This window comes from Spermophilus citellus, assembly GCF_964194105.1.
Source record: "Spermophilus citellus genome assembly, chromosome: 5".
NCBI lineage: Eukaryota > Metazoa > Chordata > Mammalia > Rodentia > Sciuridae > Spermophilus > Spermophilus citellus.
In genome coordinates this window covers 66120376-66264554 of record NC_138186.1, presented here as the reverse complement: position 1 = coordinate 66264554, position 144179 = coordinate 66120376, and the positions used below count along the sequence as shown (strand labels likewise).

The 144179-nt window shown below is 36.3% G+C and overlaps 1 protein-coding gene across 2 annotated transcripts; it reads right to left on the bottom strand.

The window, feature by feature from the left end:
• Positions 1-42188: 42188 nt before the first annotated feature.
• TFAP2D (transcription factor AP-2 delta) lies at positions 42189-106006 on the bottom strand (the record flags this gene model as incomplete). 2 transcript variants are annotated; one of them, XM_081295960.1, is made up of 8 exons in its annotated part: positions 42189-42408; positions 59514-59627; positions 65860-66001; positions 83864-83982; positions 84154-84319; positions 94297-94357; positions 97815-98312; positions 105836-106006. In XM_081295960.1, 8 exons carry the CDS (start codon positions 106004-106006, stop codon positions 42189-42191), a joined length of 1491 nt encoding a protein of 496 aa, XP_081152086.1. The 2 variants fall into 2 exon arrangements, with proteins under 2 accessions (XP_081152086.1, XP_081152087.1); XM_081295961.1 differs by lacking the exon at positions 105836-106006 and adding an exon at positions 99312-99350.
• Positions 106007-144179: the final 38173 nt, after the last annotated feature.

Here is a 144179-nt window from a genome sequence, read left to right as displayed (position 1 = left end):
TTTAAAAAATAATACAGTGAGCAACATTATCTTTTTCAAAAATTTGCAACATTGGCTGGGGAATAAATTTCCTCTTCAGGGCTGGGGATGTGGCTCAAGCGGTAGTGCGCTCGCCTGGCATGCGTGCGGCCCGGGTTCGATCCTCAGCACCACATACCAACAAAGATGTTGTGTCTGCCGAGAACTAAAAATAAAATATTAAAAAATTCTCTCTCTCTCTCTCTCTCACTCTCTCTCCTCTCTCACTCTCTCTTTAAAAAAAAATTTCCTCTTCAGCTACTCAAAGTTTGGGTTTACATTTATATATATATAAAATAATGAGAACCTAACTGGCTAGATATAATGAAGGAAATTAGGGAAGCCCGGAACCTCAGATGTGATAATGAGTGGAAAACATACTTGGCATGAATCATTCTCTTTGTAGCACTGATCTTTCTCTTGAAAACATTTTTTATCTGTTTCTTTATTAATCTTTTTTATTTATATATGACAATGGAAGCGATTACAATTCATATTACACATATAGAGCACAAATTTTTTGTATCTCTGTTTGTATACTTAAGTATATTCACACCAATTTGTGTCTTCGTACATGTACTTTGGATAATGATGTCCATCACATTCCACCATCATTTCTAATCCCATGCCCCATCCCTTTCTCTCCCACCCCTCTACCCTATCTAGACTTCGTCCATTCCTCCCATGCTCCCGCTTCCTACCCCACTATGAATCAACCTCCTTTTATCAGAGAAAACATTCACCATTTGGTTTTTTGGGATTGGCTAACTTCTTTTAGCATTATCTTTTCTAACTCCATCCATTTACCTGCAAATGCCATGATTTTATTCTCTTTTATTGCTGAGTAATATTCCCTTGTGTATATATACCATATATTTTTTAATCCATTCATTTATTGAAGGGCATCTAGGTTGGTTCCACAGTTTAGCTATTGTGAATTGTGCTGCTATAAACATTGATGTGGCTGTGTCTCTGTAGTATGATGTTTTTAAGTCCTTTGGGTATAGACCAAGGAGAGGGATAGCTGGGTCATATGGTGGTTCCATTCCCAATTTTCCAAGGAATCTCCATACTGCTTTCCATATTGGCTGCACCAATTTGCAGTCCCACCAGCAGTGTATGAGTACACCTTTATCCCCACATCCTCCCCAACACTTATTGTTGTTTGTGTTCATAATAGCTGCCATTCTGACTGGAGTGAGATGAAATCTTAGAGTAGATTTAAAAAAAATGTTTTATTTTTAGTTGTAGTTGGGAACAATACCTTTATTTTATTTTTTATGTGGTGCTTGAGGATTGAACCCAGGGCCTTGCACGTGCTAGATGAGTACTATACTGCTGAGCTACAACTCATTTCCCTAATTGCTAGTTATGATGAACATTTTTTGCTTATATTTGTTGATTAATTGTATATCATCTTCTCAAAAGCATCTGTTCAGGTCCCTGACCCATTTATTGATTGGGTTACTGTTTTTTTGTTTTGTTTTGTTTTGTTTTGTTTTCTTTCTTTCTTTCTTTTTTTTTTTTTTTTTTTTTTTTGGTTTTTAGCTTTAGCTTTTTGTGTTCTTTATATACCCTAGAGATTAGTGCTCTATCTGATGTGCTTGTGGTAAAGATTCTCCCATTCTGTAGGCTTTCAATTCACCTCACAGATTGTTTATTTTTCTCAGAAGAAACTTTTTAGTTTAAATCTATCCCATTTATTGATTCTTGAATTTAATTCTTATGCTATAGGAGTCTTATTAAGGAAGTTGGGGCCTAATCCCACATGATGGAGATTAGGGCCTACTTTTTCTTCTTAAATAAGGTGGTTCAACCACTACTTCTGTTAGAATTGCACATGGTTCATCACTCAATTTTAAAAGATAGACAAAGAAAACAGTTGAAAAGAAGGCTTTTTACTTGAATGGTTTTAGCAAAGTATGAAAAATAAAAAATGAAATTAGATTTAGTTATGATTTGAAAATTTTTAATTTGTTATAACTAGTTATACATGCCAGTAGAATGCATTTTAGCACATCATACATAAATGGAGTATAACTTCTCATTCTTCTGGTTGTACATGATGTAGAGTTACACCTGTCATGTAATCATATATGCACGAAGGGCAATAATATCCAATTCATTCTACTATCATTCCTACCCCATACCCCCTCCCTTAGTTAAGCATTTCTGAAAGGAATATTGAATCATATAAAAAGGCAAAGGGGTTTGGGTTGTGGCTCAGTGGTAGAGTGCTCACCTAGCATGTGCAAGGCCCTGGGTTCAATCCTCAGCACCATATAAAAATAAATTTAAAAAAATAAAGGTATTGTGTCCAACTACAAATAAAAAATAAATATTAAAAAAAAGAAAAAAAAGAAAATGACAGAGATAATAAAAAATGTGAAGAGGGCTTTAAAAAAAATAAAAATAAAAAGGCAAATATGTCAGTTTGAGCTTTTGTTTGATGATATTAACATTAATCGCTTGGTTTTAATGGTGTCTGCTATGTATTTGCACTATAAAGTAACTCTTTTCTCCCCTTGTGGGTAGGGAATACAGGGCTAATGTTAATTTGAGAGATATACTACAAAATAGCTGTCAATAACATAAAGGCTGAAAACTTTCATATTGTAGAAGGTTAAAGAGATATAATAACTGAGTTTGGCATGGTGGTGTATATCTGTAATCCCAGTGGCTCAGGAAGCTGAGGCAGGAGGATTTCAAATTCTGAGCTAGCCTCAGCAACTTACTGAGATCCTGTCTCAAAATAAAAAGGAATGGTTATGTAGCTACTGGTAAAGCACTCCTGGCTTCAATACCTAGTAACCCCCCTCCAAAAAAATTATGCAAGACATAATCTGATTTTTTTTCTATAAAAGATGCTATTGGTATAAGTGGAGTAAATATAAATAAGGTTTTAGATTATAAGTAGTATTTTATTAATAATAAATTATTTTGCAAACTGTATTTTTGCATTTAGGAAATATATAGTGAAATATTTGGGGGCAAAGGAGCATGATGTCTATAATTGATCCTTAAATGGATATAAAAAGAGGTAGAATGTTAATATTTAGATAATCTGTAGCAAAGTATATGATAATACACTTCAGCAACTTAAAAGGCAGTAGAAAATTTGCAGTACTGATAGCTGATTCTTGCTTTGATTTCTTGACTAATCTTGGGGGAAATATTTAGATCCTGTTCTATCAACTCTCTCACCATTGTTCACTTTGTTCTGTTCCTGTTTGTAAAGACTTTATGCTGAGAATTTAAAATGTGGTTTATTATTATCCTTAGTGAGCTCAGTTTTACTGGGAATAAGTTTTTCCAAAAGGTTATCTTTCCCAGTCTCTGATGGTCATAAAGTTATTTGACCAGTGAACTGTAAATGTCAAGCTTCTGGAAGGCTGTTCAATGAGAATGGACTCAATTGAGAAGGGTACATTTAGTATTTTCTCTTTTTCTTATCTATGTTGCAGTGCAGGCATGATGCAGTAGTCTTGGACTATTAAACTTTAAAGATGGAAGCCAAAGTTTGGATGGTAGAGATGAAGGATAGAAGAAACATAGGCCACTGATGAATGGAACCACTATATCAACAACTCTGGACTAATTTTTGAACTTATAAAATATTTATTCATTACTGAAGCGGTGATGATTGAACCCTGAACCTTGACTAATGCTAGGCAAGCATTCTACCATTGAGCTGTATCTTCAGTCTTCAAAATCTTTTATGTAAGAGAGAGAAAGAAAAAAACCCACCTTTTTTGTCATGTAAGTCACTGATATTTTGGATTTTCTTTTAAACCTATTCTGATTGAGCATATTATTCTGAGAGTTGCAAAAAGATAGTTTCTCCAGGCACTTACTATATTAAGGTATCAAATATATATTAATGCTGGGCATGCCTGTTATCCCAGCTACTTTAGAGACTGAGGCAGGAGGATCTCAAGTTTGAGATCAGACTCAGCAACTTAGTGAGACCCTGTCTCAAAATTAAAACATAAAATAAAAAGGATTAGGGATGTAGCTCAGTGTTTGCCTAGCATATGAAAGTTCCTGTGTTTAATCCCCCAAATGTGTGTGTGTGTGTGTGTGTGTGTGTGTGTGTATATATATATATATATATATATATATATATCCCCACAAACAAACACACACACATTTGGGGGATTACACACACACACACACACACACATACACATATATGCATATTTTATATAAATATATTTTCTTGTTCTTTCAAGTTTGATATGAATTATGAGAATACTTTGTGACTCATTTTCAAGCTAGACCAAGCTAGGTAGCCTGAGAGAGGAAGGTCTAAACAAAAGTTTTTCTTTCCTTTTTGGATGTTTTCGAATTGATACAGGTAGAGGATCCAGAGTGGTGGTCATGGCAAGTTTCAGCAGGTACATATGGTTCTCCCCTTTTCCAAGACTTTAGGAGTTAACTAGGTATAGAAAAGGGAGGCTTCTGATCATCAGGAGAAGCTGACAATGCCAGGACATGCTTAGCCTGAAGAGACATTTACAGTAGAAAATCAGCATCCTGCAGTTAGCAACTCTGCTTCATGGGGGAGACCTCACTGCTCTGTCACACTGCACCCTTGCCTGAATTTCAGTGTTCTTCCATGTCCTTTACTTAGTTGATAGAAAATTTCCCCCATTTGTTATTATATATTTCTCATAATTTTGTAACTGTTTCATGATTTTGATTCCCATCTCTAGACTTTTCTTACTCTGCATAATTTTAATATTACTTGGGAATCAGCTTAAGTTCTACCTGTTCCTTAAATTCTTTCCCAGTTAAGCAAGTGATTATTGATTTCTCTAGTTGTAGTTAGAGCCAACAGCACACAACTCAGCAATTTCTCCTCATTATGTTTCATAGAACAGCCATCTCCTTCAAGATCCTTGAGTCTTATATAAGAGGCGTCTTATATATTTTTTTCTGTACATAATTTTCTGAATCCATGGTATTTTTTAAAAAATTTCAAAAAACTGGAATTTGGTGGATAAAAATATTTTAAAAATGGTTAGCTGGGTGCAGTAGTACATACCTGTAATCCCAACAACTCCAGAGTCTGAGGCAGGAGAATTGCAAGTTTGAGACCTGCCTCACAAACATAGTGAGACCTTTTCTCAAGGTAAAAAAATAAAAAGGACTGAGGATGTAGCTCAATGGTGAAACAATCTCCAGTACCAAACCAAAACAAACCAAACCAAATCAAACATCATTAACATAGGAAAGACAGCTGTGAAACTGAGACATAAGAAAATCAAAATAAATATTATGGAATAAGTTGGAAATTAAAATTGGAACCCAAATATTCTTGTTTCCTTTGTCTTCCTCTTCTAGTTAGGTAATCTAAGTTAGAATGTAAGCTCAATGAGGTAAGGGGCATTCAATTTTTAAATTTGTTAATGTATCTACAATGCCTATAGTGTGCATGACACGCAGTAAGTCTTAAATTAATGTTTATCAAAAACCTAAATGAGGGATCTGGAGCTGAGACATTAAATTTTGCTCTTCATTAAATCAGACGATGAACATAAAATCTGACTTTTCTCATGTCTTTAAGGAAGATTCAAGAGAATTTTATTCTATTTGGCCATGGAAAATAAATACAGATATAAGGGATATTTACATCAGAGAAATATGTATAAATATGCATGAAGTACCAATTTTTTTCATGCTTTTAATTATCAGATAAAAAGAACCTTAAATAAACATGTTAGTAAAATTGCTATTTTTTTGTGTTTGTGGAAGGAAACTTTTTTTATACAACCAAAACATTCATTTTTAAAAAGGAAAGCTGATAGTTTAGAAATGAAGAATTTTCTGTGGTATAACTTTATTGCTATGTAAATTTTTATATTCACCTGATAGGTTTGTTTAAATTGTAGCAAACTGATAATCAGGGTATGAGGATCAGAATCTTTAACCTATCAATCTTCCATAAGCATTTTGCGTATATTAATAATCCACTGTTTCTGATAGGTTGTGGAATTTCTACATTAAAATATTTAAAGGGATAGGAGTTCAGTGCATTTTTTTTTTAAATTAACATATCACATGCAGTCAGAACACACTGATTAGTACCATAGAATCTGATATGAAGTTAACGGGACACCCCCTACAATTTTCCAATTTCAAGTCATAAAGCCTATTTTACCAGAGTGTCTATGAATGAGTCGCATAATTTTGTGGCTCACAAGTAATGTATAGTAATGATGCCTTCCCATTTGTTACTTAAAGAGGTTGAAGCAGAAGACATAAAAAGGAGCTGAAAATAACATTTTGGTCTTTTGGAGGAAACACATCAAATAATTGAGGCAACCAAGTGTTAAGGTCTGTAAACAAGTCTGGATGGCGCCTGGCATTTTGCCAGAGGGAGTGGTTAATGTTAGAGTCTATAAACAAGTCAGGACGGCGCCTGGCATTTTGCCAGAGGGAGTGGTTTGTGAAGTAAAGCCAGCGAGCCATTAAGTGTGGAGATTCCTTATTGGTTGACTGCTGTATCTAGTTTATGTTAATTAAGATAAGCTGTGTGGAATGTATAAATACCTCTGTTGTCCTACAATAAACGGCTCCCACTCCTGCTGTATCAATCTATGCAAGTTGCTCGTCACCACCCCCCGCCCCCCCCCCCCCCCCCCCCGTTATTTTGCCAGACTGCGGCAACCAAGGGATGTAAATATTCTTTACATGAGGAAACATTATGGAGTGGTTAATGAGATAGGAGGGGTTGAAGATATGCTGTAAGGAAAAACAACATACCTCTTTTAACACCTTTGAAACTGACACAAGGGCACTCATATCGCCCAAGAATGCCCTGTAAGTCAGGAATGAAATCTATGCTACATCTCTCCCTTGGTCTCTGGTTCTTAAATTACTTCCAAATAGTTTCCATGAAAAGAGTTGATTTTTACTTATTCTATGCCTTTGGGACATGAAAATTATTATAATAAATAAGTGTAATCAGGGTGGTCTGTGTCCAAACTAGGTAGATGAAGGAACTGCCCCAGTGGTTAACATGTGGGTGTGTGAGGGAGAAAAACCTTCACCTTAATGACTCTCTGGTTGATGGTTTCAGTTAGGTAGAAGAAGAGGTAGCCATCTTTGTGCTTCATCTGATCAGCCTGGTCATGAATAGGTGAGAGGAAAGAAAAGCTGGGCACCCATGAGACATGTGAAGAGAGGGGTATTTTTCTGTCTTTTTCAGTGCTCCACGGGGACTTCATTTTCTCCCAACTAGACAGTCATACTCTCATGAGCTTTCCTGGTCCTCTCAGCCTCCCAATCTCCCATGCATCTGTCCTTCCTTTGGCTGAGATTTTCTGGCAGTACTTGAGCTATTTGAGGAAAATAAGTATGCTTTTCCTTGATATCTTCCATCCTTTGATTGATTTTCTTAAGATACTTGCCAGAGAGGAGTCCTTGAAACCCATGGACCCTACAGAGTCCTGAGATGGCCTTATTCTTTATGATTGACTTACTCCACATGAGTTGTCCTTTCAAGGAGAGACTGCTTAGTGACATCTGTAGAGATTTTGAAGGTTTTAGAAAGATATTTTGACATGGAATATAAATATGCATTAATAAATGAAAAAATGCACTTAAATGAATAAACTTTAGCACAAATTTGTACATACCCATAAATTCTGATATAAAATTCATAAACATTTTCTAGCTAAACAGACTCTTTACCAAGAAGGGAAAATGAAAAAGATAAACAGAGGCCAAGACCAACACAGAGAAAAAGGGCTGGATGAGGGAGTGAGAGCAGAAATGAAAACCTAATAACCAGTACAAATGCAGTCCAGGGGATGGAGGCTCCAGAGGTGTACTTTGCCATCCTTTGTCTTTGACCTTAGTTTTCTGATTTCAGGCAATAGCTTTAAGATGCTTTAATTTTAAGATGCTTTAATGGGTAGTATGAATTTAGTACAAATTCTCAAGCTTTGTCTCTAGAAATACTGATTCAGTTAATCCAGTAAATCAGGAGAAGGGTCAAGGGAGTTTCCTTTTTACAAAGATTACAAAAAATTCAGATTCTGGTGGTCCAGTGAAGACACTTAGTAGGGCATGGTGTGTGTGTGTGTGTGTGTGTGTGTGTGTGTGTGTGTGTATGTATGTATGTATGAGTGTTTGAAACTTCCTTTTAAATACATGTGACTATCCTGGAAATTCAAGGTTAATTATTTTGAAAAAGGAGAAAGAAAGGAAAACTGAGTGAAAGGAGAAATGGGAAAACTTTGTCAGTTGCTATGATACCTAATAACTGGGGAGATGCAGTAGTAATATTTTTCCTGTCCTTTTTCAAAAAACATATGTGATTCAATCAGATTTAGGCCATCTGAGCTTACAATAAAGCAGGCAGTCTGGAATTCCTCACAAAATTTTTAGCAGGCATGTCTAGCCAGACAGCAGTCACTATCAGGAGAAAATAGTAGGACGGAACAGTTCTGGGATTCAGTGCTTTTTTGTGGCACCCTCTTAAATTCTTTGGGCATCGTTAGTATGCTAAGATAAAGGATCTGGGAGAGATTGTGTTTTGTTTCTCCTCTAAAGAGGAATTCTATAGAAAGCCTTTGTGGTAGCCTTACTGAGTGGTTTATTGGTGTTAGAAACTGGATAAATGTCAGGTATTCCATAAGCACCAAACTGCTAAGTGACAAAATACTAGTAAGATTTTTTTTCAGCACCTACTAAGTCCCAGAATCTGAATTTCATGTTCCTGCAATCCACTAGCTAGATTTCCTTGGTATTATTTCATAGGTTAGGAAGACATGATTCCTGGAATATGGTGACGTACTATAGGGCAAATAAATAAGAATTCTAGGACTTTTAGCCTTAGCTTGAATCCTGACTCCACTATTTAATAACTCTGCGACTATGTATATGGAAGTTATTCTTTGTGCCAGTTTCTTCATTTATAAAATTATTATAAATTCATTATAATAAATTTTGAAATCCTTCTTGGAGCTGTTATGCAAGTGTTACTCTAATGGTTATAAGACTTTTCCTTAAAGCTGAGATGTGAACCCAAGTTTTTTTTTTTGTTGTTGTTGTTTATTAGAGTATTATAGTAATACATAGTATCTGGGTTCATTTTTACAAAATCATACATGCTTGGAATTTGACTTATTTCATTTCCTGTTCCTCCCTCCCCCACCCTCCCCCATTCTTCTTCCTCTAATCTACTGATCTTCCTTTACTTGTTTATTTATTTTTGATTGGCACTTTCTATGTATACAGAAAGATATGTTTATTTATGCACATAATGTAATTCTGTTAAACTCATTCCACATTTCCTCCTCTTTCCCATTCCTCCTCCCTTCCTCTAGATCTCCTCCTTCTATTCCAGTGATCTTCCCTATATCTTTATGATATCCAATCATCTCCCCCCTTTTCTCATTACTATGCTCTACTATCCTCATATGAGAGGAAAAAAAAACATTTGACCCTTTTTTTTCTGTCTGGCTAGTTTAACTTAGCATTATGTTCTCTCCATTTTCATCTCAAGTTGGCTTGAATCTCAAACTGTGTTAGTTCCCGATTTAGTGACTGAAATAATATTTCTGAGCCAGAGTTCGAGCCCAAGCATAGCCTAAGTGAGTCAAAAAGCATCATTCAGACTTAAAAGTGAATGTCAACAATGCAGAAGGAGCAAAGGAAGACACAATGTGTTTTAAATAAGGACAGAATGTATCTGTAAGCCATTATATTTCACATAAAATTCTGGAGAGCTTAAATTACATCTATGATTCAAATAAAGTTATGAGTTTAAACATGGCACCCATATCACAAGTAACACACTATTTATTTGTCATCCTCATTATATTTGTCTAGTTGGAGCAAAATCTTCTACTTTGAAGATGAGTGAACTAAAAATCAGAACAATGATATTATTTACTGAATGTTGTATTAAATACTGTTATGGACTTCACAATCCTGACAGACTCATAAGTGAATAGAGAAATAAATACAAATAAAGAATTATAATGTTGTAATAAGCTCTTCAGTTGCCATCCATTTGTTCTTTTTTATTTGATACAAATTTGCTGTTTTCTAAACTAGATCTCTTTTCCTTGATCAAATACTTTCACTTAGGATCATTCCCTTATACATTTCCTATTTGTTCCCTGCTTATAATGTTTAAAGTGTTATCCTACTTCCATTTTTCAGGTTTGTGGAAGTTCAGGTCAGTCTTGTAAATAGTTCTAATATAGGTACAGAGTATAGATACCCGAGCTTACTCTGAATAATCTTTCTTCTCTCTCTCTCTCTCTCTCTCTCTCTCTCTCTCTCTCTCTCTCTCTCTCCCCTCTCTCCTTCTTTCTACCTATACTATATCTATCTTAGCTATATATATCTATATCTTATATCTATCTATACTATCTTATATAACTTTACCTACCTTCATATCATCCATATTTGGTAGTACATTGGCTGGAGGCTGGTAAATGTCTAGTCTTTCAATTACAGAAAACATGGGCATTTCTTCCATTTGGGCACTCTGGTTCATGAATGATCACTCATGCTGTCTTCCAGCAGAGGGCAGTAGAATACGCTCTGTAGTTCAGCAAGGTTTTTTTTTTCTAGCTAGTGTTGATATTTTGAAAGGAAATACTGTGTTTAGATATGTTTGAAGACAGAGTAATGTGAGAGTTTCTGGTGAAAAAAAATGGTAATGGGAAAAGGAGAGTTACATTAATTCTAGTTGTAAATCAGGATAAGGAGATAATTTCTCACTGAAAGTTTTTTCTTCTTCAGGGAATTGGTAATTCATGCGTGACTCAAAAGAACTCATCACCACATAATTCTATATGTTGTAATTATCTTTTACATTTAAATAATATCCATATTGTATTTCCTATCGGGATGGATTACAGGGAATATAAATCTCTCCCTAAGGTTATTAGTTTATTTAGTAAGGCAAATTTGTGCCATAGAATTGCTAAAATTTGTAGTATCAAGACAAATCTGTGTATTGTAACTATGAATTTATTTATTTATGATTCAATAGACATTTAAAAACTAACTTATAAACAGGTAGAAGAAACATTTTTAGCACAGAGATCTTTTTCCAAAGCTCTGGCTCATAAGCAACTCTTTCCAAAACTTGTTTGTTCATGTTGTATCTGTAAACATGTTAGGATGTGCATAAATTTTTCTTAGTCCTCGCCCTTGATGTCACCATGTTTGATCATATTTCATTCCCAGTCAATCACATGTACACATTTCTGTCATCCACAAATAATCATACCACTCTTGTTCTCCCTGTGGTTACACTATCTGGACCATATTTAATTTGTAAGAGAAAAAGTAGAGGAAGTAAGAAAATCCAAATGTTTCTCCAGATCATTAATTCCTTGAGGCATTCCAGGTTAGAAACTGATAGACATATGTGTCTATCTTTATGCTACTCTTAGCCCTAAGGAAGGTAAAACTGGAATTTGAGGTAGAAAAGAGCAATGGGCAGCAAGAGGAGAGACAGGGAGTGTTTAAACCTCATACACACCCATTTTAAATAGCTGTCCTTGGTATGAATTTTTTGCAATCATTTCTTTACTTTTTATTTTAAAATAGTAATACATATGCAGAAAGTTAGGGATAATAGTATAGAGGTCATTTAACACCATCAATTTTGCATGCATTTCCTTGTTTATATGTGTAGTTCTATGTAAATTTGATCACATATGTAACTTGCTCTAACTGAACACAATCAAGACAGATAGAAATATTCCATCATCTCAAGGTTTCCTGTGCTGCCATTTTAAAAATATTTACTTTTTTGTTTTTTTTTTTAGGTGGGCACAATATCTTTATTTTATTTTTATGTGGTGCTGAGGATCGAACCCAGTGACTCACGCATGCCAGGCAAGCATGCTATCACTTGAGCCACATCCCCAACCCCTGTGCTGTCTTTTGATATCAACACTCACCCAGTGGTATTTAATTTCATTTTTATTTGTTCTTATTAGTTATACATGGCAGTAGAATGTGTTTTGACATATTATACATATATGGAGTATAACTTCTCATTCTTCAAGTTATACATGATGTAGAATTGCCTTAGTAATGTAATCCTATATGTACATAGGAAAGTATGTCTGATTCATTCTACTATTCTTTCTATTCTCATTCCCCATCTCTTTCCTTCATTCCCCTTTGTATAATCCAAAGTACTTCTATTCTTCCCTACCCCACCCCTTTTTATGAGGTAGCATTCACATATCAGAGAAAACATTTGGCCTTTGGTTTTTTGAAATTGGCTTATTTCACTTAGCGTGACATTCTCCAGTTTCATTCACTTACTGGCAAATGCCATAATTTCAGTCTTCTTTATGGCTGGGTAGTATTCCATTATGTATATCTACCACATTCTTTATTCATTCATCTATTGAAGAGCACTTAGCTTGATTCCATAGTTTAGTTATTATGAATTGAGCTGCTGTAAACATTGATGTGGCTGTGTCAATGTAGTATACTGATTTTAAGTCCTTTGTGTATAAACCAAGGAGAGGGATAACTGGGTCAAATGGTGGTTCCATTTCAAGTTTTCTGAGGAATCTCCACACTGCTTTTCATAGTGGTTGCACCAATTTGCAGCCCCACCAGCAATGTATGAATATACTTTTCCTCCCAAATCCTTGCCAACATTTATTGTTGCTTATATTCTTGATATTTGCCATTCTGACTGGATTAAGATTAAGATAGTATAATGTGAATTTGCATTTCTGTAATTGCTAGAAATATTAAACATTTTTTTCATATATTTGTTGACTGTTTATATTTCTCTGCAGCTTGGTAAGATTTAAAGTCTATATTATTTCTAATATTGCAATTTTTATAGGACTAAGAGGCTAGATGTGTTATATCTGTGGTTCGTTCTAACTCAAAATCTCTGAATAGCTCCTGTAACCTGAGTATTTGACTAAGTGGTTTGATGCAAGAAATTTTATCCTTGTATAATCCACTTTTGTGTTGTCTAAAGAATTTTAAAAATAGGAAAGATAAAAAGAAAAAAAAGGAAAGATTAGATTTTTGTTCTTATGGACTTTATAGTTCAGAAGGGCTTATAAATAGAGAAATGTAATAAAAAATTATAATTTCCCTTTTTTATTCTTTATTTATGTGACTAATTGATTTGCTTTTACCCCAACTCCCATAGAAAAAAGGAATAAATCATTAAATAAATAAATAAACAAGATATATTCAGAGACTGATAAGTGATATATATTAAAAATCAACAGTAATATACAGAATGATTGGAGGAATAATAGTATGCTCTGGTTGAGCTTAACTTTGATTTAGGTGGTTGGTACTTAGTGATAAGGGATATCAGAGAATTCTTATAAAAGGTTGTGAGATATAAACTAACATCTGAAGGATCCACAGATGAGAGAGTTAAAGGAAAGGTGGTGAGTGAACATTCTAGTAAAAAACAATAGTATGTGCAAGATCTAGATCATATGACTTGTCCTCTCATGTGACTTGTTAAAAATGTTTGGGCTCTACCCAGGAGCTTTGGGTACAATAGATGGCAGGGCTAGAGAGGCTGGCAGGAGTAAAATAAAGAATACCTTAGCCTTGTTGAAATATTCAAACTTTATCTCAGAGACATGGGAAAACAATATTCACTTAATGAAATTGCTTAAAGTTCCAATAAATGGCTTATATATGCTTCCATATAAGGTGCCATTCACTAGTTAGTGAATTCTTTCTTTTGGGATGGCAGGAACTTTTGTTTTTCTTTGTAAAAACTCCGTATTAAGCATGTGTTTTCCATAGAATTTTAATTTCAATAGTTATCATGAATAGGTGAACACGTCATCTCAGACACATCCATTGAGTAATAGGAATATGTCGGTTAAAAAAAACATTTTAAATTCCCGCACATTTGAAAGTATAAGTTAGCAGACAATTCTTTATACAAGAGTTTAATCAAGAATTATGAAGGGGGACTCTGTAGAAGTAGCTCAATGGTGAGAGGGCTTGCCTAGTATATTCCAGTTCCTGAGTTTGATCCCCAGCCTACTACCTCTCCCTGTCCCCAAAATAAATAAAAGAACTGTGAAGGATATGAGATTCTACCTGTCTTGCCAATTAACAAGGTTGTCTGCCACGTTTCACATAAGCTGGGAAAAGACACAAGACTCCTAGGTCAGAGACAAACAACTTTATTATTCATGATAGTAGAAGTTGCCAAAGTGTAAACATTTGTGCCAGTACAAGATTCCCACAGAACAGTGTGAAGAGGGCAAGTTGCTACCTATCTATACATGTAGTGGGCTGTGTGACAAGAGAGGAGATCCAAGATTATGGAACATAAATCATTTATAGTCAGTAGTAAACAAAAGCATGACTGTCCTCTACTCTGAAGGAAGATGTCCTCTCTACCTACTAACACAGTAAGCAACTGTGTCCTGTGTGCCAGAGGGAGATGCTCTCTCTCCATGAGTGTTCATAATACAAACATCCTTGAAAAGATAGTTTAGAACAAAAGTTGTCAGGACAGAGTAAGCATAGAAGTGCAAAAGGTTGGTAGAGAATTTTCTTTCAATATGTTTTCCTTTGTTTTAGTCAACTTAAAGCATGAGCTACAAAATCATTATATGACCCAACTAACTGCTTCTTTTATTAGAGGATTTCTGGATATAACTTATAATGGGTCTGCATAGGTGAGATTTTGTGAATACCTAGCCTTGGTGCATTAGATCTGTGCAGTTTTGCCTTGTCTGAGAGTGGCTGAGACATGTTCTGAAAGTAGCTGAGAGGTTTGAGGGCTATATATGCCCACTTTTATGACTGCTTGAAGTTTTTTAGAACTTTTAACATTTTCAAGACTGCCTTTACTCTTTATGTTAAATTTATGCGTTTATGTATAAAGCTAAAAACTTGATAAGATAAAATATGCTCAGAAATAAAGTGTTCCTTAAACATTATTTTGTGAAATTATCAAGGCAGTGATGCTGAAGAAATTGTCATGAAAAAATTTCTGTTAAACTTTTAACAGATCTTGAAGAATGGATCCTTGAAAAGCGATATTTTTTCTATAAGGCACCCATCAGTTCAGTCTCTTTCAGCAGTATAAATAATATTTTAATTGTTATTTTTAATTCCAGAAGTCTAATTTTAAATTTAGTGCTTCAATATTTTCATAGAACTTGTTTATTTAATATGCAATAATAATTAAAATGAGAAATATGGTATTTGTAAAACTTTTGGGGGTTGTATGCATAAAAGTATTTTCAAAATACTATAGCAGCCAAGGCCATTGTTTTAGAATATCTCAGGAAAAAATCATATTTAAAGTTTAATTAAAAAATAGTATATAGTATATAAAAATAGCATACAAAATAGTATATAAAAATAGCACTATTTAACTTCACATAATGATTTTACTCAATTTCCATATACTGTATTAGCTGAAATCTAAAAGCAGAAATTAAATCAATCTCTCTCTCTCTCTCTCTCTCTCTCTCTCTCTCTCTCCCCTCACCCGTGCCTCTCCCTGTCCATCTCCCTTTCCCTCTCCCTCCTACAAATACTTACATGGTAAATACAGATAACATTTATCTTAGGATCTTAAGATTTCAATGTGAGTAGCTTTTCTATTTTTTTTTTTTTTTTGGTCTAAGGAAAAAAACAGCAGGATGGAGCCTCATATTGCTGTCACCGATGTTTTATTTTTGTATTTCATGAAATAATTGTATGTTAAAAACTGACACAGCATGGTCTGGAGTCTCAGATTTTCTAGCTAATTTTGTGCCATCAATTTTGATTAACATTCTTATTTATGTGACAATAGTATACTTTACTGAGCCTTGCATTCTAGAAATGAGCAACAGTTACGGAATCCTGTCACTCCTGTGTCCTTAGAAATGACTTACTGAAAAGAACAATTCTTCCTCATAGGACTTGGATAAGACTCCCAGGTAACTCTAGGTGATAATGTCATATGTTCATCTTCCAAATTCCCATCCCTTGTTTCATAAATGATTAGTCAACCCATTTTTATCTACTGACCAATGTGAATAAAAATCCTGAGTTGATAAAACTTTAGTTGAGATTATCTATTTCCCCTAGGACCCTGAAGTTTAATTCACTCTCATGCAGAGCTAGCATACAATCCCTCCTGAATGACCCCTCTGAGAACCAGCTGACCAAAAGTAAGATGGTCTCTGATTAACTATCTTATAACTCCACCCCAAACTTTCTAGACTTGTTCAATATTCCCTGTAAAAGAAAGTCCTTTTCTACCTGAGCTTTGGGATGCTGAGATCTTAAAGCGGAGGGTTTCTCATGGCAATAGGCCCTCTTTCTTTCTTTCAGTGATGCTTTTGAATAATGTTTATGTTCAAGTAAGCCCAGATTATTTTTTATTTATACATGTTTAGTCTTCAACACCATTCTTCTTATTACCACTCTGTAAAAATATTGAGAATTTTCTCTATAAGGAAAATTACATTTGGTTCAGAGAAATGTTCAAAATGCTTTACTGATGTTTCTACAAATACGTGAAATACATCTAAAACGTCAAGTTCACTTTCTAAGGAATTCACTGAAGATGAAACATGATATAGCAAATGTTGTCAAATCCACCATCAACAAACATACTTCCCGGGAATGTGAAACCTAGGAAACTGAAAACAGAGGCTCTGTGACTGTAATAATTTGTGGTTGGATACCTTTACTGAAGTTCCAGCAACTTTGGATTTTAAATATGAGGATCATTTTTCCCATGTACAGGCATCTGAGGGTCAAGGTATATTCTGGGAGCTGGGCAGTTGCTCTTGTCCACTTGGTCTCACCTGTATATCGTAATTTCAAAGGCTTTTTTTTGGTGGTGCTGGGGCTTAGAACCCATAGCTCTATGCATGCCAGGCAAGCAATCTACCAGCTGAGCTATATTCCCGGCCCAAGGCATTTATTTTCAAGCTCCCAGATCACTCACCAGTTTTCCAGCTAGAGAGATGCTGGAAGACAAAAGAAGGGGGTCAGAAAAATGTTCCAAATGCAACATATTGAGAGACCTTAAGGAATAACAAGTAAATTGGATTTCATCACCTCACTGGCTCCCTGTTGTAGTTATCATTACATACAGGTTCTTCACTGGGACCACATGACTGTGACACTGCTACACTCTCATCTCCACTTCCTTTCCTGGCAACCTCTCTGGCCACACATAGCCCCTATAAAACAAGTTCTCTTTAACCTATGGGCCTATCACCTGCTGTTAGGAATGTTCTTCCCTCCCTGTCTGGTTAACACTTGCTCATCCTATGTGATGGAACAACATGGCTTATCACAATTTTCACTGTATTATCTATATGGATTTAAACAAGATTTAGAAAGGTTATGGAAGTTTCCTGGGATGTAAGGCCAGGAAAGTGGCTGAACCCAAATTCCAACTGAAGTGCTCTGACTCCAACATCATTCCTATACCTAACTCTTTGCAAAACTGCCCTCCAAATGGCTTTCTGTGTGCTAGGCCTTCTGATATATAATTTACACACATCCATTCAGTTAAGTTTGGTAACAATCCCAAAAGGCAGTGTTATGAATATCATCATTCTCATTTTACATATAAGAAAATCAAGGCATTGAGAGTAATTATCCCGATTTGAAAGCACAATGTTTGTGCAACCAAGGGAACTTATAGCAAAGTGGCCAAACCAAAATAAAAATGTAGGAACCTTGATTTCAGTCTTTGCTTTTAATCAGTTTTGCACATGGCTCCCAGTACAGACGTTTCCCTGTGGCTTCGTGGATGTAGGGACCCTGTTTGCATTATTCAGCACCACATAGCCAGCACAATGCTAGGATCAGACATGCAAATTAATAATTTATATATATATGCGTGTGTGTGTGTGTGTGTGTGTGTGTGTGTGTATATATATATATATATATATATATATATATATATATATATATATAAATTGGTCTTTGCAATCATGAATGAAAAATTTGCTTGCTCAAGCCAACTTGTATTTCATCACCAGAAATTAGTCTCTAAAATCTTTTGCTAGCTACTCTTCTGACAGAAGATTATTATTAGAATATATAAAGAGCTCAAAAAACTTGACACCAAAAAAGTCAAATAACCCAATGAATAAATGGGCAAATAAATAAACAGACACTTCTCAAAAGAAAAAATACAAAGGCCAACAAAAAAACATGAAAAAATGTTCAATATCATTGGTTATTAGGGAAATGAAAATTAAAGCTACAGTGAGATTTCATCTCAAAGCAGTCAGAATGGCAATCATCAAGAATACAAATAATAATAAATGCTAAAAAGTATGTGGAAAAAGGAATATTTTTGCATTGTTGGTGGGACTGTGAGTTAGTACAACCACTATGGAAATCAGTAATGAATTTTCCTCAAAAGCCTAGGCGTGGAACCACCATATGACCCACTTCTTGGTATTTATCCTAAAGAACTGAAGTCATCTTACTACACTGATACATGCATACCCATGTTTATAGCCGCACAATTCATAATAGCCAAACTATGGAACCAGCCTAGGTGTCCATCAATGGATGAATGAATAAAGAAAGTGTGGTATTTATACACAATGGAATTTTATTCAGCTATAAAGAAAAATGGAATCTATCTTAAATATTATTTTTAAAAATTCTAAAGTTATAAATGAATAGATGCATAAAATAAAGTATTTTAAATCTGTGATGAAGGGCTTACTCAAAAATATGTACATAAGGAAAATTGCTATTCATAGCCATAGTCATAACCACTGGAAGTGAGCATGATACATGCATCAAATGCATGTATCATGCTTTGATCATATCCACCCTCCCTACTCACTTCCAGCCATAGCCACTGGAAGTGAGCAAGAGCTCTCAGATTTAGGACTTGAAATATATTTGAATTTTAAAGAAACAAGACCAGAGAACATGAAATTTTGAATACAATTTAAAGTTCTGGTTCTAAACTTATTCAGCACTTTCTGTTATCTGTCTAGTGTAGTGACTGGTGTATACTAAGTAATCAAAGAATATTTGTCAAGTGAGTAAATGAAAGGATCTGTTTCCATTTTTATGACAAGAAGTTTTTCCCCAAAGTGTCTATGTTCAAGAAAGTTTTTGTTGATTAAATATGATTTGATCCGATGGTTAGGATTTTAAACATGACTTATTTGTGAAAAAATTGAAATTTCCAAAGTCACAACTTTGTGTTCTAGGAGATAAATGTCCCTATAACTATTAGGTACATGCTTTCATACTGGGTACTAAACCAGGCAACTGGGCAAAGTGCAAATATCACTTGCATTCAGCATAGTACTGTGCTTTCCTCATATTCTAAGGGAGTCACAGGCAATCTTCTCCAAAACCCTTTCAACAGAGCCATCACAACAGTCTTCTGTCTCAGAGTCATTGTAATAGTTTTATAACCTCTAGGATAAAAGACTGTGATTTCTGGTAGAATTTGGTCATTCATTAAGAAAACAGAAATATATTAACTAAAAAAATGGAAGTTAGTTAAGCTAAGTGGGGAAAATATTTACAAAGCCTGAAAGGAAACAGCTTTCCATACCTCCTGCTCCATCCAGTCCTCCCAAATACATCTTGACTGTGCTAGTAAATAGGGCTCAATCGTGTAATAGAAACAATAAGTAGATTTACCTCCTTTTTGGTCTTGTTTAAGGATATAATAATTAGTACAAAGGATGTTTTGCTGTAGATGATATGATAAGCTATTGGTTGTTTATTTATTACTACTTTATTTAAGTCTTTGTTTTAACAGTTTCTCTCAGGGATTACACATTGGAGACTGGTATGGATACTGAGTTTTTGTGTTAATGCATGAGATACTTTGCACCTATCACTTCTAATTCTGGCATTGTAAACCTGAAAATATTTCTAGGGTTTCCAAAACATTGTGGTTGTCTTTATCTCCTCCAGAAATTTTGCTTATTTTACATCTTGGAATAGTACTTATTTGTGGATTTTTGGGGAGGGGTTAAAATTTATATTTTATTATAATTATTACTGCATATTAATTATGCAAATTAATGAGTTTCAAGTCTGTCATTACTACATAGGCATGTATCATGCTTTGATTATAACCACCCTCCCTAATACACTCTCTGGTCCTTCCCTCCCTTGCTCTCCCCTAGTCCCTTTCTTTTCCCTAATAGTCTCTTTCCTAATGTCAAAGGATCTTTTTAATTCTTTTTTTTTGTTTGTTTTTTTTGGTGGCAGTGCTGGGGTTTAAAAAATTCTTTTTAGTTTCTACATATGAGAGAAATATGCAATACTTGCCTTTTTGTGTTTTTTTCCTTAACATAATGCACTATAGTTCCATTTTTCTGCAAATGACATGACATCTTTATGGCTGAATAATACTCCATTGTATATTGTATGCGTGTGTGTAAATGTGTGTGTGCATCTGTGTGTGTATGTGTGTGTGTGTGTACAGGCAGCTGCGCTGATGTCATAGTCTGGCTATTCCAAGTAGAATCCCAATAAACACTGGTAAACTGATATCTCTTTTTTATGCTGATTTTATTTCCTTTGGATAAATACCCTGGAGTGGCATAACTTGATTATATTATAGTTCTATTTTTAGATTTTGAGGAGCCTCCATACTGTTTTTCACAGTGGTTATACAAACATACATTCCCATCAATGGTGCATAAGTGTTCCTTTTTCCCTGAATCCTTGCCAGCATTTGTTAATTTTGGGGTTTTGATAATAACAGTTTCAACTGGGATAAGATGGAATCTCGATGCAGTTTTGCTTTTCAGTTCTTTGATGGCAACAATGTTGAACATTTTTAAAATATATTTATTGGCAATTTGTACCTCTTCCTTTGAGAAATGTCTGTTCAGATCATTTATTTATTGATTGATTTGATTACTTGTTCTTTTGATTTGATTTTTTTTTATATTTTGTACATTCTGTAGATCCTCTGTCAGATGAATAGCTAGCAAAGACTTTCTCCCATTCTGTAGGTTGTCTCTTTGCTGTCTTTTTTTTCTATTTACTTTTTTATTGATTATTTAAAACATTACATAGCTCATGATATATCATCTTTCATACATTTGACTCAAATTGGGTTTTGAACTCCCATTTTCACCCCAAATACAGATTGCAGAATCACATCTGTTACATATTCACATTTTTACATAATGGCATATGATTTGCCCAGATTGAGACAGGAAGACACACATAATTTAAACAGACCAATAACAAAGGAAGAAATAGAAGAAGCCATGAAAAGACTACCAACGAAGAAAAGCCCTGGACCGGATGGGTATACAGTGGAGTTCTACAAAACCTTCAAAGAATAATTAATACCAATACTTTTCAAGCTATTTCAAGAAATATAAGAAGAAGAAGCTCTTCCAAATTCATTCTATGAGGCCAACATCACCCTGATCCCGAAACCGGACAAAGACACTTCAAAGAAAGAAAACTACAGACCAATATCTCTAATGAACTTGGATGCAAAAATTCTCAATAAAATTCTGGCGAATCGAATACAAAAACATATCAGAAAACTTGTGCACCATGATCAAGTAGGATTCATTCCTGGGATGCAAGGTTGGTTCAATATACGGAAATCAATAAATGCTATTCACCACATCAATAGACTTAAAGACAAGAACCATATGATCATCTCGATGGATGCAGAAAAAGCATTTGACAAAGTACAGCATCCCTTTATGTTCAAAACACTAGAAAAACTAGGGATAACAGGAACTTACCTCAACATTGTAAAAGCTATATATGCTAAACCTCAGGCTAGCATCATCCTAAACGGAGAAAAACTGAAGGCATTCCCTCTAAAATCTGGAACAAGACAGGGATGGCCTCTATCACCACTTCTATTCAATTTAGTTCTCGAAGTAATAGCCAGAGCAATTAGACAGACAAAAGAAATTAAAGGCATAAAAATAGGAAAAGAAGAAATTAAATTATCGCTATTTGCAGATGACATGATAATATACTTAACAGACCCAAAAGGGTCTACAAAGAAGCTGCTAGAGTTAATAAATGAATTCAGAAAATTGGCAGGTTATACAATCAACACGCATAAATCAAAGGCATTACTGTATATCAGCAACAAAACCTATGAAATGGAAATAAGGAAAACCACTCCATTCACAATATCCTCAAAGAAAATAAGATACTTGGGAATCAACCTAACAAAAGAGGTGAAAGATTTATACAATGAAAACTACAGAACCCTAAAGAGAGAGATAGAAGAAGATCTCAGAAGATGGAAAAATGTACCCTGTTCATGGATAGGCAGAACTAACATCATCAAAATGGCGATATTACCCAAAGTTCTCTACAGGTTTAATGCGATGCCAATCAAAATCCCAACGGCATTTCTTGTAGAAATAGACAAAGCAATCATGAAATTCATATGGAAAAACAAAAGACCCAGAATAGCAAAAGCAATTCTAAGCAGGAAGTGTGAATCTGGAGGTATAGCGATACCAGAGGTCAAACAGTACTACAAAGCAATAGTAACAAAAACAACATGGTACTGGTACCAAAACAGGCAGGTGGACCAATGGTATAGAATAGAGGACACAGAGACTAATCCACAAAGTTACAACTATCTTATATTTGATAAAGGGGCTAAAAGCATGCAATGGAGGAAGGATAGCATCTTCAACAAATGGTGCTGGGAAAATTGGAAATCCATATGCAACAAAATGAAACTGAATCCCTTTCTCTCGCCATCCACAAAAATTAACTCAAAATGGATCAGGGAGCTAGATATCAAATCAGAGACACTGCGTCTGATAGAAGAAAAAGTTGGCTACGATCTACATATTGTGGGGTCGGGCTCCAAATTCCGTAATAGGACACCCATAGCCCAAGAGTTAATAACAAGAATAAACAAATGGGACTTACTTAAACTAAAAAGTTTTTTCTCAGCAAGAGAAACAATAAAAGAGGTAAATAGAGAGCCTACATCCTGGGAACAAATTTTTACCCCCCACACCTCAGATAGAGCCCTAATATCCAGAATGTACAAAGAACTCAAAAAATTAAACAATAAGATAACAAACAACCCAATCAACAAATGGGCCAAGGACCTGAACAGACACTTCTCAGAGGAGGACATACAATCAATCAACAAGTACATGAAAAAATGCTCACCATCTCTAGCAATCAGAGAAATGCAGATCAAAACCACCCTAAGATACCATCTCACTCCAGTAAGATTGGCAGCCATTATGAAGTCAAACAACAATAAGTGTTGGCGGGGATGTGGGGAAAAGGGTACACTTGTACACTGCTGGTGGGGCTGCAAAATGGTGAGGCCAATTTGGAAAGCAGTATGGAGATTCCTGGGAAAGCTGGGAATGGATCCACCATTTGACCCAGCTATCGCACTTCTCGGACTATTCCCTGAGGACCTTAAAAGAGCGCACTATAGGGATATGGCTGCATCATTGATTATAGCGGCACAATTCACAATAGCTAGACTGTGGAACCAACCTAGATGCCCCTCAATAGATGAATGGATAAAAAAAATGTGGCATCTATACACAATGGAGTACTATGCAGCACTAAGAAATGACAAAATCATAGAATTTGCAGGGAAATGGATGGCATTAGAGCAGATTATGCTAAGCGAAGCTAGCCAAGCCCTAAAAAACAAATGCCAAATGTCTGCTTTGATATAAAGAGAGCAACTAAGAACAGAACAGGAAGGAAGAGCATGAGGAAAAGACTACAGTAAACAAAGACGAATGGGGGGAGAGAAAGGGAGAGAGAAGGGAAAGCATATGAAAATGGTAGGAGACCTTCAATGATACATAAAATTATTAGAGGTTATGAGGGGCAAGGGGGAGGGAAAAAAAGGGAGAGAATTGAACAACAGCAGAGGAGGTAGAGAGGGAAGATGGGAGGGGAGGGGAGGGGAGGGGGGATAGTAGGGGATAGGAAAGGTAGCAGAATACAACAGTCACTAATATCGCATTATGTAAAAATGTGAATATGTAACAGATGTGATTCTGCAATTTGTATTTGGGGTGAAAATGGGAGTCCAAAACCCAATTTGAGTCAAATGTATGAAAGATGATATATCATGAGCTATGTAATGTTTTAAATAATCAATAAAAAAAAGAAATTTGTTGATATCTTCACTATCTTCTATTTTATTGGAATATAGGGTTTCAAAATACTTTCTAATTATCTTCTGTATTTCTGTAGTGTCTGTTGTGATATTGCCTTTTTCATCCCGTATGTTAGTAATTTGAGTTCTCTCTCTTCTTCTTTTCGTTAGCATGGCTAAGGGCTTGTCTATCTTATTTATTTTTTCAAAGAACCAACTTTTAGTTTTATCAATTTTTTCAATGGTTTCTTTTATTTCAATTTCGTTGATTTCTGCTCTAATTTTAATTATTTCTTGTCTTCTACTACATTTGCTGTTGTTTTGCTTTTCCTTTTCTAGGTTTTTGAGGTGTTGTGTGAGTTCATTTATTTGTTGTTTTTTTTCTTTTTTTTTTTTTTTTTTGAGGTAAGAACTCCAAGAAATGAATTTCCCTCTTAAAACTGTTTTCATTGTGTCCCATAGATTCCGGTATGTTGTGTCTGTTTTATCATTTGACTCTAAGAATTTTTTCATCTCCTCCTTTATGTCTTCTATAACCCATTGATCATTCAATAACATATTGTTCATTTTCTATGTGATGTAGGATTTTTCCTTCCTTCTTTTATCTTTGATTTCCAAATTCATTCCATTATGATCAGATATGGTGCATGGTATTATCTCCACGCCTTTATATTTACTAAGACTCTTTGCTGTCTTGATGTTTTCTTTGCTGTATAGAAATTTTTTTAATTTGATATGAACCCATTTGGCAATACTTGCTTTTATTTCCTGAGCCACTGGAGTCTTATTTGGAAATTGTCACCTCTGCCCATATCGTGAAGTGTTTCCCATATCCCATATGTTTTCTTGTAGTAGTTCCAGGTCCTCCATTAAGTTCTTTGATCTATTTAGAGTTGATTTTTGTAAAGTGTGTAAAGGAACTAGTTACAATATTCTACATGTGGATATCTATTTTTCCTAGAACCATTAGTTGAAAAGATTGTCTTTTCTCCAACATGTCTGGGTCTTCTACTCTATTCCCTTGGTTTACATGTCTGTTTTTATCACTATCAGTGTTTTTGTTATTATTGGTTGTAGTATATTTTGAAATCAGGTATTGTAATGATTCCATCATTGATCTTTTGCTCATGGGTGCTTTGGGTATTTGGAGTCTTTTTTGTTTTCATATGAATCTTAGGATTGATTTTTCTAGTATTCTGAAGAATGTTATTGGAATTTTGATGGGGATTGCCTTGAATCTGCAGATCACTGTACATAGCATGTTCATTTAGCAATAATAATTCTTCCAGGCCATGAATATGGGTGGTCTTTCCACATTTTACTGTCTTCAAGTATTTTCTTCAGAGTTTTATAATTTTCACTGTAGAAATATTTTACCTCCTTGGTTAGGCTTATTCCTAGGGGTTTTTGGGTTTTTAGTCAACTATGAATAGGATTGTTTTCTTTATTTCTTTCCCAGCAAGTTCATTATTGGTGCATAGAAAAGTTACCAATTTTTGTATGTTGATTTAGTATTTTGCTCCTTTGTTGAGTTTATCTGTTCTAAGAGTTTTATGGTAGAGCCTCTGGTGTCTAACTACAGAATCACATCATTAGCCAATAGTGATAATTTGTCTTCTTCCTCTCCTATTTTTATTCTTTTAATTTCTTTCTCTTGCTCTGGCTTAAACTTCAAGTACTATAGTGAATAAGAGTGGTAGACACTCCTGTGTTGTTTCTGATTTTAGAGGAAATTCTTTCAGTTTTTCCCCATTCAGTATGTAACAGTCTTTGAATTATTCATTCATTTGCCCATCATTGACAGAAAATAAACACGCCCACTGTGTGCAAGATAGGTACTCAGTTTCCGAGAATGCAGTGACAGTGAAGATCTATGGATTCATTTTTCAAATCCTAATGTTATTTAATATTAACAGTTTCCAATATTTGAAATAATATTAACAGCTAACATCAACCGATGTCTTAGGCGCTATTGTTTTACATGGAATATTTTATTTAATACTTACAATAACTCAATGATGTCAATGCTATAATTATCTTCAATTTGTAGTTGTGGAAACTGAGAATCATCTGTCTCATAAGAGAGATAATTAAGCTAATAATTATAAAAATATCTCTGATAAATGGCATGACAAGAATAAATGGTGGCATGGGAGAACAAAAAGGGAAAAGCACCTGGTTTAAGGAATCACAGAAGGTATCTGTGGTAGGCATAATTCTAAAGATTAATTTCCAAGATTTCCCACCCTAACCCCTGGGGCTGTGACCATAATGTGAAATCACACTCATAGTTATCTTATTTTAGATGGTAAAATGAATTTTACAGATGCAATCAGTGCTTCTAATTAGTTGATTTGAGACAATCAAAGGGAGACCACCAGGGTGGGCACCATCTAATTATGTGAGCCCTGTATTTTTTTATTGACTCTCTTTAGTTATACATGACAGTAGAATCCATTTTGACATAATCATAAAAGCATGGAGTATATCTTGTTCTAAGTGAGCTTTTTAAAAGAAAAGATCCTTCTCCCTCCCCTGCTATCTTGGAGCAGAATGGAAAGTCAGAGAGATATGTTTTGGCTCATGCACTGCTTCTGGTTTGAAGATCAAGAGGACCATGTGACAAAGACCTAAAAGCAGAACATGAAAGCTGCTAAAAATGCCTGAGTATAGTCAGCAAGGAAATGGGGACTTTAGTTGTACAACCACAAGGAAATACACTTTGTTACTCATCTGAATGAGTTTGGAAGATTTTCCCCAGAGGTTCCAGAAGACAGTCTAGACTGGCAGGCACCTTGATTTGACCTTATGAGTGTATAAGTAGAGAACACAGTTGAATCTAGCTGGACTTGTGACCTACAGCAATGTGCACTAATAATTAATTTGTTATCTATTTATTGTGCTAATTTGTGTCTATTTATTTTGAGAGTGGGTCTCACTAAGTTTGTGGTGATACATTAGACAGTTGGTAACTAATGCAGCTGTACTGAATTCATCACTTTTAACCTGATTGGGTGGTAAGTAGGAGCTAAAAGGCAACAAAGGTTACCATATTTAAACACATAATCATCACAGATTTTTATGTCATTTTTTTTTTGCAAAAAAGTGGTGTATGATCATTAAGTGAAGCATTTTAATGTACCAGTATTACTTAAAATTATTTATTAATAACCTCTCTTTGATGCAAGATTAGAATGCATCCAAATCTATGCACGTTATTTCTTTGAGACAGTTTAGTGAACAATTTTCTGGTCTGAAAAAACAAAGGTTACACATTAGTTGTCACTGATTTTTGTCTTATTTGCTATATTACACTTGAGAAAATTTACTGCAGTGTTATGAAGTATGGACTTACAAAATTTAATTTTCTGTGTCCTAAGACTTTTGTGCTGCTCTCATTGGTTTCATCATCTAACCCAATGTCTTCAGCACCACTCATATAATTCGACTGCCTTCCTGCTTCCTTTGTGTTTATGGTTCTTCATTAGGTTGAGTGACAATACCCTTAGCATTGCAGCACCCTAAACAAACCACACAAGGTGGCTTTTTGGAAATACACTGACACCACATGTGAACTAAGAAGTCTAAACCTGAGGCTGTCAGTGTGTGGGAACACAAATGTGTGTCCATAAGCCACTGTGAATACCTTGCTGCTCTGTTTATCTTTTAATTAGCATTATGAACAAAATTATGCCACTATAACTTTGCAATTATGCAATGAAAGGTTTTAAAATTTTTGGACAAAAACAACCAGAGGGGGGAAAATTATGTACTGGTGATAATTATGCTGTGAAATACAGTATACCTACAGTGTTCCAAGCTTAGAGAACTATACTGACAGAATCTTAGATCATGGAGAGTTCTGTGTGTCATGGGGAGCAGGCACAGAGGATGATATAGGAGAAGCAGGAATACAAGATAAAGCCAGAGGTGGCTGGAGAAAAGAGCAAAGGTTGAGTCCAAAGGACTGTACAAATCATGTAAAAGAGTTGGACTTTATTATGATAAAGTGCAATAATTTGTGAAATGGAACAAAAAGGAGAAAGAAGGGAGGCAGGAAAACTAGATGGGAAGGGACACTGCAATTAGGAGTTGATGATGTCCTGAACCAGGAATTTGGGTACCTTAAACAGTTAATCCCTGGGTCCTAAAAATTAACTTATAGTACTATGATATTAATTTTTAGAACCTAGTGACTGACTGTAGAAGAGGGTAGAGATAGGGAAACATTTGAGATGATTAACAGGTTTCTGTTTGGGACAACTGTGTAGAAGCATCTTTAGCAGGGTTGAAAATTTAGAAGGAAAAATTGTTTGAAGGAGGGAATTGATTAAGAACTCATATTTAATATATATTGGTTTGAAGATATTGTTTTTCACAAGGCACTAACCATTGGAACTTGACTATGGGGAGGTAGAGTGCAGGAGAATAGTATGATTGAGAATTCGTTACCCATTGTATTGCACTAGGCTAAGCTACAGTGGCAAATAGATCCTCTGTCCTTCTCACAATTTCAGTGTTTTAGCATAACAGAAGTTTAGCACAGAATAAGTGTGCTTCCTTTTAGAGATCCAGTTTTGAGTCTGTATCTCTGCCGTTTCTATGACCCTAGTTCTTACCCTTGAGTTATTTAACATTATCTGAAGACAATTTTTGTTGTTACAATTGGGAGGCATACTAATGGTATCTACTGCATGGAAACCAAGGATCTGCTAAACATCCTACAGCAGACAAGACTGTTCCACACAATAAAGAATTATCTGGCTCAAAATGTGAATAATGCCAGCATTGAGAAACCTTGCCCTAGGGCCTTATCATATACCTTCCATTGAAAAGTACAAGGAGAAAAGGACTTAGAGAAAGTGCATGGCTGGTTTTGACTGGGAAAATATGGATGTGGCAAATATCATATTCACTTACCTGATGGAGAGAACCTAATTGCATGACCACAAAACTAAATTTAACCTTGCTTAGGAGTTGGCAAGCCAGGCACTCAGAACCAGTCTAGCCCACTATCTATTTCTTATGAACATTTATTGGAACACAGGGATGACCATTTATTTACAGATTGTCTATTATTGCTACTTTGATGGTACAGTGGGAGAATCAAAGACCACATGATCTACAAAGACTAAAATATGCATTACCATTATCTGGTTCTTTATAGAAAACATCAAACCCACAATAAAGGGATACACCCAGGACAAAGACACAGTGGACTGTGTTAGATGACTATTCTTTACCACAAGAGAAGACATAACAATTGAAATTATGGTGGAAGATATTGTTGCACAGGGAGAATGAGTATAGTGAGAACACAAAGGATTCTAATACTGAAGCCCACAGTTAGATTTTATTTTTATTTTTTTATTTTTTTGGTTTAACCTTTTTTTTATTGGTTGTTCAAAACATTACATAGCTCATGACGTATCATCTTTCATACATTTGATTCAGGTGGGTTATGAACTCCCATTTTTACCCTAAATACAAGTTGCAGAATCACATTGGTTACACATCCACATTTTTACATAATGCCATATTAGTGACTGTTGTATACTGCTACCTTTCCTATCTCCTACTATCCCCCCTCCCCTTCCCTCCCATCTTCCCTCTCTACCCCATCTGCTGCTATTCAATTCTCTCCCTTTTTCCCCCTTTCCCCTCATCATCTCTTATATGTAATTTTGTGTAACAAAGAGGATCGCCTTCCATTTCCATACAGTTTCCCTTCTCTCTCCCTTTCCCTCCCACCACTCGTCTCTGTTTAATGTTAGTCTTTTCCTCATGCTCTTCCTCCCTGCTCTGTTCGTAGTTGCTCTCCTTATATCAAAGAAGACATTTGGCATTTGTTTTTTAAGGATTGGCTAGCTTCACTTAGCATAATCTGCTCTAATGCCATCCATTTCCCTGCAAATTCCATGATTTTGTCATTTTTTAGTTCTGTGTAATACTCCCTGGTGTATAAATGCCATATTTTTTTTATCCATTCATCTATTGAAGGGCATCTAGGTTGATTCCAGACTCTAGCTATTGTGAATTGTGCTGCTATGATCATTGATGTGGCAGTATCCCTATAGTATGCTCTTTTAAGGTCCTCAGGGAATAGTCCAAGAAGGGCGATAGCTGGGTCAAATGGTGGTTCCATTCCCAGCTTTCCCAGGAATCTCCATACTGCTTTCTATATTGGCTGCACCAATTTGCAGTCCCACCAGCAATGTACAAGTGTACCCTTTTCCCCACATCCTCACCAGCACTTATTGTTGTTTGAATTCATAATGGCTGCCAGTCTTACTGGAATGAGATGATATCTTAGGGTGGTTTTGATTTGCATTTCTCTGACTGCTAGAGATGGTGAGTATTTTTTCATGTACTTATTGATTGATTGTATGTCCTCCTCTGAGAAGTGTCTGTTCAGGTCCTTGGCCCATTTGTCGATTGGGTTATTTGTTGTCTTATTGTTTAATTTTTTGAGTTCTTTGTATATTCTGGATATACAAAGTATATATGTTAGGTTGATTCCAAAGTATTTTTTTTGAGGATATTGTGAATGGGGTGGTTTTCCTCATTTCCATTTCACAAGTTTTGTTGCTGATATACAGGAATGCCTTTGATTTATGCATGTTGATTTTATATCCTGCCACTTTGCTGAATTCATTTATTAGTTATAGTAGTTTCTTTGTAGACCCTTTTGGATCTTCTAGGTATAGGATCATGTCTTCCACAAATAGTGATATTTTAAGTTCTTCTTTTCCTATTTTTATGCCTTTAATTTCTTTTGTCTGTCTAATTGCTCTGGCTAGTATTTCAAGGACTAAATTAAATAGAAGTGGTGAGAGAGGGCATCCCTGTCTTGTTCCAGATTTTAGTGGGAATGCCTTCAGTTTTTCTCCATTTAGAATGATGCTAGCCTGAGGCTTAGCATATATAGCTTTTACAATGTTGAGGTAAGTTCCTGATATCCCTAGTTTTTCTAGTGTTTTGAACATAAAGGGATGCTGTACTTTGTCAAATGCTTTTTCTGCATCCATCGAGATGATCATATGGTTCTTATTTTTAAGTCTATTGATGTGGTGAATAACATTTATTGATTTCCATATATTGAACAAGCCTTGCATCCCAGGGATGAGTCCTAATTGATCATGGTGCACAAGTTTTCTGATATGTTTTTGTATTCGATTCGCCAGAATTTTATTGAGGATTTTTGCATCCAAGTTCATTAGAGATATTGGTCTGTAGTTTTCTTTCTTTGAAGTGTCTTTGTCCGGTTTCGGGATCAGGGTGATGTTGGCCTCATAGAATGAATTTGGAAGAGCTCCTTCTTTTTCTATCTTGAAATAGCTTGAAAAGTATTGGTATTAATTCTTCTTTGAAGGTTTTGTAGAACTCCGCTGTATACCCATCCGGCCCAGGGCTTTTCGTGGTTGGTAGTCTTTTGATGGCTTCTTCTATTTCTTCCTTTGTTATTGGTCTGTTTAAATATTGTGTGTCTTCCTGACTCAATCTGGGCAGATCATATGACTTAAGAAATTTATTGATATCTTCACTGTCTTCTATTTTATTAGAATATAGGGTATCAAAATACTTTCTAATTATCTTCTGTATTTCTGTAGTGTCTGTTGTGATATTGCCTTTTTCATCCCGTATTTTGAGTTTTCTCTCTTCTTCTCTTCTTTAGCATGGCTAAGGGTCTGTCAAACTTATTTATTTTTTCAAAGAACCAACTTTTAGTTTTATCAATTTTTTCAATGATTTTTTTTGTTTCAATTTCATTGATTTCCACTCTGATTTTTATTATTTCTTGTCTTCTGCTATATTTGCTGTTGTTTTGCTCTTCCTTTTCTAGGGTTTTGAGAGGTAGTGTCAGTTCATTTATTTGTTGTTTTTTTCTTTTTTTGAGGAATGAACTCCAGGAAATGAATTTCCCTCTTAAAACTGCTTTCATTGTGTCCCATAGATTCCGGTATGTTGTGTCTGAATTGTTGTTTATCTCTAAGAATTTTTTGATTTCCTCCTTTATGTCTTCTGTAATCCATTGATCATTCAGTAACATATTGTTTATTTTCCATGTGATGCAGGATTTTTCCTTCCTTCTTTTATCATTGATTTCCAGTTTCATTCCATTATGATCAGATATGGTGCATGGTATTATCTCCACACCTTTATATTTACTAAGAGTTGCCCTATGGCATAATATATGATCTATCTTTGAGTAAGATCCATGTGCTGCTGAGAAGAACGTGTATCCACTTGATGATGGTTGATATATTCTGTATATGTCAGTTAAGTCTAGGTTATTGATTGTGTTTTTGAGTTCTATAGTTTCTTTATTCAGCTTTTGTCTGGAGGATCTGTCTATTGGCGAGAGCGGTGTGTTGAAGTCACCCATAATTATTGTGTTGTGGTCTATTTGACTCTTGAACTTGAGGAGATTTTGTTTTATGAACGTTGCCGCACCATTGTTTGGTGCATACAAATTGATAATTGTTATGTCTTGTTGGTGGATGGTTCCTTTTAACAGTATATAGTGTCCTTCCTTATCCCTTTTGATTAACTTAGGTTTGAAGTTGATTTTATTCGATATGAGTATGGACACTCCTGCTTGCTTCCGAGGGCCATGTGAGTGGTATGATTTTTCCCAACCTTTCACCTTCAGCCTGTGTATGTCTTTTCCTATCATATGAGTCTCCTGAAGGCAGCATATTGTTGGATTCGTTTTTTTGTTTGTTTTTTTTTTTTTTGATCCAGGTTACTAGCTTATGTCTCTTGATTGGTGAGTTTAGGCCATTAACATTTAATGTTACAATTGAAATATCATTTGTACTTCCAGTCATGTTTATTTATTTATTTATTTTAGTTTGGCTAGTTTTTACTTTTTGGTTATTTTCCTCCCCCTCTACTGCGATACCTCCCCCCGCTGTTAGTTTTGGGCACTATTTTTCCATTCCTCTTCTTGTAGTATTTTGCTCAAAATGCTTTGCAGTGCTGGTTTTCTGGCTGTGAATTCTTTTAGCTTTTGTTTATCGTGAAAGATTTTAATTTCATTGTCAAATCTGAAGCTTAATTTTGCTAGATACAGTATTCTTGGTTGGAATCCATTATTTTTCAGCGTTTGAAATACATTATTCCAGGATCTTCTCGCTTTCAAAGTCTATGATGAAAAATCAGTCGTTAACCTAATTGGTTTACCCCTGAATGTAATCTGCCTCCTTTCTCTCATAGCTTTTAATATTCTCTCCTTGTTCTGTATGTTTGCCATCTTCGTAATTATATGTCTTGGAGTTGGTCTATTATGGTTTTGAATGTTTGGGGTCGTGTAGGCTTCCAGGATTTGGCAATCCATTCCATCTTTCATCTCTGGGAAGTTTTCTAGAATTATTTCATTTAATATGTTGTCCATTCCTTTGGCGGGGGCTGTTCACAGAGTCAGGCGGGCGGGGGCTGTTTGCCTGAGGCGGGCGGGCAGGAGCTGTTCACCAGAGCCGGGCAGGGCGGGGGTCGTTCGAAGCACCGAGCCGCCGGGGGCGGTTCACGGGGGGGAGGGGGGGGCGGCGGTTCATAAAGCCGGGCCGGCGGGGGCTGTTTGCAGAGCCTGGCAGGCAGCGGCTGTTCGAATGTTTGCCGCAACGCAACGGGCGGGCAGCGGACGTTTGGCGGCAGCCGGCGGGACTGAACCCCTGTACCGCGTGGCCGAGATTCACTTGTCTGGGACAAACTGACACCTCCAATAAACTTACTAATTCCTGGCAGGTCTCCTTTCAGCAGAATTTTGCTAGAAGTTTCTCAGCAGGTAGTATCTAGGCGTATTAATGGGTCTCTCTGCTCCTGTTACTGTGGAGGTATTGAAAGTGCTGCCTCCTTGCCGGCTGCCATGTTGGGTCCTCCAGTTAGATTTTATTGGTAGAAGGAAAAATGAACTTGGAAGGAGGACCAAACATAGACTTGTTGATTTGTCATAACTTAGCATCTTTTTTCCAAATAGATTTTTTTTGAAGTGCTAGAGATCAAATGCAGAGCCTTAATGCATGGTATGTAAGTATTCTGCTAGGCCTAAGCCTTCAGAAATTTTATATGATGTGAAATATACAACAAAGGAAATGAAATGTTAAATAGACTTGAAAACTCAAGATGGTGACAATAACCCATGTGTCCACATTTATTTTAAAAATTGTTTTCTGCCTTTTATGAGGGAGTAATTGAGTTATTGCAAATTTCCATGTCTTGGTCTTCTTGAAAGACATTATGCAGATGGGAAGAAGCTGACTGTAATTGAACCCAGGGGCACTTAACCACTGGGAAAATCCCATTTTTTTTTCTATTTTTTATTTTGAGATAGGATCTCACAAAGTTGCTTAGGGTCTCACTAAGTTGCTGAGGCTGACTTTGAACTTGCAATCCTTCTGCCTCACCCTCTGGAGTGGCTGGAATTACAGGTGTGGACACCCAGCTTAATTTTTATTTTTGGACCTTCATTTTGATACATGGCATAAATTAGACCTAATCCACTCTGGGTCTCTCTGGTTGCATCCCTGTCCCAGTGTTGTGTGGGGAGGACTTGTGTAGCACCAAGTGAGGGGGACATCTGGTCTGGGTTTCTTTTTGTTGATGCTGGAAACTACAGAAAGGCCCATCCTTCTTTGGGTCTGAAAGCCTTCAAACTATATTCTTCGTAACCTTTGCCAGCTGGCTTCTAATTAGGTTTTGTTAATGGGAGAGAATGATTGGAATTAGAAGGAACAAGAGAGGGAAATGATGCTCTTATATTTCCTGTTTCTGCTAGTAGCGCTTCAGAAGAAGAGAATGGTTAAGGCTCCAGCCTGGAGCTTCTTTTGTGCTCCCAGCATTACTGTGCTCCTTCAAAAGTGCTACAGCACGAATCTGAAGGTGGCTTTCTCACAGGTCCATGCAACAACCATGGGCAGGAGAGATCTCAAGTTTCCAGATTGAGGTAACTTTGACTCTTACCTTGCGTTTGCCCAGCCCTAGTGATGGTGGCTGCTTTTCCATTGACTAATATTAGGGTGATAGTGTTTCATTTGTGCTCTTTCAGGATTCTAACACTCATTTGATTTTTCTTCTCTTTGAAATCCCACAGGGGTCTCTGAATTCCTATCTGGTCTTTGATGGCATGTGTCCTCAGGTTTCTCCTAAGTGTTCATGCATCAAACCTGGCAGGACTCTGTATGCTTGCCAGCTATCAGGGATGCTCCCTGGTGAGCTTGATACAGCAATTGCAGCTTTTTCATTCCTGCTTTCATCCAAAACATCCTGGTTTGTCTGTGCCATGTAGATATATTTTGGTAGAAATTCTGTGAGGCTAAAAACAACCTCTCAAGACACAAGCTACACAGGCATTTCTTTTGCTTCTGCCTAATTGCTGGCTTTTCTTCATCACTAATGGTTTTCTCCAGGATAAGGATATTGTTCTCTGTCAGGAGATCATACCCCAACCTCACCCCCAGTTATAATCCAATCTCAGAGATGCAGAAATAGCTAAACTATTTGAAATGCTTCTTTCCCCCTCTTTCTTTCCCTAACTGTGGACTATGTGTGTGTGTGTGTGTGTGTGTGTGTGTGTGTGTGTGTGTGAAGAAAGAAATTCCTGATAAACTATTTTTAATTAAAAAATATTAATATGTTCTAATTAGTTATACATGATTGTACATGATGTAGAATCACTCCAGATTGTGCAGTAAAATATGCACATAGGGTAATAATGTCCAATTCATTCTACTATCCTTCCTACTCCACATACCCCCTCCCTTTCCTTCACTCTCCTCTGCCTAATCTAAAGTAACTCTATTCTTCCCTAGCCACCCTGCCTCTGAATACCACCCCCACTTATTGTGAATTAACATCTGCATATCAGAGAAAACATTCAGCATTTGGTTTTATGGGATTGGCTTATCTCACTTACATGATATTCTCCAGCTCCACCCATTTACCAGCAAATGAGATAATTTCATTTTTCTTTAAGGCTGAGTAATATTCCATTGTGTATGTAGACCACATTTTCTTTATCTATTCATTTGTTGAAGGGCACCTAGATTGGTCCTATTGTTTAGCTATTGTGAATTGAGTTACTATAAACATTGATGTAGTTGCATCAAAATACTATGCTGATTTTAAATCCTTTGGGTATAAACCTAGGTGTGAGAGAGCTGGATCAAATGGTGGTTCCATTCCAAATTTTCTGAGGAATCCCCATATTGCTTTCCATAATGGCTGCACCAATTTGCAGTCCTGCCAGCAATATATGAGTGTACCTTTTCCGCCACATCCTCGCCTATATTTATTCTTGCTTATATTCTTGGTAATTGCCATTCTGATTAGAGTGAGATGAAATCTTAGATTTTTATTTGTATTTCTCTAATTGTTAGAGATATTGAACATTTTTCATATATTTGTTGGTTGATTATATTTCTTCTTCTATGAAGTGTCTGTTCAGTTCCTTAGCTCATTTATTGATTTGTGTTTTCTTTTGGGGGGGTGATGTAGGTTTTTTGTGTTCTTTATATATCCTGGAGATTAATGCTCTATCTGAGGTACATGAATGTATGTGGTAAATATTTTCTCCCAGTCTGTAGGCTGTGTTCACCTCATTAATTGTTTATTTTTCTGAGAAGAAGTTTTTTAGTTTTAATCCATCTCACTTATCAATTATTGATTTTTCTTCTTGCACTTTAGATGTAACAAAAGAAGTGAAATCCCTCTACAATAAAAACTACAGAACACTAAAGAAAGAAATTGAAGAAGAACTTGGAAGATGGAAAGAACTCCCATGCTCCTGGATAGGCAGAATTAATATTGTCAATATGGCCATATCACCAAAGCATTATACAGATTTAATATAATTCCTATTAAAATCCCAATGACTTTCTTCATAGAACTAGAGAAAGCAATCATTTTTTCTAGTCCAAATTCATTTGGAAAAAGAGGAGACCCAGAATAGGCAAAGCAATCCTTAGCCAAAAGAGTAATGCAGGAGGCATCACAATACCAGAACTTAAACTATACTATAGAGCTATAGTAACAAAACAGCATGATATTGACACCAAAACAGATACATGGACCAATGGTACAGAATAGAAGACACAGAGACAAATCCACATAAATATAATTATCTCATATTAGACAAAGTCACCAAAAACATTCACTGGAGAAAAGATACTCTGTTTAACAAATGGTGCTGGAAAAATTGGAAATCCATATGTAACAAAATGAAATTAAACCCCTATCTCTCACCCTGCACAAAACTCAATTCAAAGTGGATCAAAGACTTAGGCACCAGAACAGAGACCCTGTGCCTAGTAGAAGAAGAAGTAGGCAAAAATCTTCACCATGTCCACATAGGATCTGACTTCCTGATTGATAAGCTTTTAAACCTCAAGTCTCCCTTAGGCCTTAAGATTTTGAAACTGATAATTTGTACAAAAGTTTGACTCTTTTGTTGCCTGCATACTTGGGGGTCATATTCCTTTCCTGAGGCCACATGGACAAAGTATTAGGTGCTCCAAAGTGGGGGAGGAAGGTAGGAATACAAGGCCTACCAGCTAGTTTTCAAACTAGCATCCTGTCCCAAATGTTTTTAATTCTCCCAGAATTGAAGTCCCTTTTTTTTTTTTCCCAGATCTGCACTCTTCCCTTTCTCTGATCACTTGCTTCTTTCATTTTCAGCTCCCTCCCACAACTCCTGTTTCCCAGAACCAAGTCATGTTTGTGCTGGAACACTCATGTGAGTTTTCATAAGAGCTGGCACTTACCATGTTCTGAAGGCTGCTGTCTTCATCAGAAACCCAGAAGCCTGACCGCATGAAAATGTTCCATTGCCCTTTGTATCTTCAGTCTCTAGGACACAGCCTGGCAGAGAAAGGGTTTGATATACTGAGGAGAAATTGATCTTCAGGTAAAAAAATATTTGTCAAAATTCTAATATTAAAGAAAATAAGTAGGCAGGTATGGTGATGTGTGCCTGTAATCCCAACTAATAGGGAGGCTGAGTCAGGAGGATCACATGTTTGAGAGCAACCTGGGAAACTTAGTGAAACCTTATATCAAAATAAAATTTTAAAAGGGCTTGGCAAATACTTCCATGGTAGAGTGCTGGCCTAGCATGTGTGAGTCTCTGGGTTCAATTCTAGTAGTGTCCACACAAAAAGACAATGGCTAAAACATAACACCAATAGTCTCCTTTTCTGCCCTAAGTAGTTCAGAAACACTGATTCCAATTATGACAGTAATTCTGTAAGTAGATAAGTACCATTATTCTCATTTTACAGATGGAAAAATTGTGGAAACACAGAGAGGTTCAGCAACTTGTTTAAGGTCACATTGTAGAAAGTGAAATAACCATAATTTGAACACTGGCAGTTTGGCTTTAGAGTCCATAGCTCAGCCACTAGGCCTTACCACTTTCTCATATATGTTGACTTGATTTTTGAAAGAAGATGACACACTGTGTAAAGGATCCTGATACATATTTTAAAAATCCCATTGTTCTAAAATGCTTCCAAAGAGGCATAAAAGAAAATGGATTTTATTGTTTTACTTATCACTCGTAAGGATAATTTATTGACATATTTATTTTAAAAGCATGAGGTGACAAGATGTAAAGTTTCTATCACTCTCAGCTCAGCTCAGCTGTTCATAGAGCTACATGGTCATGTTCTGTCCTATCATTAGAGAGAATATACCCGCAAGGCAGAGAAAAGCAAAAGGAACACAGAGCCAGGAAGCATCACCCTTACTGTTAAGGTGGGTGAAAAGAAGGCAGGAGGAGAAGAGCTTAGGAATCATTCCAGTGCTCTGATTTTTCCAGAGAAAATAATATACAGTAATTCAGAGATTTCATTCATTTTTCTAGAACCACCAAACTTAAGTCAAATAGTAACTATAATGAAATAAACAGCATGATAATGAGACTTAAATTGATTATTGAAACAGTCTGAAGACAAACATTTCTTTGTATATAAATTTGATTTACTCCTTCATTAAGCTTAAATTTTATGCTGTCATTATTTATTTTGCGTGAGTATAAGAGGTTTGTACAATTTTTTTCTGTGCAAGTATTGGTTAATCTGAAAAAGCTTCTTCATTCTTTAACTACTTATTATAACACTGGAAATCAGACAGACTTTTGTTAGCTACTTTTTGAACTATACACTATGATAACGATTTTACCTTTATTCTTATTGAAATTCTTATACCTAACTAGCTTTCTTTATTGTTTTATGTTAATTATATCACCTTGCAACTAATATGCTATCATGGAAATATTTCCTTATTCAAATAAATATAAGTAGCCATAAGTTACCATGAAGGAAGCAAGTTAGATTGAGTACTGAAAGACAACATCAAAACTAGAAGGTCCTTTGGCCCACTTTGGACAAAGAACAAACACACGTTTATTTATTCATTTATTTAAAAAGTGTTGAATACCTATTATATACAAGGCAAAAGTTGATGTTAACAATGTCTATTAGAATATGATAATAAATGATGATTCTAAACAGGACCAGCCCATCAATTCACTTAGGTTCTAATGGCTGGTTAAGTTAAATGATGGGTGCTGTCCATTTAAGGCTCTTAGAACACCCAAAATCCTGGTAAGTAATATGCACTGTAGTTATAGTTATGCTTTTGTTTCCAAGGCTAATAAATAACAACACACCATTAAGGTGTTTAGAACCCAAAGTAGTCACAACTAAGGGTGAAGAAATAAGCTGGTAATATAAGCCAGATCTAATTTTTGATTATTGGTGAACATTGGACATGGTATATAAACTACATTAAACACCGAGCAGATATGCATATCAAAATGCCATATTAAATACATATGTATTGTTAATCATAAGTGGAATAAATAAAGTTAACGTGGAAATTTCATTAAGAAAACAGTTACCCACATTATTTGTATATGACTTCCCTATTAAACTGAAATACTTACCATTTTTGTTTTATGTGTATATTTTACAACATGGGAAATTTTATGTAAGATGGAATCAGTTATTTTGTGATGGAATTTGGAACTGCAGCAGAATCTCAGCTTTATTATATTTCAAAAAAATTTTGAGGCCACGAATAATGGTAAAATTTAAAAAATGGAACAACATATGAAATCACAATTAATTATTTTTACATTTCCTTTATTTAAGGTCTCCCACTGTGTAACTATAAAGTCCTTTATTATGGAATTCCTTAGTAGTGTTTTCTCTATACTTGAATTTAATGTGGAACATTTAAGGTTTCATTGGTTATGATTACTTTTTTCTTTACCCCATTCCTTTATTTATTTATATATTTATTTTATTGTTTTTTTGAGATAGGGTCTCACTAAGTTGCTGAGGATGGCCTTACACTTGCCATCCTGCTGCCTCAGCCTCTCTATTAGCTGGGATTACAGAAATACACTATCATGCCTAGCTTATAGTTCTTCTTTTCTGTACAGATTCAAAGCTCAAAAGATTTTAAGAATTATTAGTCAGTAAAAATAATTTATGTGATTTCTACATGAAAAAAATGAGCTTTTCCTCTCAATTAAATATAATACTAATATTCCCTATGGAGTTAAAAATATGGTAGATTTTTAAAAGTAATTGAAATATGTTAATGAGAGGATAATATTATCATGCTAAACTAAGTTTGGGAATCCACACATTATTAAAATGATTTTTTTTTAATATAGAGGATGATCTATACATTCACTTGCCTACATAGAATTTTGAAAATTGTTAACAATAGAAGGTATAGTACCATGTGGTACCAAATCAGGTTTCTCAACATATCCAGGATTATGTGGACCAAACTTTCATTCGATTAGTCCCTGGCCTCTGTCGAAATTGGGAACCTCTTGTTTTTCAGTGTCTTAAGAAAAGTATAACAGAGCTGTAAGAACAAGCTATGAAAAAAATAAATAAATAAAAGGAATCCTCCTCACAGCAAAATCTTCTCTGATCAATCTGTTTCCTTTTCTTTATTGAACACAGATCCTAATGTTTTGTGCCTCTAAAGGTTTAGAACACAACTATTGGGCAGGTCGAGGAAGCACAAAAGAAGTGGTTCTCATCTTAGCCCTAAAATCATTGGCCACTGGTGTTTTAAAGGGGCCTCCACTAGTTCCCTGGTCTCTTTTATGATTTCTGAGGGGCAGGACATCCCAGAAAGATCACTGTTCCTATTCCCATACATTTTTAGACAAAACACCCCTGCTTTCCATGAAGAAGAGCCCAAGAGTGGTGAAGCTGCCCTCTCCTGTGTCCATCTACCTTCCCCTAAAGGCAGTCTGTTTTGCTTGAACTGTTAAGTGGGTATCATGAGGAGAATGGAGAGAAGATCCATTTCTTATCCTTACAGCGGTATAACTTCTGAATGTCTTCTTAGCTATCAGGGGGATAAATGGATCTCGGAGGCCATCATAGAAGGAACAGAGTTTTCTGGAATTTTTAAATACCACCAAGGCATTGGTAGTTGGGGAGGCTAGGTGTGAGACCAAACTTTTAGAATTGCTGTCAGTTCATAGGACAAAAATTCATGACTGCCCTTTTTAGTTCCCCAAACATTTATTAATGAATTAATTTCCAGATTGGTCTATTGAGTGGAAAGAGGCATTGTTCTGTTAACAGGGAATTGAGGAAAGACTGGAGCTGTAAGCACTGGTGGTGGGTCCCAGTTTGGTCATGCTTTCTGATCCCTAACTACAAAGCTGGATAAGAAAGTGCATTGGTTAAATGTGAAAAAGCATGTGCTGCCTCTCCAAAGTCCAGAAGTGCTTCAAAACTGTGATGTATATAATTCAGAACAATAAACTACGTGCACCAAAGGAGTTTATCATAACATAAAATTAAAAAGTGACAATTTCATCACACGGTTACACTGCTGTTTTCCTTTTTTTTTTTCATTTTTTTGGATTTGTCCTTTTTTGTTTCATTTTTCATTTCCACTTTTGTTTTATATGGTGGGTTGGGGGAGGGTAGAGATTTGGTCCACTGAAGATTAGTCACCCTCAATGATATATATATTAGAAAAAATATCAGCAGCAAGACTCTCTGGAAATAGATTCTGTTTGATGTAGCTAGTCTGTCTTTTCTGTTTTCCCCTCTTTCACAGCAGCCTCTGAAGTTTTCCGCAGGGGGGCTTTCTCGGAGTTGGCATGTCCTTGGCCAGAATCCGCTGCTCCACCGTTTTTGTGAGAAGTGTGTTTTTCCAAGTAGTTCAGCATTTCACTGAGGACTGTCTGGAAAGTGCTTAGAGCTGCACATATTGCTGGAGTCCCAAAGCCATGAGTGATCAAACTGGAAATGAGAAGTGATAAGAAAAGGTAGGTGGATAACTTGTGGTATGATTTGGACCAGAACACCCACCCCCACTTCATCCAGAACATTCAACTGAACATTCATTTATTATTCTCCCAAATGTTTTTGAATATTGTGGAGGATATAAGACAATTCAGGTACTGCCGTTGACCAAGTTTAGGACCTATTTGGAAAGACTTATCATTGACAAACTTGTTATACACTAATTATTAGCAAGTCTGAGTATTAAACACATGATTTGATTTTCTATCTCATTATGAAGTAGATAAAAAAAATGTAACTTCCTACATGTGGAAATTACCTTGCTTTAACGAACATATAGTTGTTTGGCACAAATCACCCATCAAGAAAATCATAATTGGTTGAGTGTCCTTGATAGCAATTTATTCTTATCACTCCATTCTTTTTTTTCCCTCTATATTAATGAAGATTTTTTCTGGGTGTGTGGCCACCTAGCTACAGATGACATTGCTGAGCTTCTCTTTTGGCATTTGGACATGGAACTAATCTATCCATAATAGAATATAAAGGAAGTGATATGCAGTTCTTACTTGATTAAAAAGACAATCAAGTGCCTTCTATTTCTTCACAAAGATTCTATGCATTATACAGATGAAGAAATCATGTTGATAACAGAGACAGAACAAAGTGGAAGGAACCTATCCACCTCCAGACTCCTAAATAAGAGAATAATTAAAATTCCATCTCATGTAAGCCCCTCTCTTTTTGGGTCTTGTAAGCAAACTAATTAACTAATAATCATAACTAGTAGGTAGTGTGGAGAATGTTGTGGTAACCTCAGCATAGATAGCCATTCCAGCTATAACGATGATTCTTGTTGAATAAATACTTAAGGTAGATTCTCTTTTCTGTGACTAGAAACTATACACATTTTTTTTTCATTTGTATCAGTTGTTCTGAAGTAACACTCTTGGTTTGCTTCCCATAACTTTTAATAATACATAAAACCATACTTATCTTATATTGTACTATAGGTAACATTGTGTGTATATATGCAGATAAAATATACTTAATAAATGAAACTATTAACTGTTTACATATCTGAGGTTGTTATGGTTTCTATGACACTGGCAGTTTTAAAATTAAATGCTATTGATTCTTCATAATATGCTAAAATCTTTGTTACTTCTCTTAAGATACATAATTTTTAACAGCATATAATGAGATTATATGTATTTATTTATTTCTGTGGTGCTGGGGATCAAACCCAGATCCTTACACATGCTTATCAAGCACAATAATGAGATTTATAAATGAGATTTTAAAACAATGTAAACGAGGGATTTGGAATCTAAGGCAGCCTACTAATATACCTCACAGGAAGCAATAGTAGGATCTACCATATGAGATTGTTGTGTATATTAATTCACACAGAGAGCTCAGGTGATGCCATACTTACCCTAAATTCTTAATTAAATATAGATATTCTTTATTGTGACATTTACATGGTTAAGGGTAAAGTTTTCTGCATGTCCTTCATGGTCCCATCATCTTTTCTTTGGATATTTTACAAAGTTTGTCTTATGCCTCAATCATAATTAATATACATTAAAAAGCACAAAACATTTCAGTTTTCCACTATGTAGAAAACAAGAATCCATGGTTTGGGCAATTATTTGCACCAATGTTGTAGTATGAGACACCATGGTTTGAATATATGCATATCTTTGCTGCATTGTCTTACATTGTTGAAAGGGAAAACTGATTTCAGCCCCATTTCTATAATGAGACAACTAGAGGGGAATTGATATGATTTGGGATCTCTCAGGGTCCCTGGAAAACAAATGAATTCTTTGGAGTAGCAGAAGTGGTTATGGTAGCACCCACCGAATGTGCTGAGTAACACCTTCCCTTAATGTGTAGCTTCTTGGCCGTGGACACAAACTGTTCTTTTCTTAAGTTTTATTCATACTTAGGGTTCCTTGGAGCATTACATAAATTTTATTTTCCACCATATTGGCATATTCTCTTGGTTGTGACTGACGTCTTTATCAGCATTTGAGTCTATAGTATTTAGTTTCATTCAGATAATTATTAAAGTTTGTAGCCACTATTTGAATTATCAACAAACATACTCCAGGCCTAAATTATTTATCTGTATCACCTTATATAAAACTAACTACAACACCAAGTAATAGGTAGTATTGGGCTGGAGATGTGGCTCAGTGGTAGAGTACTTGTCTAGTATGCACAAGACCCTGATTTCAACTTTCAGTATTAAAAAATAAAACAAAACAACAAAATTAAGTAGGTATTATTATTATATTTTACAGATGAAGAAATGAGGCCCAGAGGATGAAACTAAATAATGTGTCTTAGGAACTGACTTTGCATTTAGTTTCCTCTTAGGCTGAATTTATATTTATTCTTTTTCTTTGATTAATGACATTTCTATTAGCAATTTAAGCTTAAGTTCTTTGACAGTTTTGTTCTGTGGGCTGACTTATGATGATTCTTCTTACTTTCTTGTATAAGAGCAGGACTTTAAAACCTCAAGTACAAACTGCTTTAATTGTCATTATGTGAAAAGAGTTGTTGTCATAATGAAGGATATCAATTCTCAGCTGACATACTTTCTTGATTCCAAAATCTGCAATTGATCATTATCAGATTGCACTGTGGTCTTTTGTCCGGTTTGAGACCCGGTTTTACAAAATGCTCATACACCTACGCTGACCTGAGGCACTTCATTATTTTAGGGATATTATTTAACCTTGTAAGATGACAGTGACATGACTAGAGCATCTACAAGGTCCTTTCTAACTCTAAGCTTCAATTTAACTGTGTTAGTACTTACAGTTTTTACTTCAAAACCAAGACACGGACAGAAGGTGAAGGAAATCGAAAAAACACTTAATTTCACAGAGAAATTTAAAATTGTGCAACACTCAACACAGGAAAGTATTTATAAACATGCAAAGTGTTATGTAAGTATCCTTTACTACCTTAATTTAACATTACTTGTAATCAAAAAGCATGTATGGCATGATACTAACTATAAGACACAGTCTCTTTTCTAGCAGTTTTCAATGAAATTTATGGATCCAATTAATTAAGTGATCTACTATTGTTTCAGAATATCTAACAAAAAGTCTGCTATCACAAGATAATTAAAAAGGATTACTGATAACTTCATGCTATTGTTAGTCCCAATCATTTCAGAAAAATATGTACATCTCATTCACATTGACAACTAAATAAGAGAATATACAAAAAAAAAAAAAAGCAAAGTAGATATGGAAGGGTTGACTTTTAGTACTAGACAGAGAACAAACTAAGGTTATCTGTGATGATTTTTTGCATATGACACCAAAAGCACAGGGAACAAAAGCAAAAATAAGCAAGTGGAACTACATCAAACTAAAAAGCTAGACATAGCAAAGGAAAGAACAGGATGAGAAGGCAACTCACAAAAAGAGAAAACGTACGAGCAAACCACATATTTTTAATGTGGGATTAGTATCAAAAGTATATAAGGAAATCATACAGACTTCAATAGCAAAAAGCAAATAATCTGATTAGAAAATGGTCAAAGGATACGAATAGATGTTTTCTCAAAGATGACATTAAAATGACAAATAGGTACGTGAAAAGATTTTCAATACCACTAATCATCAGGGATATGCAAACTCAAGTCATAATGAGATATCACCTCACACACATTAGGGTGGCTATTATAAAAAAGACAAGAGATAAAAAGTGCTAGTGAGGCTGTAGAGAAATGGTACCACAGTACACTTTTGGTGAGAACATACACTGGTACAGCCATTAAGAAAACAACATGGAAGTTCATCACTTACATGTTTAATCTAAAAAGTTGAACCACAGAAGATTAGAGTGGTTGACAGGGCTAGGTGGGGGAAATGAAGAGATATTGGTCACATATAAGTGAGATCATATGATATGTGTCACTGTGTGCTTGGCTTATTTCAAATTTTCCACCCTCAGTTCCTAGCACTCAATGCTCTAGTTTTTGTCCTTATAGTTTTACTCTCCTGTTGAATGTCATATAAACTGAATCATAAAGTTTGTAGACCTTTGTGACTGTTCTCTCTCATTTAGCAAAATATTTTGAGATTCATCCATGCTGTATTAATCAAAAGATTATTTCTCGTATTGCTGGTAAATATTCCACTGGTTGGATCTCTCACAATTTGTTTATGCAATGAGTAATTAAAAACATGAAGCATTAGCATTTAAAAAATAGAAGTGATCACTGAAATGTTTCATGGATTCAGTAGGAAGTGCAATAAAAGTAACCGTACTTCCATTCATAAAATGGTTATTAGAGCGGTAAAATTTAGATTTAGACACTAAATCCATTTTAGTGTCAGATTTTAGCAATGCATCTGATAAATCTCCCAAAATACCATATGACAAATTGGTTAGAAAAGTAAGCTAGATGACAGCATAATAAGGCAAATTCACAGCTGATTGTACAATGGTACCCAAAGTATGGATGTGAGGGCAGTTGCCAGTCTTGAAGGATATCTCTAGTGGAGTACTGTGAGGCTCTCATTAATCCCACTCTGCTTGACAAGTTAATTAACAATGAGATTGAAGGCATCATGGATTTTTAACTTAATGGTTGGCATTAAAATAGAGAAGAAAATTCCTGCATTGGATAATAGAACCAAAGTTCTAAAATACCTTAATGTGGTAGACAGCTTAATTGGTGGGCAAAATCAATTATATGAAATTTAGGGAAGATTAAGGAAAACATGTCCACTTGGGTAAAAAGCAAATTAGTGTTGCAGTATACCAAGGGAGAAATCTGACTCAAGAGCAGTTTATAGGGGGGAAAGGCTTTAAAACCAGTAAGTTTAAACTAAAATATAAAGGGTCAAAATTAGTGGGTTGGATCACAGCTAGGAAGGCTTCAAAAATTTGTCTACCAAGGACTATCGTCCCAATCATGTTTTTTTTTTTCTATTTCTCTCTTTAACTAGATTCCAGCTCATTGGTTTCATTTTCCAATTACTAATAATTTCACACTGAGGAGCAGAAAGCTTCTGAGAACTGGCTGTGAGCAATACAATCACCTGCTGAGAAAATCCTAACAACTCAGGTTTATGGCACCTGATGAGGGAAAATGTAACTTGCATTTAACACTCATCTGCTAATTTTATTCATGATTTACAAAACTCCTATTTTGCTAGACCTCCCAATTAACATTCTCTAGACTCTCTTTCTGCAACATTAACCATCTCTTCAAATGGGCTCAGTTCAAGAAGGTGGTGACTGTGCTCGATTCAGAAGTGAAGTTTTTACATCCCCTTAAGTGTTAAGTTTCCCCTCGAAGTGTTCATATTTCAGCCTCTGGAAGGACACTACCAGGTGGAGCTGTATTTTCTAGAGCGTTTATATGTTTATGTATCTGTGGACCTGCACTATTTTTGCAAAGTGGCACTCAGGACTAGGGATGGAGGTCAGTAGCAGACCACTCACATAGCACACACAAGCCCCTGGGTTCAATCCCCAGCACCACAAAAACAAACAAATAGATACATAAATAAAATGGTATCCTCTTCTTGACTAATGGGTTTGACTCTTCAAAGGGAAATACAATGCAACAGTTGAAACTGTAATTGCTAGCCAGTAAATATTAACAGAAAAGAAATGGAGACTCAGAAACAGAAGGAAAGGTAGAATAGAGGGTAAAAGAGATTGCTATTTGAGAGAATACATTATTGTTTTGCTACTAAAATGTAAAGTGGTGGTTACAATCTACCTTAGTGTCTCTAAAGTACTTGACATTAATGATGAGGCCCTTTATGGAAACTTCCATAGGTTAAAAACTTTACATATTTTTAAAATATCTTCTGATCCTTATAGTCAAGGCCTTACATTGTTTATATTTAACTCTCCCAAACTTTAGTGCTCAAGCTGAATTAAAAAAAAAGAAATCAAGGATTCTGAATGGACATCTATCACAGGGACAAAAACTAATTTACATTTCATCATCTTTGTTGTATGCTAGAGAATGTTTCCAAGCTGTTTCCATATTGCTCTAATTGTCCTTCAGAAATACTGTATCTTAAATTGATTTGTCTAAACTAACTTAAATGAAACCACTGAAACATTTTTTTTTCTAAAACATAGCCTAAAGCAAGATTCTATAGAAACTTCTGTGAATTCTTCCTGTCTTGGCAAGAGTTGGGCCTGGTATCCAGCACCTTTCTATCTATCAAACATGGATTTACTATGTATTTAAAAGAAAATGAAATTTCATTAGTTATTTTCTATGAAGATTGGGCTGCTCTGTCAATTGTGGGTGGATTTTTCTAGCTTTATAGGGCCACAAAATCCTGGAAGTAATTGAAACTAATCTTATACAAACCAAAGTCAAAAAAATCAAGAGAAAATAACCTACCATCATCATTTAGGTAAATAGAATAAAAGCTAATTTTATTTTATAAAATTTCAACTTTTTTCAGTGCATGCCAAGCAAGTGCTCTACCATTGATTTAAACCCCCAAGCCCAAATATCAATTTTCTACCTAGAAAATGTTTGACAAATCCACTTCTTTTTCCTTCATTTCTTCTATGTAAAGTCTGAAATACAGTGTGGGCTATTATTCCTGTCATCATTTTGTTATAATGTATTACATCATCTAAATGGGTAGTCATAAATATTCTAATTTATAGAATTACACACAGATACTACTTGCAGTGTCCTCAGTTCTGCTTTTTTTTTCTTTTAGGAAGTATGCAAGCAGCAAGATTTAGAGAGAGGACAAGCCTCCCTTTTCCCAGTCTCCTGGATTACTCAACTACTAAAGGCTTAGCTCCAGATGTAGATTGAGGCTTATGTGTACTCACATTATTAAGCTAGGTAGCTGCCAGAGAAATGTCTTCTTCTAGTCATAACAACAGTCAGGAGGGAGGGCCCAGGGGGAACAGACCTGGAGGACACCAGCAAAGGTTTGGGGGCTTCTCTGCCAAATTTTACTTTTCTTCAGAACATTAAGGATACAGTACTTCATCTCTTTGAAGCAGCACAACCCATAAATATCAATAATGGGAGAGACCTGGGGAAAGTACTGGGGCTCAGAACTTGATGTTATTCATTCACCTAACTGACTAAGAAAACAGAAGAAAAGGGAAAATAGCTGACAATTCTTATTTTCTAGGTGTATTATCTTATGGCCATTATCTCATTTTATGGCCCCAACTTCTTTTTAAATGGAATTTAATGAAAGGGCATAATTAAGTTATCTAGTTCCCTGGTAGATGGTGGTGGGGAATCACTGGAATCTACTCATTAGTAAAGCCTTGACTGCACTCACAATGTTCCATGACTTCTTCAGCTGGTGGTTCTTCATGCTAGACAGATTTAAGAAATCACCCAGTGAGCTTGTTTCAATGTGCAGTTCACATCCTAGAAATCCTGATTTAATGGTTTTGGAATGGGATCAGTATTTTTTAAACTGTTCCTATTCAGTTTAAATGTAGCCAGGGAATTAGACATGTTACCCTAAAATCAAAAAAAAAAAAAAAATAAAGCCTAACTATTATGTCTGTGTGGACTTCAGCATTGCCTCAGGAACCTCTGCAGAACTTAGTTCCATGGACTGTTAATAGGTACTCTAAGGCATAAAAAGGGTTTCTGTGATCAAATTTTGGAAACATGAGACTTCCATTCCATCCATCCCTTCCATTGAAAAGGATTTTTGTAGGCTAGTGTATATTATAATATTTCAAAATGGGTATAATAGTCAGGTTTTTGTGAACAAAAGCACTGACTATGAAACCCTTTCAAGAGACACCCCACTGGAACTGATGTCCTACAAAGCTCACTTTGTGTTTATGACTCCCTTGGATACCGGATTGGGAGACGTATGCTCATCCTCCATTCTTCCTGCTCATCTCAGTCACTTATTCTGAGGTCCCAAAGGAAATGGGTCCTTGTGATTCCATTTTACTTCATCCCAGGTCAGCAAAATAGACCAAGGATGGAATAATTGTATACATGAGAGGTCAAAGCCAATCACATCTAAGTCAAATTTTGAAGGTGATGATATTTCTTGACTTAAGTATATACATTTTACACATGGGAATGGAGTTTTTGGGCTAAATCAACCATCTCCTTGTACTTTTCCTTAACAAACATGTCATATTTTCTTTTTAGAATAGGGGAGTGGAAATGGTAAACACAAGACTCTTTTGTTTTTTTTTTTTTAAATTAATGCTATTGAACTGTTGGCATTTAATAATGAACATATTAATAAAATATAAAGAGGAGAAATGAGGTTTCACAGAAACAGTAACAGGAGTGGTTTAAAATGGAACAACAGGTAGAGAATGGTTTCAAATGTCATCAGTTTAGAAGAGACTTAGAGATCATCAGTTGAACTGCATCAAATCATGGAAGAACATGCAGAGGCCACACAGGGGAAGTGCCTGTTCTAAATCCACAGAGCTAGCTGGTAATGAAGAGGAGACTAATTAGACCACTGATAGTCCATCCTGAATGCTTTCCTCTATTTTGTGCCATCTCCCTGTGGGCTCATCTCCAAGCCACAGCTCAATAAAGATAAAAAATATTTAAACATATCAAATTCTCCCCTATATACATACCTCAGTCAATTATTTACAGAAGTTGTAAATATGATAATGTTTGCAGGGGGTTTTTTTGTTAGAAACAGTTGCCTCTAGATTCTGTTGTTTGAATTACTAGTCTTCTATGTACTTACCTGAAAAAACCATAAAAACCTTATCAAATGACCCATAATGGATGCTTTAATGTATGTACCTCCTGACAAAGATTCTATTCTTCACCCTGCATTAGGCAGACTCCTGAATCTTCTCCTAGTTCCAGCTATGTTACTTTTTTGTAAGATAAAGTTTTAGCAATAATTCTGCTAAATCAATTTAGCAAGAGCCCTCCACCCTTGATATCTGGTCATCCTTGATATCTGGTCACCCTTGATATCTGATCTGGTTTCTCATTTTCCACCATCTCCCAATGATGTCTAATCACCCTGGCCTGTCTTCATCAATAATCCTGTTAGATAGTCTTAGCTAGTTTGCCCTCCCACTGAAGTTTCCTCCTAGTAATTTTCTATCCACTGACCCCCACACTGCTCCTTGGCTATAAACTCCTAGTTGCCCATGTCATCTCTTGAGCCGAGCCAAATATCTCCTTCAGACTTCAAGACCCATCACAGTGTCTTCTACCTACTGTAAAGTTCCTTAACAAAGTTGGCCTTTCTGTGCTTTAACAATTAAGTATTCTTAAGTAATTTTCCATAGACATTCCCACAGCGTTTGTTTTGGTGCCATGCAACTTGTGAAGAATAATCTTGGCAACTAATTTAATCATTTAATTTACTGCTAAATATTAAAGGAATGTGAAAAATTTAATGTAGATTACTTAAAGATAATCATGGTCTGAAAAGGAAAAAAAACCCTGTTGTTCAATTTTTAATCTAAATTTTTGCTATGAAAGTTTTACTACAAGGGATGCTGTTTTTTTTCAAATTATTAACACAAATATAGACTATTCTTTATATGATGATTAAATTGTGAATAAAACCTGGCTACTAATAGTCATGCTTTTCTTCTGGAACTTAAGTTAAAGGTTTAAAGTTTGATTCCAATTCCACAAAGGAGCTTGTTTGGGAAACACAGGAACTTCTTATTGTTGCAATTCAGGCCCACTATTTCTCATATTTTCATGTTAAATGATATGAGTCCCCCAGAGCAAGCAAAAGATCCTGAAGAAGGCTTACTAATTTTATTTCTTGTATGATAAACCAAGTTGCATACTTTATTTTATGTTTCTATCTTTTCAGATTAGAGATTTAATTAAAATTTCTTAATTCTTCTTCTGACACTAAAGAATGCTTTCACAATATTAATAAAATCTGCTGCTGGATTATCTTCCCAGACTCTGGCCTGTCCCAAGAAAGTAAAATAATTAATAAAAATATCAGCAACAGTAAACTGTACACACTTTAAGTCACTGGGAGAAGACTTAGTGATGCTCACATGTTAGTGGAGACAAACACCCTCTTCAGTGTATTACCAAAGGACATGACTTCCAAAAATACTAGTTGAGTCAACTATAATGCCTGTCATACATGGAACACTGAAGGAAACAAAGCTAAAGAACCTAGGAGGGAAAACAGCTACCTTTAGAAATTGGGAAGGAAACAGGATTAAGCCGACCCCTGAGGAGTGGTCTATCAGTATTGCTTCAATGGGAAGAGTACCTTCCACTGGAGTTGTTGAGGGCAGAAGGCCCCTCTACCATTGAAAGTTTTCAAGTCTGGAATGGGTGACAACTTGACAGGGATATGGAGGAAGATCTAAATGTGGAAGGGGAGTAGGAAACATAAGGGGCCTTTCAACACTAAGAATCAAGGAAGCAAATGTAATCACCAGCAAACACTTAGCTGTATGGGCCTGCCTATTACTTCTTTTTTTTTTTTTTAAGAGAGAGTGAGAGAGGAGAGAGAGAGAGAGAATTTTTAATATTTATTTTTTAGTTCTCGGCGGACACAACATCTTTGTTGGTATGTGGTGCTGAGGATCGAACCCGGGCCGCACACATGCCAGGCGAGCACGCTACCGCTTGAGCCACATCCCCAGCCCCTGCCTATTACTTCTTATTTCTGAAAAGTTACAGGAGTAATGAGAGATCCTAAGAAGATAAGATGTCAGTGTAATTCTTGTCTCAAACATGAGAAGCACGTTAATAATTTCACTTCCCAATCTATGGCCCAATGAAAATACCATGACCCTGAGAATGAACCAGTTGAGAATATAACCAAGACCCAATTGTGATAATACAATAAACATTTATGAACATATATTGGTGGGACACATACTAGGTGCTATGAACTATGCATAGAATGATGAAAATGTTTTCTACTTGTCCCAGGGAATTACCAGCACTCTGCTTAATCCTCTTTTCTCTTGCATTATGTCTTTATATGTTATTATTTTCCACTTTGGAAATTCCTAAAGAATGGAATAATTCTTCTGTCATCTTTTCACTATCTTCCATTAGCACAATAAAATACAAACATGAAAAAATAAATTACAGTTTTAGTCTCCAAAGGTGAGTGCTAAGAAATCTTCCTTAGTTTTCTGATATTCTCTTCTTTCTCAATAAAGAATTAAAGGTAGTCTGACTTCTCCTTATTTACATTGTCAAATATGCTTTTGAAGGAGATTGTGAGAACATAAGAGATAAAGAAGGGAAAAGTTCTTAGGATTTTATTTTAATCTTAAAGAGAATTTCTAACTTTGCAGAAGTGAGGAATGTGGATTTCTATCCAGGAAGATTCTGTTCTGTCAGCGAAACCTGGAGCCACCTTGGTCTATTTGCCAGTGTAAGTCCTGGGAACTGTGAGTCTATAGAGTATTCTTCAGGTTTCTTTCAAGCCTTGTCCCCCCTTCTGGTAGGTGTTGTGATATCTGCTGTGTTCTCTATAACAAATCATACTGTTGATCATGCTCAGTAAATTCCAAATAATGAACAAACCTGCCTCCTGTCAGTTTGATGGAAATAAGCAGATTTCCAGGCTATGAATCATAAGAATAGTCACTGCCATGCTCAGGGGTTTCCAGAGTACACTGCTATGTCATCTGCCACAAAAACTGGAAGTAGTTATCTGTGCTTCACAAGGCCAGATTATTCCCTATTTTTATCTGGATATATTCAACCTTCCAAATGTAAGCCACATTTCTCAAGGTACCGAATTGACAATTCTATGAGGTATAATTTCAAGTGCTCTACAGTGAGAAGGAGAGTTTGATGAAACAAAACAGCAACACAAGTTGGTATTACTAATTAGAGAATCCCCCATACCTATCTATTTGTATTTCCTCTTCACTTCTTTTCCAGCCAACATTCAGCAAAAACAGTAGAAAATCAGACTCTGCCAATAGCCTGCTTTCAAAGTCACATGAGCTATGCTTCCTTTCTAATTAATCTTTTTTTGTGTGTGAGCTTATGGTTCTATCAAATTACATCTACCACTGTCAACAGAAAACTCTAAAAGAGTCACACTCGATGTAAAAACACTTTTAACCAGATTATTAGCAGAATCATAGATATAGAATCTTTTTAATACTTTAATGTATAAGACAGAGCTTTACAAAATCTTCAGTGTCTCCTTAAAAATGAATTATAATTACATTTCTTAAAAAGAAAAAAATGCAAATAGTTTAGGAATACCTTAAGACCTTAGTTCTTAAGTCTGCTTAACTATAAGAAACAATTCAGAGTTTGAAAATAACATTAGATGTTCAAGTTCCATCTTAATCCTATTGTACCAGATATGTACTCTGGTCCTTCAGAATTTTAAAGAGCTCCAAGAAGTGTTTTGCTGTGAGGACCAAGTTTAAAAATTACACTTTTGAAGTACAGAGTCTGTTTCAAGACCAGGCAATAAACTGACTTACTAACCTCTTGTTATTTATTGTTGTCCCTTTTAATGAATGCACAGAAAAAAGTTGTAGTACTTAAATTCAATTAAAACTGGATCAGTATCCATTTCAGATTTCAATTGGAAATGTCAACTATAAATCTTTTTTTTAAAAGGATATTATTTAAGACATGTAAAAGAATAAAGTTGGATTCTTACTTTATCACATATAAAAATTTATTCAAAATAGATCAAAAACCTAACTGTAAGACTTAAAAACTATAAAACTCTTAGAAGAAAACATAGGGGAAATCTTTAAGACATTGCATTGGTTAAGAATTTCCTGGCTAAGGGCTGGGGTTGTGGCTCAGTGGCAGAGTGCTTGCCTAGCATGTGTGAGGCACTGGGTTCAATGATTGCAGCACTAAATACAAATAAATACAATAAAGGTCCATCAACTATATATATAGTTGATGGACCTTTATTGTATATATATATATATATATATATATATATATATATATATATATATATATATATATATAAAATTTCCAGGCTGTGACACCAAAAGCACAGGCAATAAAAGAAAAATATACAAATTAGATTGTATCAAAATTGGAAACTGCATCCAAAGACACAATTAGCATATTAAAAAGACAATCTATGCAAGGGAAAAAATGTTTTCAGATTATTTGTCTGATAAAGGGAAAATATCCAGAATATGTAGAGAATGCCTACAATTCAACAACATAAAACCAAATAACCCTATTTAAAAATAGGCAAAGAATTTGGATAGGTATTTCCCCAAGGATGATGTAAAAATTACTAGTAGGTTTATGAAAGGTATTCATAATTACTAATATTAGGGAAATGCAAATTGAAACCACAATGAAATACCATCTATTAAGATGGCTACTATTTTTAAAAAGTACATAGCAAGTGTTGGCGAAGATGTGGAGAAATGGGAACCCTTGCACACTATTGGGAACGTAAAATGATGCAGCTGTTTCAAAAAAACAGCATGGCAGTTCCTCAAAAAAGGAAAAAAAAAAAAAAGAATTACATGTGGTTTCCATCAATGAATGAAAGAATAAAGTAGATGTTATGTGTGTGTATGTGTGTGTGTGTGTGTGTGTGTTTGTGTAACAGAATATTAGGTAGCCTTACAAGGAAGGAAGTTTGGACACATGCTACAACATGGAGGAACCTTAAAGAAATGATGCTTCATTAAAGAAACTAGTCACAAAAAGACAAATATCATATGATTCTACTTGTATGAGATATTTTGAGTAATCAAATCCATAGAAATGGAAAGAATGGTAGTTCCCAGGGGTTGAGAAGAGAGGGAAATGGAAAGTGATTGATTGTTCAGTGAGTATAAAGTTTCAGTTTTGCAAATGAAGATCTACTGGAGATTGTACAACAATGCAAATATGCTGAATTGTACACTTAGAAATGATTAAGATGGCAAATTTTACGTTAAGTGTATTTTTAAATTATAATTTAGGAGAAGATGTAGTTTAGGAAATTTGCTATGAGATAAATATTGGCTAAGTGATTTCTAGAATCCTCCTACCTTCCATCATGATTTCAGATTTCATCTAAATAAATAATCTAGAGTGTAAAGAAAAAGAATCTAGAAATTCTGGTAAACATTTTAAAAGCATAATAAATGGGAAATTGTAACTTTCTGATATTCAAAGTGTTCACCATGTAAATATCAAAATTTTATAACTACTACTGGAAAATTACAATTAATTATTCTTTGTATTAATTACTATTATAATTTGTTGTAAGTTAATATACAATGTAGTATTAGAACATTTAAAGAAACAGTTTTATATTTCAAAGTGTGATTGGGAATCTCTAGCCATATATAATATTGAGAATTTTATATATCGGATATATATATTTTATATATATATTTTATATGTCGAATATAGTTTCCCTCCCATTTTGACTATATATTTACCAACTTGTTACCATATTTTGTTTGAGAAAGTAAAGAGCTTATAATGCCCTGGTAGGAATTGTGCGCTTCATATTTAGAAGTGAAAATTTTCTCTAAAGAGTTCTGTGAGGGGCTGGGGATGTGGCTCAAGCGGTAGCGCGCTCGCCTCTCATGCGTGCGGCCCGGGTTCGATCCTCAGCACCACATACCAACAAAGATGTTGTGTCCGCCGAGAACTAAAAAATAAATATTAAAAATTCTCTCACTCTCTCTCCTCTCTCACTCTCTCTAAAAAAAAAAAAAAAAAAAAAAAAAAAAAGAGTTCTGTGACATTAAGTTGGCAATTAACTAATGTATCGACAAATTAGCAGGTTGTACCTGTGCTAAGCAAGTGAATTGTTTGCCTGTTTCACACAGTAGCTAATGTCCAATTTACATGTTGAAGCTCTATTTTGGTTTGAGCCAGAAACGGACAGCTCACTTCCCAATGAAATCTTCAGCATCTATGAGTCCTAATCCTCTGCATTTCAACAGTAAATTCCTCTTCAAAGTAAACTGGGTAACTTAAAAGACTTTAAATTTTAAAGCCACTTCAGTCAAAATTACAAGTACTTTTAGTGTGGATACAAAAATATGGTAAATATTTTTGTGGCTATGCCAGTGGAGTTGATACCTTTTGAACTTGAATCAGTGGGGAAGGAAAATGATACATCATTTATTAAATGCTTACCTTACATTCTTTATCTCATTTTAGATCACTACCAGTATGTGATGAAGGGGTTATTATGCCATTTTCAAGCTAGGGAAATAAAGGCTTCAGAGACTGCTAAGACACTCCAAACATTATAGTGCACAGGCCAAAAGGCCTGGATTTGAAAATGGTTCTCTTGACTTCAAAACCTTTTGTTCCCAATATTATTACAATTTTATATTTGCCTTTACTATCTCAAATGAGCCACAGAAAAAGTTCTATGAAATATATCCTATCTTTGGTACATTTTTTGAAGATATATCTCAAGTTGAGGCTGCAGGGATGTGTTTATTACATCTCTTGAGGAGATGTGTGACACATTGGAAAATAAATATTCTATTTAAACATCTCTGATTTTGCAAACTAAATTCCAAATTATTTAAACATCCATTACTTCATATAATGGAATGCCTTGCTCAATAGCTATAAAATTTTGTCAGACAGTGAAAGCATTTTTAAATTTTAATGTATGCCAGTCTTTTCTTAGCATTGTTTTTTTCCTATCAAATGATAACTAAATAATAACAAAATATTTGATACTAAAGACATGTAGGCATTAGAATGCTAGTTTAAAAACTGTAAGGTGCCAGGCAAGGTGGTACACACTGGAATCCCAGCAACTTGGGAGGCTGAGGCAGAAGGATTATAAGTTCAAAGCCATCCTAGGCAACTTACTAAGACATTGTCTCAACAAACATTTTAAAAGGGCTCAAAGTTCTCAGTGTTACAGCAACAGCTGAGTTCAATCCCCAGTACAAAAAAAAAAAAAAAAAAAATTCTGGAGACAAGCGAATAACTGCTATCTTCTTTCTGATACTGCAGTTAGGGTGTAAATTTATCAGAAAAAAAAATTATTCTATGGATTTCTAAAATGTTTTGGAAAATGAGACTTAAAATGTGCTTTTAATTAATAATGCATTTCAGGGGCTGGGGCTCAGTGGTAGAGGGCTTGTCTCGCATGTAGGAGGCACTGGGTTCGAGCCTCAGCACCACATGGAAAGGAAGGAAGGAAGGAAGGAAGGAAGGAAGGAAGGAAGGAAGGAAGGAAGGAAGGAAGGAAGGAAGGAAGGAAGGGAGGGAGGGAGGGAGGAAGGAGAAAGAAGAAAGAAAGAAGGAAGGAAGGAAGGAAGGAAGGAAGGAAGGAATTGTGTGTATCTACAATTAGAAAATATATAAAAATAATACATTTTAGGTTTCTGTGTGGTCTAATGAAGGTAGAATTTATTAACATACTCCTGGGAAATCAGGCAAGGATATCCCATTTACTTGGGTCAGATCTTCTGTTCATTCAAGAATTTGCTTCACCAGGATAAGGAACTATTTAAAAGGTTTCAGAATCCTGATCCCAAACTACTCAGTATTACTTAAAATAATAGTGTTCACTCATAAAAATCACAATTTCCTGATAAGAACACAAATACACTAAATTTTCTGATCTAAAATGCTTCATGCACTAGTTGTTTTTCAATTTTATCTTAAATACTTGGAATTTTTAAAAATTCAGTTCCTGCTATGGTCTGAATGTTTGTGCCCTTCCCCAAAATTTGTATGTTGGAACTTGATCCCCAGTGCAATAGTCATGAGGGGTGGGGTATTTAGGATGTGCTTAGGTCATGAGGGATGGGATTAGTACATTTATTAAAAAAAAAAAAAGCCCCAAGGGACCTTATCTGTCCCTTTCATTGAAGGTGTCACCTCTGAACAGAGGGTGAGCTCTCACCAGATACTGAATCTGGGACACCCGACCTTGGACTTCCCAGCCTCCCAGAACTTGAGCAGTAAATGACTCACTTGTAAATCAACCAGGCCAAGATATTTTGTCACAGCAGTCAGAACAGACTAGAGGAGAGTCACCATTTTTTTTTTTAATGTGTAACTCATATCTCTAAATGGAAGTGTGAAAGGAATGCAAAGTTCTGGGTTAGTGAAGATGGTTTAACAACTTCAAAGGCAATTGAGCAAATGGGAAAACCCATCTTACCTGAAATGTGTTAAGTGTCTCTGGATGTCAAGATCTAAAATTGGAGTGGGTCGAGAGGATCCCAGTGGTGATCGATCTTGGCTCAGGAGATCTTGAAATTCTTTACATATTTGTCTAAAACAAAAGATAGAAAATTGAACTGAACTCTTAAAATGGGGCTTTAATTTCATTCATATTTTACCAAATGTTATTCCATTTTTAAAAAAGGACAAGAAAAATTTCATATAGCAATCTCTGATGTTCCATCCACAGCATACAGCTGAGGTTATTAATAGTGACTTTGTAATGATCACAAAGTATTTCTTTTTGCCTTCTTTTCTTTTCTTTTTAAACTGAGGATTGAATCCAGGGATGGTTCACCACTGAACTACATCCCTAACCCTTTTCATTTTCTTTTATTCTGAGACAGTCTTGCTAAGTTGTTTAGGGTCTCCCCAAGTTGTTGAGGTTGGCTTCAATCTTGTCATCCTCCTGCCTCAGCCTCTCAAAACACAGTCATAAAAGATTTCAACCAAATAACAGTCCCTAGGTACTGACAAACCAATGTTAATTTTTAAAGTGAATATTGATAGATTAATATCAGGATGAAAGACAATTCATAAGAAAGGATCACATCTAATAATTGCCCTTTAAAATATTAAAATGTGGTATTTTTTTAGGACATCATATGTGTAAACAAATTTAATTAAGGTTATAGCCTTCATTCACAGCAATAATTCAAGTAGACTTTGGAAAATCCTTTTTCCCAGTATTACATTATAATTCAGACTCTTGTGGATTAATTTTGTATTTTAATACTTGAAGTAGATAATCCATTAGCTAGAGTTTAGTCCAGTACCTTCAAAAATATAGTAATACTATACTTTGTGTAAGCTGATTTTTTTTTTTTTTTTTTTTTTTTTTTTTGCGAAATGTACCCTGTAGGACATTATTCAGCTGCTTTTCTTGCTTTTAATAATTATGATTTCTGGTCACTAGTTTTACTTTAGCTAATAGTATTGCTGAGTATGTTGGATAATAGTAAAGTCCTTGTGACATATAATCCAAATGGCATAATTATAAAGAAGCAGAATATATAGAAGAAACAAGATTTTTAAAAACAATAAAACACCAAATTAATGCAGCAGCTAGAGAGTGAATTTAAGGACTGTCAAGGAATTACTCAAAAACATCTATTATCTATGGTAAGTCCACTCCACATTTGAGATGTATCATAGTGATTTTTTTTCCTTTTTTGGTCAGTTTTTGCAGTGGTTCATTATAAAATATAATAATGTGGCCTTGACTTTAATTATCAAAAAGTACAGAAGGGTCAAATTGTCCCAGGTGAATATAGGCACAGCCACAATCTTGCTAATAAGCCTTTGTGCCATTAACAAAATGACTACTAAAAATGACCAATTACCTTGAAGTACAAATAATTTATGATGGAGTTTAATCAATGGAGACTTATTTATTATAGATATCTAAAAGTTATTGAATTCCGCCAGAGATCATTTGTGATCTTTTTCTGTGAACAATGTGCCTCTGGTTTACTGACACTGTTCAGATATTGTGTCATTTCACAGAACTTACCCTATTCATTTTTACAAAACACATATGGAAGTAAAAGATAGTTAGAAGTAAAAGACAATACAAAAAAATATAGTCCCTATCATCTTGAATAAAATACAACCCTCCAAATCCTCCAGTAATGTTTTGGAAGAGTCTCTGAGATTCGACTCCTAAATGCATGCTTTTAACTTGTATCTACTTTCATTGAGAATATTAGCTCTGAATTCCTCTGTTCCAGGTGAAACTCAGCTGGGCTAATTTTCAGGTGTGTTTTAATATGTTTTAATAACTGAATGAAGAAGGGTACTTCTGCTGAAGTACCTAAGTATTTGACGCTATTTTGTGGGGGCACTGTCATCTGCATTTTGTGTTATTTAAGAATTAGATACACTGTAATTGTTCTTTCAAGGAAATTTCTAAGTATAATTTTAATATAGCCTCATGCTATCATTTTTATGACTAGCAATATGAATTCTTGTATAATAGCCCATCATTATGATTTGTTCTCAGAAAGAAAGATTGGAGCTAAGACCAGTCTTTTAATTTTCTCTCAGATTGAAATAAATTTTTAAAACATTAAAGATCAAAACATTGCTTTAGCTTTTGTGGTGTGGTACTTGAATAAACTAATTTATAGACTGTCAAATCAACTTTGACAAGCTACACAGCAAACCATAATAACACTGATGAAGCACTAAGGAAAAGGAAAAGTGTGGAATTATTTAACTCATGCTGAATGATTCAATTGCACCACACATGAAGCTCTAACAGGCACAGTACTAGAATTCACAGCTTTTTTGTGTGTTGGGGAGTGGGAGCAGATTGAACCCAGGGCCTAGTGCATGTGAGGCAAGCACTCTATCAACTGAGCTATATCTGCAGCCCTAAAATTCACAACCTTTGATATTTAATTTTATTGCTTAAAGGATGGACTTAGGATGACTTCTAGACTTAAGTACAGAAACAATCGTACAAATTCCCCATATTAAAAAAAAAATTCCCCTAGTCAATTGTCACTGTCATCTCATTATGACAGTTATAGAATTATTAATTTTATGACTAGCTTCATTCTCATTTACATTTTTTATTTATGCAGCTACAATAGGAAATATTCTTATGCCTCAGAACAAAATGTCATATTATGAATCATGTAACACAAGATGATCTTTGGTGACTCATACGTTCTAAATTTGTCACTTATGTCATTGTCTTGAAGGAAGTAATGTTTTTAGCTGATTTCTGGATTTGAAATTCCATACTTCTCCTATTAAAAATTACTGTTATGGTAACAATTTATAATTATTAACTTCTGCTTTGCTTAATATAGGTCAGATTTTAAACATATTTATTCCTAAATTCAATGAAAAGGTTGACATGTGTTTTCTATTGACCAAATAAACAAATATTTCCCCTACTACATTTCTATTTTTCTACCTATGTAATTGTTTAAATTATACAAAAATATTTGGTTAATCAATAAAACTCTAGAATAAAAAAAGATATCAAAAAACTAATGGCACTTAATGGCCCTTTATATGATTATATACTTCATATGATTGTATACTTGATTAAATAAAATAATTCATTTATATTTTTCTTATTAAAACTGAATGTTTTATTTTTATTCACTGAGGTAAGAAATAAATGAAGATCAGCAATTAGATTTCTCATCCAGTGCATTTTGGATTTCATATATATTTTTGATGAAGTCTTTTTTGGTGCTGGGGATTACACCCAGGGCTTCACACAAGTTAAACAGTGCTGTACACTAACCACTAGGTTTGTGGAAGTCTTATGAACAAAGGTGGGCTGACTAGAATTAAATGAATATCTATGTAGGACACTTAATGCCAATTTTTACACTTAATTCATAAAAATACCTAATGCTTTTGCCATTGATAGAAAATTAGAACTGCTGGAAACACATGTTGGGTCTGTTCATATGTTGCAAAAAAGGTCATTTTAGTCCCATAATACTTTACTTATGTTGGTAACTGGTTTTATGGTATTAGCAATGACTACATAGTTTTTGACTTTAATTTTTATTTGATTTTGACCAATAAGATGGGATACACATTAATACCAAAATGACAAAAAATTATGAAGATTGTATCTTAATTTTTAGAAGATTAGGACCTATTTGTTCATCTGTAAATTAACTTAATTGGAACCATGATCTCAATTCTTGCTTGACATTTAAGGATCTGCAAATGTCTAACTATGTAAAGAGGAACCAAAAGAATATAAATGCAAATGTCTAACTATGTACAGAGGAATCAAAGACAATTATATTTTCTCCAAATGGTTTTTTAAATCAAAGTTAAAAAATAGTAACCTAAATAATATAGATTGCTTACATTCCAGGCTAAAGGAAAAATTCTTCTGCCTGGTGGAATCCATTACACTAAAACAGATGTGTCAGTATTATTTTGGCAAATCTGAAAGTAATTATGTTTTCTATGAAAACAAAATCTCATCAATTTGGATGTACCCAGAGATTCCAAAACACTTCAGCAGACTAAAGGGAACACCTGTGAAAATAGGAACTTGTGTTTTAGAATGTTGAGGTGATAGACATGAGTAGTCACAGAACTGGGGGAAGTTGTTCCTGGGGAAGGAGGACATGAAGAAGAGTATCTTTGGATTGGTGAGTCTTAGAATATGGTTGGTGAATCCACGACCAGGAAATTTCAAGTTAGAAAACATCCAACATGTTTTTTCCTTGGATAATTTGTTTTTGGGGATAACAGTATCAGTCAATGTTATAGGGGTTTGTATAAAGGAACTCTGCCTGATGCTGCCAGCTAGAATGACATTATGCTTTGGTAACACCTGGAGTTACTACCTTACATTTAATACTATATAATTCTCTGGATCTGTAACAAATATTTACCTTTTTTTCCCCGATATTCATTAATTATTCAAAGTAAGCAACTACATGTATTTTCAATTCCTTCTGGAAAAAACGAAACATGACAGATGGAGATCTACTGAAGCAAGAAACTATTTGAAAGAAGAAAAGAGTTCAAGAAAAGTAGAAGCAAAGAGCTCCAAGAAAAATAAACTATACAAAAATTCCAGATTTAGGTCTTCCCCCTAGCAGGATTTCATATGTTTGCATAGCACAATATTTATCCACAAATTTTAAGTTCAAATTTTATACCTTCCTTTTACATTTTGTTTTCTCTATTTCTTGGTCTTCATGCTCTCTTTCTGCTATTCCTTTCCGTTTCATCCCACTTTGACTTTTCTCCTTTTGCTACTGCCTTTTATTTCCTTCTCTCTGAGACAAGATGCAACAATTATCTAGAACTCTTAGAAGAGCAATGCATAATATAAGCCTAAACACAAACAGTAGAAGCCACAAGCAGTGCACAATGTAAGGGACTCAAGTGTCTCTGGCAAGTCTATATAATAGATGTCCCACGTAACCTCTTAAATTCACAAAAAGACCTGTGTTAGAATACAACAGACACTAGTATGGCCCTATGTGTAAACGTGGCTGTATAACCAATGTGATCCTGCGATCTGCACACGTGGAAAAATTAAGATTACGTACCCCATTTGAATCAAATGTATGATATGTCAAGATCATTGTAATGTTTTGAGCAACTAATAAATTAATTTTAAAAAATTGAAGAAAAAACAAAAACAAAAAAACAACAAAAAGACCTGTGTTATATTAGAAGCTGGTGAAAGAGGGAATATTTTGTATTGGCTTCGTACATTTTAGCTAGTATAAAATTTAGTTAGCATGTTTTAAAGTTGTTGGATAATTATTTTGACATCAGATTCTAAGAAATAATGCTTTCAATCCTATCTATCTTACATTTTTCTCTTAGAGAACTTGCCACACATAATGTATAAATGATGATAGAATCATGTGGAACTATCACTTCTACAATCTAAAGATAGATTAGGAAATACTCTAAGATTATTAATGCCTTAAATTTAGCAATAACTCATTTTAGTACAGAGAAGATAGCAAGAATGAGTTCTCACCTGAAGCATTTCTCTCTAGAATCTTTGATTATGACTTCCATTGGTACTTACAGTTTTGTTGGGTTTTCACAAGTTAATAGCAGTTTTCCCACAAATTATCAAAGAACTTTCAAGTTTGAGGGAATTTAGAAGTCATAGGAGCTTCCTTTTCCTATTGTATTGATACATTTGCCAGTATTATTTCCTTCGTTGTTGTAATTTGCATTTTAGTTGGACTTTTCAGAATTTTCAGAATTTTTCACATACATTATGACCACTGTTTAAATAATATCATGGGAAGCAAGACACTTCAGGGGTAATATTCTTCATTGTTTATTAGAGAAAATGGGGTACTGATGTTGATCCTTGGTCCAAGAGATCTACCCTTAACCCCTTATTGCATCTGTGTCATCTATCATAATATTCCCCAAACATTTATCATGTTTTAAGATTTCTATCTTCATTTATAAAGGCACAAGTACCTTAGACCCAATTACATAACAACCAAAGGCATATTTGCCTGGAATCTACATTTTCTACTCATATTTTCCTCAGAATTTCTGTGCATTCTAAAGAGGTTTTCTACAAACTTCCATCAGTTTCATTGATAACCCTATCTCTAACCAAGGGCAGTAAGGTGACCTTGCCTGGATCACAGATGAGTATGTGTTCTTGTTTAATATATTTAGCGGCTGGAGTGTGAGATCCTCTTGTTTTAGAGAGATGGAGCTCTCTAGACTGTTTCCCTCATTTCAAAGAAAATGGAAAAACTGAGGATAAAGGTCCATAGAGGCTTCCTCAGGGTGCTTACTTGGTCGCTAGGATCATCTTTTTTCTTGCTGTCTGTTCCTTCTGTTCCATATGTTGTCTGGCAAGGTGTTCTCCCACTGCCTTGGCTGGAAACTCTGTTTCACATGTGTAGCCAAAATCCCGAGCCAAGTGCAAAGCCTCCCCTGTTGGCAGACGACATAAGTCAGTTTCTTACCAAATCCAACTTCCTAACAGTAATACTTTACATGTACCTCAAGTTCCGCTCCTGGTGGTGGTCAGATGGATCATTTTTCCTATTCATTCTAAACAATCCAAGAGAAAAGACTTACGGGGGTAAGTGAGGAAGAATGAGGAGAAACTGAGGAACAGAGACAGAACTTACTAACTAGGGCTATGTGGAGAACTGAGAGGAAAAACCAAAACACAATTCAAGAGTTTGTATTCCTCTCATATTGTGGATTATTAGACAGATTGGTACCCAAAATTCTCCACATTAATTCCCAGAAGAAAAAAAAAACTCCTTGTGCATATAATGCTATTTTCTACACATATTGAGCAACGATTCCAAATAACTTTTCAAAGTAATTGAAACATGTTGGAGAACAAAGGATATGAACTATATCAATTTTATAATATTACATTGTAATATTATAAATAAAGATAGTATATTATGTGAATATAGAACTAGCATTACCAGACCTCAATATACTATAGCACTATGTACAATTCTTAGGTACAATAAAATCATAAATAACTTTTTTTTGAACAAAATATGAAGCCCAAGTAAATTTTTAAGAGATAGGATAAAAATATTTTACCAGAAAAGTAAGATTGAGTCAATCTGGAGAACAATTATTGTTTTTAAAGTTCACTCAACTCAAATCTTATCTAACTAATAAAACTTATTTTAAGAAATCAAGCTTGAGCTGGGTTTGTAGCTCAATTTTAGAACAGATAAGGCTCTGGGTTCACTCCTCACTCCACAAAAAATAGTAATAATAATTATCAAGCTTTCATTATATATACCCTAAGCATCAACTTTGGTCAAGGCACAACCCTAAGCAGGAATAATGGGAGGACAAAGTCACAGTAATAATAGTAGCGATAACAACAAAAACCCAGTCTGAATGGCATGTGATAATTTTTATTATATCTATAAAAACATTATCTGTACTTTAGGCATATTGATTAATATTATAGTGATATCATATATAAGATATGACATATAAATACCAAATATATTTTAAAGTGATTTATGAGACATCAAATGAGAAACAGGTGGTGTTCATGGGGAGGTAGTCCAACAACCACATAGTTAATCAACTTTTTCCACAAAGAAATAAAAACTAATCAGACTTGACAAAAATCATGAAGCTTGTTTTGATGACTGGCTAAAGTAACCCTCTAAAAAGTGATGAATTCAAATAGATATTATTCTTTACAACAAAAATTAACAATTGTAGAAAATTGGGATATATGATAGGATGGTACAGTGCAGAGAAAATATAATGCTGAGAGTAAATTTCCCTTAAAATTATTCAAGTTTTCTTGAATTATTCTTAGCTTTTTTACAACTAAAAATCTTTTACAACTAAAAATCTATTTTTTTTTTTTTTGGTACCAAAGATTGAACCCAGACATACTTAACCACTGATCCGCATCCCCAGTCTTTTTTATTTTTTATTTGGATGTCTCCAATAAGTTGCTGTCTCAATAAGTTGCTAAGACTGGCTGAATTCACAATCTGCCTCAGCTTCCAGAGCTGCTGAGATTAAAGGCATATGCCACCATACCTGGTCACAATTAAAACTCATAAGTACAAAATGTAATAACTTTTACCAAACATTTTATTATGAAAAATCAAATATATAGCTAAGTTAAAAATTGTACAATGAATACTGATATGCTTATCCTGAACATTACACAAAATTTGCTTTATCATATATCTAGTCATGTTTCTATATCTCCACATATCATTAATCTATATCAAAATTTGTACATTTCAGAGAAAATTATTAATCTCAATATGCAACTTCCTAAAAACTTTGCATGAGTATCATTAAGTGGGGTTCAATATTTGCTTTTAGTCTTTTCTATAAAAATGTTTATCTCAAAAGAGTTTCCTGACATCTACTAAGAAAATGGAAGAAAGAAACAAAGAACTCTTTAGTAGTAGTTTGTTGGTATGATTTGTATGTGTGCATGGCAGGGGGCATACATGTATATGTGTGGTGCTGGGGATCAAACCTAGGGCCTTGAACATGTTAGGCAAGTACTCTAACACTCAGGGACACCCCCAGCTCTGTTTTATGATTTATGCCTAATGACCAACTAAGAACTGGCAGGGTCATGGTCTTTGTATATTTGTCAGAAAAGAACATTGAGACAATGAGATAGCCTGCTGTGACTAACATGCAGATATTAGTTAGCATCCTGATTTGAATTTTCAATGTGCACAAATATTAACCACACATCAAAATTAACTGCTGCATTTGTGCAAGTAAGTCTAATTTTTTTTTTTTTTAAAGAGAGAGTGAGAGAGGGAGAAGCGGAGAGAGAGAGAATTTTTTTAATATTTATTTTTTAGTTCTCGGCGGACACAACATCTTTGTTTGTATGTGGTGCTGAGGATCGAACCCGGGGCCACACGCATGCCAGGCGAGCGCGCTACCGCTTGAGCCACATCCCCAGCCCAGTAAGTCTAATTTTTATTTGTTATCATCAGACACTAATGTTGCTATTGATTTTTCTCACTAACTCATTCATGCTGTAACCATTTCTTTCATTCTCACAATGTGAAAGGCCCTATTCTAGGCCTTTGAAAAAGAGTGTAATTTGATATAAAAAATGTCACAACGAAGTAAACATATTAGTACAGATAATGTTTTATGAACTAGTTGAAAAAGTCCCCCCACACAACATTACAAATGAGCAATGGCAGGTCTTCAGTTGAGATATTTATATTCATGTGGTAGAAAACATTGGTTTTCCCCCTCCATTTTAAATAGAAAGATGACATAACTAAATAGAAAGGAGTTCTATGTTAATTAGCATAAGTGTTGCTAATTTAACGGAGGATGACAGTTTTGGGTAAAGCTGTATAAGCAATATATTTAAAGTGTTTATTACCAGCACAGTTTATCACTCTAACTAATTAGGAAAGAAAATGAATGTGTATTTGGCGAAAGCAATGGCACAAGGATTTTTTTTTTTTTAGGACATTGCAATGCCACATAGGCTGTTCACTTTTGCTAGATAAACGACAAAGGGAAGTTATTTGATAGCTTTCAAATTAGTAAGTAAAAATGTCAAAGTTTAACTCATCAGCCAATGCTAGTACAGCACTTGGCCAGAGGATAAGTGCACATGGATTTTAGGACTCAAAAGTATCTTGCAACACAATAACATCATTGGTCATGTTATCTTTATACTAAAATCATATATGCTAGTATAGCTGTACAGTGCATTATTCACACAGAAATAGATATTTAAATAATATTTTAACATAGACTATTACATATATAAACAGTGAAAACAGGAGGATGGCAGCATGCCTCTTGAATTTTGTGCTAAAACCTGATTCCTGAGAATCTGTCCCATTTTATGCAAAGCTCTCACCGTGTGGTAGTTTTAAAAAAACAGTTTGAGTGGAACAGCTGCTATTTACATTTACACTGACAGCCAGATCCCTCCTTTCCTTAGTTCTGTTTACTGCTTTCTATTGCTTTCGATGCAACATTGTTACAGGATGTATAGCAATGCTACATCAAAAGAAGTGGCAAGTGAAGACACTCTGATATGTAGTTAAAATGGGTATATCATGCCAAGAAAGCTTTTGTGCATGAGGACCCAGGAATGAATGAATAAATGCATCTATGAATTAAAACACAGATATCCAGAAACAATGAACAATCTGAACTTAAATATTTTATAGCAGATACCTTAGAGTCGAAGTTTTAAGAAAAATTAAAATCTTGGCATCAAAGAAGTATAGGAATAAGAATCTAAAGGGTTTGATTTGTGAAAAATAAAGACCTGTTAACTTTTCTGTCATTGTGGTGGGAACAAATAACTCTGTGAACAATGAGCAGACTCAGTAACGTGTGGTAGAAAGGGCATTCCAGGAAGGACCAAGAACATTGTCCTTTCTATTCCCACAAATAGCTGCTATCACCTCATTTCTGTAAGAGATGAAGGAGGATGCAATAATTATTTTATTTTTAATATAGGTTAAAGCTCCTCCTTTATTCCAATGTATTGCACCGCTTGGCCATCTCCTCCCCGACCTCCTTCTCTCTCTTTGTAGTTCTGGGGATCAAACAGAGTTATCATTAAGCTTTACCTTCAGCCCATCCTCTTATTTATTTATTTATTTATTTATTTTTCCTTTTGGCAGCAGGGATTTAACTCAGGGGTGCTTTACCACTGAGCTATTTTCCTAGCACTTTTGATATATATATTGAGACAGTATTAGTTACTAAGTTGCTTAGGGCCTTACTAAGTCCTCCTGCCTCAGACACCTGAGTTGCTGCGATTATAGGGGTGCACCACCACACCCTACCCATCCTCTTATTTTTAAACACAACTTAAATAACACAATAACTTTGATAATTCATCAATTTTATTTCATGCCAATTCAGGAATTATATAATTTAGAAATAATATCCATGGGTATTTAGGAAGATGAGGTTAGTGCTTAGAAAGGAATATCTTAAGTGAAAGGCTTCAGGCTCATGTGCCATGTAACAATTCCCTCTCCCTTCCAAATATGTGGCAATAACTAAAGGATATTCAGTATTTCAATAGTAATAACAGTAGATAATGACTTATGTTGCTCTCCTTAAAAGCAGTCATAAGTAAATTCCAGAATATGGGAAGAACATAAAAAGATAATTTGCTCTTGGTTTTAGGGAATCTAGGGGAAACTATAAGGAAAAATAAGTGACAATTATTGATGCTGTCTTGAAATGGGAAGTTAATTGAAAAATAGCTTCTGAGGAAAAGTTGACTACACATTGCACTGAGATTATAGTTCTTTGGGGGCAAGTCAAAATTGTACTTTTAGGTAGAAATAATAAATCAGATTTTTTTTTTTTTGGTACCGAGACTGAACTCAGAGATACTCAACCACTGAGCCACATCTTCAGCCCTATTTTGTATTTTATAGAGAGATAGGGTCTCACTGAGTTGCTTAGCACCTCACTGTTGCTGAGGCTCGCTTTGAATTTGTGATCCTCCTGTCTCAGCCTCCCAAGCCTCTGGGATTACAGGCATGTGCCATGGCACCTGGCACATCTGAGTTTTAATCTCTTATGCAGTTATTAAGAATTTATCTTCTTTAAAATTATTGCTTTTAAGAAAAATGTACTTTATACAACTAAAGTTCATTATTCAAAACTAATCTGCATTAAGCACCAATTCCACAGTGTAATTCATTAGATAATTCATACCAATTGCACCTGTAACAATATTATTACCTCACAACAACTCAGGTTTAACTTAATATTGCAATAGGCAATGTCATTAATGAAAACAATAGTTCATATGTTTTAAATTGCAGTCATGTATGTATAATTTCAATCTTATTTTCATGTATAGTAAAAGAGCACATTTGAACCTATGGGATTATTTCAAGAAGTACCTATTAGAAAGCAAATTTGAGAATAGGTTAAAACCTGAATAAGACATTATGGTAAGTAAATTTTATTTATTTATTTGTACTGGGGACTGAACATACCTGTGAGTTCCATCTCCAGCCCATTTTATTTTGAGAGAGGGTCTTTCAAAATTGCTAAGGTTGACCTAGAACTAACCATCCTCTTAACTAACTGGGATTGCAGACATGTTGTTTCATACCCAGCTAAAAATGTTGTCTTATAATATCAAACTCTAGTAAACCTAGAAAGCTGAGGATGAAGTTCCTACATTTATTACAAGTTTTTTAAACTATTCTGAAAGGAATGCAGTCTATAACACTCACTACATCTCATAGACAGGTGTCTTAAAATCTGGTAGTTTCCCTATTTTAATGATAATTTTCTTCAAACACCAACACTTTGTTTTTCAAAGCAATAGTTTGTTCCCCATTCAATTCCTACAATAAGCACAACACCCAATTTGTAAGAGGTACTTAATAATATTTTTCATTTCTTACATAAAAAAAAGCTTTAAAATATTTTATTGGTTAATTATGACAATAGTCTCAGAAGATATCCCCTCCAAATAACATAATGCAAAACTAAAGCAAAAGAGACTTGCTAGAAAATTTAAATATGTATTAAAAGCTTATTAAAAATAGTATGTAGGGGATGGGGATATGTTGGAATAACCTTCAGTTTTCAGCTAGCAGCTAGCAGCTATGAGCAGCTCAGAGTGCTTGAAGAATCTACACTTGTTCAGGCCTGATAGGAACGCTTGAAGGATGCTCTGCTCTGGAGAGCCGATAGTGAAACCACATCCTTAGCACTTGTGGTTAGCATTGCCAAGCTGCCAGGCAAGGAAACTGATAGTCAGGAGCTTCAGGCATGGAACTCCTAACTTAGAAACCCCCTCCCCTAGGGACAAAGACCGTTCCTGATGATAGCAATATTTAGAACATCCTCATAGTGTGGTTATATTAGGAATAAGATGATTGGCTTATGGATACTATCTTGCTTATGTATGATTGATGGGCATGCCCCACTCAAACCCTATAACAATGTATGCATTCCAAAAATAAACTGAATACTGGACGAAGACCTGAGGTGGGTCTCCAGCCAGTTCTCTCACCAGCTCCCAGAGTCTGTGTGTTGATTCCGCATCCCTATCCCCCGCAACAAGGTAGCTGAGCCTCTAATTGACCACATCAGTGGTCAGATCTACAGCAGGGATATAGCTCAGTTGGTAGAGTGTTTGCCTCACATGCACAAAGCCCTGAGTTGAATCCCTAGTACAAAAAAAAAAAAAAATAGTATGTGACTCTATCAAAGGAGTCATTTAATTAAAGACTATGTTGAAGACAAAGCTTTTCACCATATTTCCACAACCTGGGGATTTACTTTAAAAATGGGAGTTGGGCTGGGGACTAGATCATGAGTGGAGTACTTTGTCTGCCATGCACAAGTTCCTGGGTTTGATCTCCAGCACTACACACATGACCGTGCCTGAGTTTCAGCCATATCAGTTAATGTCTGGTGCTAGGTTCCGAATTTTTTTTTTTTTGAAAGCTCCTAAAGTAATTCTCTCAAACCATAGTCGAAAATCACTATCCTAAGGAGAAGAGAAAGCATTATGTAGGGTAGACTACACATTCTCCCCAAATATGAGAATTCTGAGACTTACACAAAGGGAAGGTAGTCACTGAGGAGTTAATATTGAAGTGTAAGAGCCTTTCTAGCTAGGTTCTTGAATGATGAGTTCTGCCTTATTTGGATGACACAGTGTAAACTCCAAAAACAAAAGAGGATATGCGGTAGTTGGAGCAGAAAGAGCATTATGAAGGAAATAGTGACAAAAAGTACTGAAAAAGCCAATTTGTACAGGAGGATTTGGTAAATTATAGTTTATTTTTCAAGTTAGTAGGGACATGATGGATTATCATTAAAAGTGTTGAGACAACTAGGTGGCCATCTGGAAAAAGAAGTTACATCTATACCATATAATCCAACAACAAAACAAATTCCAGATGGATCAAAGATTTAAACATAAAAATAAAACTGCAAAGTAATTAAAGGATAACATGGAATAATTCTTTTATAATCTTAAATTTAAAAGGCCTTTTAAAGTAGTTTGTTATAATTGAAAACTAAAAGTAGGGAAACAAAATATATGACAAATAGGATTTCATCAACATATTTTTGCATCTACAGTTTAGCATGACAAAGACTCAAACAAACAAATGAATACCTTTTAAGAACTAAAGAACAAAGGAAAGCCAAGGGATAGGAGGTTTGCAACTCATATTACAGGCAAACATACACACACACATACACACACATGTCGATATATATCAATATATAGAGAAAAAAATGAGCACTTACAAATCAATGAGAAAATTATCAAAAGTTAACCTAGAAACACAAAGTAAATGCATAGACCGAAAGGTCATAGAAGTCTAAAAATATGTTCAACTTCCTTCTTAAAAGAACTTTTTTTTCAACCCATCAAATTAGCAAAAATAAAACAAAATTAGTAGCCCCTTCTTGAGGATAGAAAATAAGGAAGTATTATATTAATTCTTATTACCCCTATTGCCAATGAGATTATAAGTTTACAGCCAGTTTTGAGGAGAATCTGTCAATAATCTATCAAAATTACAGATGTAAATATCTTTTGATGATTCAACACCATTCCTAAGAATTTCTTGAATAGATGTACTTATATGTCTGCAAAAATATATAAGTGTGAGGTTACTCACTACAGCATTATTTATAATAGCCAAAGACTAAAAACACCTCAATGGTATTTAGTAGAGGACTCATTCAATAAATTATGATACACTTACTCAATGTAACACAAGAGTGTTAAAAAGAATGAATAACATGTAAGCACTAGAAAAGGAATGAACATGAAGATGGGTTGTAAAAAATAAAGTGCAAGGTCATGTTATAGAATGTTATAATTTATCTTTAAAATGAAAAAATTCTCTCTCTTTCTCTCTCTCTCTCTCTCTCTCTCTCTCTCACACACACACACACACACACACACACACACACACACACATCCTTGTCAGGAAACAGATACAATATCATTTGTTTTCTTCTGGGAAAGGAACTGAATCATTTGGGGAATGGAGAGAAAAGGAACCATTTCACTCTATACTCTTCTGTAACTTTTGAATTTTGTATCATTTTTATACATTATCTAAAGTTATATTAATTATATTAATAAAAGACTAACATTATTCTTTACCCTGTCCTTAGATTTAATGCTGAATGTGTATTTTTTTGTAACTTTCACATGCACAGTTCCAAAAAGCTTTGTTGCTCCATAGGGGTTAGGCCACTGTAAAAATAATTTCAGTCTACAATTTGATTAGAATATCTATGAATTTTAACCAGAATAGCAGGAGCTTGCTAGCATAGTGGTAAAGGTTGCAATGGTGGCTGTTTTCCAAATATTCTAGTCCTTAAGTATCTGGTTCCAAAAGGGGAAAAAGGAAAACCAAAGGGGAAAATAAATGTAAACAATGGGGGAAAATATAGACTTGAGTATTTGAAAAACACATTGGTGGAATCATAAACTTTGAAAGGGAGACCCATAGAAGAAAGCAAGCAAGTCACCATGTAGTCACATGCAGACACATGTGCTTTTTAGTTATGTCACTATTTGCAGAGTAAATAATTAGGTGGACGGAATGGATGAGAACAAGGCAGGCATGGTAGGCTTGCATACATTTGCTTTCTGTGCCACGGACACTGTGAACATGAACAGGAGTTTAAGGACCCTTCATACACACACAGTCAGAACTAAAGGCAATTGTGTATTGCCCTATTTCTCCTGCCTCTATATCCAGGGGAGTAATATTAGAAAGTAAGCAAGTAACTTAAGATATTCACAATCTGATATGGTATTTATCTGTCCATAATATTGTGTAATACAATTTTAGATTCATTAAGGCCAATTATTGAATCTTTATAAGTTCTTAGGTATTAGTTAACAATATCTAATTGTTAGCTAATTAGTATTGCCAAAACAGATTCCTCTTTATATAAACTATTCTAAGCATTGAAGAAGAAATTTATTGATTAGGCAATACTTACTAATCTGACAAAAATAAAACTCATTTTCCAAAATAGGTCTTAAAATGAGTAACTAAACTGCTAGAAGTAAATATATTGAGCCCAATTCTATGGGCAGCTCTATGCCTCAAAAGATATTGCAAATGCATAGCATATGCATGCAAAAGGCAGCATCAGCATCCCCTAGAACTTGATCTCCCAGGTGGTTGTCTGAAAAACATGCACAAAAATTGGAACCATTACAACAAGGGTGGAATACACTACACTTTTCATACCATATACATTTTTAGTAAAAAGCTGAAAACCTTTTTCCCTAAGGTGAGACTAATGTAGGTATATAATGATGGAGAAGGACCGAGAAGGAGCTATTTTGGGGAGGATGATTCTTTTAGATATATAAGGATGCCATGAGTTCCTCAAGAGTAACCATTTAGCTCGGCTAGTCTAAAAAAGGGCATTGCTGGTACCTATGTGAGGGCAGTGAGAATATCAGCTTTATCCTAAAATCCATAAGAAAAGTGACTAAAGCTGAGCATGCCCTGGACAGATATTATCACCAACACATGGCAAAATGGTTCTAGTGCTTTATTCCTAAATCTCAAGCAGTGGACTGTACTTCTTAAAGTCAAAAGTATGGATTAGTAGTATCAAGAGTACTTGGTTGAAATACCACATCTATTCATTCATGACCAAGCTGGTTATTCTGTCCTTGTTCACTAGAAATGTGGTTCTGTAAACTCAGGATTAGAGACAGAGGGGACATAAGACCAAGTGGTAGGATGTTTTTTCTACTGTGTTCTGGTGGCTTGGTGAGTAAAAAGAAGAATTTTTCAGGGTCATCTTTAGCTAAACTGGCATCCTTTTAAAGTACAAGTAACAGTGATACTTATTACAGGAAAGAAGAAGTTAACATTTATTGTTACTCTAACTTTGGGCAATTAAATGGCAGAAGGTAATCAGAATTCCAAAAAACTGTATCAAAAGTTGCAAAAAGGGTGCAGAAATTTTCCTAGGAGCAGAGAAGACCAAATTCAAGGTGAAAAAAATAGGCACAGGGATTGATACTTTTTTTCTATTCTTTAGTTTATTTCTATTTCAATTCAGAAATAAATAGAGCATCACCCCACAATGCAATAGTTTACGATCCATGACACAAAAGCAAATCCAAATGGAAAATAACTGTGGGGCTACAAAATCAAAGACATGAATTTGCATTCCATGGCACCCAATTGTGTAATCTTATACAGAAGAGTTCATGTCTCTGAGCTTTAGTTTTCTAATTTAAAATAATGATAAATATCTTTTTTTTTAAACAGGCTATTGTGATAATGATGCTTTGGATCGGGTCGCATGCCCTATTATTATAAGGTGGCTGGTAAAGTGTCATTTTGTATTAGCTATTCTCACTAGACTGTCAGTCTCACAGGCGGGGCTGGAATTTAATAATTTCTGTATCTTCTATGCCTGGGACAGAGTAGATGAGTATTTTAATGAAGCTATCTGCAGGAAAGAGTGGATGTTTTGAAGTGAAATGCATCAGTCCCAAATGCGGGCAGACAGACCGACAGACACGTAGGTAAATGCTAGGTGGACAGTGTTTATATCACATCAGGAGAGACCATGTGAGCACCTCCTGCTGCTGGGAGGAGGAGGTCGACCTTCTGTCCAGCTCATGTGTAGGATCTGGCCAGATCTCCTCAGTAGAGGAGATACTAATTTGGGGTTGTGGGTGGGGCAGGTCACCATGATTGGAAAAGGGAAGGGCACGTTGGAGATACGCAGGTGCCAGGTGCAGCTGCATTTAGGACAGGGAAAGGGGGCTGGGCCCGACCACAGTCCTCCATGTGTCAGTGATGGTAGGATTTGGAAGATCAGAGTCCAAATCAGGATGCCTTCAAGCCATGGCGTGGTGGGGACCTTGTGTAGTTATGACTGTCAGGCTTCTCTGAGGTCTGATCATCTCGTGTGCTCTCCCAGAATGATAAATATCTTAAGCGCTGACTTTATTCTGGGGATTATGCTAAATGCTTTGCAAATATTTTTACTTAATCCTTAGAACAACAATATGAAGATGGCACTATTAAAAACACTTCTTTATATATAAGGACTCTGATGGTTAGAGAGGCCCTGTGTCTTTCTCTATGGAAAGTTGTAGAAGTAAAGTCAAACAAGCTTATTTTACTACAGAAGCCACATTTTTAACTACTGTGTTCAAGTGCCAATATAGTGCCAAATGTTTAATTAATGGCATGTAGTTAATCCTACAAAAGACACAGTTTTGGGAAATAAAGATGATAGACTATCACAATTTTATCTTTTCTTTATAAACTATAGAGTTGTTGCTGAAAGACTCTGTCCAGCTAGGGATTACATTTTCTAGCATAGCCTAAACCCGTCTATGTAATTAGTGATGAGTTCTCATAGAATGTGAATAGTAGCAATAGGTTCAGTCCTGGCCAGAGTGGGTAAGATGGTGTGTGCACTTTGCATGATGCCTTTTTTCTCTGTGAGATGATTAAGTACGACTCTTAGGACCTAGAGAAGGGCATCGTTGTAAAAAGAAAACTCTGGATCCTTAGTCTCTGAGTGAGACTGTAGCAGAAAGGAAGACCTTCAGTGAGGAATACCTATCTCAGATTGTGATAAGGGAGAAATAAGCTTTTGTTGTGTTAAGGAACTGAAAATTTGAGGACTAACTGTTATAACAATTAGCATTAACCTAATTATTATAGATTGTATGGTCTTTGTAAAATAGGGAAAATGAAGTTCAGTCATGTTAAATACAGATCAAAGTCTGACACTATTTTAGAAGTGATATTATTCCAGGTTGGGAAGGGAGCACTAGGCCAAGTGTTCATAGATTTTGCAAGTAGCATATCTAGTTCACCTGAGGTAAGGACTGTAGGGCCTGGAAATTCATGAATTTTTTTTGAAGCTGAAGAAGAGCAACAGTAAGAAAGTGTTAAAACTTTTTAGTTTAACCACAGAATTTGGAACTGGTGCCATTTCTTTTGCTGATGTGTATTTATACTCTCCATTGACTCACAGAACTTCAAAAGTACATAACACACACATACACACACCACAGATTTTTATCTCCTGTCACAACAAATGGACACTCAAGGTATTTATTACTAAAGAGAATAAATAAACTATGCTTTCTGGACGATGAATAGTGCCTGAGAATGCTACATGGACTTTTCTTAAAAGCAGCAAAATGGTTCTAAGAAAGCATCTCATGCATATGAACAGAACTTCCTCCAAGCAACACTCTACAATGTTAGACACCATGGAAAACCACAGGGGAGGAGTGATGGGCAGTATTGACTGGATCACTGACCACCAGCTCTGCAAAGATTGTTCCAGAGTGAAATGCAGGGGAAAGCTACAGAACATGCCAGTTCAGAACTAGTAAAAATATAGCAAGAGTGTTAGGACCAGAACAATAATATCTTTGAATGTTTTCTAGAGATAGAGTGTTTCCATTGCAGAAAAGTCTGGAAATTTCCTGATGTCTCCTCAGGAAGATCAGTGCATTAGGTTAAGCAATGCTAAGCCACCACAGATTCCAGAGAATGATGTCTCTCTGATGTTATAGACACTAGAACAGAACTAGGAGAAATTAGAGTAGTGTGACTAACAAGGAGAAATGTAGAGAACAGGCTTATAAGAAAATAGGGTATGAGAACTTGGGCATAAATGATAGTTATAAACTGAAACTTTAGATGAAGACATATGGTTGAAAAGGGAGTAAGATCAGGTATTGCATTCATGGGACTATAGATTGAAATATTTTTATGTTGTTTCCATTAAATGTTCCATGTAATGTGACCCCCTCCACCCCACCCCCCACAAAAAATAACACTCAAAATGCCTGCCTTATGAAAATAATCACTTTTCAAGCAGTTTGACAAATTAAAAAGAGTTTGACATATTGTTCTAATCAATTATCCCGTTGCTTACAAGGTATGATGATATTTGCAGCAGAGATGTGGTGAATTATTAAAATATATTACAGAATTACATTAAACAGCCTTGTCTTATAAATTCCTCAACTAATCTCTTAAAATAATGACCCCAATATGTGGAATCAGGAACAATGCTATGGGATTGGAGGTATCAGTAGAATAAATCTACTTAATAGAAACATAGAAAAATTGTTTTTAAAATAATTTAAAACAAAATGATTAAAAATCCAAGGTGAGTATGGAAACCCAAGAATATACTGCAAAGTCAGTGATGGCTATTTTTGAAAAACAAGTATTAATTTGCTAATTTGAATACCCATCATGAAACACCTTACTCTTTACTGTTGGGATCTTTATAAAGATTATATCATCTCTGCATTGAGAGCTTGTTATAGCTCTCAATGGAAATTTGAACTTCATTGGATTTATTTTTACATCTGATCTATCAGAAATAATGTCAGTTGAATATTTTTATCTCTTGTTTCATGTACTGTACCAAAATGTGGGGAGATGATTGAACCCTAGTAATGTATTTGGTCACCAAGCTGTTTGAGAAACTAATATTCTCAGCTTGGCTAGGCTACTCTATATGAATTTTAAGCAACACTTTTAAAAGAATCAAAATTACTGGCTATTAGTGATTAAAATGCATACATGTGTTAATGTAGGAAATTCATGAGGTAAAGCAGGGATATCAATAAAAAACTGAAAAAAAAGGAGTAGTGCTCTTTTCCACAAACCTTATGTTTTTAAGAAATCTGATGTGGGCTGGGGATGTGGCTCAAACGGTAGCATGCTCACCTGGCATGCGCGGGGCACTGGGTTCGATCCTCAGCACCACAGAAAAATAAAATAAAGATGTGTCCACCGAAAACTGAAAAATAGATATTAAAAAATTCTCTCTCTCTCTCTCTTTCTCTCTCAAAAAAAATAAAATAAAAAAAGAAAGCTGAGAGAACATTTAAAAATTTTTTGTTGTTTTAGATGGAAAGAATACTCTTATTTTATTTATTTATTTTTATGTAGTGCTGCTGAGAATCAAACCCAGTGTTTCACATGTGCTAGGCAAGTGCTCTACCACCGAGTTATAGCCCCAGCCCCTGATGGACCATTTTTGATGACTAAGAACCTAGTTTCAGAATTTCCAAAAAAATATCTAAAATGTTGCTGGCTCCTACAAAAATATTTGACTAAGGAGAAAAAAATATATCAACCATAGGTATGTTCAATTCAAGGGATCATTTATCAAATGGTAAAAATGGTAAATTGTGCAAACAGAACAAACTTCAGATCCTTTCTGGATCTAAAAGGATCAAAGTCCCAAAATTGTTAATGAAAAGCATCAACTATTTAAGTGTCTCAGGAGACTGAAAAATCAGTGTTGGGTTTTCATTTCTCTGTGTACATCCAACCTGGCCTGCAGAAGTTCAAGGGCCAGGAGCCTAGTGCAGAACATGGCATTGCTGTCTGGAAAAGAGTTTCCAGCCATTGCCACCAAACCAACTGAAATATGGGGAAGAATAGGTACAGGAGAATCCTCAACATTGAGGCTGTTCTTCCTGTCAGCCCAGGGTTATAATGAAGCCTGTTCAGTTTACATAAAATATCCATATCCTTCTAATATTAGGTTCTCCTCATGTCTTGCTATAACTGGTAGTTTTTGATACTATTGGTCATGAATCCTGACTTAATAGTGATTTATGAAATTTAGGGACTTTACAATTAGCATTTGAAAAGAACACAAAATAAAAAGAAATCAAGAATATTGTCCAAACTTGTGGAACTTTAAAAATTGTACATGAAAATAAGTTTGAGGGTCATAATACAAGGGCCCCTGAAGGATGCAAAATGTCCCTTTGTCCCTAAACCTCTGTTCCAAAGTTCCATCAAAGTGACTGGAATTCATCAATAACAGATTTGATTGTCTACATTATGAAGTTTTGAGGGATTTCAATAAGCACTCAATTAAAGTAATATGTACCTATGAAGAATAAAATCTTAAGTTTCTTTATCCCAGGTTTGTTGTTAAGAGTGAGCCAGAGCCATATGACTAGAACACAAGTGAGGCACTTTTGTGATAGGGAAGGTATGATCAAAGACCCCAGGGATTATTCTAGGATTTCATATTTGATCTGTACCCATTTGGTTAGTATAGACAGATGATTCCTATACAGGATACCCCAGTGCTCTTGACTAACTTGAAATCCATAAGGATAATTGTGAACATACTCTCTATGGATCTTCTATGTGTACTGGCAAGTACTTTCACAGACACTCAGGAGAGAGGTCTTTTTTTGAGACCTCTCAAAAGAGAGGTCTCTACTTTTCACACAAGTTGCAAATTTTATGAGAATTCATAGTCAATCTATCCTGGGAAGTGAAAAGAATCCCAAGAAGCACCAGTTTTACTTAAATATTATCATTCATCAGAATCACCTGGAGAGTCTGGTCATACCCCACACTGAATTTCAATTAATTCAGTAATGGGGCCAAGGCACTTTTAAACACACTTTCTCATTTGATTTTTCCACATTGTTTGGTTTGAGAATCATGACCATCTACATGTGTTATTTGTTTTTTTTTTTTTTTTTTTTTTTTTTTGCAGTATCAGACCTCAGAGATGCTAGGCAAGTGCTCTTTCTCTGAGCCACATCACAGACATTTTTAATTTTATTTTGAGACAGGGTCTCACTAAGTTGCCTAGGCTAGTAGAGAATTTGTGATACTTCTGCCTTATCCTCCTGTGTTGCTGAGATAACAGGCATGCACAATCACACCTGGCTCCACCTAAATTCTTAAATCTCCTTTATTCTATCCTCAACAAGTGTTTTGTTCTTTTTAAAAATAGCTATAATTTTAATATTTTTATTTAAATTGAGCAGGAATCCATCTCTCTTTAGAATCAAATGATGATGATGATGATGATGATGATGATGATGACGACGACTATTATTTTACTTTGCTCTTCCTCAGTCCTCCCAGCCAACATGTGTGGATAAGTCAAGTCCCCCTACCATTGGTCAGCCCTCAGTATTGACAAGCACAGGTAACACAGCACAAGATCTAAAACATTATAAGTTGTGTATCATTTAACCATAATGCTTAGGACCAGAGTGTTTCATAGTTAGGAGTTTTTCCAAATTTTGGAATATTTGCAAATCTCTTACCAGTTAACATCTCTAATATGAAAATCCAAATTCCAAAATTCTTCAAAATCCTTGGAACATCATGTTGGAATTTTAAAAAGTTTTGAATTTTGGAAAATTTCAGATTTTGAATTTTTGAGTAAGGGGTGCTCAACCTATAAGAGTAACTCTTACTAAATATTTGTCATAAATAATATTGTGATTATTGTCATTATTGCTATTAGCAAATAAGACAATTGTTAGTAGCATAATTCCTAAAGCAATTTTCTCAAGATAAATGTAAATATCTCACTAAATTTTAATGTTGAACAGTAAATATTATGTATTGATAATATAGAAAAAAGTCAAGATGTTTGTTTTTGTGTTTTGGTCACTTACCACTCTCTATAGTACCATATTGGCGAATAAGCAATGGTAGAAAAGTGTCAAAGGTACATTCAGGTGAGGCTTAGCACAAAAGGCCCCTGTCATTCACATTTTAAACCATAGCCTTCTGAGTTATGAAAGAACTTTTCTTTGACATTAAAAAACTATCCCCACAAAGTTTTTTGCTAAGTACCTAATAATTCTCCTTAAAAGAAGATTGTATGAGAAAGTGTAAAGTTTAGTCCTTATAGAATAAAAAATACAAAGGAGAAAATGTAAATTGGGAAAAAAATAACTTCTGGGATTTTTTTTCCACCTCTCTCCCTCTCTCCCACTAGCTAACCTTCACCTTTCTGACTCAGCTTATCCCACCATAAAGCTATGGAACTTCACTGTGCTTTAAAATATATCTACTAGGATTAACACAATGTACTTTCACCCTCAGTATCATGCCTAGACTTCTGTGAACTCTTCATAAAGAATTATTTATACTGTGGATCATGTTGTGCTGAATTATAATAAATTAAACCAAATTTGTCTATACTCTAAAATAATAAAAATGAAATAGATAGCCAGTTTTTTGTTGCTATTCTTTAGCAAATATTTGGAGAATATCCCATTGTCTTCTTCCATTGTCTTCCATTGTCTTCTTCCCTAATACTGCTAAAATTAGTAAGTTAATTAACATCCTATGAATAATTTAAGTCTTATATTAAGCCAAATTTAATCATCATTGCCAAGATTAATTAGGAAACTCACCCGTAAAATAACATAATCTAAAAAACCTGACTATCAAAGAATTTTCAACCTTCCATCATTGCTTGACAGTACTGAAAAAATCATACCTTCAACTAAGGAAGTAAGGAGAGTAACATTGGCTGCTTTCCGTCTTCCTGCTGGCAAATTTAAGCCAAGTCTATCCAGTTTCTCTCTCAGGCAGCGGCCTCCATTCTTGGATTTTGCTCTGTCCAACAACAAATAAAAAGTAGGTTTTGAAAGTTCACATTCTGGAGAAAATTGTGAGATGACTTGATGACGTGGAGAATACATTGGATGGAAGACATAAGGACTGAGGGTTGAAGGTGCGGCATCAGTAGTTAGCAGACAGACAGTGCTGGAACTAGTGCTAACTTACCTTCTCAAAATGCCTCCCAGGAGTGAAGCATTGAGGCACTCAGGTGGTGAGAGGCGCCTCTTTACCTCAGCAATGGTCACCTTGTATTTGGAAGTAGAACTGAGAAGGGACAAACGACCAGGAACAGAGCAAAACAAGTCTGTGGGGTTGACCACACAGGTGCCACCTTGAGAGGAAAAAGTATATAACATGTTAGTGAAGGCAGGAGAAGAAAAGTATATGAGGGGCAGTTAATATCAAGAGACCACTTGATATTTAGTAGTACGTGACAGCAATTGTATTTATAAATCACTCACATTATCTCAGAGAGCTCCTTTGAAGATGTCCTTCCAAATAATAACCAGAATTTGGTCTTTTCAATATCACACAGAAAATGGTTGTGAGTATACAATGGTAATTTTAGAGAAAATTGGCATCTTTTGGAATACAGCCTGGCTCACCAGTCACACCAAGAAACACTTCAATAAATCAAGCATCTCTATTAATTGAAAATCCCAATTCTAGTAGTCAACCCCATTAGAGGTTGTATTTATCCACAGTTGTATCTGTATGTGTACACACACATACATGGATAGAAACTTTTTATGCATGATTTATTTTCTTTTCCAAAATGTTTGAGAATTCCATCTCCTTTCCCTCATCCATCTAATAATTAAAGGCACCAGAGTCATTCAATCCTGACATATTACTAAAAATAATCTGCTTATAGCCAGAAACTTATAACCCACACAGGCAATGACAGGTCAAATCCTTTTATTATGTGTAAATTGGCACACATAGGAAAATATACCACAAGATCTGAACATAGTAACAATGTTAGTTATAAATAATATTATTGCTGTGGTTGTTTTTATTATTACTATTAGAGTGAAAAGCAAAGGGAAATATGAATAGCAAAATCATCAAAGGAATTTTGACATGCTGGAGTTTTGGGAACAGAAGATATCTATCTCCAGGGTCCAGAAAATCCCTTCAGCTTTACCTTCCTTCAGGAACAGCACAGGATATTCTGAAATCTCACCCACTGAAGTAGACTTGAGGACCTAAAGGGATTTATCAGTGAGGAAAGTTCTTGCTGGCAAATTTCTCACTCACTGTAAAAATTCTGGGCCAATGTCCCCCTTGCTAGGATGGTGGCTTTATGTTCTAGGACTGCAAGCCTACCTCATCTTGCTTTGAGCCCTATGAGGAAAGTTTTTAAGGTTTAGTGGTGAATTCAAATTCAAGTTGGCTTTTCTGAGCATGCTATGGCTTTTTTTAAATTATGGGCAATTTTGAGACTCGTCTCCAATAAAGGATTGAGTTCTATGAGTGGAAAAAAAGAAAGAAAAATGGCAGAAAAGTGTGGTCCAAGATCTTTTTTACTAAAAATGTAGTCCTCAAAAGATAGCATCAGAACCAGGCATAATGGCACATGACTGTGATTGAAGCAGGTTGGGAGGCTCAAGTTTGAGGCCAGTCTGGATACTTTGTAAGACCCTGTCCCCCCCCCCCCCAACACCAAATATATGTATGATATAAATGGCTGGAGATGTAACTCATTGATGGAGCACTCTCAGAATGAACGAATGAACGAATACATACATACATACATACATACATAGAGGCAGAATTGACAGCCTAGGAAGGGATCTGTTAGAAATGTAGAATCTCAGAATTTCTGTCAAAATTTGCACTTTGTGAGGGGCTGGGGATGTGGCTCAAGCGGTAGCGCGCTTGCCTGGCATGCGTGTGGCCCGGGTTAGATTCTCAGCACCACATACAAACAAAGATAACTGAAAAATAAATATTAAAATTCTCTCTCTCTCCCTCTCTCACTCTCTCTTTTAAAAAAAAATTGCACTTTGATAAGACACCCTGTTGGTACATATATTCATTGAAGTTTGAGAAGCACCAGACTAGGAATCTCCACTTGCTTCCCAGGTAACTCCTACCATGTATTACTAAGCAGCACAATGACTTATATGGGGGGAGTCTCTGGCAGTCAGATTTAGGCATGTTCCTTTGCATGGAAGCCTAAAGAAGCTGGACAACATTTAGAAAGACAGAAGGACCACTGACAGGGGAGGAGAGGGCTAGATAACCTTGCCCCACTTTTAAACTATTTACACCTCTGCAATTTGGGGAATTATTCCTGGCTGTTTAACTGTCATCCAAATTTTCTTGGAAAGTGCTAAAGACCAAGGTCTTTCTCCTTAAGTATTCTAAGGCTGTCAGTATCCCTGAATGACCCCTAAAACAAAAGGTAAGATATTCAGAGTGTCAGGAAAGGCTCTCCAGGCTGCAATATATTTATATTTATATTTATATTTAGCCAAATTTTCCATGCCAGTTCCTGGACACCTGTTTTCAGTTTCATATCTGAGAAGTCATAACCTCAATTGCCAAACTCAGATCCATTGTTTGGGAGTCAAACTTGTAGCCCACATCACAGAAAACTATAACTCCCCTTCTTCAGGAGATGAAAACATAAATCCACCTGTGCTTTTGCACTTCACATTCCCAGAGAGGATTTTAAGCCAGTAAATAACAACAATCATAGTAAAAACAAATTCCCAGATTCCTGGGCCTGAGGCTACCAGTCACTTTCATTAATGCTTTACCTTGGTACCTATAGATACAAAATGCACTTAAAAAAATAAACTAAGGTCACTTTTCAAAAGTTGAACAGGAAAGCAAAATGAGTATAAATACATTTGTTGTTTAGAGTCATACTGTGAGAATCATGGCTCTGATTACTTTAGGATTTAGGTTAGTGTGAAGAAAAATATTAAACCCCAAGAATAAAAATCAATGTCTATATCCAAAATTCACATAGCCCTCTCTAGAAAAGGTACCTCTACCCACAGTCATAGGAATAATAAGTAAATTTATATTCTTCCATTAACATTCCTCTCTCAAACACTAGCCAGTATATATTTGAGGGAAAAAGGAATCTCACCCAATCAGTCCCAAGTTTATTATGAGTGGGGGAAGAAAGCATTTGAGCAAATGTACATATGATTTTGCTAGCTGCTAAGGAAGGAGAAGGACACAATTTAGACTGTTCCTCTCTTTTTAGAACTTTTTTCTCTTTAATGCTCAGTGTGTTAGACACCAGATTTAAAGAAATGCCAATGACCATCATTTTTGTAAAAGAAGTTAAATAAAATTCTTTTCCATTAGAAAACTACCACCTTTTTGACAAAGTGAATGTCATGTGCTGAAAGCCAGCTGCTCTCAGCGATACCACTGAGTCTGCTACCTGGTAATGTGCTAACTCCCTGGGCCCTGAGACTTTTCTACATCCAGTTTGGGTTTCTGGCTTATGCTTAAATAGGCATGTATTAGGTAAATTACACAGGCTGCATATTAACAGTATGCTTTATGCACACACAAATTGCCTGAAGGATTTATTTTGTATTCAGGATTAGCCATCAACTCTAGAGTCTTTTATTTTTTATGTCACAGCATCTTTAAAGGGAATTTCTGTTGCTTTGATACTTGGCATTGCTGCAGCCTTGGGGAACTCTCTTGTTCTGGCTAAAGATTTGGCAACTTGTAGAGTTTACAGCAACTTGGGGAACCTGATATCTTTCTTTTCAACGTTTCACTTTTTATGGAGGTAGAAAAAAGTCAACATAACCAAAGTTTTGCATTTGCAATGAGGATAGTGAGGGGTTAGTTCTTCTCTATGGGGACCCAGACTACAGATGGCATGATGAGACCTCAGAGAAGGAAAGTCATAAAAGAGTGGACCTCACCAAGCTATAAACAAGGGTTACTGGCTGAAGTTCCTCATGGTACCTTTGTTTCATGTCAGCTCTCATTGAAGTTATGTGGTCTCATTTTTTATTCAGCACCCTAGTTAGGGATGTCTTTGCAGCCAGAACCAGAGTGTTCATACAAGATTCCAGAGTTCATCTCTTTTCTATTAATAGTGCACAGAAGCAATGAAGACATGAAGGTCACTATTTTCAAAGTTGGATACAAGACTCCCTAGTTCCAGTGATATTGCAAACTCTAATGAGCAGCTATAGCAACAATGTAGAAATCAAGAATTATCTCTTCAAGGTCACTTGTCTAGTTCATGACTTTAGAAAAAAGGAATAACTTTGCCAAAGCAAAAGGAATAAGCTAGCTAAAGATTGTGGGGGTGACAAAACCAGACACAGAATATATCAATGCAGATCCTTCAGCTGTCATACCTTGTTAGATCCTGCACAGTCTGAAGAAGGTTGGGATTACACTCTTCTTGGCAAATCTGGGGACATCTGTCCTTGTGTCTGCAGGCACAGTATGGAATGGTGTGAAAAGTACTGGGCTACAAGTACAAACTTGGTCAACTAACGACCCAAGCATCTTGGAGAGTAGTTATCTGGGTCTCAATCGATCTGAAATATGAGGTTGTTCACAACTGCTCTACTTATCTCTCTAGCTGATGAGGAGGGAAAATGGGAATTGAACGTGCGCACGCGCGTGCTCAGTTACCTGAGCAAAGGCTGCCCAACAACCGCTATTGTGTTGAGCAATTTACCACGTCGCAGGGTAAGATCTGAGGCGCTACATTAAAACTACCCACCCTCTGCATTGCAATTGAACAGGAAAGCCAAGCTCTAGCGACTGGGACCGCTTTTCCTCTTCCCATCCCCAGCAATTAGGGCAGAGGAAAGAGCGGCGGCTGCCTCCAAGGAGCTGCGGTTCCCTGGGCGCGCCTAAAGCGGCTTCTGAGCCACAAACTGGTCTCACCGCCCTCAAGCCTCTCTCTAAGAACACTCCCAGCTGCGTTAAGAGGCCCCCAGCGCTCTCCAGGTGCGATCAATACTTCCTGTCGAGCTTCCGGGCGCTAGGCCCAAGCGCGCAGCCTCTCCAAAGTCGCTGCACCGCCCCACTCATCGCCGCGTTGGTGTTGACATAATTAGACCAAATCTTGGGAGCAAAATAAATGTTCTGTTCGCCTTACAGCCAAACAGATGTTTACAATTCAAATGAAAGAAATACAAACGGCAGGGATTTTTTTTCTTCCCCTTCTTCATCTCCAGTGATCGCTCTTTTTTTTTTTTTCCCTGACACATTAAAAATGTGTAAGCGATTACAAGAGTTTCCTGTCCTTATTAGTTCTGCAGCTGCATTTCTGCGAGGTGCGCTGCGCGTGTGAGCTGGGTGGGGTAGTATCGTTCTCTGGGCTGCTTCTCCTCTAGCCTTTCTCCCTTCTCAATCCTCCTCCCCCATGTGACCTCCTCTCCCCAAGGCAGCAGATATTAATTGTAATCAAACCTCAATGGGGTGGGTACTTAATTGCCATCTAGTTGGCCTTTGATGATGCGTCATCGGATTGTACTGTTCGGAGGAGGGATACTCCGATTGCAGGTATAACGGGATTACCATGGCTGAATAAATTCCTCCCTGTGCAGATTCCCGGCAGAACAAAAGAAAGGGAGGTTTGCACCCAGACAATGGCTGGTTTAATGGTGGTGGTGTGCGTTATGGTGGGTGTGGAGGATTAATCTCCATTCCCCAATGCACAGAGTGCTTTGGATTTTGGTGAGTTTCAAGCAGTAAAGAAACCGGGAGAGAAGATAGCAGACTAGGGGAAAGTACCCCACCTCCACCACCAAAGTCCAACAAATCAGGCCTCTGTGTACTTTTATACACAAGTTTTAGAATTCATATAATAGAGATTGAACTTCAAATCTGTTTTAGAGGAATAAGGAAGAAGATGAGGCTCAAAGTGTATTTCTGGATCATTCTCACCTACAAAGGTTGAATCACAGAAATGAATTCTGGCGAGTTCCAGGAAAGAGAGACTGAGGGTAGCTGCTTTTTACTGGGGGCAGGGGTGGAGTGGGGGTGCTAACAAAGAAGAGGAACAAGGCTTCCCACCCTTGATTTTTACCCCTTCCAGGAGCTGCTGAAATAGTCACTGATTCTTTCCAACCGGGGACTCCAAGGTTTAGGCCCTCTAGAAACTCAAAGCAGCCAGAGAAGGAGCATCCTCCTGCTCAAGGAGTATGTGAGCCGCCACAAGGGCGGCAAGAAAGGGAAAAGCGCTCAGCTCCATCCATCCTATTATTGGCAGTCAGGGCGATTGAAGCTAAAGCAGCGTTTCAAGGCAACATTATTTAAAAAATTAAATCAGATCTGACAATGTTTGTCCTCAGCGTAAATGCCTCCGCCTCGGCGTGCCAGTCACCTCTAAGCGATCTGACAAACTTCAGCTCGCTTAAAACGTGCAGAGTTCAAATCATATTAATTCCCCAAAAATGTTTTGATTCAAAGTAGTTTGTATTTTGTGTAGCCACGGGCAATAGGGAAAGCGTTCCTGCCTGCCAGTGGCCGGGTCCGCTCCCTCTCCGCGTGGCCCAGAGGCTACAGCGGTATTTAAGCTTCTGAAATTAGCCTGGGGCTGCAAGGCAGAATGATCACAAAGCGAAACAAGGGCGCTTCCCCTCTTCACTTTTTTCATCCCACCCCCCAGCTTTTTTTTTTTTTTTTTTTTTTTTTTTTTTTTTTTTTTTTTTTAGTTTGCCATCCCGATTTCATAAAAGAGACCAGGGCCAAAATGTCACTTTCCACCCACATATGGAAAGGCTGAGTTTTCTCATCTCACCTCTATCCTCATCTGAAGGGCCACAGTCCCCTATCCAATTGAAACCCTACCCTGTTTGATTCCAATCTGGATCCATTATTAGCTTCCTCCTCATCGTCGTCGTCATCATCAACATGGTTCACTTATTATTAACGTCTGAGCGAGAAATGAAAGGGACCAGCGGCTGACAAAGGGAGGGGTTTGGGGTGGGGCGGTAAGGAAGATTCACCGGGAAAAGAAGAGTGAGTTTTCCTTGCTTCCTTCTTTCCTTCCTTCCTTCCTTCTTCTTCTTTTTTAATGATTAAAAACATAGACGACTCCTGTAAATAGAAGCCTCATTTCTTCAAGAGATGCCTTTTGAAACCCGGTATCTGAATATTCAACGAAGGCAAAGCTCCACTCTGTACGTACAACATTAATATGATCTCTGCAGAATTTGCTACTCAGAAATATTAACATATCAAAGCCAACGCCCGAGGCGAAAGAAGCTATCGATACTCGAGCACAGGGTAAAATAAAGATTATTGGTTCTGATGGTTGGAGTGGAGGAGCTGCGGGCAAAATCGCGCACACCATTAACAGAGAGTGAGCGCGCAGGGAGCTGCGCCTCCAAGGCGGTGGCAAATATTTTATCTAGGTGGTAATTACCTTGCTGATAACTCCTCTTCACGCATTTTTTTTTTTTTTTGGATATCAGGCTCTCATTATAGGCCCAAAACAATGTTTTCTACTTAACAAAGTGAATCAGAAAATGGCATGTTGCTCTTTACAAGTAGCCAAATTTAAGATAACTCCCCTAACTCCTTCTCCCCCTTGCAAATCAGGATAGCTTCATCATGATGAACTCATGTAAACTACACAGGCATGTATCTTTCTTCAAGAAAAACACTTGAAGGGGTCTTTGAAAGTGAGATTTATTTTTCTTGCAACGTAAATTCCGGATATCACTAGAAATGCAAATTTATCCAAGAATTTGGCCAAAACCAGAAAACAGTAGAAAAGTTGTGTTTTTCAAGAAATCCTGTTTTATACAAGGAAGTATCTGTAAAGTATGGATTGAAAAATAAACACATTCTCATCTAAGCTGTAAGACAACACTGGGTTACAAGAGGGAGTGCAGAAAAAGCAGAGTGCTAGAATTAATGTCCTCCTGATTTTTGATGAACAAAACTGATCTAAGCTATTGATATTTGGAGTCCTATTCATAACTGTGACCATAGACAGAAGGAGCTTCCTAAGAATTTCTTTAAAAATAAAGAGTCCTTATATAAGGGGCAGGGCAGGGTCTGACAAAACATATACCCCCTTCCTTGATATCCACTTTTAAACTGTCATGAATATTGATAGTTTCAGGGTAAACCAATGCATATAGACATACATCTTTCAGGGTTCAAACAAGTTAATTGGCCTTTCTCTAAAACATGTGAAAATGAAATAAATTTGGCAGCTAAAATTTGAATTCTTCAAAGTGGAGGATTAAGGTTTAGTCTAACAATACAGACATAAACACCAAGTGACATTTCCCTTATCTTTGGAGTTATGCTGTTTTCCTACAAAATCAATCTTTTGTTTCAAAAAGCAGGTTAAGAAATGATGATTTTTTAACTTAAAAAATAGATATTGAGTTCTACAAGAAAAATAAAACATCATCTATGGAACACAATTTCTGTGACTCTGAAAAGACCTCAGCTTGCACCTCGAGAATTAAATGATTTGCATTTCTTTTTTCTTAAATCTCTTAAATCTTTTGCATTACTTGGAAGAATGCTAAAGTGTGAGGGGATGTCACCTAAACCTTTCTATGCCAATTCAACTGATTCCACACCCGAGGCCTCCCATCCTCATCCTTGAATAATCTCCACCCTCTGTCACCTATTGTGCAATAGGATGTAATTTTCAAGCATCAAGGAAGGCAATCTTAGTACAGAACTGCATGGAAAAACTGTAGTAGCGCGAGCTACTCCTCTCTGAGGAACCGGCTCCGGTCCCTAATTAGTGGCGCTGTCCTTCAGCACCACCGACATCTCTGTGCGCCCAGAGCGCTGGGCCTCACCTTTAGTTTTGCCTGCCCCAAATGATCCCAATCAGTACGTGAGTCTCACGGGTCCCCCTTTTTACTGTGTAATTTTTACCTGCCCAATAGTATATATGTTTAATTTTCATATTCACTAGTCTTTGGCCTATTTCATATCATTACAATATGGCTGGGTACAGGCAAGCTTAATATTGCTCATAACAAACAAAGCAAAACAAAACACCCAAAATTATGCAGAGCAATATCAGACATTTTTAAAAAATAGTTTTTAAATATCTGAAAGGTGAAACAAGTGGTGAATAGCTCTTTTAAATTTAACATAAACTCCAAACATACACGGCAGCAGTAGCCAAGTTCGAAAAGTAAAACACCCTTTGTTTTCTTTCCTCTTGAATTTAAGTGTTCATATTGTATATTGCTTCAGGAGATCTACAGTTTAAACACAAAAGAATCTTCTGTTTCTAACAGCACATGTCTCTCTTCAGAAAAATCAAATCATTCAAGAAGTTTTCAAAGAAATAGGGAGTGACTGGAGCACATTAATTTGGTACCATCAGAAGTAACTCAGTTTTAGTGGTTTGGTTACTAAAGACAATTGTGGCCCTGGAGCAGGAATTAGTCCTGGTGAATAGGCCACATCTTATTAATTCGTATGAAGTTGGGATAACAGCTGGTCCCTCTTGCCTTGTGTGCTCCTTGGGTTACTCAGCATGCTAGAAAAATAAACTTCAGAGGCTCTGGGTACAGTTAAGCATGGAAGCCAGCAAAATCTGCACTGCCTTGAGGCCCTGTGAATGTCATAGTTCAAAACCTTTTGTCAAAACGGAACATCTGAGATGCAGCCCCCTTCAGTGCTTGAGCTGAAAGCAACAGCTCTCTCCTCTTCTCTCGCCTCCCCCCCCCCCCCAATCTTCCAATTCCATGGGTAACTCTGGATTCAGATGTTTTCCTCAACAGATGGGAACAAGAAAGCTTTATCCGGTACAGTTAACACTACCGCCTCCTCCCACCCTCCCTTAAATAAAGAAATGTTCTGGACATTTAGAAAATAAGGCAGCTACAATATTGGTGTTTCATTAGCCTCCTCTAAAGCCTCAATGATCTAGCCTTTCACAGAATCCCTCAAAGCCTCAAGCTAACACCATCACCTCAAAAACTCAGGCTGTGGCTGGCACATTAGAGCTAAAAGAGACCAGAAATTCTGCTCGAGGATGTGGTATTGATGATTGGGGAAGGGGGTGTGAAAAGTTGTTTTTTTTTTTTTCAGTTTTTTCCCCCTCTTCTAACTTTGATTCTGTCACTTCTGTGAGGAGCAGCAGATATTGCCTAGCACAAGTCTCTTGGGCTTCGCCTGTGTTCAAGCCTCAATGGAAGAAAGTAAAATGTTAAATGTGAATATGCCTGTATGGAACTTGAATAACTAAGAGTAATTGTTTTCTTAATGAGCAGACAAGAAATTCAATGCTTAAAACCACACCAGATCTTCAAAACAAAGTAACAGATAAGAGGAGAATGTTTAGAATAAAATGTTCTTACTTACCTCTTCTTATCACTCCACCTTGGCCATTAAGAACGAGCCCACACTGGGCTTCCACAGAGCCCTTAATAAAAGAAAAATAAAATAAAATCACTGAGATATGATAGGTATGGTCATGTGGGTAGTCTTTCACACTGGTCCATCCCTCAACCCCTTCTCAATAGACCTGTGAAAGCAATCATTGAGCTAGGACAAGGTAGCCAGAAAACATTTGTAAGAAAAAAAAAATGCAAGAAAAACCACAATCTAAAAGTTGTATAAATTTTAAGGTATGCATTTTATATCACCATACAATATTGTACTTCAAAGTGCCTGAGAGCCTTTCATGTTGGCATCAGAGAATGAGAAGCCCTTTGAGTCTTCATCAAGGCACATAGAATATATACAGAGAGTGTACTCAGCACTTTACGAGGGGAGAAAATTTACCTGGAGATCAAGTCTGGGGTTGTGGGTTTCTTGGGAGCACATAGGAGCTATTTCACATGCAGGAATCAAGATATGTATGTCAGGGTTCTGTTTTACCCAAAGGTAAAAACGTCCTATATGCTACCCAAAATGGGCCTTATGGAGGAAATACCTTCAGGTCCACTCATTGTAGATCTTCAGGCTCCTAATGCATTGAGGAATCACTTGAGCTGGAAAGGTGGAAAGGATTTGCTGATTTTTGATTACAAAAAATATTTTTTTTTCTGCATCTGTCTTTTTTCCCCCCTAACTCAAAATGTGTTAAAGGCTCATTTTCCTTTACAAACAAACGAGGTATTGGACATGAAAGAGGCCTTGAAGGGTGTTAACCTACCCAACAGCCCGTGAAGAGTTAAGTAAATGCGGAGAGAGTCGGTGCATAATAAAAACCCACTTTACAAAACAACCTTTACAGCCCTGGCTCCCTTTTGCCTCCCCATTTTCACCATATTGAGGCAGGCCTGTAAGACCCCCCTTTTCAACCTACTCACCAGCTCTTTCTTATTTTAAATGTTCTGCCTTAAAGTGATTATCAAATCAATATGAAAAAAAAAAACTTGGAGACTGAGCATAAATTAAAGCGGTGATGGGAAAAGGTGTGACAGTTTTCTTTGTTGGCCATAGCAAATCTTTTTAGGGGACTCAAAGATGGAACTGAAGCCACAAGACTGTTTGCATCTGTTAGGCAGACTTAGACCGCCCTCCAAACCATTGGACTTTCACTTAAAATTCTGTGCAGGGAAAAGTATATTTACATTTGTTGCATTTGAAATGAGGCATATGCTGATGAATGTTTTAAAAAGGAAGAAATAAAAGGAGAGAGACGGGCTTCTCCCACACACTCCCTCCTCATTTCTCATTTTAAATGTAGTTATGACTCTTTCTTTTTCATTCTGCCAACTTAGTTTGGGAAGAGTGGAAGAAAATAGCTTGCCAGATTTACAAATGTCCTTCATAGAATTCACATACATGTGTGTGTATACACACAGACATATATTATAGATATATGTAGCTATGTAAATATATATACTTTTTTATCATACACTATACCCTGTTTCATCTTTTGCCCTGGAGTCATTCCTTCCTTAGTATGTGCAATGTCACTTTAGAATGAGTTATAAAAAAGAAAAGAGAGAATAAGTATATTAAAAGGAGGATGAAGAAAATGTTTCAAAATATCTGAAATGTAGAAGTAAAGGGCCTTGAAGTTCTCCAAGGGAAAGAACCACTTTCCCTCCCACTCTGTTAAGATGTTTATTTTCTTGGAAGAAACGAATCTTGGTCCCTTCACTTAACAAACTTTTCCCCCTCATAAGTAAAACATGTTGTTTGGTCGGATGACATTGCATAAATGACCAGTTGAATGGCACTAAGTCGAAAATTGGATAAACTACGGTGTCCTTTTGCACAGGATTCTCTCTTTGTCTGGTGCTTGCAAATGTTCTAATCCCCTCTTTTGAAAAATGCCCTGCTTTGTGCCTAGCACAGAAAAAAAATTTGTACAGATACAAAAAAATCAGCAGCAGACGTGGCTATTAAAAGAAGTAAATAGGTTTTAGTTGAGCTAAGCATTGAATGGCAGATTTTTTTCCCTCTTGAGACATAAGGGGATCCTTGTGTAAAATGTAAAAATGCCCTGAGCGTATAAAATTATTTTGTGAATATAAGTGTAGAAAGTCAAAATTTACGGAGCCAGATCTTTTTTCTTCCATATAGATCTTGCAGCTATGACCCTTTGTTGGAACTGTAAGGGCTTTCACTTTAATTTAAAAATAATCCCTTGCTCATAGGTATACAAGTGGGGGAGATTTTCTGTGCGCAACAAGGGATCTCTTACGTCTCCAACATATGCTCCTGGAATATCTCCCCACTGGTCCAGTGGAGTGGGGAGAAGTTGGCCAGCTTTGGACAAACTGAAAAAATGGGGACTCACAGATAGAGCTGCACTTTCCACTAAAAGAAGATACAAATTTGGGTTTTTCAGATTCTTATTGTGGGTTTAGTTGTTTTAAATGTGCCTAAGATAATATGATTGCATAATTATAAATTCTATTGTTGGCAAAGAATGTACAAAAAAACGTTTTAAGAAAGAAAGTAGGAGAGAGATCATCTGATTGAGTTAGGTTTTCACAGCGTCTGAATTCGTTTTAGCAATTTTCTTTTTTCCTGTCTACCTTCCTAATTGCCATCTCCCTTTCCTTCCCTCTCTCCCTCCCTTCCTCTTTCTTTTGCTTCCTTGGCTCTTTCTATATTTCCTCACGTGTGTTTTTAAAAAGAGTTCATCTTAAGCAAAACATAATGGGATGAAAAGGAAAAAATAATGATGTGAGTCATCCAACAGGGCTGTGAATGTGGGTAAACACCAGGCGCAGAGAATTAGACTCAATACTACACTATGGCAAAGTGCATTGTGCAGATTCTTTCATTGGGGTTGATTTTCGAGGTTTTTATTTACAGATTTCTTACTTTACATAGCAATCTAGTGTCTGGTGAAACTTTTACTCAAGCTCAGTGTTCCAACAATTTCCCAAGAACAAACGAGTTGCCTTCCCCCATACATAGCAAGATCACCACAGGCTCAGTGGAAGACAAGCTCCTGGAACAGGAGTGTAGACCCGACCCTGCAAAGTATGTAAACTGAGGGGTGCGATTGGTCATCAACTCATCGGGTCTTATTCTGAGTCGAGTTCACTCAAACCCAGCCTCCCTGATCTCCCCCACCCATCCGCTCAGGGTCAGAAATGTGGATTCACAAAAGACTTCTGTGAGTACTGGCCGAAGGTAGGGGCCGCAGCTAGCCGGACTAATTCGCGTCTAGGTGAAAAGCCTGGATCCAATAAGAGGGACAGAATGGGCACACTCCTCCTCTAATTGTTTTGATAACTTTTCGTGTGTGTGTGTGTGTGTGTGTGTGTGTGTGTGTGAGAGAGAGAGAGAGAGAGAGAGAGAGAGAGAGAGAGAGAGAGAGAGACGACTTACTGTCAGAGTATTAATGGAGTGGGAGGGGGAGGGCGAAGAGGGGAGGGCGCAGACAAATTCCCTGCATGCTTATTTACCTGCAAGTCGTCTGCTCCCGCGGCGGCCAGCCCCAGGCTGGGCCCTGGCAGGAGTCTTTGATCTGGGTGCATTCCATACTGAGAGCCATGGCTCATGAGGGACAGGTCGTGGCGGCGGTAGGCATCGAGGCAGCCCAGCTCCCGCCTCTGCTCGTCCAGGCAGGAGGACTTGAGCGCCCGCGCATTGTGCAGGTTAATAAAGTCGGTGGGCTCCCCGTGGTGGATCTGCTGGTAGTACTGTTGCGAGTGGTGGAGCGAGTTCAGAGAGTAGGCGTCGGGGGTGACCGCCGGGTGGCTGTGCTGAAACTCGTAATGGAAAGACTGGTGGTGGAGCGGGGTGTACTGGTGGTTAGTGGAGAAGTAGGGGGACGCAAACTCGGTGCCGGTGGTAGAGTAAGTTAGAGGAGAGGAGGAGGAATAGGCGACAGTGGAATTGGCTACGGACTCCAGACAGCCAAGCTGCATCAAACGGTAGCTGTTTGATCCGTCGTGACGTATCTGGAAGGAAGAGGGGGAAAAGGGAGAGCAGAAAAACTTGAGGTTTGTCATTTTGCAACCAAGCCGCCACTCTCCCAGAGCCTGGAGCTCTCTTTAGCTTTCCAAGGAGAGCGAGTAAGCAGGGCTCAGGCAGAGCGGCAGCCGGGGCTCAGCGCCTTTGCTAGAGAGCCTTGGCGAACAGGCGAACTGGGGGTGGGCGGCCTCGTCCTCACAGTGGAGAGAGCGGGAAAAAAAAATCCCCCACCCTATATAGGTGCGGGCGACATCACACACGCACACACACGCACACACATAACACACACCCAGCCCCTGCTCGACTTGTGCAGGGAGCTGGGCGTTGGGAACCAGGTTTGCGACTGACTCCGGGGACACCCTGAGCAGGAGAGAGCCCATACGCAGAAAGTCCTATTCCCGCGCGTCGCCACTCCAGCCAGATCCCAACACCGAAATTCTGATCCTGTCCATGACAAGATGTTTGGCCAGGGCTACTCAAAATCATTGTCCATATATTTATATTAAAAAAAATCCATTCTGCAAATCGTTCAACTTGCTCACTTTCTTTAGTCAACCATTTGGGGGAGGGAATCCGACCCACCTTCTCTGCTTCCCTTTCCTTGAATAAACCGGCTCCAAAAGGGGTGCGTTGCTCCCCACCCCCCATGTCCACCTACCGCCCCCCATCAGTCCCTTTTCTTTGCCTTTCTGAGAATCCTTTTTCTGTCTCTATCTCTTTCTCCTCAGCACCCTCCCCTTATTATTAGGATTATGTTTTCTCCCTCATTATGGCAAATGTTTCTTAACAGAGTTGCCCTTCCTGGCGACAGATGTCATAACGAACTTTCTCCCCTTCCCTTCCTTAACTTCCCCTGAAAGCCAGATTATAATTAAACGTAACGGTCCAATATAGATTAGAGGCAGGGGAAGCTGCCGCCACCGCCGCCACCGCCGCCGCCGCCACACACACGCGCGCTCAAAAAAAAAAAAAAAAAGTAATAATACCTCAGCATCGTGGACTAGTCCCGGAAAGGTAGTTGACATGTTGGGTTTCTCCAAAAGCTTACGATGCAATTTCCCCCTCCAAAAAAAGAATCGGGAAAAAAAATCCAAACTTCTTGTATTTTCCAATTTTTTTTAAGGAAAAAAAATGTTCTATAGATAGAGATCTAAATTGTAATGGTTTTGCCCGGATCAGATAGCTCCTTGCCTCGTACCCACTTAAAAACCTGTAGGAACAAAATTTTCCCTCTGCACAAAAGCAGCTCCCTGGAACAGATTTTGTACTTGCTGAGTATTTCTTTGGCTGATGTCGTAGGTCCCTTGGTAATATAGAAGTTTTGAAAATTAAGCATCAGCACTGAGAACTGGGAGGACAATAGGCAGAAGAGATTTATCCCAGGAGACAAGGAATAAATATTGTATCTTCGCCTAATAAGGAACTGGAGGTTCTTTCAACATTTTTATCCATTTTTTCCAACCTTTATCATGCTTTTCTATACCGACTGAGGTGGGGACACATCTCTGCGGAGAGCATTTGCACACACATTTTATTGTAAAGATAGAGATCTAGCCCCAATATGTGTATATTAGAGATAGAAATATATATTAATTAAAGCTTCCTTTTACATGGGTAAGTGCTCATTCCTATTGGCTCCACTTCCTGCATGCTGAGAACTGGCTTTTTCCAACAAGCATCCGAATCAATTTTGCCTAGATTGGGGTATCTGCTTTCGCCCAAGTGGAAACAATACTGCTCTTTCCATATTTACATCGAATTTGGGTTCTTTCCCCCTTTTGAAAGGCAACACCAGGAGGTGGCTTACACTTTTCAGCAGCTTTTAAAATAAATAACCATGAGGGACAGTCCCAAGTTTCCATCATAAAGAAGTGGTGTAACTGGCAATGAATTTAGGAAAAATGCAAGAGAATAAAGACGTGGTGACAAGATTCTACACTTAGGTAAATATTGTTTTTCACTCCCAAACCCAACATATTTTTCTTTTCTTTTGTGTTTTCCTTCTTCCCTTGTAAATAGTGTTGGTTGGAAGGGAGGGGGCATTTAGCAGTGGAACCAGGTATTTGAACATTACCCCCAAAATAACCCTTAAGTGCTTGTAGTTATATTTTACAAAGAGAGAACAGGAAGGAGGCAGTGCACACACCTTACTCCATTTCTTTGGTGGATTTCTTGACTTTCAAACAGTTTTGAGCTTTAGTTTGTTCAAAATTTAGCTTCCCCTACTAGGTTGTCTAGTGCCTGCAGGGGGTGGCAGTGGCTATAAACTGGCAAGACTGAGACTTTGCATGGTCTGTTCTCCACCCCTGTTTCTTAAGAGAGAATTGGCTGGCCCCTAAGACTCATCTCAGAGATAGAAGGGGTAATTCAGTCTTAATTGTCATTTCATTTGGTTAGCTTTTAAGTGTTTAAGCTGAGAAGGTGTCTTAATAATAAGCCGCAGGCAAACAGGCATGTGGCTTTTTTTTGGGGGGGGGGTCAGGGTTTGGGAGGGTTTATTAGGATCTGCTCATGCAGGCTAACTGGGGCTGTCACTCAGAGCTCTTTGCTTTATACAAATGGACAAAGGCACAGGACAAGAATTGAAATGCATTGTCTGAAATGGAGATCTGAGATGCTTCAGTCCTGAACAGGGGTCAGCAGCCAACACTTGCTCCCTATTTCAATGTACACCAGCCTCCCCCCACCTTCTTGGGATTCCATATTTTGGTTTAATGAAGTCAGGAGACAGAGAGGTCAATGCGATGATAAGGAAGAATGTCCAACTTGATCTTTAAGTAGAAGGGATAAGATAGGTGCTATTGACACTGAGGGGCTGAATCCCAAAATGCTTGCATCAGAGTCTTTGTTTCCCAGGTCTAAGTCAGCCCTTCATAGTTTACCCAGAGAGAAAATAAGTAATCTTTATCCATAGTAGCTGGGGCCTGCCCCCATTACTTTACCCTAAAAATCTCTGCCCTTGATAAAGTTCAAACCTTCCCCCTGAAGAATATGCAAGTTATCTTGTGAATAGTCAGATTCACTTTCTTTAGTGGATGATGTTGACTCCCCAGTCAGTCCAAGCTCTAATGGAAAAGGATGACACCTTCTCAGCCTATACTCCTTCCCGCCCTCCCACCCCCCAACTGCCAGATATATCTTTATTGAAGGCAAAGGGACTTTCTTCTCAGGCTTCAGTCCAAGCAGCAGAGACTGTCTCCTGGGAACAACCAGGAGGCTCAGGACAAACTGGCTGCCTGTTCCGCCTGCTGTCCCAGTGTATTTGATCCACGTGTTTTTTCCCTGTCCCAGGGAAGAGCCACATGCTCCCCTGCACTCAGATGATTTGGCCTTATAATACTCTCAGTAATAAGTTCTAGCCTGAGCAGAGTATATACCACAAAGTGACCTCCAGTTGCCCCCACCCATCTGAATGCATCAGGACATCGCTGAGTTACTGGCAAATATACCTCTCTACTCCATCCCCCTATTCTCATTCCATTGCATTCTCATTCTCATTCCTATTCTCATTTCCTGAGTGGCTTTTAGGTACTCAGGCAAAGAGAATCCAGAGTTTCTTTTATTGTGCCCCTGAACACCCTTGGATTTGGAGAAAACTAAAGATCACAGAGAATGAGAACAATCCTTTTATTTGCAATTAAGGTATATAAAACAGGAAGGAAATGTGTATCACTTTTACTTTGGGGATCTACTTCATCAGGGCCCCCATCTTTGGAAATAGTTTCCCTGTTCCCATGTCCCAGACTCCCTATACAAGCATCTAAACCTTAAAGAAACTTCACTTGGCCAACTGCTCCCTCCCACATCATCTTAACTTAAAAAAAAAAAAAAAAAAAAGCTGTTTCTCCCTGAAAGAAAAATTGAGGAAATCATCCATGCCATATGCACACACTGGTCAGTGTTCCCTTCCATCTGCTCTGGGGTTGCTCAGCTCGCCCCTTTTGTAAAGAAATTCATTGAGGCAGGTGTGTGGTTTGGTGCCTTGTGTGTGATGTGCATGCGCTGGATTTGTTTTTGTCAGACAGCTCTCCCACCTCTCCCCCTCCCATCCAATTAATAGTCTTGAGCAATTAATAAGTGCCATCTTGCTTGACCCAAAGTCTGGGCTTTTCAGCAAAGTTAATTCCTCTTTCTCTGTTTTGCCCCTTTCCTGGAGAATGATTGGCCACACATTCTCCAGCGGGTGGCGTAATTGAATTAACTAGCCACAACATATTGGAGACAGGGCGGTGCCTGGGGCCCCCTCCATGGGAGAACTAGTGGTGTGCATTCTAGCCTCAGCCAGAGGCCAGGCCAATACTTGCCCACTCAAAATAGCCCACAAGAGCATGGAGAAGCCCTGCCACCCTGGCAGGGTAGAAGCCAGAAAGGGTATCCCTTTAGCACCTGGTGCTCTAGTTTTGTGCTTCATCACTCTAGGAGGGATTGCCCTTATGAAGTTACTTTAGGAATCTGCTAAGAAATCTTTATGTGCATTATTTTTGTTTAGATTAGGGTCTAGGGCTGGAAGACAATTTTTGAAAATTGTAGGCCCATTTTCTGAACTTCTAGGTTGGTACTGAAAGTTTGGACCTAATCTCAAACATCATCACTAAAAGGATCTGCTGCACACGGCTTATTTGAGGTTGGCGAATAAGACCAGCCATATTGTGCCTAGCCCTAACTTTAATAAACATGTATTCCTTCAGGTTCGTTTTCTTTTTTGGCTACTTGTTTTTCCTTTGCTCCTGCAAATTAGATTTAATTTGTTCTCATTCCTTTAGTAAATTCTCTCACAAAACTGTCCATGTAACACTAAAGCAAAGTAGAGTTATAATTGCAATTATTTGGACATTTTCTACCAAAAAAGAATTTCCTTGAATATATTTACACACATGAATCAACCAGAATATCTTCCTCAATTCTACCCTCCCCTTTTCTTCTTTCCTTTCTCCCTCTTTTATGTCTTTCCTTTGTCCTACCTTCACTTTTAGAGAGAAGTACAGATGAAATTGAATTCATCAAATTTGTACCATTAAGCAAGTATGTGAGAACATTTTCTAAGAATGAAATTAGTATGCTCTGTTCCAGTGGGGCATGCAGCTCCATAACTGAGACATGAGTTTGCACAATAGGGATCCTATTTCTACCCTCTGGCTTTGAAAGAATACTTGTTTAGGAGAACAGTGGTGCACTGAGGATCCAAAGTAGTAGGTGATGCTCTTTACACAAAGCAAAACAAGAGGTGTAGATATGAATATGTGTACTTCTCCTACTGCTTTCAGCATCTCTCTTTTACTCTCCATATCTTGTATGAAAAAGGATGTCTTTAAAGAATCAAGAGCAGCCAAAGGACATCTGTGTCCTATCTAAGGCTGTCCTTGTTTTGACCACTCTCAGGTACTCAGCTACCCCTTTGAGAATTCCCTCCTCTGAATACCTTCTCCTGGATAGACTTCCAAGAGGTGCTCAGCTGTGGATCTCCAAAAACCAATCACAGAGTAACTGTAACTTCTCAGGGTTCTCTCCCCAGGAAGCCTGAGTTTCAATTACTCAGAATTTTAATGACTCAAAACTTCACTGTAAGTGATCCACCACTTACAGTGGTGTGTGTCTTCTAACCTAACCTCTCCCAGTCACAGTTGAGGTGGGTAGAGGAGTGGGTCTAATCCTTCAGGTGACAGAAAGACAAAAAATTGGTTGGGTTTTCACCAACCCCCCAACAAACAAAGTGGGGGCAGAAAAATGTTCCAAACAATCAAGGAAATACTGGGCAAGAGCAAGCCATCTAAACTTGACCCAGTTACATGGGCAGCTGGGGCCAAAGGGCACTACAATGTGAGTTCTCACACTCAAGCGCTGCGCTGAGGTCAGGGAACTACAATGTGAGTGCTCACACTCAGCGCTTCTCCTTTCTTCCACTTCTTCCCAATGTAGTGCTTACTTTTCTTTCAGTCTCTGAATATCCCTCCCTTTCCCTTTCCTCCAATCCAATCCACCTTTGACAACAAAAGGACCTCTCTGCATCCATTACCTAATTGCAAATGAGAAAAGGCAGACATTAAAAAAAAAAAAAAGCTTTAGAATGTTTAGGAGAAATTAACATTTATGACAGACTTTCCAGTTATTTCAGTTTAAGGATTGTCACTGATTTTTTAAACTCTTCTTTCTTTCTTCCTTCCTTTCTCTTTCTCTTTCTTTCTTTTTCTTTCTCCATCCCTTCTCTCTTCTCTCTCTTCTCTTTTCTTTTCCTTTTTACCTCCTCCTTTCCGACCCTGCCCTGCCCTCTGAGCTGTTTATCAAAAGCCTTCCACAGATTTCTATTCCGCCTTAGCCTTGCAGCCGATAGGCAAACACGGATTCCATAACCGTACAGGGAAAATGCATTTGCAAGCAATTAAAAAGGCTTGCGAACGTATTAGTAGAAAATTAAATGGGAGATCTCTATTGTCTGAAGTCTTCTCTTTGATGACAGTGAAACTTAGGGCTAGGGTCCTCATTTGAGTGGGCAGGCTCCCAGCCCTTCAACAGCCGCCAAACTGGCAGATCGCGGACTAGCCCAATCCAGTGCATGCAGCTCGTGCGCGCGCAGAGCCTGCTTGACCAGCCCTACCCTGTTAGGGGGCCTTCACCCTCAGGCAGCAGGCGGGAGACCCGCGAGGGCAAGATGCCCTGGAGGCCTCCTGGCTGGACGGGATCATTTAAGCGGGAAACCAACTCTTCTCTCCATAAGGTCTCAAAGCTCTTTCATGGGAAATTTGCCGCTTTGGACTAAGAAATGCTTGAGTTCCGAAAGAGATATGCACTCTGTCCTCCAGCGTTCTAGGAGGTTTTGAAAGTTCGTTTGCCAGCCTTCGGATTGTACGGAGAGCCTCATTTTGCCAAGCGCTTTTTATTGGTATTGACTCATTTGAACCTGAGAACACGCCTCTTCACCACTCAAGTAGGAAGGAAATGTATGATTATTATCCTCTTTTTGGAGAGGAAAGAATAACAACAAAGCAACAGTAACAGCAAATGTTTATTGAGCACTTATCATAGGAGCCAGGCCCTGTTGCCAGCCGTTTAAAAAACATTCATATTATTTTATTTTCACAGCAATAGGATGAGGTAGGTATTAGTGCAAACATATTCTCTTCGCAAAGATGAGGAAACCGAAGTACCTGGCGGTTGATTACTTAAGACCCCAGACGTCCATCGCCCTATTCTACTCCACGGGATCAGGTAGGCAAGCCCCGGAAAGTGAAGCTGAAAGAACTGTGAATGATCGCCAACGTTACATGGGACCTTGAACTCAGTGATTTTGGCTTCAATTCCAAAGTTTTTCCTACATCTTCTGACTTTCGCTGCTGTGTCTAAACTTTTACAAAATTTTCAATTTCCTCCTTTTATACTCCCCTATTGCTCTCTAAACTCTTTAAAACACCCAGTGACGGCCTGGTCCAAGTTTCTTTTACAGTGTCATTTTGACACCTTCCAGCCAAAGTCGTCTGGACTATCTCCGCAGTAAATTAAGCCTCCGGGCTCTTACCTTTAGTTTTAGAAAGTCACAGAGAAGGACGCGCGGCTTCCAGGGTGGTCTCTTCCCAAGCTGGTCCGCCTCTACCTCTGTTTCCGGAGGCTCCAGTCGGCCCCTTCTGAATCTTCGGCCCCAGGGGTGGCCAGCTATACCTGCCAATCTCCTTTTGCACCGGGTTTCCATTCACAGGGCAGCTTCGGCTTTGCGAATCCAGCGCTGGCCTCCGGGACCTCCTAGCAACTGAGGTTGCAAATTGAAACCCAACCGCAGGAGCCTTGGCTCTGGAACCACAGGGCCTGGCTGTCAGTCCTGATTTTATCTGAAGACTTTGCTTAATTTTCTCATCTGTAAAATGGGAAATATACTGACACTTAGCTTGAACAGCTGTTGCAAGACTTAAGTGAATATTGTAGCTGAGATTATCATGCTAAAGGCCCTGAGTTCCATCCTTAGCACCAGTTAAATCTATGTAGTGGCTATATACCCTCGTAGTCGGTGTGGACAGTAGAAAGAACTTAAATGTTGGTGTTATTATTCACAAAAAGGGAGGTTGTTAGGTAGGCTACTAGAGAGATGTTCTGTTAATAAGGACCTTTTCTCCCCCGCTGTCCATTTTGTAGTACCTTGGACAAATGACATCAAAGAAAATCTGACTGGAGGAGATGTTAAAGGCCACCAGATCCTAAGCTTTACTGAAGTATGAAGTCACACTGTCAGTCAAGGCACAGGGCCAGAGCTGGAGTTAGAACTCAGATGCTTGCATCCATTTAGTCCAAAGAAGCTCATTTGGGATCCACAGACTTGGACAGTTCATTTCCCCCCACACTCTATTTTTATTCTTTTTTTTTTTTTTGACTAATTAGTATTTACTCCTGGCTTAATCACCAGTTTGAACTTTGGATTTTAAGGTTTCATGTATTCTGTCTCTGTCTCTATCTGACCTCCCTTTGTTTCTCCATACTTGCCCCCTCCCTCTCCATCAATCTCTCCTGCCTTTCCCCTCCCACACTTGCCCTTAGCTTCTCCTTCACACCCATCCTCTGTTAATGTATTCCAGGGTACCCTTCTGCTCTCCTGGGATTCTTCTTTGACTTACATGTTCCCATATCTCCAAAGGTCTCTGTTTCACTTTTGTTGCAATGTCTTGGACATGGCTTCAGTAAGGTGAGGGGTGGAGGTGCTCCTCTATCTGCAGCCCTTCATATTATGGTCACCCTAATACATGGCTTCTCTTCTCCTTCTGACAACCCCCTGTGGATCTGTCTAGTTGCTGACCCCAGCTCCAGTCTCTTCTCCCTCCTACTAGCCTTGGGGAGCTTTGAGGCAACCAAGGCCTCCAGTTACTTTTTTTATTTTTTCTCTCTCTCTAAAAGAGCTTTGTCTGCTTCTTCTGTCAATTACCCCAGTAGCCTCTCGGAGGCCCCGTTTATTTTTCCATTGACCTTTTCTTCCGTATGTACTGGAACAATGCCTTATTATTTTATTTATCTTAATCTCTGGTGCAATCGCCCTTTTATTCTTCAACTTGACTGCGATAGTGTTTGTCCTTACACTTTCTTGACTTCATTATGTAATCTTGCCGAATCTCCACGCTCTGTGCATGCTGTTTAGACCTCACGTTTGTCTTTTACTTACCCTTGAATAGTTTTGTTTTGAAACTCCTGGCCCATCCATATTTACCTTATTCCTTTGTTTCCTACTATCTGTTTGCTGCCTGTAATGTCCATGGATAATGTACAGAATTTTGTACCATTTCTGCTATATTATGCCTCTTGTCCAATAGGACATTTTCTTTAAAAATATTTGCCTACTTTGGCCCTGCTACTTTGTGGCCTTTATCTGATAATGTCCCTTTCTCCAGTTCTGACTGTAGACCATATAGTAATTCATCTTAATACAGCTAAGATAAATTTATCTTCTTTTACTGACCTGTGAGAATAGTGGAGGGTGGTAAGGTATTCACTGATTCTGCCACTGATGAGCTCTGTAACTTCAGACATATCACTTAATAGCTCCACTCTAAAAGCCAGACTGTATCAAATGGGGGCAATATGTATGAAATGACTTTATAATTTATGCTTTAACATTATTTGGGGGCTGGAGTTAGAGCTCAAAGGTAGAGTACTTGCCTAGCTGTGTGAGGCCCTGGGTTCAATATCCAACATCCCAAAGAACAATAATAAAAAAGGTGTGAATTATTTCTTCAACTCTCCTTCCTTACAGTGGGTAAAGTCTCCTTATTGGATTAATATCAATGTTAATAGTGTAGAGTATTGCTTCTCTTTCATGACTTATCCTTTCCAACATTCAATTATAGTCTTTATCATAGACATTTCTATTGATTGCCATGTTGGAGGACTGTATTCCAAATTCCAGATTCAGAAGGTGAAACTTTTTTTCTCAAAACTTCCCTACATTCTGGTATCATGGGAAGCCTTGAAGGAACCCATAGTCCGACTTCTGAATTCCCTGACTGTCAATGTTCTCTGCAACTGGTGAAAACTGTAACCCCAGAAGCAACCTACTGCCACTCTTATCCTTTGGTAATGTGCTCTTTCTTGATCAACTTCTCCCACTTAAATACTCACCCATTTTCCTTTGTCTTTAGACATAGAGCCTTTACTTAAGAAATCATTGCCAAAAAGAAGACATGCCTCTGTAGTGCTACATTAAGGGCATCCTGGCAATCTGGCTTAGAGTGGGCCCTATCATGGAATGTCCATTTTAAGAGATTCAGTGAAGTGGTCAGTACAAGTTTGCTCATTCCTCTCTTCAGGTGTGAAAAATATACCTTCTGAGCTCTTCTTTCTTGAGAAATTAGAGACTAAATCTAGCATTAGAACTTCTCTCTATTATAAGACACTAGAAACACATAGACTGTGATGAATTAAATATGTACCATATATTAGAGATATCTGTAATGAATGGTGACATTCTGATAAATAATACAGCATAAGGTTCTTTGTATGAGTGAACACTACTTCTCATATATTTATATGCTAGCCGTTAAAGAGAACACGTTTCTTTCACTAGTTAAATACATTGAAACAGCATTAGTCTTTTAGGATATGTTCTAATCTTAATGCCAAGATTTATGTGGTGACAAAACTAAGTGTGTGTTGGTGTTCTTTCCTCACATACTCAAATATGATTTAGAGGAGGAAGGTCTCCCATGACTTAGATAGACTCTGATGGTGAAGAAGGGGAGGTAGTATAGACTGTTAGAAAGTCATCATTTTAATGTGCTTTTAATGACAAGGTCAAGTGCAACTCAAATAGTTTTGGAAGCAAAATTCGAAATCTTCAAGATATAGATATTGAAATTTACTTGTTTTCATCTTTATATAGATTATAGTAGCCAAATTACCCAAATTTTAAAGGAAAGTAGTGTTTTCAAATAGCTAATTTTAACAGAGTTTTTCCTTTTCAAAATCAGAAAGCCAAAAATTATTTTGAAGAATGTTTTTTTTTTTTTAAATTTCAGACAACATGGAAACTACTCCTAGTTCCATGCAATACTCATAGTATTGCTTCTCTTTCATGACCTATCCTTTCCTTTGAATAAAGCTACTGGCATAATAGGAAATAGGTATAGAAAGTTCATCTTCTTTCAGACACTGTGGTATACCTAACATGGAGACAGGGCCTGTGTTTTGACTCTACTGGTTTGGCATGAATGCCATTTGAGTGATTTTTAAATTTATTTTTAATTATTTTTTACTTACATGACAATAGTAGATTGTATTACCTTCATAATTATCCATTCACAGCACAATTTTTCATAACTCTGTATATAAAGTGTGTTCATGCCAAATTATGCCATTATACATGAGCTCTCTCTTTTTTTTGAATTATAATTCTTAATACACCTTTATACCACAATTTATCATATCTCTGTTTGTATATAAGGTATGTTGACACCAAATTCACATCTTCATACATGTATTTTGTATAATGATGGATTTGAGTGATTTTGAATGACACAGTTAAGTATATTTTTTTAAATTTCTTTTCTTTTGCAGTACTGAATGTTGAACCCATAAGCACTACACCTGTGAGCTACACCTCAACTTTTTTTGTTTTATTTTGAGATAGGGTCTTGCTAAGTTTCTCAGGCTGTCTTTGGATTTTCAATCCTCTTGTCTCTGCCTCTTGAGTCACTGGGATTATAGGTATGTGCCACCATGCCTGGCTCAGAATTAAGTATCTTATACACATCATAAATTTATTATAAAGAAGTGGTACATTGAACATTAAGAAATGCTGAAAGATAGGGAGGTGTTTTATCTACCTTATTCGACTGTTCTTATAAAAGTAGTCTATGTACAATATAGGGACACTTAACACTAATTTCACAACTCATTTCTATGAGTCAGTATAACATAGGGTCCAAAGAAAATTTAGAGCTTGTTTATTAGAAGTGAAAATTCTAAAATCTTCCTGATTCTATTGAGAAATTTCTCCGCCAGTACAAGTCTCTAGGGAATAGAATCAGTATCACATTATCTGTAACTGTGCTGTTTTATATAGAATGACTGGCCACAGGTTACTATTGAACACTATTATAGGCTGAATTATATCCACACCCCCAATTTGTATGTTAAAGCCCAAATCTCCTAATCTCTCTATTTGGAGATAAGGGGTAATTAAGTTTCATTAAGGTCATAAGGGTGGATTCAAATTCAGTAGGACAGGTATTCTTGTGAAAAGAGGAGGATACAACAGAGGAGAGCTCATATGAGGAGACAGTGGGAAGAGAAGCCTCTGGAGAAACCAAGTATGCTGATATCTTGATCTTGGACTTCCAGCCTCCACAACTGTGTGTGAGAAGCAAATGCCTATTAACTTACCTAGTTTGTGGTATTTTGTTATGGCAGCCCTACCAGGCTAATGCTAGTGTTTTGAGAAAAACAACAGCAATAGCGCTTAACACCCCAAAGTTTGCCAAATGCTATCAACTAGGCCTCAGTGTTACTACAAATTGGTTTAACACTCATTTCTCTCCTACTGAATATAAAAATCCGGCAGAATATCAACATCAGGTAAGATTACTCTGTGACCATGAGAATCAAGATGAAAAAAGACCACTGTAATTACATTTGAATACAGATTAATCTTAAATATTGTCTAAGCCACAAAATATCAACTGTATTCCCCTCTGGGCTAATGTGAATTGCATCTTCTTTTCTAATTACAGCTGTAGCCTTACTCTTATCTTTACTCTGTATAAAAAGTTTATTGAGATATTTGATCATACAGTCCTCTTGCTTTTGTTTGTTTTTTTTTGGTATTGGGGATTGAACCTAGGAATGCTGTACTACTGAGAAAACTCCCAGTCCTTTTTTTTTTTTTGAGAGAGAGAGAGAGAGAGAGAGAGAGAGAGAGAGAAGAGAGGAGAGAGAGAATTTTTTAATATTTACTTATTTATTTTAGTTTTCAGCGGACACAACATCTTTGTTTGTATGTGGTGCTGAGGATCGAACTTGGGCCGTACATATGCCAGGCAAGCGTGCTACCACTTGAGCCACATCCCCAGCCCCCCAGTCCTTTTTATTTTACTTAGAAACAGGGTCTCATTAAGTTGCCCAGGCTTGCCTTGAACTTTCAATATTCCTGTCTTCTTCGCCTCAGTTACTGGGAGTTGCCACCATGCCTGGAAAGTTCTCCAAATCCTAGAAGAAGTCCTTTTACATACTCTGTTACTGAGATGGTTTCAAGGTTTCTCATGATGTAACTTGCTGCAACAAGTTACAAACTGGGGCTGGAGATGTGGCTCAAGCGGTAGCGCGCTCGCCTGGCATGCGTGTGGCCTGGGTTCCATCCTCAGCACCACATATAAAACAAAGATGTTGTGTCCGCCAATAACTATAAAATAAATATTAAAATTCTCTCTCTCTTTCTCTCTCTCTCTCCCTCTCTCACTTTCTTTAAAAAAAAAAAACAACAAGTTACAAACCCAGTTTCCTCAATTATAGGCGTAGGCCTTGTGGTTTTGGGCTAGAAGGCATTGGCAATTTGAAAGGAAGATAGTTCAAATTGATATGAACTCTAATTGTAAAATACATACTTGAATTTTAAATACTTAGTATGAAAAAGAGAATGTAAAATATTTCATAATTTTTGTATTGATTGTTGATAAACTTTGGATGTATTGATAAATAAAATTGACTATAAAAGTCAATTTTCTCATTTCTTTTTCCTTTTAAAAGTGTGGCTACTAGAAAATTTTAAATTATGTACACGGCTTGGATTTCATTTCTATTGAACAGCATTGGTTTATAATACCCGCCCCCAAACCAATCATTGATAATTCTGACTATGCAAAATTTACATTTTTTCTTTTAAAGGAGTTCATTAGTCGTATGAAGAAACCACACCCACCACTGTGGGTAACAACCAACTCCCAAATCCCTGTGGCTTAACAATATGAAAGTTTATCTGTGATGTGCAAGCCAGTGTGGCGTTAGACCTCACCAGGAGGCTGTCCTCCACTTAGCAGCACAGTGATCAAGTGGCATTTTATTTCTCCATCATCTTGAGGTGGTGGTGGTGGGGGGGGGCGGGGCAAGGGATTTCCAGAATGCAGTGGCCAGATCTAATCATGTGGCTCTGCTTAATGATAGGGAAACAGGAAAGTGTAATTTTCCCCTACTCTCAGGAGAGAACTGAAAATGAGTACCAAGAGTAATACCTACCATAAGATAGAAATGCATGCTTGGGATTCTTTTTTAATAGAAATGTGGAACATGTTTGACAGATGCATAAGGCATTTTGTTTAGTAGACCTCAACCTAGAGCACATTAGCACTGATGCTGAACATATATTAAAAAGATCCTTATATCTTCAAGTTACTATTTTTATGATAGCCTTTTAATGTTTCTAGCTACACAGTGGCAATGTGTAGTTACCAGTAACTCACAAGTCCATAGTCTTTTTCTCATATTGATATGAACTTTAAAACAAAGTTCAAACTTTGTTTGAAAACAGCATGTTAATTGGATTAAACACTGAAACAAAAAAAGAGAGAGAAAGCATTTAAGGATCATTGATATTTTTAAGTTGGTTGATCAGGCTGTGCACACACACACACACACATACACACATACACTTTATTCCACAAGGTTTCTAACATTAAAAACAAAATGTGATCCTAGAGATTTCATTAGTTAAAATCCTCCCATCTGCAGGAAGATTCCTAAAACGCAGGCGAACTTGCCTTTCTTATCTTCAAAGGTCTCCTCCTAGCATCAGAAAAGTTGTTTGTAGTAAGCCCAGGGGATGGAGGAGGGTCTGACAAGCTTTCTCCTCCCCTTTTGTGGCTGAACTGTGAAGGCTGCTAGTATGACTAATTCTACCAATATAGATCAGTAGGTTAATTTCTGGAGGAGGTAAGCCTATGGCTGTGTGGGGTATAAAAAAGGAGGGGGGGCACGATTCAGTACTTGATCTCACTCTCCTGCCCCCTCCTTCTCTTCTTCCCTCTCTCCTGGGTCTGCCACTGCCCTCTAGACTGCTAGCCCCCAGCACACAGCCTAAGAGAAAGGAGCTGTCCGTTCAGTACCAGGCCACGTGCAATCTGCCCGCCAAAACACAAAGAACTGAAATATTAATTAAAAAAAGCCAATCTGCTCAATCCTCCGCCCGCAGGCAGGCTCTAACGGAAAACCGCATATGCTTTCCCTTTCTCCTCAATAAATCTTCATGTGGGTATTAAAATACCTAAAAGGATTAGTCATTAAATGCTTGTACATTTGGCTTAATGCGCAAGAAACTGTATGTCACAGGGTTACATCAGAACTGCAGTTTAATCTAATTTGCAGTATTTGCGTAAATGCTTTATTTCGTCTGCTGATTGTTACAGAGGATAATATTAATATCCCAAGTGTCCAGAGGGAGAAGGTTAACACATCAGCACGGAAATAAGCTGGATGCTGACTGATGTATAAAACTATCAAAGCTTCTTTTAAGGTGAAACACAAAAAGAGAATAAATGGGAGTGTGGCTTTTTCCTCCACAAGCTGCATCTATTATTATTATTTATTATTTGATCCTAAGGTAATAAGAAAATTGCTTTTTTTTTTTTGAAAAGATTTTTGCACTTCAGTTGAATACACCGCCCTACATATTGCATTCAAAAGCTGTCTATATGGGAACAGTGAAACAATCTTCAAAGGATTTAATTGCAGAACCATTCTTATTTTCTTCTGAGGAAGTTCCTTTGTAGCAGAAGCATTTAGTCAGTATGAGCCACACCCCATATAACCCCACCCCTGGCTCTAAGCATTTCTCCTTTCACTGAACCACTGGAGCATATATTATCTCCATTATGCATCTGCATCTGGTACTGATCATTTACTTTTTGGTCCACCTACTTATTTTTGTGTATGTTTTACATAGTTTACTGGTTGTAAGTCCCAAGGCAAAGAGAGATCGAAATCACAACACTATTGAGAAAAATGGTTCTATTCATTAAATATATGTGTATTGATTACCTGTGCTGTGCAGTCTGCTGAATTTTCTCATAGTATATTTTTTTCTGAAATCATTTGTTGATTATGTATTTTGGATGCATACTAAATCAATAAAATATGCTGTTGCTAATTATTGCTTTCTTTGGCCATGGAGTACAAGCCACATATTTATTAAAAAGTCACTTAAAAAATAAAAGTTTGTATTAATTTTAGTAGATAAGTTTTTAAAGAAAACACAGAGCTATTTGATCATCAAATCAATAGTTCATTGCTAAAAATTTTGTTTTTTGTTGAAAACCAGTCTTAAATTGGTAAAGAGTTCATGCCAATCAAGATATTATTTCTTGGTCCATAAGATGTAGTATGACAAGTATTACTTGGTCTCCTATACCAATCAGAAAGATTAACAATACTTCACTGACATAAGGTGTAAGTGGTAAAAAATGATAATATATAATAATGGATAATTTGAAACATTTCTTGGAAAAGAAAGTGGTTTTAAGTATTCAGTAACATCACTGAAAAACTAGTCAATGCCTATTATTATTTGAGAGGTGAATGGATTTCACACACACACACAATTACATAAAAAGGGCATGGAAAGAGAGTTAGACATTTTTATCAATTCCTGATTTAGTCACTAATTTTCACACATATTGCAAATCTCAGAAATTCTCTTAATCTAAGATACCTCATATCTTACATTAGGTAGGCATCTTTACATTGCTTCATGCTCTGACATTCTGTGATTCTAATGGAACATTTCAACTCTTAAAGTTTTCATTCTGTGTCATATCATGAATTTTTATCTCAGAAATTTTCTTCTTTGAGTTATTGTGTTTTTTAAATATTTTTTAGTTGTAGTTGACACAATGCCTTTATTCATTTATTGATATGTGGTGCTGAGGATCAAATCCAGGGCCTCACACGTGCCAGGGGAGTGCTCTACCGCTTAGCTACAGCCCCAGCCCCTTTGAGTTATTATTTTTATTTATTTCAATGCAGATACAAGTAATGTGAAAATTCTAGTCAATAAGTAAAGCTGAAATCATAATTACTTCAGTTTTTATTTATTTTCTCTTATAATTTATAAATTTTCTGTTATTTTTACTCTTGCCCAAGATCTTTCATTTTGTTTTGATGTACAATAATTAATATTTGTCCAAGTGTAAATTATTTTTATTACTTTCTTAATATTCATTTAGCTTATAAGTTGATTTATTATCATTAAAAATATTGTTTTAAATTGAAGAAATTAGTTATAAAAATTTGGTACTAAAGCTAATTTTTCTTTTTTGATTGGTTCATTTTAGTAATACATAATAGAATCCATTTTGACATAATTATAAAAGCATGGGACATTATTTGTTCTAATTTAGTCCCTAGTACTTCCCCACCTCCACTAACCCCCTCCATGCCACTGATCCCTCTACCACCTACCCATATATATATTTTTTTAAATTAATGTCTTGTGGAAGATGTGCATGATGGTGAGATTCACTGTGGTATATTCACACATGCACATAAGAATGTTAGGTCAGATTCATTCCAACATCCCTCCTCCCTTCCCCCATTGCCCCCCATCTACTCCACTGATCTTTCCCCTTTTCTTTTTATTAAACCCCCACATTATTTTGAATCAGATTCCACTAAATGTTTTCCAGGGAAAACATTTGACCTTTGACCTTTTGGCCTGGCTTATTTCACTTAGCATGATAGTCTCCATTTCCATCCATTTACCAACAAATACCATAAAATCATTCGTCTCTATGGCTGAGTAATTCTCCATTGTATATATATAAATTTTCTTTATCCATTCATCTATTGAGGGGCACCTAGCTTGTCTCCATAGCTTAGATATCATGAATTGTGTTTTTATAAACATTGATGTGGCTGCATCTCTGTAGTATTCTGATGTAAAATTCTTTGGATATATACCAAGGAGTGGGACAGCTGGGTCAAAAGGTGGTTCCATTCCATTCCTAGGTTTTTGAGAAATCTCCATATTGCTTTCCAGAGCAGTTGCACAAACTTGCAGTCTCACCAGCAATATATGAGTATACCCTTGACAACAGTGATTGTTACTTGTATTCTTGATAATTGCCATTCTTACTGGAGTTAGATAAAATCTCAGTGTATTTAATTTGCATATCTAATTTCTAGAGTTATTGAACATTTTTTATATATTTGTTTACCATTTGTATCTATTCTTTTGAGAAATGTCTGTTTAGACCCAATAACACTCACTCCAACATTTCTGCTCAAGAAATGACTTCTTTAACAAGACTCCTAAAGTACAAGAAGTAAAATCAAAATTCAATAAATGAGATGGCATCAAATTTTCCTTCACAGCAAAGGAAACAGTCAAAAGCATAAAGAGAGAGCCTACAGAATGGGAAAAAAATCTTTGCCACCTGCTCCTCAGATACAGCATTAATATCCAGGATATAAAAAGAACTCAAAAAATTTCACATTAAAAAACCCAATTAATAAATGGGCAAAGAAAATAATAGCTAGTTTGTTTACTCTTTAGATATAAGTATAATAGGTTACTTCTCAATAATTTGATTAAAATTAGATCAAAACAACCATGTAATCATTAAGCATCTATTATATTTATATCCAATGCTATATTAGAAGGTATTATAAGGCATATAAAATGTTATTTTCAGTATTGGGGGGATTTACACTGTGGTTGGGGGAATAATGTTCACATATAAGATAGAAGTTAAAAAAATGTAAAGCAGATTACAACGAATGACAAGATGTGTGGCAAATATGGTATCACGAGTAGAACAGACAGTGGTGTGAATTAGAATTTCCTGGGATATAGTGGAGAGGGACATCCTAGAAGAGTATGGTCCTAATCTAAACATGAGATGTGACCTTAGAAATAAAAGTTGCAGAATCATAGCAATTTATTCTCATTTTCAATGTATAACTACTTTCACAGATAATTTTTTCCCCACTTTTATATTAGAACATGACTAACATTTTGTCTATAAAAAAGATTTTTTCCTGGCAACTTCTCATGTTTTCTTTGCGAGAAGGAAGAAAATGATACTCACATTCAAAGCATCAACCTGAACTTCCCACGGGACTGCTTGGATGGTAACTGGATAAGAGAGTTACATTAGGGCAGAAGTGTGGGTCATAGCATATCAAACCAAAAGCATAAGGCTACCATCAATTTTGGTGGATTTTATTTGTAGCTGAGGCCAGCTCTACAATTTAAAGCCTTCTCTAAATAAGAATAGTATTCTTCTCAGAGAACAATAAAGTGAATTTCTTTTAATGCAATAATCTAGTAGAGTGTAGCAGACTTAGAAATTAGCTTTATCAAGAATAAAATGGGATGAGTGATTCCTAATTGAAATAATGACAATTAAAATATGTGAGCCATAAAACCAACTATATGAGCACTTAGGCTAAGGATACTGCTTTTTGACAAGTGCATCATTTCTAATGCACTGGTAATTGTAGGGAGGGAGTTTGGGGGAAACATATCTACAAAAAAATTTAATATCATCTGTTGTCTACAAAAATACATAGCATTTACATCTGATTTGTATTTTTAACAATTATTTCAAGCAAGTCGGTGCTATGATAAACACTTTTTTGCTAATACATTCTGTCTGTTATGTTTGAAACATATTTTCAAACTTTTGAAAGAATGCCATTGTAATTTTAAAAATATAGGCTACATGCTATGCAGTAGCTTTGCTTAAATAATGCTTGAGTTGTAACCTTATATCTTCAAATATGTGGTGTTCAATATCCAACTCATAATACATATATACAAAGTTGGGATCTTTTTAAAAAAATATTTCTTACATACAAGACAATAGTAGAAACACACCTTATATACAAACAAAGTTGGGATCTTAGTAAAAAAATATAATGGCACATCATGTGAAGGTTTAAAAACTTGTATGCAAATCTTTTCACTTATTCCATCAAGGAGTATATGTGTGGGTTGAGGCTGTAGCTCAGTGGGAAAGCGCTTGCCTAGCATGTGTGAGGCATTGGGTTTGATCCTTAGCACCACGTAAAAATAAATAATTCTTTTTTTTTTAAAAAAGGCATTCTGTCCATCTGCAAGTACAAAAAATAAAAACAAAAGAATATGTGTGTGTTTGTGTTTGTGTGTGTGTGTATGTGTGTGTGTGCTCCAAGCCTTGAATCTAGGCTGACCTTAATGATTTTTTTTTAACAAACAGAGTGCAATGGAAATGGTACTGAATAACTTCTAAAACTTGAAAAGCTTTCACTTTGTGAGTTAGGGACACTCACTTTTACAGCTTCTGTTTTCTAGCCTAATAAATTGTAATATCCCTTAATTTTTAAAGGTGGAGGAAGCACCTCCACCTTTAAAAATTAAGTGATTACTAGAGTCTTATAATATTCTCCCGGCAGTTTTGAAGTTTTCCAAGTGGCCATTTCTTCTTTTTCTTCCTATTTTTTATATTTTTATATCTCTGTTTTTCCTTTGATGCTTTTCACAAGATATCAGAAAGTCTTTATTTCATTACTAGTCAAGGTGAAATGAAGGTGTGGGACTATGGGTCTTTGTGTTCCAGCACACCTTTCACAGAAGAGATGATATTTGAATTAAGTATTTAAGAATTGCAAGCAGCATACGAACTAGAAAAGAGATAAACTAGACTATAGGTTAAGAAACACATGGGAGAAGTTTCAGAAGTGATTGAGCCAAGAGAACTTTTGGTGAAGCCAAATATTTTAATTGGGCTACCATGAAGTGTGGTTTTGCACAAGTAAATATGACTACATGACTAAAAGGTTGGAACCAGACCGAGGATATGTCAAGTAAATAAACTTAAATGTTAATGTTGTAGACACTGACATCATTCAATGGTTTTAAACAGAGGATTCAGGTATTAGTCTTGCTATTCAAAATAATTCAATAATAGTTATATAGGTTTTTCCAAAATTTCAATTTTTAGAGTGCCACCTTGCCCAATCTTGCTATACCCATTGAAAAGTCCAGCTTCAGACAATATTACTGTGTGTGATCTTTTACAACCTATCAGAGGCTTTGTTAAGAAGACCATATGAGGAAAAGCTTCCCTTCACCCAGATTTTAGGCACGGCCAGTGCATTACAGTTTCTGCAAGAGGGCAGTTGCAGTCAAGGATTCAAGTTCCCTCTTCTATATGGGGCTCCTTGGCAGTGAGATAATCCCTTCTGTATATGCTGCCTACAACCATCTTGTCTTTGTCAAGTATTATTTCATGAAGAAAGACTAGCAACAAACTAGTGTTTATGTTTCTTTCACTTACATTATCATAATAAGTAATTGATTACTAGTTTTAAGTTTGGTTTACACTAAAATTGATCTTTTAACATTTGGCACTTTGAAATCTATATGCTATCTTTCTAATCTTACTTATTGAATTTTTAAAAATTGCCTTAAATTTCTTTCAAGTTAGCCCCTTCATGAGTAGTGAATCATGATTTTGAAAACCAGTTATGTCATATTTTTTAATATGCATTTTAATAAATATATAATAATTCATATAGTAAAATGAGTAAGTAGTTTTAGAGAGGTTAAGTGATTTGTCCAAGAACTGATTCAAAAACTAAAGAAATGTCATTAATATTCAAACCTTGACTGCCCTGCCTGAATTACAGAATCAAATCTTAATCATTGTACTATCTGTTTGCATACCACTTATAATCATCACAGGACCACCCTTTGAGAAATACAGTGATAGATCTCAAACAGGAATTTGTTCTTTCACTCGTCTGATAAAGTGTTACTAATCAAAATGTGTAAGAAATTCACAGGACTAAGTAGCAAGAAAATAAATAACTCAATTAAAAAGTGGGTAAAGGATATGGATAACTTTTTTCAAAAGGAAATATATGAATAAAAATGTTCATTGTCAAAATAATGCAATCCAGAAACACAATAAGATATCACTTTACACTTGTTAGAAGAGCTATTATGAAAATAACAAACGATATATGAATTGTTGGTGAAGATGTGGAGAAAAGGAGATGTGCACACTATTGATATGAATATATAGTATAGTCATTGTGGAAAGCAGTACGGATTTCCCTCAAAATAATAAAAAATATAACTGTCATATGATCCAAGGGTCCCACTATTCTGTACATACACATTGAAATGAAATGAGTATGTTACAAAGCTACATGTATCCCAGGTTCATTGCAGTATCACTTAAAATAGCTAAGACACAGGATCAACCTAAGTGTCTGAAAGTGTGGGACATGTACACAACAAAATATTATTTAGTTTTTAATTCTACGATTTGTGACAGCATAGATGAATTTGGAGAACATTATGCTAAATGAAATGAGCCTGGTACAGTACCATATGAACTCATTTATAGATTCAAATATTAATAATGCATTATAGTAAGTGAAAGGAGCCAATACTAAAGGCAATATACTATCTGATTTAAACTTCATAACATTCTAGGGGGAAAAACCAAAACTATAAAGATTTATGGGTTTGTTGTAGTCAGGACAAGTTTTGAGGGATGTAAAAACATGGTGGTTTCTAAGGATTCAGAGAAAAGGAAGCAGGATGAATGAGTGGATCATGAGTCATTTTTTTGACAGTGAAACTATTCTTTATGATACTGTAAGGTGGATCCCTAATGTTACACATTTGTCAAAACCCATGGAATTGTCCAACACCAAGAGTGAACCCTAATCTAAATTACAGAATTCAGTTAATAATAACATACGGATATTGACTCACCAATTGCAACAACTGCAACAGACTATTATAAAATGTAAATAATAGGAAGACTTGGGTGTGGAATATCTGGGAAGGGGTATACAACAACTCTAAGTTTTATGGCCACATTTTCCATAGGCCTGAAACTGATCTACAAGAGTAAATATATTATAAGTCTGTTTTCACTATAAATCTCAAGTTAGGGCCAGATTATTGAAATTTGTCTTTCACTTTAAATGTGCTCATTCCACTTTCAATTTTTCTATTAAGTTCCTAAAAATAAGCTATAAACATAGTGAAGATAAGAAATGAACTAACCATACTCTTTTGGTCCTTACACATGGACAGTAGGCAAATGTAAAAGGGAGTGAATCAGTGGCACACATTAATCAGGAAATAGTAATAGGAGCTTTGTGCCTGGTAGAGAGAACTATATGTAATACATTTTTTTAAATGACAGATGTTAAACTTTGCTATAAAGTATCCCTCAAAAGCTTCTATGTTAATGTAGTAATGTTTCGAAGAGAAATGACTGGATTGTGAGAGCTGTAACCTAATCAGTCCATCCCAGTTTGAATGGATTAAGTGGTAACTCTTGGCAGATGGGGCATGGCTAGAGGTCAATGGGGGGATGCCCCAGAAGTGATAATATTCTCTGCTACCCTATTCCCCCACCCACTCTGATTCCTGACCCTGTCATGAGCTGACAGGGCTTCCTCCACTGGGCCTTTCCCCCACAATGTGCTGTCTCACCTGGGTCCCAGAGCGATGGAGTTGGCCATTTATTAACTGAGATCTCAGAAACTGTGAACTCCAAATATATTTTTTGCTTCTCTAAGTTATTGATAGGTGTTTTGTCACCGAGAAAAACTGACAACATCAGGTAATCTTCTAAGTTTATTCTCTAAACTTACACAGATAGATAAAGGCAGGAAACCAACATTTATGTGCTGTTTTGGAACAAGACACTCTGTGTGTTATCTTTAAAAATCCTCAGGACAGCTTTCATGATGTTCCTCATATGCATTCTTGCTTACCCCATAGTTACCGTGATGTTTCATATGACTGTCCAGCTGGAGACTTCATTCCCCAGCCTTTTCAAAAGCTGGGTGTAGCCTCATGATTACTTTCTTTATAATTGAATATGAGCAGAATTGATACACGCAAATTTTATGTTCTTCACTTGAAAGGAAATTGTGCACTTTTAACATTAATTCTTTCTTCATTCGTATGGTGGTCAACACCAAGCCTCCATCATACAGATGAAGACAATACCCAGACAGCATTCAGCACTTCAGGTTCTTCCCATTTTGTTGCTCTTTCATATGCTGCAGGAATTGCACATACTTAGCCAGAGCTGTGGTCAAACCAAGATACAACTACTGCCAAAGACAATGCACCACATCATTGCCATCCATTGCTAAGTCCAAATGGAGAAATAATTGGCCCTGGGACCCAAATGAAGCAAAGTGCAGGTAAGCCTGTTGGGGCAGAGAAGAGCACAGGACAGTGGAAAATGACTTATTTTTCCAAAGGAAGCTGATAACAATAATTAGATGATGTTTATAGTTTACATCTTGTTTCTAATAAGATGTTTGCAATCTTCTTGGGAGGTGAAAATGGTAAACAGACCGTATGTGTGGGTAGACTAAATTAAATTTTAGAAATATAAATCTATGAATATAACATCTATGCTTATTCCTGAATAGAAGAGGTAGTAGGCTCCAGGTTGCCTGTTGTTAAGTCAATCATGATAGAAAATATATGGAAGCATTTAATTTAAAGGTGACCAGATATTATTGTCATGGGAGAAGAGATGTTTCCAGAGAAGGGTCTGAGGAGTTCCCAGAGGACAGGGGGAACTTAGGACCAGAATAGTTCTGGGCATATAGGACAGAAAAGAATTTTAGCATGAGCCAAAGGCTTAGATACAGGTTTATTTAGGAAGGCAGATAAATATTGAAGGGAGAATATCTCTATAGTAAGAAAACCTGACTTGCACTAGGGTTCAATATTTATAGAAAGGCTGTATCAGGGGCCAGACTGGAGGTAGATCCAGGGTGGAGTTACACACTTTCATGCTTGTTTTCTCTGTGCTTGTGTATTTCCCTCTTTTTAAAAGGGCTTGGGCCAAGATTTACAACTGTGTTTTCTGCAGGTCTGTGGCTTCTGGATGTTTCCCTTAAGATTCAATATTTTTCTCTATCTTAAAACTCAATCTCAATACTAATTTATCAAAGCAATTCTGACTAGAAGATTGTATGCCATGGTTGCCTCAAAGACTGTCATATATCACAGTGAATGCATTTCATACTTTAATATCTTTCCTGCAATGTCCTAAGTTTGCATCATCCACAGAACGATGTACTTAGTTAGAATTTCTTATGAAAAGCAAACCAAATATTTTATCTTATTCTACACAAAGGAAAGTTATTAAAATGATTTTGAATAGTTTATTGAGTTATCAAAAGATTAGATAAATTGCTTTGGAGAACAAGGAGGCTAAAAAGGCCAATAAATGTGAAACTTATATAAAAATCATGCCTTCTCATCCTGATGAGGAGTCTTTCCTTGCTTATTGCTCAATGGATTTTATCCTGAATAACTGATGCTGCTTCTACCATGCATCCTCCAATATCCCTGCTTTTTGTTCTACCAAAGCCTAGAATCAAATCTTTGACAGTTATGTCTGATTTTCCATGCCTAGTTCATGCTCTGTGCTAAGCTCTAAAGGAGCCCCCCAGCCCTGCCCCTCCAAAAAAGCTAGTTGCTAGTATATGATTTATACTTTTTTTGGGGGGTGGTTCACAGAGGAAGACAGGTTCTTCTTGCTACCAAGAGGTAGTGTGTTCCTAAAATATAGGAGTAGGATTAAAATACTGAGAGTCTCACATTAATCTTAAATGAGTAGCCCACTTTGCATCAATATCCTAGATATTTATATTTTAAGGTGTCCAAATGATTAAAAATATGTTCTTAGGTAAAAGTCAGTGACAGCTACTGATTTATATTCTTCCAGATTTAAATGTAGTATTGATCTATCAATGGTAAGTTACATTCTTCAAAAAACAAAAAGGTAATGCTAGTGTAAGGTAAATGAAATTATCAAACATTTATATGAGCATCTATGCACAACAAAGAAATTGAAATCACATATCCCAACACTTTTTTAGAAGGATCATACATGGTTTATAATACTTTTAAATTTCATTTTAAATCTCTACATCATGGATTCAATAAAAAATGTATTCAATTTCAGATTATCATACATGCTGGGCACAATGACACACACCTGTAATTTCCACCACATGGGTGGCTAATGCAGAAAGATTGCATATTCAAGACCAGACCCAGCAACTTAGTGATCCTCTGTCTCTAAATAAATAAATAAAGAAATAAATAAATAGGCTGGGATGAAGCTCAGTGGTAAAGAGTCCTTGGATTAAATTCCTAGTTCCCAGTTAAAATATATATATATATTTATTTATATATTTATATATTTCATACTATTTTGAAGACATGTTTTATAGCTATGCCTCTTAAGAGGGCTTAGTTACCAACATATAAGCAAAATTTCATTTGTATTACCACTATGAATAATTTACGAAGATAGAGCTTTGCTCACCTTAACATACAAATTTGGGACTAAATTGGGCCTTGGACACTGATATTTATAATGTCTTTTTGATCTGCTTGAGGAGCAGATACTAATATTATTTTTCTCTATCTGAAGGTGAAATGAATTACATTTTTCAGCTCCTTGCAAACTTGCCTTTGATTACACAACAAGAAAATCATATGAGTGTGGTAGATGGTGTTTAATTTTTATAAATTGACATCAAAATATATAGAGAATAGCTTAGATGTGGACATAAGATGTCAGAAAATTTTCTTGCTTAATTTTTATATGGAGTAACAAGAATCTCTGCCTTTGAATAGCAATTTAGAAGTGATTTTCTGGTTGGAGGAACAATATGCTTCAAACATATGTTATTCAAGATTGGAATAATTTTCAGAGTCCATCTTAAATTATTTCTGAGACTGTCCTGTGGAAGGAAAGTGAATTAGAAAGGATTTGATAAGAAAAATTAATTTGCATCCCATGTACAGCAGAGAACCTGTTGAATGACATTTAAAAGAGGATTAAAGCTGATTTCTTACAAGCTGTAGGATAATCAGATTTCTAAGCTAAAGCATTAGGACTTCCAATTCATTTACAAAGTAACCGGTGTCATTGGCCAGAGCCCTCACAATGCATTTGCTTCTGGACATATGATCCCTGTAATTTTTTAATCTCCTTCAGGATTTTGCTTTTTTCCCAATATTTTTACAGTGAGTGGGGACTGAGAATATATTGCTGCTGTGAGGTGTTGCTAATACACAAACTCAATATTTTTTTTTTAATTTTAATTTCTTGTAGTTGTAAATGGACAAATGCCTTAATTTGTTTATTTTTATGTGGTAATGAGGATCAAACCCAGTGCCTCACGCATGCTAGGCAAATACTCTACCACTAAGCTACAGCCCCAGCCCTAGAATAATATTTTACAGCCTCAGCAACTTAGTGATCCCCTGTCTCAAAACAATATATGAGACTATTTTTTAAAAAGAATAATATTTTAATTTTAATGTAAACATCTTACTTTATGTTATTTTAGATGCTTCTTAAAATCAATTGAGCAATGACTCTATATTTTGCACATATAAAATAGGTTCTGGCATCATTCTGTACACTCTTTACATTTACTTGAACAGTATTAACCATTGCCTTAATAAATATTCATTTAAGGACAGAAGCACACTGTCAAATGTGAGTAAGAATGTGGCCATTTTTATATTATCAGTGGAATGGTGTACTATGTGATTATGCCATTATCTTTTAGAAGAGCTAAATTCTGGGGTCTATTGGATTTGCTTGAGAATAATACCCTGATGTAGTCATTGTATTTTCCCTCACTATTTGTCAAATTTGATGCTATTCATTTTAAGGAGAAAAATGGATCTTGAGTATGGTTTTCTCTTTACAATGGGAGTCATTCCTACACCTTTTTCTCCTACCTTTGGTATCATTGGTGTGAGAGTTGAACTATAGATTAACATATATTCACTTCCGTCCTCCTGCACTGAGGGTGGAGCATACTTAAGTGCCCCCATTTAACATTGCTCCTGGCCACGTGACTTGCTTTGGCCAATGGGATGTTATAAGGCCTAAAAGAAGCTTTTTTGGTTTTGATTTGCTCTTGTATTTCTGCCACCATCTTGAGAATACGTTCCTGGTGGCTCTCCTTTTGACCTAACCTCAGGATGAGACACAGTGGGTAGGCCTAACTCCATCTTTGTCCTGGAGCATGCCCAGTGGAAGCTGGCCGAATTCAGCAAATACTCAACTCCTGTGAGAGTGAAAAACAAATTATCTGTTGATGTAAATCACCAAGATTATGAATTTTATAATCTTGGTGGTTTACTGATGTAATATTTACAATCTTGGTGACTTGCATGTACAAATATGCAGCATTATTATGGGAATAAGTGACAATATGCATAGATAAAGTCATAATGACAAAGGAAAAAGAATATCCAGGACCTAGTTGAATCATTAAGAAGATATGGGGTCTACCATTTTATTTAATTTGAATATAAATATATTACTTTATGTTATTTTAGATGATTGTTAAAATCAATTGAGCAATGACTATATATTTTGCATTATGCTAAATGCTTTTCATGGAGTATGTCTTTTTAAAAAAATTGTTTTAATTAGTTATACATGACAGTAGAATGCACTTATATACTTTGATGTATCATACACAGATGGAATATAATTTTTCATTTTTCTGATTATACATATTGTAGAATCACATTGGTCATACAGTCACATACATACATACATACAGTAATAATGTCTGTTTCATTCTACTATCTTTCTTATCCCCACATCCCCTGCCTCCCCCTCCTTTCACTTCCCTCTATATAATCTAACGTACGGCTTCTTATTTTTATTTTTTTGCATTACAGTTATTAAGGAGTATGTCATTTAAATGTTCATAATTACCCTGAGAGGTAGGCCAGGTTATCAACATCAAGGCTAAAGAAACAACACTTAGAAAGGCTAAGTAATTTGACCAGTTACTTAGCTGGTATATCATGGATCCAGGATTCAATAGGCAAGTGAACTAAAGATTCTGTGCTCTTGACAATGAGAATGAAGAAGTACCTCTCTGGGTGAGACAAATGATCCATCATGCATAATACCAAGGCTGACAAGAATGTATGCAGTACTTTGAGACAAAGAACTCATTGTCTTTATTTATCTGTACATTAAAAAAAGCTTACATATCAATTTCCATTATCTGGTTATACGCTAATTATTTTGATTCCTTTTTAATTTATCTGTCTATACTTTTCATTTCTTGTCTATACATATCATTTCTTGGTATAATCTGTACCATAAATTTAATACTCACAAAGGTGGTTTTTGTTTTCATGCTAAAAATATCTTTCAACTTTCATGTTTTAGGGCCTGGTTGTGAAATTTTAGGATTTGATGAAAAATTATATTTGACCTTATTCATGAATTTCTTATAAATTATAAACCTTGATCCTTTCTCAAAATTCATTCTTCTTAGATTCTTTCACTTTCCAGTTACTTAAATTATCATGTATCAAATTTCCTCCAAACTCTTTAGGGAGTTTTCCTGACTTCACACCAGAGTTAAATCTATTCTTACTTTTATTTTAAACAATCTATCTGGAAGACCTCTAGAATTATCTGGAATGTATAGACCTTGACTCTTATTATCCTCAATGATCTGCACTCTCCATAGGGACAGCTTAAACTTCTAAAATAGCTGCACTTATGTCACCATTTCATTAATTATGCTTTGCTTTCCCTAAAATGTTTCCTATGAAAGCATACTGAGATTCATATTTACAGGTTGTCTCTTTGATAAGGATGCCAAGATTGCAATAAGGTTTTGCTGGTTTGACAATGCAAATATTGAGAGTGCATATGCATATATGATACCTGATTTTGAAGCAACTGCTGACAATATTATGCAATAAGAAGATGGTCAGTATATCCCCTGCTGGGGTATGTTTGGTGATGATGCTGGTGGTGGTGGTGAATGAATATGTTGTCTTTCTATTTGACTATCACTTTTTATCCATGACATAAACAAGAGAGATACATACATTTGTGACAGGAATCATGTGGGATTAACATTTAATTATATCAATCAAAAACAGTTTTATACAATCTAAAGCAGTGTAAAAACTAACACATAGATTGGTTGGGATGAGGATTTGGTTCAGGACAGTATCAATTAATTATGATTTATCCAATTTCCTGCTGCTTCAGTGGGAATGTCATAAGTAATCTCCATTGTGAAGAAATAGACCTTCCAATGTCTAAAACTAGAAATTAGCAAATATACAAACATGGGCACCTGCACCCACAGGCACACATGCAATTACATACTGAGCCTGTGTTTCTTCCCAATTTGATCACAACTATAGATGTTTATTCCCTTGGATCACAGTTTTATAAGCTTGAAATTTGGGGTCCCAAGGCTTAAGACTAGTTTTGTGATAATATCATCACTGTATATAGATTTTTTCCACCTCTTTCTCAACCAGTATAAACAGAGCACATTATTAAGAAAAAAAAATCAATTTTTATCCCTCTTAATGTCAAATACAACTTTTACATTTAATATTATGTATGTGGATGAACACGCGCACACACACACACACACACACACACACACACACACTTACTTTTCTGTTCTTTCCTTTTTTCCCCTGACTTAATGTCTTGCTATTTTTCCCAGTCAGGTCTCTAACTCCTGAGCTCAGGTGATCCTCCAACCTCAGCCTTTCAAGTGCTAGAACTGGACTGAAGGCATTCACTATCATGCCTAGTTCAATATTTTATATTTTTTTAAAGAAAGACTTGCAGCCTAATATAAAAATACAAGTGAGGGGACAGCCATTATCTGGCAGTTTGTAATGGGATAGAGGCTAGGACACTAGTCCAAGGCCTTTAACATACCCACCAATGCAAATGTACAGGAATAGACCCTCCCCCGGCCAAAAAAAAATCATATTCCTTCTATTTGAAAGGGCAGCATAGCAGAGATTGGATTTCTCAACATGATCTTTAATATTGCTGTCACTTTGAGGATTTATTTTGGGTGAGAATAAGGGTTATACACATATACTGATGGTATTTGTACAGAGTTATGTGAAAGCATTCTCATACTGATTTATTTTTCTGGGACTAGAGTGGCCTTGAATCATTGCTTCTCTGTCACTCAGGTTTATGAAGAACTAATGTGGAAAATTATAGGAACTAGAGAGACATGCTTCTCCCTTTCCTTCCTTTCCAGGGGGGCTTTCAAAGAGTAGAAAGTCAAAACCATTGGATAGCTGCTCGGTGGTTTTCTAATGGTAGCTAATTTCTGCCTTTGACCATCGACCTTATATCCTTCTTTTTATCTACCCATAGGCACCCCTGGATAATACTCTGAAAAGAAGGAGGTAGGATACTTTGATGAGTAAATGAAAAACTGTCTACTAAACAATAGTTCAGCAGCATATTTGAAAGAAAGTGATATAATGTCCAGAGAAAGGGAAATCACTGAAACAGACGCAGCAAGTTACTTTCTGCTTCCCAAAAATTTCAATCAGCAACCCCCATTTTGAGCATCTTAACTACAGTTCAAGAGCTCATTTGAAACCAGGAGAGTTTGGCCCTCTGGATTAGGAACTAATTTCATAGTTTTTCTTGTTCTTCTTCTTTTTTAAACCTTCTTTCTTTGTTTTCCTAAATCTCTCCAGACTTTGCTGAATTTCAGTTCTCCATTGTCATTCCAGCAGCTTATATTCAGAAGCTTCCCTCCAGGCTAAGAAATCATCAGAAGGTGGCCAAACATCTTCTTCCCTCAAAAAAATGATGATTGTAGTTCCGTATTTTCTTTCATTTAATGTTTACTTACATTATATGATAAGAAGCTACTAACCAAGTTACGAATGTTTCTTGCTCCTTAATATCCAGGTATGGTTTGAAAATTAAACTATTATTTAGTTTATGACTTTAATTTTCAGATTTCTTATGTTTAAAATACTACACATGTGCACTAGTAATTATGTAAGATAATGCATGCAGGACATGTCTAAGTAGCCTATCTTCTTTCCTAAAAAATGGAAAAATAAGGAGGCTTAAAGTTTTATTTTACTTAATGAAACTAAAAATATAGTTTAGATGGTAAATCAGAAAAGTTATTTATAAAATAACAATAAGCACCAGGGGTGTAACTCAGTGTTGGAGTGCTTGTCTAGCCTGCGTGAGGCCTGGGTTCAGATAGAGGGAGAATAATAAGATAATAAAAAGTAAGCCAGAGAAGGGAATTTCCATTTACTGAAACCCTACTGTGCATATAGAAGGTGGGCTCTCATGTTTTGGTGCATTATCCAATTTTCTTTTCTTTAGTTGGTAAAGATGAAACTGAAATTAAATTAAAACTGCTTCCTGCTTTCCTAGGCATTCTTAGATAAAAGAGTGAATTCTAGTTTCAGTTTATAATCAAAATAAACAACCATTCATCTTGTGCCGCAGTCTGGGTGGGCACAGAATCACGAGCCACTCAAGCAGGAACAAAACTTTATTTTTGAAAATGCCGCCAATACCCCATACACGTCCGGGAAGAAGCCAGTCCACCCCACAGTCCTGTTCTACGGGAACCTTAGAACAACTTCCTGCCCCAGAATTCCCTCCTACTGTACTTCCCCAACCAATGGGAACTCTCCAGGAGTCCCGTAGCAGGCCGAGGTGAACAGCAGGAGTCCAATATCCATATGAATGCAAATCTTAACATAATCATATCATCTCAATGGCTAGCTGGCATCACCTTACAACCAAAAGTGCCATGCATCATATTACTTGGCCGTGGCTCTTAGCATCTGCCCCCTTCTGTTTAATTAAGCAACAGGCAATGTGGCTAGGGACCCTGCCTGTTAGGTATGTCCAATTCAACATATGGTTCTTACCCGTCATCGGAAAACTGACCTCTAGGTGTCAGCCTCCTGTCTTAGGTTGATACCACTGCAATTGAATCATACCCGTCACTGACTACCGGTCCAGTATATAGCCATACCTGTGGATAGGCCTCTGCACCAGTGGGGGGGTGAGGTTCTTTGCCTCACCTCTGTTGGCCCCCAAATTTGGCCTTGGTGCCAGTGGGGGGTGAGGTTCTTTGCCTCACCTCAGTTGGCCCCCAAAATTAGACCATCATTAGTAGAAGGGAGGAGGATACAGAAATGCCACGACATCAAGTCAATAGATGGCTCTTAGGAAAAATTGCATCACTAGTGACACTACAGCAAAGATACGCCAGCACTACCATAATTCGCTGCATCAACAGATAGAGCACAATGCATACAAGTGATACATAGTCCAGGCAAGTTTTGTAAGCAGTTCAAAGTGGAGGAATCTATCAATATGTCCATTTCCTCCCAAAATAAATCGACTCAGTGATTGAGCATTACTTATTGAGTTATTATTCATTGATGCATCAGTTTATACAGTTTGTTGTGATAATTATTGAAGAAGTTGTAGTTTGGTTTCATCTTTGTCTTCACCGGCACTGGGATGAAAATAGGGATTTTGACAATGATGTTAAGAAAAAAAAATGTAACATTTCAACAGGTATTAAGAAAAAAATTTTTAGAACAATTTACATTATCTTGAACAGAATTATTAAATATAATGAAAAGGAAAGGTGAAAGTAAACAAACAGATCTGTTAACCTGCTTATTTGTACACATATTAAAACAATCTTCAACAGCTGTTTACCCAAATTAAATTAAACCATTAAAATCAAGTGAATAATAAAAAAATTTTGGGATCCATATATTTATGAGTGCTCCTCATATATGATATATGGACATACGCACATACAGACATACAACACAAAACAGAAATGTTCGCACGTAACATACAACACATAAGACAATAGTAAAGGCCTTGTAGATTTACCTAGGTGAAATCTCCATTGCAATGTTTAAAAACTCCATAGTCAAAAAATAAAACTGATCAGAAAAACATTAATCTAGGTCTGTATGAGCTCAAAAATAAAATGGAACTTTATGATGTGGGAAAAAGCAATAATAAAATAGATATTGAAAAAAGCATCCTGGTTAATCACTGTCACAAATATAAGAATAGCCAAGCTGGAGTTCTGGATATCAGCTGTTATGGATTTGAGTCAAATCATCTTCCTTTTGGTCTGTAGAAATTGTTTTGGTTAACCTCTCTGGAATCCAAATCGGCTGCTGTTCTTCCTGTGGAAAAACACAGACAGAGCCCCGACTCCAGACTATCACTGGGTCAGGACCTTTCCATTGTCCTGTTAGAATATCCTTCCAAAGTACCTTAGGCTTATGTACATTTTTTGGATACAAATGTCTTTCTGCAGCACTAAGCCCTGATGAATCCAAATTTTAAAAGTTTAGAGTAAAAAGGGTTATTTTAAGTTTATCTTTGGGGGATATATACCCCTTTCCAATTCCCTCCTTTTGTTTTAATAAGTACATTTTAATAGTTTGATGAGCTCTTTCAACTATGCCTTGTCCTTGTGGATTGTATGGAATTCCTGTTATGTGAGTAATGCCAAATGATGAGCAAAATTGTTTAAAAGAGGTAGAAGTATAACCAGGACCATTATCCGTTTTTAACTGTTTTGGAACGCCCACAGTGGCAAAATTTTGTAAGCAATGAGCTATAACATCTTTAGTTTTTTCTCTGGCATGAAGGGAGCCCATCAAAAATCCAGAAGAAGTATCAACTGTAACATGCAAATATTTTAATTTTCCAAATTCTGGCAAGTGTGTGACGTCCATCTGCCAAATATGGTTAGGTATCAGTCCTCTAGGATTGACTCCAATATTAACTTGTGGTAAAAATGTCACACAATTTTGACATTGTTTTATTATATGTCTGGCTTGTTCTTTAGTTATTTTAAAATGCTTTTGTAAAGTATTAGCATTGACATGGAACCTTTTATGAAAATTTATAGCTTCTTCTATTGTGGAGAAAATATGTATGTCATGTGTAGATTTATCTGCTAGTTCATTGCCCAAACTAAGGGCTCCAGGCAATCCTGTATGTGCCCTGATATGTCCTATAAAGAATGAATCTTTTCTGTCCTAGATTAGACTTTGTATAGCGGAAAACAAAGAGAAAACAGTAGAAGAAGGTGAAATCCTACCAGCATCTTCAAGGGATACTATAGCATTAACTACATACTGACTGTCAGAAAATAAATTAAATACAGAATCTTTAAACATCATAAAAGCTTGTAATACTGCATTAAGCTCTACCTTTTGAGCTGATTGTTTGGGTACTAAAAATGTAAAAGTTTGATCAGGAGTAACTACTGCTGCTGCACCATTGTTTGACCCATCAGTGAATATATTTGGAGCATTCATGATAGGGGTTTTTCTTGTCATTTTTGGAAAAACTACAGGATGCTTAGACCAAAAAGACAACAAAGGATTAGATGGTAAGTGATTATCAAATGAAACACTAGATTTACACATGATTATTGCCCAAGTATTTAACTCATTAGCTAACTCATCAATTTGATCCATAGTATATGGAGTAATAATTTTATTGGGAGAAATCCCAAACACTCCCTTTGCTGCTTTTATTCCTTTGAGTATTAATTGTCCTACAGCCTCAGGATATCTAGTAAGAATAGTGTTAGGAGAATAAGATAAATGTATCCACAATAATGGACCTTCTTGCCAAAATACTCCTGTAGGAATATTTTTTGTTGGTAGTACAATAAATAATAAAGGCAAACTTATATCAATTCTATCCAAATGCATATTTTCCATATATGTCTCAATGATTTTTAATGCTTTTCTTGCTTCAGGCGTTAACATGCAGGGTGAATTTGGATCTGATGGACCTTTTAGAATATCAAATAAAGGTCCCAACTCTCCTGTTGGTATGCCTAGATAAGGCCTTATCCAATTTATGTCTCCCAATAACTTTTGAAAGTTGTTAAGTGATTTGTGTTGATCTACTCGTATTTGAATTTTTGGTGGACGGACCATGGTTGAGGATAATAGAACTCCTAAATAATTAATTGGAAGATTTAATTGTACTTTATCTATTGCTATCTCTAGATTATAATTTTTTAAATAAATTTGTAAGTGTGGCATAACATTCTAGCAATGTGTTTTTATCTTTATGTGCCAATAACACATCATCCATATAGTGAAATATTTGTAGTTCAGGATTTTTTTGATTTCTAAGTGGCTGGATTGCTTTGTTAACATAAATTTGACACATAGTTGGACTATTAGCCATCCCTTGAGGGAGTACTTTCCATTCATATCTCTGATCAGGACCTTCATGATTCAGTGCAGGGATAGTAAATGCAAAATGTGGACTATCCTCGGGATGAATTGGAATTGAAAAAAAAAAACAATCTTTAATATCTATAGCTAAAACATACCAGGTTTTTGGTAAAGCAGACAATTGGGGAATCCCTGATTGAGCAGGCCCCATAATAACCATCTCATTATTAATGGCTCTTAAATCTTGCAATAATCTCCATTTACCAGATTTCTTTTTAATGACAAAAATGGGAGTATTATGGGGAGATACGGAAGGTTGTATATGTCCCTCCGTTAATTGTTGTTTGACCAGGTCATGGGCTACTTGTATCTTTTCTTTAGTCAGGGGCCACTGAGGAACCCACACTGGTCTTTCTGATTTCCAAGTAATTTTGATTATCTCAGTGGCCCTTTCTGAAAACCCAATCCATGTCTATTTATTTCTTGATCTATTTGAATTGGTGCTGTCATACCTTGTTCTTGTTCTCTTAATCTTTTTTCTTTCCTAAAGCCTTGTCTAGCCCTAGTAGTGGGTGCGTTAGGATTGATGTTATTTGTTAATGTCAATCCTAATTGATCTAGGACATCTCGTCCCCATAAATTTATGGGAAGATGATCCAATACATAGGGCTGTATAGTTCCTTCACATCCTTCAGGATCCTTCCAATCTAATACCATAGCACTTCTATGGGGATTTGTTGCCACTCCTAGGCCTCGAAGCGTTTGAATGGCTTGTTGTAATGGCCAATGTTTTGGCCATTCTTGACGAGATATGATGCTAAGGTCAGCACCTGTGTCCAGTAGCCCATTAAAGTAATGTCCTTGAATATTTAATTTTAGCATGGGGCGAGAATCTAAATTTAAAGACAGCATAGCCCAATCTACACCTGTGGAGCCTAATCCCTTGGAACCTCTTTCTACATTACAACTGGAAAATTTATCATGCAGGCTGGGTATTATTAATAACTGTGCTATTCTATCTCCTGGTGAAATTACTGATATACCTCTTGGAGAACTAGCTATAAATTTTATTTCACCCTCAGAATCGGGATCAATTACCCCAGGACTTATCATAAGTTCTTTTAGTGTAGAAGAACTGTGTCCCAATAATAAGCCTACTGTTCCCTGGAGAAGAGGTCCTTTTACTCCTATGGGAATGATTTGAACTCCCATCTTTGGAGTTAGTACTGCTCTGGCAGAGGCGCAGGTGTCCAACCCTGTGCTCCCTCTAGTTTGTCTGATGAGGGATTTAATGGATAATGCATCGTGGGCACTACCTTGATGGTGCTGCTGGGTTCCTCCATTGCCCCGTATATTTGTGGTTTTGGGCCCCAGGGCATTGGGCCCTCCAGTCCGTTTTTTGGCAATGGAGCCTGATACCTTTCTCCACAATATCGTGGGTAAACACTTGGTCCTTGTCTGTTTTTTGATAATGGAATACCCTCTATGGTGGTTTGAGAATGGCATTCATTAGCCCAATGTCTCCCTCTATGGCATCGTGGGCAAATACCTGGTATTCTATTCCTTTGATATCCAGCTTTGTTAAACCCTCCTCTTACGGGGCAACTCCTTTTAAAATGTCCTGTTTGATTACAATTATAGCATGTTTTTGGCCTGGCATCTAAAGCCTGTTGTACTGCTGCTAAGACTTGCCCTTGTTCATTAATGTCTCTACATAATTTAATATATGTGTTTAAATCTTCATGTCTCCATGGTCTAATGACCTCTCTGTAGCAACGATTTGCTTGGTCATAAGCCAGTTGTTTTATAAATGGCATTGCCTGTTCTGTATCTCCAAATATTCTAGAAGCTGTCTGAATAAGCCTATCTAAAAATTCAGCATAAGGTTCTTTAGTTCCTTGTATTACCTTAGATAATTGACCTTGTAAATCTCCATGCCCCTGTAAAGTTTTCCATGCCCTAACTGCATCTACAGCAATTTGTGTGTATACGCCAGGATCATATTCAATTTGTTGTCTTTGACCCTCATAAGGTCCCTTTCCTAATAACATATCTAGATTTCTTTGAGAGTAACCGGCTGCTGCATTTTGCCTAGCTGTCTCCATGCAAAATTCATTGGCAACCTTCCATAACAAATATTGTCCTCCATTTAGCACAGATCGACACATGTTAGCCCAATCTGCTGTTGTCATGTTCAAGTTGGTAATAGATTCGACCATACTTATGGTAAAGGGTGCTTGCGGACCATAGGTTGTTACAGCCTCCTTTAATTGCTTTACTGTTTTGAAATCTAAAGCACGGTGAATTCGTTGCCCTCCTGCCTGCTCAAGTACAGGGTATGCTAATCTTTGGGGTCCTGCCTCAGGATTCCATCCATCAACTACGGGACTTGAGGGCGGCTCAGCTGTACATGGAGCTGTTGGTTGAATTACGCCCTCTGGTGATAGAACGGAGTTAGTAGCAGCCTCCTGTTGTAATTCTCCACCTGATGGCTGTTTTTCCTCTAAGCTTTCTTTCTTCAATTTTTTCTCTGAGTAGCTCGAGAGACCTTCTCTTTTGCTTGACCTAACATGTTTTCTACCATAGTCTGGACCTCTAACAACTTACTTAACAGTCTTTCAGTTTGTTTTTTACTAGATTCTAATCTACTATAAAGGTAACGCAACCCAATAAGATAGCATAAAACAAAGCCAAAACAGAACGAAACAAAAACGGAACAGAGAATGGTTATATCAATTTTATCTTTCTCAGGGCCTAATAACTTCAAACCTTGAGCCAACCATTTTTCCCAGTTTCCCTGAGAAAATTCTAGGGCTAGGGAGCTTGAAACAAAAACAAAATAAATCAAAACAAGAACACATTGTTTTTTGAAATGGTCACCCATTCTGTCGCCTTCCCTCAGGGGCGAGCAATTTTACTCACCTTCAAGCTTCAGGCGTCCCCCGCCTGGGCCACCAATTGCCGCAGTCTGGCTGGGCACAGAATCACGAGCCACTCAAGCAGGAACAAAACTTTATTTTTGAAAATGCCGCCAATACCCCGTACACGTCCGGGAAGAAGCCGGTCCACCACGCGGTCGTGTTCTACTGGAACCTTAGAACAACTTCCTGCCCCAGAATTCCCTCCTACTGTATTTCCCCAACCAATGGGAACTCTCCAGGAGTCCCGTAGCAGGCCGAGGTGAACAGCAGGAGTCCAATATCCATATGAATGCAAATCTTAACATAATCATATCATCTCAATGGCTAGCTGGCATCACCTTACAACCAAAAGTGCCATGCATCATATTACTTGGCTGTGGCTCTTAGCAATCTTGTGGATTTTTTTTTCTGTTTGTAGTTTTTATTATTAAGGAGAATTTTTTTCCACACTATTTTGAGTGTGCTCATAACATACTGTTGTTTCTAGAAGGATCATAGGGAAATTACAAATAATTTGTCTATTAATTAAATAAAATATCTGGAGAACACTCTTAGATTCATGAACCTGGGAAATTTGAAAATAAATTTCATTTCTAAAAAAATTTCACTAAGTCAAATGTTGGTAGTGCACACTTGTAGCTAAAACACTTAGGAGACTGAGGCAGGAGGATCTCTTATGTGCAGAAGTCCAAAACCAACCTGGGAAACATCTTTAAAGATGTTTAAAAAAATAATCTCTATTATAGGGCTGGTGATGTGGCTCAAGCGGTAGCGCGCTTGCCTGGCGTGCGTGCGGCCCGGGTTCGATCCTCAGCACCACATACCAACAAAGATGTTGTGTCCGCCGAGAACTAAAAAATAAATATTAAAAATTCTCTCTCTCTCTCTCTCTCTCTCTCTCTCTCTCTCTCTCTCCCTCTCTCTCTCTCCCCCTCTCCTCTCTCAGTCTCTCTTTAAAAAAAATAATCTCTATTATAGAGTTTGTGTTATTGTTATGACTTTTAAATAATTAATTAAACAAATATTAATTAAAATCTTACTGTATTATAGAACATAGCAGAAAAGTTATTAGAGGCTGTAGAAAATTAGTGGTGAGGGGTTGAAATTTTTAATAGAGAATACAGGGAATATCTCATTGAATTTACCTTTGAGGAAACACCTAAAAGGAGTAAGGGAGCATTCCACCTGGGAGAAAATGTACACAGAGAAAACAGTTCAAAGATCTGAACAAGAATGTACCAGGTGTCTTCAAGGAACAACCAGGGGGCATTGTGCTGGAAGGAAAATATATATGGGAAATGTAGTAAGTCAGAGATGTAATAAGAGGCCTGATAAGTTGATGAAGCTTCTTGCATGTGCTTTTTATTTGAATGAAGTGGGAAAATATTGCAAGATTTTTGACCCAATTTGACATAATAAGATCATACTGGCTGCTGTGCTGAGAATTTTCTTGAGGCAAGCATGGACAAAAAGAAGTGAGGAGGTTATGGTGATAATTAAGTGAGAGATGATGGTTATTTGGGGCCAGAATAGTGAGAGTGAGAGGCAAAAATCGGTTAGAATCTGCATATATTTTAAAGATTTATTTGATAGCATTTGATTACAGATGAAGAGATGAAAGACAGATCAAGAATTATTCCAAAGTTTTAGCTTAAGTAACTGGAATTGAGGAATTACAATCATTCATAAGAGCGAAGCTTGGAAGAGCAGATTGAGGGAGAAATAGTGACTTTGATTTTGGGTGCACTGAATTTGACATGATTATCAGACTTCTGAGTGGAGATGTTCAGAAGACAAACACACAAGTTTGGTTATTAGGTGATAGTTTGGTCCTCAAGTTTGATTGCCAGACAGCCCCGTGGGCCACTTGAAGTTCATGGTGAAGCCCTGGAAGTGAGACCAGTTGCATGCTTTTCTTCCTTGTGTTTTCCTGTAGCTTGGATAAACTAGTAAACTTACTTAATGTTTTCATGCTAAATTCTATGTACTATGTGGATATAAAAATGACTAAGACACAGTACTTGACCTTAAAAAAACTCATACTCTCCTCAATTTCAAGGACTTATACACTGATAATTTCTGTAATAGTGGTAAAAAGTTTATGATTTACTTTTTATTAAATAAAATTCAGACTTACATACCAATTGATCAACACAGAAATAAAACATGATCATCAGAGAATAGTGTGTTCACTTTGGTATCTGACATGTCAGTGCGAAATGTTTCTATAGTATTTGTAAATGATGGCGAAGTATTTGCTTTAGGTAAAGTGTTAGAATTGTGGAAAATCATAGGTGGAATGGAGCACATATCTTAATAAAATTTGAATAAAATTAAATGTTTGAACATTTAATTTTACTATGGAAGAAACTGGGTCTGAGAAGGGGGGGCGAATTCTTTGAAGGTCATACCTGCTTACTCTGCAGCTAGGACTCTCTTCGTGATCACTCCACACTGTCTCTGACCAGGACTTCACTCAACCCAAGGCTCTAGAGTAATTCTTACTTGTTATTCTAGCTGGACATGACACTGGATTTTTCTATTTGCAAGGTTACCCATTCTGCCTTAGCCTGAGAACAGAAAACTTGCTGGTTTATTTTAGAGATTAAACCTGAAAAGAACTAAAGTAACCCAGAACAGAGAAAAAGACAAAACACTTAAAAAAAAGTGTGTATGTGTGTGTAGGGAAGTTGTCAAAATAGAATCACTATAGGGAATTTAAACTTTCTCTAGATTCCTACCTTTTTAAAACAAGATAATAATTAGTGAATATTTGTCATTTATGAAGCAGTATGTAGAATATATAAAAATAAAGAGAGAGGGAGTGCCTCACCTTTGGAAAGATTAAAACTATGGGCTAAGGAAGAGAAATTGCTCACCCACTCATTCTGACATTGCTTTTTTAAGTCTCCTCCTCCATTCCTATTTCAGACTTACAGAACTGACTCAGTGAAAAAAACACCATAGGTAATGATCCTAGTCATTAGCTTAAATGTCTGAAATATCAAATATTAATTATGCTTAGATACCAACATATATGGAAATGAGGAAAATATTTTTTTATTCCAAAGGACATACTAAAAATATATAGTCTAACAAGGCTATTAGCTAATTAATTAATTAATTACTGAGTTGATCTCTAAGTGTCTATTATATGCCTTGAGTTGTTTTAGAAGCTAAACTATATGCATAATATATACTGTAGACAATAAGAAAATGAATCCTTGGTAATGAGTTTAAGGTGCTAATGAATAGTTCTTAAAAATTGTTTATATTTTTTTATGAACATGAATATGAACAAACTGGGGCAACATAGTTGATGACTTAGTTTCATGTTTGAGGCTGGAGGGTTATGGGATTTAGAGGATAACGCCAGAATGGAATGCACAAAAACCCTTTTTAATGATTGTAAACAAATAACTGGATGAGATGTTTAATATTATTATTTATTTTTGGCTTATGCTTTGCTATTCACAGACAAAACAAGAAAATTGGAAAACCACATCCATCTTGTGCCATTCTTCTTTCTTTTTCTTAGTGGTGAACAATCTTCCCTACTTCTCCATTCCTTTAATTGGTCCTTGGAGAGTCCTCCCAAACCTTTACAATGACATTCAGTGAACATTTCTGAGTGGTGCCAAGCCAGAATCTCTGTGATAGCTCACAAATTACAGATTGAACTAAAGCTGTATTACTTCTTTTGGCAATGTTTAATGCATGAGTTTTCTTATTTGGTAGGGCTAAGCTGATGACATACAATCTTTTTTTTGTTGTTCTTCTTAAAGCTTCACGATTTTCTGTGAATATGGTTTAAAATATGTTTTTTAAAAATTATTACATATAGAAAATGATTACATAGCAATACTGTCCTCCTATTGTTTCCTGTGCACATGGTTTAAAGTCAAATGATTACGTATGAATGATATATTTCTGAAAAAATAGAAACAGTCTGCAGAGATGAATTTAAGGAAGTTAAAAGTCACTGACTGTTTTGACAGGTTCATGCAGAGAAACGTGGGGTTTGGAATATTTTCAGATCTCTTCAATATTTCAGAAATGAAATAAAAAGCATATTTTCGTGCTTATATAAAGTCAGATTCAAGATATTTTCAGTATTGTCTAGATAGAGTTTAGATGTAGTAAAAATTTAACAACTTTTTTGATAAAGAGGAAGAAAATATATTTTCCACAGTTACTCAGAGGTGATTGTAGTTTTCTGTATTTCTCTGAATTTCAAAAATTTTGTACCTAATGTGCCTGAAAATTTAGTAATTGCTCTTTTGAAAGCATTTATTCACTCATGAAACATTGTACTTCAATGTCCCTTGGACTTTTTTTCTTTTCTTTGATTAGCAATTATCATTTATATATTATATACATATTACTTTTCATATTTACATCCCTTTTCTAATGACTAGAAAGACAGCTCCAAAAGGCCAATGATTTTGGTCCATTTTATTCACTATTGTATTCCTAGTACCCAGAACCAAAGTTAGGGAAAAGGTGAACTTAGACTCATCTGAACAACAGATCATGGATTCTCCCCTCGAAAAGAGGAATTTTGCAGGAGGTACCAACTGCTCCATAGATAAAATAACAGCCTATTATGATTGATATGTTAGTTTCCTAAACACTTTCATGTGAGAACACACCTACAGGTGCATATCTGTTCTTTTTCTGATTGATTCCCCACACCCCCCACTACTGGGGATTGAACCCATGCTACATAAATGAATGCTCTACCACTGAGGTATATACCCTCAGCCCTTTAAAAATTTTGTTTTGAGACAAAGTCTCACTAAGCTGCCAGATGTTGGCTACAAACCTGCTATCCTCTTGCCTTAGTTTCCAGAGTAGTGTTAATTATCGATGTGAACTACCATGCATGTCTGGCTTCAGATTAATGATTCTAAGAACCATCACAGTTGCAGAAAAAAAAAAATATATATATATATATATATATATATATATTGCTTCCTGGCCACTGCATCTATCCCTAATTCCAGATCTTATGTTTTCCTTGAGGTTGGGTCCAGACATGGCTTCACATATTTGGAGCATGGATAAATTACAAATGTAACTGTCTGTAACTTTTCTTGGTCACCAAAAACAAAGAATTCCTGCTTTGGCAGGGGAGATGTTTTCTTGGTGAGCACAATGGTTTTCCATGACCATAATTGAAGTAAATGGGGAGCATTTCTCTCCTAGAAGCTTCATTGCATTAGCCTCCTATTATTTTGAGGGTCCCCACAAGTACACCATGCATTTCCTAGGCTTAGGAAATAAGCAGTATTTGTTTGCCAGACTTGGACCTTCCCCCCCCCTTTTTTTTCTTGGCAATACAGAACTCGTAAGTAGTTCAACTGCCATCTAATTACACTTATTTTGTACTCTATCAACTATCCATCCTGTAGGTGCTCTTACCAGTCATGGTCCTTGAATATCAACCACCATCAAATCCTTCAAACCCTTACCTCCTTTTGCAGTTTCTTTTCCTAAGCCACTGGCTTCAGAACTCTCCCCATCCTCCAAATACTTTACACATAGGCTTTATAGTCTTTGCCTTTTCCTTAGAACCACAGGAGAAAACAGGAGTGTAGCTATTGCTCCAGGCTCCTTCTTAGTGGATGGTGTTTATAAAATAGATATTGTTTTGTCAGGGTGGAGCACATTGTAGGAAGGTTTGGAAGAGGCTTGTCAGATCATGTATCTCCATTTCTTTGGCTCTTCCTATTTTACAACTTATTGTTCCCCAAATTCTCCCCACTCACATCTAACTTTGTTTGTGCTTTATTTGGCTTGAAACTTCCTAGTAGCTTGTGCACATTCTGAAAAATGAATGATAAATGTGATCTATCATTCCTGGATTTCTTGTTCTAAGTAAAAAAAAAACACTTTTGTAGTGAAGATACTTGCTTTTCAAGAGAGATATCTGTCTAAGGAGTTTCCCTTTTTGTGACAACTTATTAAAGTAGCTAACACCACTTAACATTATGGTATTTTTATTCTTTATACCTCTTACATTTCAGATTTCCTAAGTATGAGTATGAGTTACAAGACATAAATCTCTATAAAGTAAGTAAAGATGCAGATGAATGCATTTTTTTGCAGATAAGTATCATTTATGGAAGAGCAAAGAGAATAAATGGAAACCCTACTATAAACAATAAGAAAAATTAATAAAATAGGGTTTAAAAACATTATTTAGCCTCCAGATATTCAAACATAGCCAGTTAGAAGAATAATGGGAAAAACAGATGCCATTTTTAATAGCAAAAAGCAAATATATATGCATAAACTCAATAGGAAATAGATAAACAGTATTATGGATAACTATCAAATACTCCTAAAAGACCTAAAAATAGACTTGAAGTTGTGGTGAGCACCTTCCTGGAAAGAAGACTCAGCATCTTAAAGTGTTGAGGACACTTATTATCCTTAATTTATAAATATGAAGTTTCTTTCTTTCCCAAATGACATCTGTTTTATTGTTGCTCTTTTACTTTAGTACACAAATCAATTATAAGCTTTATTTGGGAGAATAGATGAGCTAGAGTAACTCATAAAATCACAAAAGAGAAAAGGCAATATGGGGAGGAATATGAAACTTACCAGACAGACAATGACATTTTAAAAAAATTCTAAGTAATGAAACCCAGCAATATTGGTGCTTGATGAAACTAATGAAACTGGATTAAAGAATTGATGTAGGTATGTATGGAAAGTTAATGACAATTTGTGGCATTTGAAGTCATGCTGGATAACTTTATGGAAAAAGATAAAATCAATTCACTTATTTATACTCTAAACCCAGATTTATTCCCAATATATCATAAATGTAAAGGTAAAAGGTAAATGATACAAAGTGT